General features: G+C 33.4%; 1 protein-coding gene across 1 annotated transcript; it reads left to right on the top strand.

The window, feature by feature from the left end:
* Nucleotides 1–40,604: 40,604 nt before the first annotated feature.
* On the top strand, nt 40,605–116,341 carry LOC148279254 (putative chitinase 10; the record flags this gene model as incomplete). Its single annotated transcript, XM_088230234.1, has 21 exons — nt 40,605–40,792; nt 69,121–69,224; nt 80,733–80,983; nt 81,963–82,146; nt 86,877–87,064; nt 87,343–87,608; nt 89,864–90,067; nt 92,643–92,763; nt 92,970–93,144; nt 94,065–94,250; nt 96,730–96,849; nt 97,884–98,007; nt 99,546–99,738; nt 100,632–100,756; nt 101,074–101,256; nt 102,223–102,485; nt 105,447–105,674; nt 105,833–106,031; nt 107,267–107,373; nt 115,154–115,379; nt 116,174–116,341. Coding segments are annotated over exons 2-21 (3,529 nt in total), but the record flags the coding sequence as incomplete, so codon positions are not given.
* Nucleotides 116,342–116,377: the final 36 nt, after the last annotated feature.

The following is a 116,377-nucleotide window of genomic DNA, read 5'->3' as shown; positions in this document are numbered from 1 at the left end:
ATGATATAATACGAAATGTGCATTTTTTTATTTTGTTGCAAAAATTCAACAACATATAGACCAGGGTGAATATACTGCTGGTATATTTATAGATCTCAAATAAGCTTTCGATACAGTCAACCATAAAATACTATTAGAAAAAATTAGAGCATTAAGGCATCGTTGGGACTTCTCTTGAGCTGTTTCAAAATTACTTAAGTGATCGAAGTTGCCTAGTTCAGATTGGAGAACAATCAAGTGACTTGTGATCGCAGATGTGAGGCAGATCACATGTGGTGTACCACAGGGTTCCGTTCTCGGGCCACTGCTATTCTTAATCTATATCAATGATATTACACACTGGGGTATTAAAGGTACACTTTAACTGTATGCAGACGACGCAATTATTTACAATCACAATCGTAACGTAAAAGATCTTGAAAACGAAATGCAACTATGTAGATGTTCACCATCTTGCAAGTTGGCTTCGTATCAACAAGTTCAGTTTCAACATTAAAAAATGTAACTACACTACATTTGGTAAAAAACGAGATATTTATCTCAATATCGCTCTTGGAAATGATAACCTTGAAAAGACTGACGTGACAAAATATTTGGGAATCTATATAGATTCACAGCTCTCATGGATTCACCACTTTGATCATGTTAAATCTAATATCTCTTAAATCACTGGCATAATGCATAGGTTTAGGGGAGTTCTTTCGATCTCACTACGCCGTGCAGTGAACTTTTCAATGATACACTCTCATTTGGTATACTTGTCGTGCATCTGGGGATTTTTGCCACAAAAAATGTGTATCAGAAATAGAAGTAATACAAAAGAGAGCTATAAGCAAAATATACGGCATACCAATGGAAACGCATGTCAAAGATATTTACAAACTTACTGACACTCTCCCATTTTTGATCATACCGTATTATGAGATTGCAAAAACGGTGCTTCAAGGTGTAAATAAAGATTCTCTCACTTATATTGGCTATACCTTCAATCGTGACGTCCACCAGTATAATACGCGACAGAGTCAAAATATTCACGTACCTGGATCACGCGCGACAAGGTATGGTCTAAGGTCTCTGCTGTACCTTGCTTGTAGTGAGTACAACAGGCTACCGGAGTCCTATAAAACGCCCAAAAATGACTGTATTCATTAAAAAAATTACTACTTGAGGAGGTACGTGGAAGGTGAAATTTAGTTTTAAGTTCTTCTTTTTCCTTGGATATTTCTTTCTTACTGTATGTAAATGTTTAATTTTTTTATTTTTTATGATTTGTTTTAATTTCTTTGTATAATATACTTAAATTGCTATCTTATTTCAGTTTTATGTACATATTATTACTTGTTACTATTTTATTATTATAACCATTCCTTTATGTAAATATTATTCTGTCCTCAAATGAATTTGTTGCAACTCCTGGGAGTACAAAAAAAAATTGTATGATTTAATTTAAAAATAAAATACAAAAAAAATCTCATTGGCTACACTATAATTGGCCTATTTTTAAATTTTATTTAAGGAGGTTAACATGATAAGAAGGTGATTCTAAACGAACATATGAAACTAATTATTCATCGATGGCGCTTTTATATTTTTTTATTGAAAATTTAAATTTTTACGTTTATTTTAAATGGAAATTGTATAAAACTTGGTTCGCAAAACTTTAGACTATATTGATTGTAACAAATAATGTAGGTTCTTTTCACAAAATGGTGTACAAAACAAAAAATAACTTATCTTATTTTTTTGTAATTCGGTATGAATCTCAGCTGCATTTCTGTCACCCCACTCCACAAAGTATTTTTTTTTCGGAGCATACTCCTTCCAGAGGTCACGACCGCTCCGACGTTCCTTTATAAGTCTATTTTTGGCAATAATATCGCAATAAAGCTCCCATCTCGATATTGTGATCACAAAGGAACAATATGAAAGAATATGTAAATGGCCGCCCCACCCAAATGTTTGTCCCGAAACACGATGAGTGTTACGGTTTTTGAATTAGATTTGACTCATGTATCGAAGGATTGCGCGCATCAGCGAGGAGTTTAATGACAGCTACATTATTATCTGATTACCATAATATTATCAACGTGGCTGGCAGCCTATGCCGCCTACAGCCATTATTCAATTTAGTTTTTATTTTTTTCTTCATCTTTCAAGAGATCCTATGATCTATGCTACAGAAGACTGGTTGTTCTCCTCAGATGATGAAGTTCAACTGTTCCTCCATCTCTCGGGTGGTCTTCCGGGTGGACGCTGTCCAGATGGGATTTCATTGGCTGCAGCGTACACAAGTGTGTCACTGCTCATCCTGCTCACATAGTATCTCCAGTATCTTAGTCTGGATCTGCTCCGTCGCACGATATGCTCTATTTCACACGTGTCTCTAATTATAGTATTACGGATTCGGTTTTAGAGCGTTTTTTCAGAAATGGCCGTTAAGAACTTCATTTCAGCAGTGGTCCAGAGAAGCCCTTCGGTACGAATAGTGTCAGACCTCGCTTCCACAGCATATGTCATGATGGGTCACACTCATGTCTTGTATATTCTTTAATTATGAGTACGTATATTGTACGAGTACATTGATTGTATTGAATTTTTATTTAAAATTTGTGGCAACAGAGAGCGAAAACATTTTTGAGAAGGGAATATGAAAGTTTAGTTAAATGCCTAGATTGGTTTGCTTTGGCGGCAAAAAAAATATTGATGCCCGGTCAATGAATTTAAAATAAATCTTTAGGTAACTTTGACTCTTCACCCTGAAAAAAAGTATATGACGCTAACCTGGCAAGTCATTTTTTTTTTTTTCAATTCATGCACTTTTTAAAATGGTAAAACATTTACTATATTTTACTTATGAAAAAAAATGCTTTTTTAATGCAAAATAAGCTGATTGCATATTTTTTTTATTTAATAGGAATTCTGATGAAAACAATTACTTTGGTTTATTAAACCACACGTTAACTACTGTAGTAGCATTTTATTTTTATCAAACAAAGAAAACATAGATAAACTAACTGTATTACAAAATAAAGCCTTTAGAATCATTTTGAAAAAAAACAGATATACGAGGGTAAAGTCGATGGTAAATGAAATGAAATTATTAACATATAAACAAAGAATATTTTACAATACAATGATATTTGTTCATAAAATTATAAACTCTAATAAAAAAACAGAATTTTGGAAAAAAATTGATCGGAACCAGCATGAACACAATCACAATACTAGAGAAAAGAACAAAATTAGACTTCCATTTAGGAAAAAGGCAAAGTCACAAAATTCAATTTTATTTAAAGCAATTAAAAAGTATTACGAAATGGAAAAAAATATTTATGAAGAAAAAAACATATCAAAATTTAAAATAATGGTCAAGACATATGTGATAAACAATTTATAAATTAAATATATTTGTAATGTTATTATTAGAACACACATAACAATATGTATGATATGTGTGCCCTATTTTAAGATTTAAATAAAAAAAAAAAAAAAGTGACAAGTGTTTATTTTAAACTTATTAATGATATGTAACCAGTATTTACTAGTCGTAAGTTATCTCCTGTCTCTATCCTGCTCAGTTAATCGGGCATATAGTGAAACGATAAACAAAGGTGACGCGTATGCGGAAGGGAGTGACATACTGAATAGAACTTAGAGTAGGCCGATATAAACAGTCCGTGCTTTTTAGTGTCTTACTTGTTTTGCTTGTCAAAATCGACGTGATATGAAATATCACGTGACAATATTTGCTCCCTCCGCTGGTCATTCCCTTTCTTTGGGGGACGACGTATGTTTTAAAGGTGTTCTAAGTAAGTGATGCGTTCGATTATTTGTGGTTTGATGGATGGAAGTGCAATGACTAATCACCGTGCAGACCAGGCGGACTATCGCCGCTCGTGATTGGGCGGTTAAGGTCTCAAGCAATGTTGTTACTGTCAATAATTGAACAGACAACGAAAGTGTCAAAGTATTCCAGAATACTGGTATATTCACAATGGAATATTTAACACTCTTACTAAACACACTTTCACAGTAAGCAAATTTTGCGAATTTAACCGCAGGTTTTTTTATTTAAAAAAAAACAAAATTTTAACTGTCACACCCCCCATCCGTAGGACATTGTATTGGCACACACAGTTCAGCGTATCTCGATCTTATGTTACATGAAGGTAAGGTGGTCAGACTGACCAGTCTTACGCTTTCTAAGGAAAATGAAACATAGCAGTGTAAAACCTCCCCTTTTAAAAAATGCTTAAGTTTTAATTGTTAACAAAATACAAAATAAAAACTGAAAATTGTAAACAGCGATTTAATAAGATAAGTTCCCACGTCTCTCATGCCTAGAGAAGTGAGTAAACTGCTCACGTTCAGAGAGAGGGTTCATTTCACCTTTATTTTTCAATTATTTTTTAAAAATTTTTACATGTGTTTTTTTCGTAAGTATAGTAAATACGCATATTTCGACGGTTCAATCTGCCAGCAAGATAACTCCATTTTTTTGTCAAATCGACTTTATCGCTTCAACAGATTTGATAACTTTTAATACATTATTCGATAAAATTACAAACCTAATAAAGTCACCCATACGGATAAAAAGCATTATGTGATAAACATAATATTTTGAGAATGATATGTTAAAATAGAATCTTGTAAGGAAAAACTCCCTCAGAGACGGGAAAAACTACAATATTCAAAGTAATATCGTTCAACTTATAGATAGCCCTTGTTGGTCCTATACTCGTACATATAGTTTTATTTACTGAAGTTGTCTAGTTTGCGGATTTAACCGTCGATATCAATTACGTCTTGTATTATCTGAAAGGAAAATAAACCAAAATTTGAATAAATACAATTATTTTTTATTTCTTTAAAACACATTTAAAAAAAAAATGTCATGTAGATTTTTCTGAAAATCCAGGCTGGGACCTTGAGCGCGTGGGTTAACGTGTCAACCACTACAGGACTTGTCAACTCTCGGTTTCCTTTCCAGGATTTTTACATAAAAAAAGCTATCGATTAGAAAAGACTCATCCGAGACTCTAGTTCGACTTCAGACATAGAACTGCATTCTTAATCTTCCCGGATACGGTTGTTCCGGATGGTTCATCATCTCTGCTGTAATATGTTAACTTGATAACTTCCTAGGAGGATAAACTCGACATATCGTTGATAAGTAAATCTATTTTTGGCCGATTGATGGCAAACCGTTAATAATTACTTTGATTTTAACAACGTTTCACCAATATCATCAACAAAGTTCAATTTTTTTTATTGAATGGAACCAAAGATTTTTTATTAAATTCTGCAATTGTATAATGTGTCCCCTAAATATTTTACTTACGCTGTATTTTACAGCACTTGCACTGCAGTGACTTTACAGGGGTAGAATATTTAATAAGTTCTTTATTTTCTGATATTCGATAAAAATATGCAATCATAGTTTAATAATATTACGTATACTTGATTTGTAAGCAACTATTATACCCGATGACAAATTATTATTGAATATTAACATATAACAACAGAGATGAAGAACATTTAAGAGAAGGTAATATGGAAGTCTAGGCATCTACAGGGCTTATGACCTGTCATTGGCTGGTTTAAGTGACCACTTTACACACTGTGTAACATTCACCATTCTGCCCATATTTGAACAGCCCATATTTGAACATCTATATAACATGTTTTCTAACATCTGTTGATGTTTGTGAAGTTATCGGGACAAAATAGTTTATCGGGATTTTACATCTTTATACTTTGTTTTCTTTATAATGTATTAATATTGTAATAATGTGTATATTTTATTGAATAAAGACTCTATCTATGATTGTTAAATCAAAGCAATCCGTAACAGTAGATCTTCCTAGGTCGCAGTGACGTCAGGAATCAATTTATCTTGTATATGTCTTCCATCTACAAGAACGAAACGAAGTAACGATAAAGCTTTTGTTGTTTCTATATAGGAAATTGAGCTTTGCCCAAAAAATCGACGAATATTTTACCATCCCTTTGTATCGAGAGCCTCGTCTTGTTACGTGGACTGCAGTGTCGAGTCTTCAGTAACCGGTCCGCGCTATCAGGGAATGGGAGACACGAATGAGCCCAAAAAGGACATCGACCCTCCTTATTCCGCTCCTTGTGCTATAAACATAAACAATCCTTGTTACATTTATTCCTTTTTCGACTCGCCATTGATTGCACGGAGAAAGATACGCGGACCAGGATCGCACTGGGGGATTGACAAATACAAGATCAATCACACCTCACAGAAGAGGGGTAGAAGGGAGAATATTATTATAAAATCGTTGCGTTGGTGGGATTCAAAAAAATATATATCGTCATTTTGCGAATGTCTCCACCCCTTCCCATTACCCGCTTTTATTATTTATATTTAACCGGCTATCGAGGGAATGTCGTCGACCCATCTTTTTTGTGGCCTTCCAACACCTCTTTTGTTTGCCCACAGTCTCCACTTTATCTCCACTCCAGTGTCCACCAGTCATAATTTTGCCTCGCCAAGTGTCGTTTCCACTGCAATTTTTAATTTTGCTGTACGATCCACGATTTCCACAACTTCGGGTCACCGCCTTATTTCGTAATTTTTAATTGTCTCTTAGACATACACCGAACATCTGTTTTTCCATGGGTCGTTTCGTGCATTTTAGTTTCTGGCTACTTTTTTGTGTCACAGACATGGTTTCTTGTAATCGAGCTTTACGTAATCTAAATAGTTAATAATAATATCGGTGTGGAGATTAGTCAGACTAGTGGTGTACTTGAAAATAGTTCAGCAAAAATAGGTACACCCTCCGTAATTTTATCGTATCTTGTGGATTAGCACGATGCATGTGAAATGGGCATTTCAGCTAGTGTATTTAGATATTCCGGAGCGTCGTTGTGTAATGGCCCATTTCATACAATCATAAACACTCACGTACATAGGTTGGGTTGATGTTTATTGTATTAATTATTTTTTTTACATATTTTATTTATCTAATGGCAGGCAAATGCATTAACCAGTACACCATGAGGCCGACTAATCTCTTATAGATTTCCTTTTTATAGGATTTTTATCTAAGAGAAGCCGCTGAATGTTTTTTTAAATAATAGTAATATGACGTTCTATCCTTTCTGCCTACTCAATATAAACTATAGAATTTTTTTTTCAAACCAAGAAAATTTAAACAAACTAAACCATATAACAAAATAAAGCCTATAGGATTATTAAAAAAAAAAATTGATACCCAGGACTAAATTTAATGTTAAATTTATTAAAAGTACTAATATGTAAGCAAATAATATTTCACTATTATAATTTTTTTTTAAAAACACTGAATTTTGGTTTAAAAAATGCTCAAATGCTCACACGAACTTAACCACAACGAAAGAGAAAAGATAAAAACAGACATTTTCTTATTAAAAAAAAGGTGAAGTCACAATTTTTTTATTTATATAAGGCACTAAAAAGTATGTAATATGAAAAACAAAAAAAAAACTGAAGGTTAAGACATAGGTATGTGTTTAACAACTTGTAAATGAAATATATTGAAAATTTGATCATTGTTAATACATAATTAAATTCTGCGGTATCTAGCAAGTATTAAGTATTTCTCCATAAACCAATATAAGTAAAGTAGTTAAAAATAAATAAGGGTAACTCTTGCAAATAAAAAAAAGGAAAGTAGAATTTAATCCAATAAAATAATTTTATTTTTGAAACCTTACCAAATTTTAATATGGGATTCTACCAATTAACTGCATACACAATCAATATCTTCTTCTTCTCCTAGTGCCTTGCCGGGTCCCCCCGACGTTGGTGATCACTACAGCGAAAGCATATGTATCTGTCCTGAGCTAATTTTACATTTCGCACCCAGGACGACTGCTTATTGATGTACTCGCCGTAGTGATTCCCGAGAAAAGATGACGAGAGTGGTTTCTTGTTGCCTTCTCTGGTGGATTTTCTGTCGGGGTTACCTTCCCTTAGCTGGTTGGTTTTGGTTTTCAGGCGCCAATAACTCGCCGTTCATCCTCTCGTTATTTGCTGTGATCACGCCGTTATGAGTGCGATGCCATCGCCCGGCGTTCGCGACGTGGACGCCAAAGAGTTGGACTAGTCAGTAGTGTTGCCGGTGGAATGCAACTGGGCGTTCGCAGCATTTTATAGAATCACATCCTCCAGCAAGATGTGACTCACTGCGACCCTACTGACAGTTCAAACCCCCAATAAATATACACTTACAATATTATTATGTTTTTTTTTATTTGAGTTGCATTTACCTTGCCTGTTATGTCCTTGGTTTATTTTTATTAAAGTGGATTTTTTCTCCTTTTACTAAGCTTCTATTTTTTCCTTCAGTTTTAGGATCAGGGGTGATATTCTATAGGGGGGGTCAATTGGGGACTTCTCAGCATTTGCTCTTGTGGTAAGGAAACCTTGTTAAATCCTTTTAGAAGAAGCCGCCCTATTGACAGTCATCGACGGGCCTTCCGTTCCACTTGAAGAGTATTCGGAATTTTGCGTCCTACTTTGGTATGTTTTATTAACGTCCCGCACTAATTTGACCGTGTAAGATAATATCTCTAGTATGAGTTCTTAATGAAGTATCACCGATATAATGTCGCGTAGATTCTCGCCCAAACTTCTGAATATGTGCCCTACTTCAAGATTCAAAATAAAATTAAAATATTTTAAAAACAAATATCAATCCGCCCTTATTTTATCGTGCCGTATAGTTTTGGAAGATGCGTGTAAAATGGGCCGATGACTTGTTCAACGCTGTTCAAGAGAGGCAATTCAATTGCAATACATTTACGTAAGGTTTATCTTTGTGGAAGAAACTAACCCCAAAGCTTTGTTGTGTGTATTTGGGTATGCGTGTTGGTATTTAGATTATTTCCAACAGGACAATATTCTAAGTAGGATCATTTCCATGTACAAAATGTGTCGACACCAAACCGCGAACGGTTAGTTGAGGAAAATACGGTTTGGTTTTGCGGTTGACGATCGGGTACGAATATCAACTTGTTTTGGTAATGTCGGTGTGTCATGTCCGATAGCAGTACCAGGAAAATATTGCCCGGTTCTTAAAATTCTAATCCGTAAAGTATTTTTAACACGAACATTCTAACTCAAATCAACATTAATGTTCCAGTAGCTCTCCAGTAGTTTTTTGTTTTTCTCGTAAATAAATACAGTTCACTGGCGAAAAATTGGCGTTTACCATAAAAAAGAATACAATATATTGCATTTGCAAAATAGTAAGGAGTATCAAATACAAAAAAGGGAAAATTAAATTACAATTACTACGGTGGCTGCATTTATTGACATTTGGCTTGCCAACGGCCGGCTAAATGCAATAAATAGCATGGTAAATAAAAAATAAATAAATAAAAATAGCCGTTTTGGAATGTTTTCCATATTTACACCGGTGAAATTCAAATATGTGATTGCGCAGCAGGATTATACGTCGCGAAACGTAAATATTTTGACATTTAATATTAGGTGTTTACGGATGTTCCATTGTGATCGCGAATACGATAAACAACTATGGAGAGAAATTGTTATCACGTCGCTTATTAGCACGTTGATAGTTATTTGTGATTGAGCTACAGGGTCTGTACTCTATAGGAAGTTAACAGACTTATCTACATTTGTCAATAAAGTGAAAATGCATTTTATGATGAAAAATATAATATTTATCTGGGAAACTAAATAATCAACACTGGCTCCATTTTGCCCATACCAAGGATGCCCAGGCTTTATAACGCCAATGATAAAAGATAAAAATCGAATGAATTTACTAATCAATTTAATGAAATACATGAATTCCTTACTATCAAAGTTACTAACTTTTGTTGTTCTCTGTTAGTTCTTCCGATTGGTTCGTTTACGGTTAGCCAACCGGATATCCTTCGCAGCTCTCATATCATTGGTTGGTTCATACGAACCAGTGACGTCGATCAAAGTAGTGCGTTTTTATAACATATTTTTTCGAACATTTTCAATCTTAGATTTTTAAAAAGCTTTCGATACGGTTCATGTTGAGACCATGATAAAAAAATTAAACGACATAGGAGTAAAATTTCAAGAAAGTAAACTATTAAAATCATATTTAGCAAATCGGAAGCAGTATACATATGTAAATGAAAAAAAAAGCCTTTTGCAAACGGTAAATTTTGGAGTACCCCAAGGATCCATTTTGGGTCCAATATTATATATTTTATACATTAGTGATTTGTCACTGTACAATTTCAAGGGAAAAATTATTATGGATGCCGACGACATTGGACTATTCTATAAAAATCAAACAGACGTATTAACAAACAGTGACATAAACAAAGACCTAACTATGTTGACTAAATGGAAAAACACAAACTTACTTACACTCAATGAAAAAAAATGCAATATTATCCATTTTGAAACTAGAAAAAATTTTCATAAAGTAGATGCTTAAGCTAGGGTTTCCTAGGACAGCGGTGCCCGTATCTTAACGGCCGTAGTGAACGGTGATGCGGTGGACAGCCGCGTAGTGGTGACTAGAGAGTGGTTTTATTTTTTAACGGTGTTATCAACCCCATTTTTATAGGAAACCACTCTCTAGTCACCGTAACGACGGCTGTCAACCGCATCAATGTTTACTACGGCCGTTAAAATACGGGCACCGCTGTCCTAGGAAACCCGAGCTTTACATAAATAATGAACGACTTATTGAAATTGAACATGTTAAATACTTGGACTAACAATAGACAGACAATTAACATGGACAATTCATATCAACAATTTAATTAGCAAAGTGGCGACATTATCGAGTCTTTTTTTAAAAATCAAAAACTTTGTTCCAAAAACGGAAAAAAATCTAATGTTTGAAGCCTATGTAAAAACTAAAATATGTTATCCGCAACTATTATGGGGAGCAGGATATCAAAATGACATAAACAGACTACAAAGACAACAAAATAAAATATTAAAGTTAGTATATGACCTTCCCTATTAAACTGCAACTAGAGAACTTTTTAAACAAACTAAGCAATTAAATATAACTGAACTCTTTTAACTAGAATCATTAAAATTTTTCCATAAATTAGCCACTAATGTAATTGTAGACGAAGAACTAAAACTAGTAAAAAAATGTAGTCAACATAGACATAATACGAGAATATCAGACAAATACCATATACAACTTTCTAAAACAAGACAAGGGCAATCAAGAGTAATGAACCAGGGACTGAAATTATACAATAAACTACCAGACAAAACTAAACAAAAGACTCAGACAAACTTTACAAAAGGTGTAAAAAATATTATTTTGAACAACAGAGTATAAATGAAAAAAATGGATATATTATTTTATGTAAAATGAATGTTATAATCCGTAAGGGTTTATAAACAAATTTTCAAATAAAAAAAAAAAAATAAAAAAAAAAAAGATACTTTGCCGTACAGTTTAATGCTTTAATTTTTACCGCGCGCAAGAAAAATCTTTTTGCGTCCAATTTCCCGTAGGGCTGAAGTTCCTCATTGAGTGCATTCAATTATTCAAATTTAAATCAATCATCTTTAATGCCAACGCATGTAAAAAAAATAGTTTAGTTTATGTGTTCCTACAGCAAAAAACTTCTAACGAAAAAACTTAACATAATATAATCATCTTACTTTTTGAGACCAAACATTTCCACAATATGTATAGGTTTCGACATAGGTCAATTTACTATAATAGGTTTCCTTGTTTTTCTAGGAACATGATATGATCTTATTTTAAAATTAATATTTGAAGAACGAACTTTGTGATTTTCTATATTCAATAATATAACTACGTATTTACTTTGTGTAAAATCACTCAAATAAATTTGCAGACCGGTTTCAAAACACGGCAGTTTCTTTGTCAAGGCTTAAAATAAACGAAAATTAAATTTTTTAATATTTTCAAATCGCGATGAACTAATATTTCAAATGCGCATGCGCAAGTTTATTATCGCGGTCCACTTCCATTGTGATCGCTCAAGTTGCTAAAGGACTTTTAACCGCCGTCGATAAACATCTGTGATAAGCTTCAAGACTAACTCGTGGCCTGGATTTTGTCAGAATTTTGAAATAATGTTCATTGTTGATGTATTTTTATTTTTTGTTTTTTTTATTTATTTATCGAAATCTACAGTCAATATACAATAACACGGTTATAATATAATAGATACTTAAACTAGACTATAAATGAATTCAAACTTATAATTATCAATATACGTAATGTGTCATATAAAGTTATATTAATATAAGAATAAAATTTGGAAAACCACAAATAAAATGCTTGTACATATTTACTTCTGTCAATTTGAAATAAAATAAAAAAATAATATTGTATTTACTCATCACTACTCACCCACGACGACAATGCCCGCATGCTGTCGCTGATTTCCCTTTTGAATTGATTATTATTCAAGTTGAATATATCACGCGCATTTGCTCCAATAATATTATTATACAAGTGGCAAATTCTATGAATGCAGAATTGTATTGCTGCATTAGTGTTTACATCGGTGCAGTAAAATAATTTGGTATGACGGGTACGTTTAAAAGGTACATGGAAATTAATTAAACTTAGTAAATTGCGGCAGTCAGCAATGCCATTCAAGAGTTTAAATAGAAACATTAAGTCAGCAATTTGTCGTCTATTATCCAAAGAGTTTATTTTAAAATGTACTCTCGCTTCATTATAATTATTGAATTGGTAATTATTTATGTATGATAGACATTTTAATAATTTATTTTGGACTTTTTCTATTTTATATTTGAGACTTTCATAGTATGGGGACCAGATTAAAGTTGCATGTTCAAGCCGACTTCTAACAAATGCGTAATACATTTTTTTAGGTATTCATTTATTAATTGAACAGTGAATATAAAATGAAGAACTTTAGAGTAATTTTTTAACCCTGATTTGTAATGCTTAATTAGCGTGATTTTTAAATGCATGTGACAGAAATTTATGTTGCATAATAAAACGTGGAACCTTTCTTTTAACAAAACACGGAAAATAATAAAATCGATCGCATTCGGGCCTGCGAGAGACATCGATACTCAACGTATAGAGAGCCAAAACAAAGGACGACTTCGTACGAGTACATAATGTTATATTTTACCAACCACGGGAAAAAGAGTTCGCCTTTAAATTTTGACTTACGAACTCACCAAAAAATAACCATGAACATTAAATGACAAAGAAGTTCTTTTGGACCATTTTATCATAATAATTACGTAACCGCTTCATGTAAAACAAAATAACAAAATTATCTTTATATATATAACTAGCGGACCCAACAGACGTTGTCCTGCCCGAACATTGGCTTGCCTGCCATTAGCTGGTTACATTAGCTGGTTGGAGTACAATAAAATTTTAGAGAACTTAAAAACAGTTTTAAAAAAATATACATTATTAACATTTATTAACACAAATGTTTTTTGATTACAATTAATGATATGATTATTTTAAGATTCTGTTGACCGATGTTAATATTTAATTGCGTTTAAATATGCCGTGTTATCACCTGGTTTAATTTGTTCGTCTTTTTGACGTGTGCAAAGTCAAATTCCACAGTGCAACAATGTTTATAAAATTAATAAAACAGAATATTCCATTTTTGAGATTTGGAATAAAAAAACAGTGGTTATATTTCACTCAAGTAAAAACGCGTGTGAAACAACGAATTGATAGTAGGACGATAGTTAAACCGAATTCATTAATAAATTGAACAATAGTAAAACTCAACTTTCGTTTTAGAAATACTTGTTTGTGATTAAATTCCAAAACTAAAAATTGACAATATTTAAAAAATGTTGAATTTAAGTAGGTACTTGTTGATAGTTGAATTCCAAAACATAAAATAAATATTTTTTCAAATATGGCATTATTTTTGCAAACGTCAAACTCCGGTCGTCTCACCAACAAAGGGGTGTACTTATGTAGGAAAACGATTTTTTAAAATTTATTAAATTTAATATTATTTAAGTGTTACCAAAAATCCAATAAAAATAAATAAATGAACGTTTGTGAAGTAAAAAAGCTGAAAGCTTTATCATGTGTCATTTTCCCTCTCTGTTGCAATAAATTTAGATCTAAATAAATCCAGCGTGTCTGCAAACATTTGGACATACTCAAAACCTTGTTGAATCAACTGGTATAAGAAGAAGTATAGAAATTAGAATATTGTTTTCAGGCGTTGAATAGTAGGTAAATTGGTTCAGCCGGATGAATCTCACCCACGTGATAAAGGTTTTAGCTCTTTTACTTCACAAAAGTCAACAGATGAAAGAGTTGAGGAAACGTGAATGTTTGAACATGAGCAGAATGGTGAATGTTACACAGTGTGTAAAGGGGCCACTTTCAACAAGTCATAAGCCCTATAAATACCTAGACTTTCATATTCTCCTCTCAAAAATGTATTGCCGTTCTGTTGCAACATATTTAGATCTAAATAATTCCCTAGGGAGGAAATTCAACCTGTTTGGAAACATTTGGACGTACTTAAAACATTGCTGGATAATTTCTTCTATCTTTCTTGAGATATCAGTCTAAAAAGTACTCAACATACAGAGTTAAGGGGAATGCAAATATCACCGTGTTTGTAGGTTTGTACATGCACGTAAATTAGTTTAATAATATTTAGCGATATGTTGCAGAATGTGTAGGGAGGGGTTATTGGGGGAATATTATTTTTTAGGCTATTTTTATATGAAGCACCTGAATGATGTTTACTTTTAATTCCGTTTTTATCATTTGACTTTATTGCTAACCCCCCCCCCCCCCCCACACATTATTAAAACAAGTTGATATGTAAAAATGAAAATTAAATATTTAGGAAATTGTAACTGACTATTCACATCGATTCTCCGAATCCGTGTAGATAATTTAAAAAATAATTAATGTGTAAAATAGAACAAGAGCCCGCCCCGTGGTGAAGCGGTTAGCGCGTTCACTTAAGTTCGATCCATGTAGCTCAATCACAAATAACTATCGACGTGCTTAAAGACATGCTAAGCATTTGAGCGATCACAATTAACAATAATGAATCTGCTTGAGCCATCGCAGTCATAAGTCAACGCGTGTGTAATTTCTAAGTCAACGCTCGTGTCGGTTTGTTTCTTGTTTTCCTCGTAAATAAATACAGTTCACAGGCAAAAAATCGGCGTTTACCATAAAGAAGAATACTATATATTGCGTTTGCAAAATAGTAAGGAGTATCTAATACAAAAAAGTGAAAATTAAATTTCAATTACTATGGTGACTGCTTTTCTTGACATTTGGCTTGCCAAAGGCCGGCTAAATGCAATAAATAGCATGATAAATACAAAATAAATAAATAAAAATAGCAGTTTTGAAATGTTTTCCATATTTACACCGGTGAAATTCAAATATGTGATTGCGCAGCAGGATTATACGTCGCGAAACGTAAATATTTTGACATTTAATATTAGGTGTTCACTGATGTTGCATTGTGATCGCGAATACGATAAACATCCATGGTGAAAATTTGTTTTCACGTCGCTTATTAGCACGTCGATAGTTATTTGTGATTGAGCTACTGGGAAGATCGATATAATATATTTATTAAAAGCGTGGTTCTTCACTGCAATGTTTCATGTTCCTGGACTGGCACCAGGATCCGTAATGCAATGGGCCGTTAACAAAGGTATCTTTAAAAGCAAAATCGGCACAATCACATAAATCAAAATTTTTGTCTGAAAAAAACAACACATATTTAAAAAAAAACATTTGTTTAATTATAGGTAACCGACAAAAATACGTTATTTTTTCAAACAAATGATGTAATATACACTTTCCCTACAAGACAAGATAGCCTTATAGAACTTTATAGAAAAGTGAAGATAACTCTGTTATCTTCCCATCGTAATCAGGGCCCAAAAGCGTAAGGCTGATCACCTCACCCTTGTTTATTTTTTTATTTCGGCGGCTTACGCCTTTGACAAAATATAAAATAGTTATGAAAAACAATTATAATAAAACAAAACAACTGAACACAGTATAAAAAATATAGATGCACGAAATAAAATCAGCAGAAAATTAGGAAATAGTAAAGAAAAATGAAAAAAGAAATTATAACATGGCAAATCAACAATAAATAAAGGGTTTAAATAAAAAAGTATTGAAGTTACAGAGGCAATGTATCGTAGCATAAACAGTAAAACAAGTATAACACTTAGTACATTTTGATAATTTAGAAAAGAAGTAATTAAAAAGTAATGATTTTAATTGGTATAAAGATAAATTAAATAAGTCCATGTTTCCATGTAACAGATGACCTTGATGCGGTGCGTTTGGTAAATCAATGCAGTACTCTATGCACCATTGGATGTGGACAGGATGACAGAAGGACGACAAATGAAAATATTCAAAGTTTCAAAAGGTCTAGCTAGAAGTCAGACCTTTCTAGGATTTATTGCGGTTTATTTATTCAGAAAATAATTTGCCGGTCATCGACTGGAATATTCCCTCCCGAGTATAACGGTTCTGATAATATATGATTATTTGCCAAAAACGTGTTTTTAATCTTTATTTCCAAACAAGATTGCGAGTTTGTTTGGAATTTCGGAAAAAATAAATCACATTTTTTCCCCACTAATGCAATAAATATAGCCAGATACGAGAAGATGGCGCCCATCAATTACTTTTTTTACACTTTCAAAATTTAAATATGCCTTAAAATGCTTAGTTCGAAAGACAGCATCCATCCAGCGATGGCTAGCATTAATAGGATACGTGTTTTCAATTAATTATGTTTAAAAATGAATTATTGTGATGAAATTGGCATAACAATATTAACAGTTTAGTCCTAATTTACCATTTATTTTACTTTTGTACATTGGCGATCTTGTTTCTAAATAGCAGTTTCTTTCAAACAACCAATTAAATAACAGGTGTCAAAAGTATAATTTTAGTTTCAAAAAGTACGCGAATTTGTTTTTTGATATAAACATATAATAAGCAATATGTGTATAAATATAATGAACTAAAATCGATACGCGTCTTTAATTGAAATAGGAGAATAAAGGGAGAGAAAAGGAGAAAATCGATATGGTAAATAGTATTTAACCACTTGCCGACCTTTTATGTCTACCGGTTTCAACGCGTACCTGTCTCTTCGTCAGGACACTCACTACACCAACACGCAAATACTAAAATACAGTTGCAGTTTTACCATCACCGGAGTATACATAGTATTTACGAAAAAAATACATCAATTACATGCCGAGTTAAAAGGAATGCAAATACCACCGTGTTCGTACATGCACTAAAATTAGGTTAAAAATATTTAGCGATATGTTGCAGAATGTGTAGGGAGGGGTTTTTGGGAGGGGAATATTATTTTTTAGGCTTTTTAAAATGTGAAGCACCTGAATGATGTTTAATTTAAGTCCGTTTTTATCATTTGACATTTATTTCATGAGGGTATATTTAAACTTCTTTTAATGCCACCTATTAATAAATTTTATATCACCATTATTGCCCTTAACTTTATTTCGACCTAGTTTAGGTCAAACGTTTTAAACCACAATTCTGAAAAAAATTGGTTTCGCTGTTTAAATGTGTTGTAAACCAATTGCCTAGATTTTATATGCATTCTAGCAAAAAGATGTAAACTGCAAACAGAACTGTATGTGTAAATAGGCACATTTAAAACAATGAAATCTCTTTTTACAGAATTGCGGGTTAATTGTCGTAGACCTGAACGCGGTCGATACAGGAAATTCGTCTTTCACCGTCAATCTGATTTTCCAAATTTTACGGCGATAGGGTATGTTAGTTAGTTAGTAAATCGGGAGAAACAAGTCCAATCTGGCGAATCAGAGCCATCGCCACCCTTCCAGCGGCCAGGGTATTGCAGTGTAGAAACACCATTACAGCCACGTCGAACCTAGGACCCCGAACTGAGTAGGCGACGCGCGACGGGGCGAACTTCTCCGATCTAATTCCTTATTCAGAATCTCTACATCGAGTCAACAATACAACACCTGCAAACAATATAATAAAACCACTAGATCCTCAACACAAACACAACTTAAACAAATATAAACTAATCCCACTTTTGGTCAAAGGGATGTTGAGTATTATGCAATTAAAATCTATAACCTACTTTCACTGTTCATCGAAACAGTTAGTAACGAGAAAATGTTCAAAAAGGCCATAAAAAATTGATAGCGAAGCTGGGTAGAAGTAAAATGGATTGTCTCATTCGACCAAACCAAAAATGAATCAACTGCTCCACAAATGTATAGTTTATGTTTTGTTTTTGTTCTTTAATTGTGCTTTTTTAAATATAAACAGTATAGGTAAACATAAATGGAATATAAACATAAATACGTGGTGTTTAAAACTGTCTAAACATTTTGTTAATTATCTCTGTATATTAAGTCTTCTTTGTTTATTCTTACATGGAAAAAAAAAATATTGTTCGGTGTCCTTGACACGGGTAACCCCAGTGAGATTACATTATTTTTATTATTAATCTTTGTTTATTATGTGGAAAAAAAATTAGATACTATTATTTACATTACTCTAAATTCGTATGACGTCTACGTTCTATCTACAGGACGCGGAAAAGCCAATATCCGATGGTCAATAAACAAGCGCTAATTATTTGGTCGTCCGAGTGACCTTCAAGCTCATTGTTGTCCAACTATTATCAGTTTTACCCATGCCTCATTCTAGTCATGCTAGTGCGAGTAGCTGAAGAGACCAGGTGCACGTAAATCAGCCATTAAGGAAAGTTTGATTTAGATATTCCTAAAATAGGATGAAGCCGCTGAAAATATATTTATTTATTATTTAATTATTTAACACTTTACATACATCTACAATATTTTTTTATTTATTGATATATACACCCAATTGGCATTTTTAAGGGTATATTTAAAAAAGAAAGACAAAGAAAGTAGAAAGACACAATGGCATATAGAAGACTTGGTGGGAGTGGAAGCGGGTGTTAATGATTGAATTTGATTCAGTGTTCATTTGAAAGAAGACAACTTGTTATCAAAGAAATCAAGACTGGTATGTTTGTTGGCAGACCCAAGAATTCTGGGCATAGGGGAATGAAAACCATAGATAGTTTTATGTCTATCGGTATAAAAGAGTAAGTTTTTTCTGTGGTTTCTAGTTATTCAATTTTATTTTGTTTTGTCAGCAGTTCAGGCGCATCAAAGAGTGAGTTGAGAATTTGAAATAGGACTAGAAGGTCGGATTTATTTCGACGGTCTTGAAGAGAAGATATATTTAAGCTAGTTTCTAAGTCATTATACGAATATTGGTCTCCGGATAAGCCTAACCTCCAGCCTATCTTTGTTATAACTCGATGTTGAACTGATTCAATATTTTTGATGTGAACATCATAATATGGAGACCAGATAACAGAGGAATACTCTAGGTGCGGGTGAACTAGGGACCAGATGAGAGTTTTAAGGGTACTGATATTTTTAAAATCAGCTGTGCTTCTGTTAATAAATCCAAAGAGTTTAAAGGATTTATTAATAACATGTTCAGTATGAATCGTAAATGAAAGTTTAGCGTAAAGTATAATACCTAAATCTTGTATACTAGACACAGATGATAATATTTCATCGTTCGGTGAGTAGTCGTCGTATATGATTGGGTTTTCAAGACGAATACGTATAAAGGCGGGCATATTGCCTAAAGGTAATTTATTCCTACTTACCTAATATTGAAGCATTGTAGCTTTAGTTTAGCGCTACGGAAAATTGTATACAAACAATATTTTCCTAAGCGCTGTAAAAATTACAGCATTTTCGGAGAGTTTCTCGAAAATGTATGAAAACTAAAAAAAATAATGCAAATGAACTACAAAATTTGAGTTTGTCCAAATGCCTGCAGACAAAATACTGGATTTCACCCCCTCGGGAGTCATTAAGATTAACAAATTACAACAGGGATGGAGAATACCCCAAATATTGTAATAAAAACCAACTGGTCCAAGAAGAAGCTTAAAAATTGTAAAATTGTTTTCAGGCATTACCTAGTATGTAAAATGATTCAGTCAGATGAATCTCTTCACAATTATAAAGGTTTCAGATCTTTAACTTCACTAAAATCAACATACGGAAAAATGTAAGAAATATGGATTGTCAAACATGGGCAAAATGGTGAATGTTACACAGTGTGTAAAGTGGCTACTTAAACCAGCCAATGACGGGTCATAAGCCCTGTAAATGCCTAGACTTCCATATTCCCTTCTTTAAGGTATTCTCCATCCCTGTTGTAATTTGTTAATCCAAATGAACTACTTTTGAACGTCGCAAGTTCATGTAAATAATGAACAATCAATTATAGCGTAATTTTTATGATAGATTTACAGTTATCGGGTGGCCGTTTTATTTAACGTTTAGCGTATTTTGACAGGTATAGGGTTCTACTTTTAAATGTCAGTACAACTCACCGACGATAACTCGTGTCGTCACGGGTAGAGTAACAAAATAAAAAATATTTAAAAAATTTAAAAACCAAGGAACTTCCTTATTTCCATTTTGTAAAAGTGAGTTATTTACAACTCGTTTGAAATGGGCCCGCAATAACGCACTTATTTAAAAAAAAAAATTTGTCTGAATGACCACCACAGATTTAAGATATCATCATCATTCCCTTTCCGCACCTAATGGTGCATAGGGCACTGTATTAATACATCAATCGCAGCGTTTCTTGATCATTTTTCTTACATGGAGGTAAGACGATCAGTCTTACGCTTCAGGTACCAGTCCAGGTACTATGAAATATTCTAGAGTAAAAACACCCTTTAAAATAAATATTTCACATCGGCCATGTCGGGAATCGAACCCGAGACCTATTGCATGGCAGGCAAACGAGCTGACCATTACCCCACGAGGCTGACTTAAGATATACTGGAGGTTAACTCATAGTACCTACGATCAGTTTACACACTGTGTATCATTCAATATTCTGCCTATAGGTAGGTAGTAAACTTCCACATTCGCATATATATTACATTTTGTAATTTTTGTAAAATACATTATTATCATTATTTATTTATTCATTCTCATTCAGTCTATTAATTAACAAAAAAAAAATCTGTTAAAAGCACTTGCTTTTAACAGATTTTTTTTTACTTAAATACTGCGCACGTAACAAACTATTTATATTAATAAATTTTAAAATAACATTAATTATAGTCGTATGAAAAATACATTTTCGAAAACGTAATAATATGTTGTTAATAAGTGAACAAAACTAGAAGAATACAAAAATAAACATGACAAAAAAGCATTTTTCTGCGTCGGCACATCCATTGCTTCGTACAAGGTAAAAGTACGCATATAAAACAATGTTAATTTTTCCTACACAAATCACTATTAAATGCTCCAAAACTAATCTAGGAAGATCAATTATTGTGTAACCACGCTTTACATCTGAAGTTCGTAAATTTTAAAATTATTTTAAATAAAAAAATGCAAACAAACAAACCATCACGCCGTTTCCCCGTAAGGGTAGGCAGAGAGGATAGAACGCCACAACACTCTATCTTTGCATACAGATCTCGCTTCCTCTACATTCATACATCTTCTCATGCACGCGCGCCGATTATTCCGACTTTTGACATGTCCATCTCTAAGTATTTGTTGGATTTGGTCATGCCATGTCTTTCTAGGTCTTCCTCTATTTCTGCATCCATCAACATTCGCATTGTAAATATTCTCAGCCGTTCTCTCGCTGTCCATTCGTTCTACATGTCCAAACCAGCGCAGAGCTCCTTTCTTGATCTTGTCGATAATGCTTGTCTCAGCCTTACATAATGTACGGATCTCAACATTTGTGCATCTATCGTACATAGTTTTACCACACAAAACATTTATAAGGATATTCAAAAAAGTGAATCATAACAAATGTTCTTTGAAGTACGGCCCTGATAGCCGTGTATACACGAGCATATAGCTAAAATCGTTTAGTTGAAAATATTTCATATCTTAAAACCACCATAAAAATAAAATCAAACAGGTTGAAAATGCATCGAAGACATGTTTGTAAAGATAAAGATTAGTCAAAAGTAAAAAAGGCTTTACAAATCAGTAGACCCGTGTAAGACCGTAGGAGATTTACCGTTGTGTGTCGATGTCGACAAATGAAAAGTTCTTCTATTAAAAATATTCAACAATGTTTTCAGTATGTCCAAATGTTTGCAGACTGGCTGGATTTCCTCCCTAGGGAGTAATTAGATATAAATTGGTTGCAACAGAGAGAGAAAACATTTTTGAGAAGGGATTTTTTTTAAATATTTTTTTTATTTTATTCAGAAAACATACAGTCATACATAATAAGTATTAAAAACAACAGTTTTTTAACATAAAAAGACCAATTAATTTTTTTATTAATTATGCAAAAGATATAAACATTAAATGTGACAAAAAAATAAATAAGAATTTTAAGTGAGAAAAGAATAATTGTTGACATTTGCGTTTTCCATGGAGGTAATAAATTAAAATAAATAAAAATACCGAAGGAATATGAAAGCCTGGGTACACACTGTGTAACATTTATGAGTCTGCCTATTTTTAAACATCAATATTTCCTCAACTCTTCCATTTGTCGACTTTTGCAAAATAAAAAGGCGGAAACCTTTATCATGTAAGTGAGATTCATCCGGCTGAACCAATTCACCTACTAGGCAACGCCTGGAAATAATTTTCCAATTTTTAAACTTCTTTTTTACCAGTTAGTTAATTCAACGATGTTTTGAGTATGTCCAAACATTTACAGACAGGTTGAACTTCTTCCCTAGAGAGTTATTTAGATCTAAATTTGTTGAAAAAAAAAGAGACGGCAGATAAAACGGGGCGCTTTTTAGGGTTTTTGAATAGTCTTAGATCCCATAAGAAACAGTTTATAAAAAATGAAAACAACAGAGACACGCCAATAACAAACATCTAAAGCGTATAAAAATAATATTGCTCACTTTATTATTCATAAAATAATATTTGTAACGTAAAAGCAAGCAAAACTTGTAGAGCAGATAATTTTGTTTGGAATGACATATACGTTAACCATTTTATTTGACTTTTTGTTCTCATTTTATAATTTGAAGAAAAAAACGGACTCCAATTATGTTAACATCCAATAGAAAAGTATCATGTAAAATAAATAAACAAATATCCTTTGCCAGGAATAGCGCCCGGCAACTCAAGTGTAGAAGGCAAACACTCTAACCAGTATACAACTAAGCGGAATAATCTGAACTCTTTTTTTACGTTATTATCCTGAAAGTCAAAAGCGCAAGCGTCCAGCTTTCAGGTTCTATTTCTCATACAGAAAACTTATTCTGCACGGACGCAGGATATACTCGTATCAACAAATGTCGTGAAACTTTTACCGACTCATTGTAACCAAAGTCCTGGTTATCAAACGGCTTTATCTACGTTTTGTTTTACAAACCTTTGGAGATTTATGACGTCCTTTATTTAAACAAAGTTAATGCGATGTTAACATGTTACAACAAACAAGGAAATATATCTCATTATCCCTTCATTCGGCTGGATATCATTTTTGACAAATGGCCGGTTTGATATTATTGGTGTTGTAAATGTACAATTTAGATCTTAGCTTTGTAATTAATATTGCAACACAACATCTTGTTTTGAATAAACAAAACTAATGTTAGTAAATATAATTATCCAACCAATCACCGAAAGAAAAATCTTTAGCAGGACTCTACAACTTTGGAGTGAGCGTTTTTTAAACGAAACCACAAGACAGATAACTAATATATTTTTCCTTCTACTTTTGATAGCTTTGTTTTATTTATTTATTTATATATGAATCCAATGGGTTTTTTAAGGACATACTTATACGTAGAAAATTAATATAAAAGAAGAGAGACACAATGATATAAAGTAGACTTGGTGGGAGTGGAAGAGAGAGAGAGAGGTGTTTATAATTGAATTTGATTCAGTGATCGTTTAAAAGAAGACAACTTGTTATCAAAGAAATCAAGACTGGTATGTTTGTTGGCAGACCTACGAATTCTGGGCATAGGGGAATGAAAACCATAGTTAGTTCTATGGTTATCGGTATGAAAGAGTAAGTTTTGTCTGAGGTTTCTAGTTGGGATATTTCATTTTATTGATCTCAGTAGTTCGGCGCATCAAAGAGTGAGTTGAGAATTTTAAATAGGACTAAAAGGTGGGATTTATTTCGACGGTCTTGAAGAGAAGATATATTTAAGCTAGTTTTAAACTCATTATACGTATATTGGTCTCTAGATAAGCCCAACCTCCAGCCTATTTTTCTGAAACCTGTTCAACTGATTAAATATTTTTGATGTGAACATCATAATATGGAGACCAGATAACAGAGGAATACTCTAGGTGCAAGTGAACTATGTAACAGAAGAGAGTTTTAAGGGTATTTGTATTTTAAAGTCAATTGTGCTTCTGTTAAAAATTCCAAGAAGTTTTAAGGATTTATTGATAACATGTTCAATATGAATTTTAAAAGAAAGTTAATGGCCCACAATTTAAATTTCCTCCCTTTCCTAACATTTATTAGATGTAAATAGCCAAGAAACAAAGTTTACTTGTGAAATTTAAACCTTGTACATTAAAAACAAGGTGAATAATTCTGCAACTGTCATTAAAAAAGAAAAAACACTCACTGACCTTTTATATCTACCGCTTTCGTACATATGTTCGATGTGATATTTATTAAGCACTGTTAAAATAAAATAGGTTGGGATTCATTAGTTAATTATACCTTGATAAAGAAGCTTATGTAGCTTTGAAACCGGTCGGTAGAAATAAAAATTTGGTTGGGGACAAAGTTGTTTTTTATTAATTTTATCATAATTAATAACTACAAAGTTAGTGCTTCAAATATACATTTCAAATTATTGTATTTAATATGTATTTTTTTTCTTCTAAGTCGACATTGTTATTTTTAATTTTCGTATCTAAAAACGGGCTTAATGATTCTTTTTCCCCTTTTATTTCGTTTATTCGACATTTGTGTTGGTTAAGTATTTAAATAGACAAAATCATGAAAAATAACTGCGTTTGGCGGGAATTTAAGCGTGCATATTATTTGAATGAAATTGTTAATGTGAAAATTTTTAAATAAAAAAAAAAAGCTCAATCGCAGTCCCCTGTGCTCCATCGGGTACGGACGAGGGAATGATTGTGTCGATATACCTTTGTTAAATTATCTAATCCATAAAAACTGGCTTAAGTGTGCTTTCTGAAGGTGTTGAAGTGTGTTATTAAGTGTGCTCACTAGTGCGTGCTATAGCAGATTATTCTTGTGATATCAAACCATTTAAACAAAAACAATAAACATCTTTCGAGCTATAGTCAAGTGTAATAATTATAGACAGTAATAATATTTTTTATTCCAGTTCGATTAGGCGGGTAGTCCAATACCCAATCAGCCATATAATCGGTACAAAAGGTAAAGGAAATATGAAAATGCGTTTACATTAAGATACAGTACGAAAAATAAACAGATATAAAAATTATAAAACCAAAAAATATATATCCAAGATAAAAATAAAAAGGATTTAAAGATACACACTAAAACTAAAAAAAACCAAGCAAACAATTTGAGTAGAATAAGTGATCTGAATAATAAATAATGTAAACAATGTTTTGAGTATGTCCAAATGCTTGCAGACTGGTGGGGTTTCCTTCCTAGGGAGTTATTCATATTTAAATTTGTTGCAACAGAGAGGGAAAATATTTTTGAGAAGGGAATATGGAAGTCTAGGCATTTACAGGGCTTATGACCTGTCGTTGGCCACTTCACACACTGTGTAACATTCACCATTCTGCCTATGTTTAAACATCCACATTCCCTTAACTCTTCCATCTCTTGACTTTTGTGAAGTAAGGAGCTGAAACTTAAATCATGTGTGTTGAGATTCATCCGGCTGAACCAATTCACCCACTAGGCAACGCCTGAATTTTTTTTTCAATGTTTATTCTTCTTCTTTTACCAGGTAGGTGTGTGAAGTGGCCACTTAAACCAGCCAACGACAGGCCATAGGCCCTGTAAATGCTTAGACTACCATGCTCCCTTCCTATTCTTCATATTTATATGAAGAAATATATATTTTTCGTCGTTTTCACACGAGTTTTTTGTAAGTATAGACCGGTGTGTGCCACCGCGTTGATATTATTTATACTGTAAAGGTATCTATCTACTCACATATAAATACAATCAGTTACTACAACAGAAAAGGTTAACTACTCGTAAAAAGTAGTTTTAATTCATATTATTCCAGAAGAGAAGAGTAATCCATTTGAGAATGCATCAGAACCTGTCTCCAAGTATATACGTAATATACAATATATACGGGGTACAGTACACAATGGTACCAGTACCAGGGACGCATCCTCAGCATATTCTGATAGAACAACACGCATGGGACATACCTTATAAATGCCAATTGACTTTTCAGAAGGCGGCCAGCAGGCTGATTGATTGATTTATTTTGGTAGTTTGACAAAATTACATACATAATACTGATGTTCATGTTGATGCTGATCTGTATCCGGGCGATGAAGAATACCATCACGCTTGGTTTGTGAAATAGAACCAGAACCCTGGAAGAGTGTTTTCGGCTCTGAATTAATTGATATTCTCAGGTGAAATTTCTGAAAAGGGCAGTTGAATTGAGATTTGTCTGCCTCATAGTGTATTGGTTGTTGCGTTCGCCTATGAGGTTTCGTTTGAGACGTTTGAGGTTTCGGGCTCAAAACGAAAATTGATACCCGTAATTTGTAGAAATAAAAATGATCAATTTTCCTTCCCTACGCATCGTCCGCTTACCAGATTTTCAAGCCCCCTGTAGAAAACCCCCTGTAGCAGACGGATATGTTGAATATTTTTTTTATTTATTTAACCTTTTGCACATGATGTTAATTGTTCACTGGCAAGCTTATAGTCAAATGGTAATTTCTTCCAACCAACAAATAAAATAAAAGTTTTATTTTTATAATTTAAGTTGCAAAACGTATTCAATAGAAAATAAAAATGAAAAGATATACTAACATATTATTTATTGTTTCAGCATTTACTTGGTGGAAAAACATTTGGGATTCATTTAAAATAAAATGAAATGAAAATAAAAAATAAATTAAAATGAAAATAATTTTATTTGCATATCAGTTACCTTAAATCAATGGGAAAAGGGAATAAAGAGGACAGATTAAGGAAGAGAAAAGAGATGTTTCTTTTAACGTGATTTAAATAGAGATAGTGTAGTCACATCTTCGATGGTAAATGGGAAATGATTTCTCAGTCGAGCCGCATGAACACTATACGAGTTAGAGAAGAAAGAGAAATTGTGAATGGGTATTAAGAGGGTTCTTTGAGAATTCAAACGAAGAGGTAAACCATGAACTGATAAGCGTTCAATTTTTTTACGGGGGTATAAAGGAGCGATAGTTTTATTTTAGATCGTTAAATTTACCACGACCTTATAAGCACTGGGTTGTCCAGTCCAATGATCAAGAATATTAAAAATAATAGCTAAATATGACACGAAACTACGACAAAAATAACGTGTCTTTTAATTATACGTCAGTGTGTTTACCGCGTATTTATACCGAGTTTAATAGATTAGTCGCCAGATTTATCTGCACAATGCGGTGTGTAGATGTGTAGATGTGTGGGGCTAGAGGTGTGTGTAACGACCGCCCCGAGCACTCGACCAAAATGTCAACGGGCCGCCTTGAACTTGTTCCTTCCGCACAACCTGCCCCGTTCCCTCATCCTCTGCGACGTTTCTTCAATTAAAAATATAAATAAAGCCTAGAACACTGCCTTTGAACCGAGAATTGCATACTTGCAATGAAATTTTTAGAAACAACTGAAAATGGCTGCCTTAACCTGATTAAAAATCATGTACTTTTCAACATGAGGGGAAAATTCATAATATGTCATATCGCCTGCGCTTGGTCCAGTTCGTAAAAACTATTACAATTTATTTATTACAAAAGATCATCAATTAATATTTTATTGTATTTTATTTATATCGAACACAAATAGATGTACAGGTTGAATTAATATAAATAAAAACTATAACAAATGTAAACATAGTAGAGACTGCCATCCAGTAATATGTATTCACTAAATTATACTGCAATAAAGCGACGACGGTTTAAACTTTAAAATGAATAAATATACTGTGTATTAAAATAAAATAAATATGGACAAAACAAGGAGAGAGTGGGAAGGAAAAGAAGGAAATTGATAAGGAGTGGTGGAGGATGATTGAAGGAAATTAGGAGTGGAAAATTGTATTTGATTTAATGATTGAGAGCAAGAAAAGAGACAAAACGTCTTTTCTCTGTTATTCAGAATCAGTTCTCTTCTGTACCTATTATATGGAGTGTTTAATATTTCTAGACTATAAAAATTCTTGTTAAATGCTTAGTGTTGCTTAGAATGTTTCCGATGGTTTGTTTTAATATTACGAATATAGAAAATATCAGACAGTCTAGTTGGTCTGGACGGGACACGGTTAGCAAGGAGATGCCAAAATAATCTTACTATTTAAGTATTTTAAACTATTATTAAAAGCATAATTTAACGTAGAATTTAAGAAAAAATACAACAAAATTTGTGCGATTTAAAATGTTTTTACTTCCTCCTTAAAACCGAGGTTTTAGTTTTTTTATTAAATAACTTCTCTGTTTAATTTATTATCTTTAAATTGTTAGAACAAAATACGAAAAACAATGTGCGAGTGCATTAGTTAACTCTAAATTTACGGGGGTGTAACCACCATAATAATATTTTATTACAATATTTTGAGTTTGTCCAAATGTTCTCCATACCTGTTGTTGTTTGTTAATTATATTTCAGTTACATAAATTGTTAGAGCTACATTAATAAATGTTTTTTATGTATCATTCATTCACTTTTACTGGTATGATTTTGAAATAATGGTAAAATCGTATGATTTTTTAACTTTTTATCAGACTACAGCCTTAATGCCTACTAAGTTTGCATTGACAAACCGATTACACTCATTCAAAATAATAATGAATACGTTCTACCAAAAGATAATCTGTTTATCTAAATAATGTTGTTTTATTGTTAAATACTACCGTATACAATAAATAAATTATTTTAAGATTTGCAGCATTCCTGAGAAAACAACTTTTTAACAATTCAACTTTATTTATAATTAAACTATATTTATCTCCAAACCAGTTATCACTTTTGTAAAATACAATGATGTTGATCTGTGAGAGCAAGGAACCTTTCGGTTCGGACAAACTAGAAGGATTAAAATGGATTCCTAATGAATTTAATTTAAAAAAACTACACTTATCGCCAGCGCCACATTAGTCTATCAAATTTATAGACACATAGACGTCAGAACCACGACATGTTAGTATTTGTCAAGTGAGTTTTATTTCACAAGGAAAACAATTGCTAAGGTCTCCTAAAACCTGTCTAATATAATTAATGGATCATAGCAAACACAAAAAAAAATTTACGAAAATAATATGGCAGTCATCTTCTTCTTCTTGGGGTGCCTTGTCAGGTCCCCCAAACGTTGGCAGTCACTACATCGAAAGTATATCGGTCCTGCGCTACTCTTATTATATTCCGCAGCCAGGACAACTGCGTTTTGGATGTACTCGCCATAGTGGTTCTTGGGAAAAGATAACCAGAGTAGTTTCCCGTTGCCCTCTCTGGTAGATTTTTTTTTCGGGGTTACCTTCCCTTAGCTGGTTGGTTTTGGTTTTGAGGTGCTAGAAACACACCTTTAATCGTCTAGTTATCTGCAGTGATCACACCGTTATAAGTGTGATCCCATTGCCCAAGGTTCGCGACGTGGACCCTAACGAGTTGGACTAGTCAGTAGTGTTGCCGGTGGGATGAAGCTGGGCGTTCGCAGCATTTTATAGAATCACACCCTCCAGCAAGATGTGACTTACTGCGACCCTACTGACCAATGGTGTAGTCGGGCCGGAGCGCACCGGAGCGGCGCTCCGGCACTTTTTATTTGAGCGGAGCGGCGCTCCGGCTCTGGCCAGGAACAAATATTACGTTATTACGTAAATAACAACAAACGTATATTGCCGTTAACTGGAAAAAGTCTGAACATGTGTGTCCCCCTCCCCTCTCCCACTTCCCTCCCAGTTCACCATAGTGGTGGCCGTGCGCTCCGGTACTTTTTTATTTAGGACTACACCACTGCTACTGACAGTTCATACTCCGCAGGCAGCCATAATTCGTATATTTTAACGGTCACTGTTATCAACATGTAGGGTATTTTTTGGGTGATCCCGTGTAGATTGTAGTCGATGTTTGTGCTACCTTTACAGGACGTTGTGTGGAAAATTATGTGTTTATGTACCAATAGTTTGAACCGTGTTCCAGTCGGCTCTGGGTACATTTCGTGTCATTTTGCTTTCTGTCGGATTTTTTGCCGGGAACCATTTTGAGTTTGATATAAGCACGTAATTTTTGTTTATATTATTTTGGTGTCCGTGTAAGTTTTGAATGAGCAGCGGTAGACCTGGCTGGGATGCGTGGACACAAGAGAGCCTCAATCCAAGTTGACTCTTCTTCACACCTGCAGGCTCCCGCCGTTCTGGAAGGCCGTTGTTGATGATATTTCGGCGGAACTAAGGGGCGCGGGATTGATTTTGGAGGAAGAGAAAGTGCCAGCTGGAGATAGGATCTAGGGTCTCCTGTTGGCATCTGTGATGTCCGCACGCTCCACCCAGGAGCAGATAAAGAAAAATTAACCATAATCATTCTTCGTCGTGGAATATTTACAATTCTAAATATCAAATGACGAAACTTACTTACTTACTTAACATATCCGGCTGGATCATATCCTGCCACTCCAATATGCGGCGACGGATATAGCCTTGTTATTTGCTATAATTAGGTCCCCAGGAGTGTAGCCTTCTCCCACGAGCAGGCAAGTCAGTAGGTGGCTATTGTCCTGGGTTGGGCCGCAGTCGCACAAAATATCATCACCCCATCTTTAGAGATTTTTTTCACATCGTGTAACACCCCCCTTTGTCTGCTGAGGGCGATCCATGGGGAGTAGGGTAGGTGTTCACCTCCTTAAATACCCTCATATGAATCTATCCACGGTCTCGCTCCATGATCCGGTTGCCACAGTTCTCTTCGTTGTAAAAATTGAATAGGGGAGGTGGCTTTGATAAACTGTATCTAGATCTCAGACGCGAGGGCAGTTTCTGACCACTTTAACAAGTCAACTGTAGATCAGGCCCCGTATAAACTTATAATTCTTTATTATCATGTAAAAAGAGTTATGGAAAGTATCTTTTTTAAAAAATATTATGATAAATCCAGTATTTGACAGAAAGATTTCATTTTTTAGTTGAGAATGTTGAATTTATTGTTTTTATCTAATATTTGTAAAATATAAACACATGCATATTCATAAGTAATTTGACGACTTTTTAGCGATATTTGATGTTCAGGAGTTCGTCTCAAGGGCATTGAATGCATCGAACTTGATTGAAGATATTCTTACTGAAAACACTTTATCTGCTATTATTATTGATGTTTTTTGTTGATATTTCTTGATAAAACTCCATAGTGAATGATTTGGATAAAATTATGAATAAAATTATCAATAAAACTTCTTGATTTAGTTTTAATTTTTTATTATTTTGACTAACGGGCACTTTCGCCTAAGTAGGCATTTTGACCGGTCTTGAAGATGCCTACTTAGCCGAAAGCGCTCGTTGGTCAAAATAATAAAAAAGTAAAACTAAACCAAGAAGTTTTATTGATAACTTTTATACATAATTTTATCAAAATCACTATCTGTCATTATATAAAATATATAAAATACGATTTGTTCCGATATAAAAACAGTTTTTGCAGACAAGATTAACAAATTCTTTGCTCTGGTACGGTCCTCGGTTATTTATTTATTCAAACACTTTAAAGATTTATAAAGTTTACATACATATGCCTTAAGGCAATTTCAGTATACCTACCCAAACCACGAACTTTGAGAAAATCAATAGTATATGAACATTGTAGGAAAATATTATTATATTTTCATTATAAAACAAAACATTGATATACATGTTAATTATTTTTAAATAAAAATTAACTAAATATTTACACTGCACTATGAAGAGAGGAGGGGGTAAAGAAGGAAGAAAAGAGGGAAGGGGAAAAGAGTAGATATACTAAAGAAAGAGAGAAAGGTCACAGAGCAATTAAAAAATACTGTCGTTTATAAAAACTATGATGAAATTTTGTTTGAAACACTATATTTCTGACGTCTGGTTTTCGGTAGGCATTAATGTTTTTCAGAAACTCATGAAATTATCATATTTTTTATTTATTTTAAATTTTATTTGAATTTAAAATAAACAAAAAATACAAGACAACGAAAAATCATAAATAACAATATAAAATTAATGTTAGTAAATATTTGTATTTAACCACTTACCAACTTTTTATGTCTACCGGTTTCGAGACGCATCCGTCTCTTTGTCAGGACACTCACTACACCAACATGCGAATACTAAAATACAAAAATACACATTCACCGTTACCAGCACCGTAGTATACCATTTGTAATTTGTAAGTGATGATGATCGAGATATACTGCATTTAATTAAGTTAAATTTTATTTTATGCAGTGCCCTATGCACCATCGGGTGCTGATTAGATTTTCGATGAAAATTATTTTCTTAAAGTTTAAAGAGTGAAATCCCCCGACAAAAAACATTGTTTGCAGTTTGGCGGAAATCAAATTAGGTTCATGAAATCGTAAACAATGTGTTTTAAAAGTTATAACTCAAATATTTCTTAAAATAAACGGATTAAAAATGAAACTATTTGATTATTTGGATGCTTTCATTCAGATCAGATATGCTTAAATAATTAAATTTAAATAATAACATAAAACTTGTCTTGTGAACTCGTCCAACTTTATATTACGTAATACTAAAATATTGGAAGAAAGGCAAACATTGTGGTAAAATGCTATTTCTGTTTATGATTTGAACATGGCTCAAATCACTATAATGAATACATTTTTGCGATACTACATTATTATCCAAAATATTTCTTGAATAATAAATTTTATAAACTTAAAGCGTATTAATAATACATATCTACGGAATTTCGTTTAAGATAAATATGTATATTTGCGAGGTTTATTGAGATGAATCAATTGAATCGAAACCCGTTTGGCTTCTTGGTAATTTTTGTATAAACAATTCCAATCTTAGAGTAATAACCTCATAGAGTCGCCCATGTGGAGAAAAAACATTCTATGAATTTTGGCCATAAAGTTAGCAACAGATTACAGCAATAAGACGGTCCGTAGGTAAGTGCCCAAGTGGGTTCAAAATTGCGAGCGTAAACCGAAATCCAAAAATTTGGAACGCTTTTGTTGTATGCAATCGAGCTTAAAAGCTTCTCTAGAGAATTATTACTCCAAGGTTCCAGCACATTCACCTAATCTAGTAATTACATCAATATTTTGAGTTTGTCCAAATTGTTGTAGACGAGGACTGGATTCGACTCCCCGGGGAGCTGTTTATTACAACAAATTACAACTCACTTCAACTTCACAAATATCAACAGATGGAAGAATTGAAGGAATATAGATGTTCAAATATAGGCAGAATGGTGGATGTTACACAGTGTGTAAAGCGGCCACTTAAATCAGCCATTGACAGATCATAAGCCCTGTAGATGCCTAGACTTCTATATTACCTTCTCTTAAATGTTCTTCATCTCTGTTGTAATATGTTAATAATCATTACATAACTGAAAAAAAAAAGATTTCTTTTTCTCTATACTTCTTCATGGACCAGGTAATTTATCAACAATATTTTGAGTTTGTCCAAATTTTTGTAGACAAGGACTGGATTCAACTCCCTGGGGAGCTGTTTATATTAATATATTACAACAGATGAAGAACATATAAGAAAAGGTAATATAGAAGCCGGTAGTCCTTGTCTACAAAAATTTGTACAAACTCAAAATATTGTTATGAAATTTCGTGTATATTTGATTGAACACCCGGGCCGAAAGACTAAAGTAGCCGAGAAGTACTAATGTAAGAACTTGCGTTTGTTCTGTGTGTTGAATTTGATGACGTTGCTTAGGCCGCGTCGTGCGTTGGCATCATGACTCTTTGTGCATTAATGATATAAATGAAAAGAAATTCCCAAAAAAAATTGACGCGTGGGAAATGATCGTTTTATGATTTAGTAATTCAGTCTTATTTGTCGTCAGTCTGCACCCGGGCAGACGAAGAATACAGTTCTGTGTAAAATAGAACAAGAATCCTGGTCAAGTGTTTTCGAGTCAATGACCTTTCTCATCTAAAAATCCTGTCAAATCAATTGGAGAAAAGTCTCTAGGTCCCGGTTTCGATTCCTGGTAAGGTCAAGAAGATAATGGTGCACAGGGCACCGCATTGGTACACCAATGGCAGCGGATATTGACCATTTTTGTTACATGAAGGTAAGACGACCAGTCTTACGCTTCAGGGACTATGGAATATTCTGGTGGTATATATTTCATATCAACCATGTCAGGAATCGAACCCGAGACCTCTTGCACGGTAGGAAAACGCGCTGACTATTACACAACGAGGCCTAGAAAAAAAAAAAAAAATTGTATGCATATTTACAGATTCTAAGGGTTTGGTGATTTTAGGATATAAAAAATGGTTTCTTGCGCGCGGTAAAAATTAGAGCATTAAATTGTAAGGCGAAGTTAATTTAAAATGTCAAATAAATTATAAAAACGAACTACGTTGAACGACATCACTCGTTCTTCCGAATCAACCAATGATAGTGTTGTGATAGATTTTCAGTTTACTCGGAAGGCCAACTCACCAATCAGTAGAACTCACCGAAGAGAATTTGTGACGTCATGAGCGGAGTAATTTCAAAATTACAAAACTCAAATCACATCGATGATAAAACGACAATTTAAAAAATAAAATATTTTGGCTTAGTTCAATAGTCTATTTACAAAAAATCGGAAAAATTCACCGAATTTCCCCTTTGAAAAGAGTTATTTTTAATCTTGTATTTTTGATACATGACAGTTCCAATGTCATTATTTGTTTATTTTACAACATTCTCCTAAAGTATGGGCCTTATTTTTGGAAGAATCAATGAGCTCAATAAACAGCGAACGCCAGCATTGGACTATCAAACTTACAGTAATTTAGTAGACGCTGATCGGAGTTATACTCCTAAAAATACTTTGCAAAAAAACAAGAAAAAATTGAGAAAAGGCAGTAGGAAAAGGGATCCGTAAAAGCTTTAAATCAATTGAACCTCAATTTGATATGATATTGACCCCATAAAATTCAAATCAGTTGGCCAAATTACACGTCTGTAAAAATAAGTTTTTAGCACTAAAAATGCAAATCTTGTCCGCGGTTAAGATTAATAAAATTCCACATCGTCAAAGGGTATCTCAGAATAAAATAGATTAATAAATTATTCACCGAAACTGCATTTTGATTAGTCAATTTGTGGACCAATAAAACGAAATAAAATTGAAGTAAGATCGATTGATCAGTTTTAAATGTCACCTACATCTTTCGTGTCCCTAAAATCGTTAATTAAATTGATTCAGTTGATAAATTCAAACTCGAGTGAGATGTTGGCCTGCATTGGAAGAAGGGTTTTTTGCGAGAGGCAACCTGTACCCACTGCCCGCCTTCTATGTTCTCGGGGTGTTATTCTGATTTTTCTAACGGGGGCAGAGAAGATTTCTACCATACGTAAAATAGGAATTTTTATTTTTTGCATGCGACTACACTCTACTTCATATATGGCCATATTGATAATCAAAAGTAAAATAAATACGAGCACGTGAAACCAAACAATTTTATTTTCATTTAGAACATTATTACAATCTTAAGCATTACCCAAAACACTTAATTAGGTTAAATATGTTTTTTTCCATTTTTTAAAACATTTTTATTATTTCGAACTATGTAAGATAGGTAGGTATGTCAATTATAAATTTTTTATTTTACGTAATTTGACAGTTAACCCTTATCTTGGTAGAACAAAAAAATATATTTTTGCACATTTCATGGTTGAACAGGCTTTAGAAAATCAAACAAGTTTATTTTGTTTTAATTATAGTTAATTATGTATTGTGATAATGCATATAGGAATTAAAATATTGTGTTTAGTGTTGTTTTACTCTTTGATTGGTTCGTGAGAAAAAATAAGAACACATGTATCTTATCTTACCTTACCAAAAAAGGGTTAAACATGAGTGGGGCAATATATGAAACAAAGTATAGTCGCATGCAAAAAATTAAATCCCTCTTTGTTTAAAGTACAAATCTTCTCTACCTCGGCGAGAATATTCAGACTGGATACTGGCAAATAGCCGTTTTTTTTCTTTGTAATCAATTCAACAACCCTTGTGTAAGTAAATATAACGTCCAAAACAAAGCCATTTGTAATAGTTTAAAGATAATGTATTATTATTTTACAAATTAATTTGTTAATTTGAAAACAGTAGTGTACAAGTGTGTAAATATTTTCGATCTAGGGGTACACCAAATTCATCATCATCATTCCTTTTCCGCACCTAATGGTGCATAGGGCACTGCAGTTTACACTAATCGCAGCGTATCATGATCATTTTTTGTTACACGAAGGTAAGGTGATCAGTCTTACGATTCAGGTACCAGTGTAGGGGTTATGAAATATTCTAGTGTCAAAACAGCCTTTTGAATAATATTTCATAACAACCATGTCGGGAATCGAACCCGAGACCTCATGCATGGTAGGCAAATGCGCTGACACCAAACCACCAGACCAGACACTAAATTCAGCTTATCTCTATCATTTGTTACTTGGCAGAAAGGTTATTTTGAAATGGAAAAAAAACATTTATAAACAAGAAAAAAAATTTACATAATTTAAACTAAGAGTTAAGATATTTTTTTTTTATTAAAAAAATTCAAAAAAAGTACATGTTTTTGTAAAATTCTAAACGTATCTACTTTTATACATCTAGTAAATGTTATCACTGTAACTCTCAAAAAAAAAACTAGCTCTTGTGCTTGGAGAGGGACTTACACTGTTTTAATTGTTTCTTTATAGGAGTTTATATAGTTTTAAATACGAGTACGTGAGAAATGAATAAAAAACATGGGATATATAACGAAAAAACATAAAACAATAATACATTTATACTAATTAAAATTTAATGTTGTTTTTACACGTGTTCAAAAAAATTCTTGTGATTAACTTTTAATTTATTTATTGATATATTCTTTTTTATAGTTTTTAGTTCATTAGGAAGATTTTATAACTTTTTACACCTTGAAGACAAAGCTATTTTGACCATGACTTGTATGGAATTTTGGAATTTTAATATTATGTTGGTATCTGAGTGACTTATTCATCTTAAATTCTTTTATTTTTTCTTCTTAATAAATTTGTATATTAGAATTTATTTTATAAAGAGTGTCTATTGTATGAACCTTAAATATTTTATTTAGACTTTCCGTATTGAATGTTGAGAGTTTTTTTTAAATTACTTTGATAATTCATCTTTGTACTATTTTAAGTGGGTTTAATATATTGGCATATGCACCACCCCATCCTACAATACCATATTGTAATAAAGATAGTACAATTGAGTAATAAGCTATTTTTAAATGATTGATTTTAAAAATATTCCTTTATCTAATTAATATCTATGTACATTTTCTAATTCGTTTAACTAGTTCACTAATATGGTCTTCCCATTTTAAGTTTTGGTATATGTATACACCAAGATATTAAATTTATTTGTTGTGTCAAGTACTGAACATGTAATATCGCAGTTAGTTTTGTTACAATTGCTTTGGTGAATAATTATTTTACTACTGAATCTAAATTATTAAACAATCTTTACATAATATTATATGATTAGAGCACACAAAAGCAAAAAAACATGGATTTAGGGCGTAAAAAATACCTCAAGGTCACTTTACAAAAGTGAAGCTATACTTATTATATTGAATTTCAGTTTAACGAAAAATTAAGTTTAAAAAAATAATAAAACAATTTATTTCGTCATAGGATTTATTCAAATGATTTAGATAACAACTTGGTTGTTTTTTTCCGAGTCATCGATTTACTTCTTTCCATACCATAGGGCCTGCGACCGCAAATGCGCCTTTACCGAATTTCATGCGCTGGTTACCTAAAGGTATAATTACTTTTCCCATCGCTGTAGATGTAGTTGATCTAAGCGTATTATGTTTGCAACGTCATTATGGTATATGCATTACTTTAAAGATTTTCGTAGAGTTTTGCACCCGAGATTGAAGAATAAATCAGCTCAACCATTTTTTGTGAGATTCAATTTACAGACTTTGTCACGATTATTGCTATCATACTTATTGTGGATGGTCAGTAGCAATATTGTATATATAATATGGGCTCGTATTGATTTGTACAACTAGTTTAAACTACCTCTATTCTCTCCCATAATAAGCATATGTAACACAATATAACCTGTTATTTTTGAATAGTTCATTATTGGGCTTTTCAACTGATCTCTAAAATTTATTACGATGTGCGAGAGAGGGTATAGTCAAATCATTGTCATTTTCAGTATTTAATCGTTATATGTTTATTTAGGTACGACAAAACTTTTGTCCATTGAGAATACACGGAAAGTGAGTTATTCTTTTTGGTTAAAATAATTTAATTTTTCATTTGTTCATTTTCTATCTTGTAAACAATTTTGATATTTGTGTTTTTGTTATTATTGTTATGAAAATTATTGCTGTTGTTTTTTTTTTACAAGTGTAATGATACGGCTTTTTACAGGAACCTTTTTTACAAGTGTAATGATACGGCTTTTTACAGGAACCTTTTTTTGCCACTGGATTTTGTCATACATATGAAGGCCTCGTGGTGTAATGGTCAGCGCGTTTGTCTACCATGCAAGAGGTCTCGGGTTCGCTTCCCGCCATGGTTGATATGAAATATTTAAGGGTGTTTTTTCACTAAAATATTTCATAGTCCCTGGACAGGTACCTGAAGCGTGAGACTGATCACCTTACCTCCGTGTAACAAAAATGATTAAGATACGCTAAGATTGATGTACCAATGAAGTGCCCTATGCACCATTAGGTGCGGAAAGGGAATGATGAAATAGAATACTATAATTGGCCTATAATTTTGTTTTATTTGTTAACATTGCATTTTTTTCGTTAAATTAATATTGGCTGTTGTTTTCTTTTAGTAAATAAGTAAATAAAATGTGTTTTTTGGTTGCTATAAGAATTAAGAGATAAAATATGTACATATTTATATAATTTTAGTTACAAGCACCTACTGACGAATTGTATTAATATAATTCATTAGGACTTAATGTATTGTATTTGTTTGTTAACGAATTACTATTGGAAAAAATATATACATGTACTTATTTAACAAATTACAACATGGATGGAGAAAACCTTAAAGAAGAGAATATAGAGTCTGGGCATTTACAGGGCTTATGACCTGTCATTGGCTGGTTCAAGTGTAACACAATTGTAACATTCACCATTTTTTTCAATTCTTCCATTTGTTGATTTTAATGAACTTAAAGAGCTGAAAACCCCGTTCCATATTCCCTTATTTAAGATATTTTCCATCCCTGTAGTGATTTTTTAATCTTAATGACTCCAGAGGGGGTGAAATCCAGTATTTTGTCTCTTTGTGCACAGGGAACTTCATCGGTACTCCAAATGTGGTGTTCAAGATCATCTTACATGAAGGTAAGGTGAGATTCCAGCCCAGGGACAAGAAATATTACAATCGAAAACCACCTTTAAAACCAATTTTATGCCGACCCTCCGAGGAATTCATCCAGGGACCTCAAGCAGCCATGCTACCGAAGCAAATGCGCCAACCGTTACACCATAAGGTGGATTTATTTTCATTTGAATCTTTTTCAGGGTTTTAACCTGAGAGTTAGAAGCACTTGTCCAGGGTTAATTTGATAATTGTACTCTTCAGCTGCCCGGACACAAGTAAACCAGGTTACACAATTTACAGAAAAATATTAACAAAATCCATCATCATCCTCATTCCCTTTCTGCACCTAATAGTGGATAGGATACTGCACTGGTACACCAATCGTAGTGTAACTAGATCATTTTTGTTACATAAAGGTAAGACAATCAGTCTTACGTTTCAGGTGTCATTCCAAGAACTACGAAATAGTCTAATTTAAGAACACATTTTAAAATTAATATTTCGTGACAGTCATGTTGAGAATCGAACCCGAGACCTCTTGTATGGTAGGCAAACGCGCTGACCACTACATTACGAAGCCGATAGTCAAAATCCATGCACATTAAATTATTTATTTTGGATATACCTACTCAAAATATTCTTCATGAAAATAAAATTTAATTGTAAGTAACAAAACGATAAAATTTGCAGTTTTATACATAAAAAAACACTTATTTTATTGATATTTTAAAATCATCCCTTAGCGACGAAAGAGTGGGGGCGCAGCCTCGGGTCCCCGGGAGGTATATAAGGCCCTCCCCGGCTGGCGAGCACCAGACCCCGCCGTGCCGGGCTCGACTCATCACCTCCTCCTGTTCGGTGCTGCTACCGGCCACTGTGGACGATCGGTAACGACGGAAACACACTTAGTCACATTAGTGTCGTGTTTTTCTTGTGACAGTTTAGTTCCGGAGACGCGGAAGGAATTCAGACACATTTGATTGTCCCAGTTTCCTGATAAGGGTGAGTCATTGATATATTGGTATACAAAATGTTGTTAGCTGTAAATATTCCCTAAAAAAAATGTTTCGTCGTGATCGTAAACAACGACGAATCTGCGAAAAACGCGATTTGACTTATTTTATTTTTTGTAAGGCTTTGAAAAAATAAATTTGTATCAAAGGATATACTTTTGTACTTATCGAGTTGTGACATAATGGAAAACACTTTTAAAAACAGTTGATCTCATGTAAAGTTGAAGAAAATCAGATGCGTCGTTTTTCTGCGCTCATGACGATTTTTTTGCGTTGTATTTTAGTTGACGCATTTTTATACGGAAGCCTCAACGCGTGGGCAACCACAAAACCCTTATTTTTTAGAACTGATTTATTGATAGTGATTAAAAAAAATATATAATTCTATTAAATCATGCATTCAATTATGAACCTAATAATTTTAAATACAGCAGGCACTCAAAACATATATAGTAAAATGAAAATATATTTTTGGAGCAATTTATTTTTTTGAAATTTACGTATTGCCTGCTTACGTACGTATTACATTTGGTACATTGATTTCAATGCATTATACATTATAATAAATGTTATTTAATATTTGTATATAGTCTCTTCGCCAGTACACCGATTAAACCAACATGCAAATCAAAATTAAATCGCTATACTTAAGATAATATTTAGTTTTATATCAATGATCTTTTCACCGTATACTATTTACCAGTCTTAAGATGCCCATTAAAGGGTGAAAGTGCTAATTCGTCAAATAAATAAGAAATATTTAAATATAACTAATTATTTGATTACAATGGAATTCATATTTAAATTTGTTGCAACAGAAAGGGAAAACATATTTTTGAGAAGGGAATATGGAAGTCTAGGCATTTACAGGGTTTATGACCTGTCATTGGCAGGTTAAAGTGACCACTTTACATACTGTGTAACATTCACCATTTTGCCTATGTTTGAACATCCATATTTCTTTAATTCTTCCATTTGTTGATTTTAGTGAAGTTAAAGAGCTTAAACCTTTAATGTTGTGAAGAGATTCCCCTGACTGAATTATTTATTCTTCTTGGACCAATTGGTTCTCAATCCAGTCTTTTGTCCACAAATATTTGGACAAACTCAAATATTGAAATTATAAGTGTTTAAAAACTAAGTGTTTTTATTTTAATGTTTATTGCTTACACTACAAAGTTGGTGTTTCAAACTTGAAAAAAGATACATTTGACCTCGGGAACGTCAGCGAAGGACAAATAAATCCTGTGCCCGTAGCGGAGAAAAGCAGTAGCTGAGTGAAATAATTCTTATGCTTTTCTCTCACATCAATACAAGTTTCAGATCTTTAGTTTCCTAATTGCATGTTCCTAACGAAAACCAAACAATCCCAAGTTAAAAGGCTCTCTTATATAGATATCTAGACGTAACATACGTATGTACTCCTATCTCGAAAAGTTTGCATCTCTTTTGAGGTGTATCTAAATATTTCATTGAATTAATTACCGACTCATCAATTAAATATTCACGTACGGTTTTCCAGCGTGCCGGTATTTTGCATATTTTTAATTGAACGAACCTCAGACGTAAACTCATTGATATTTCGTATACCTATGTATTGTTGATTTCATATTTTGATCAAGGCGGCTCCATTACTAGCGTTTTAGCCATTATCCCAAAATATTTGCCGCGGACTAGTTTTAAGATCAACTTTCGTACCTAACTAACTGTTAACCGTAGTATGTGTCAATATTTTTATACTCATTATGAAACAAATCCACTATTTTATCTGCTTATTTTAATTTGTAGTATTTTACGTTTAAAATAAACAAAAATATAGCAAACATATTACAATAGAGATGAAGAACATTTTAGAGAAGGTGTTTTAGAAGTCTGGCCATTTATTTATATATACGCCCAATGGACATTTTAAGGACATATTTATATACATATAAAATTATTACAAAGGAAAATAGAGAGACACAATGGTACATAGTAGACTTGGTGGGAGTGGAATCGGGGGATAGGTTTTTATAATTGAATTTGTTTCAGTGATCGTTTGAAAGAAGACAACTTTTTATGAAAGAAATCAAGACTGGTATGTTTGTTGGCAGACCTAAGAATTCTGGGCATAGGGAATGAAAACCATAGTTAGTTCTATGGTTATCGGTATGAAAGAGTAAGTTTTGTCTGAGGTTTCTAGTTGGGATATTTAATTTTAGTGAGCTCAGTAGTTCAGGCGCATCGAAGAGTGAGTTAAGAATTTTAAATAGGACTGGAAGGTCGGATTTATTTCGACGATCTTGAAGAGAAGATATATTTAAGCTAATTTTAAACTCATTATCCGTATATTGGTGGCATAAGTGGCATAAGCCCAAACTCCAGCTTATCTTTCTTAAAAATCGATGTTGAACTGATTTAATGTTTTTTTTTTAAAGTCTGTTTATTGATTCTCACAAAAAAATGTGTGAGCTAATTTATTTTTCAATCCTGGGAGCAAGACTCTACGAAAATCTTAAAAGTGTAAATGATCTGTCGTTGGCTGGTTTAAGTGGCCACTTTACACACTGAGGCACATTCACAATTCTGCCCAAATATAGGCAGAATAGAGAATTTGCAGTGTGTAAAGTGGCCGCTTAAACCAGTCATTGACAGGTCATAAGCCCTGTCTCTCTGTCACTGGCTGGACAGGTCACAAGCCCTGTAGAGCTTGTCCTCAAAAGTGTTTTAATTTTCCCTCTGTGTTGCAACAAATTTAAACCTTTTTTAACATAACTTTTATTGATGCATTTAGGCATTAAAGGGTTAGAGCAATCCGCGATGGGACGTATCGATAGATACCTGTTAGTCATTCGATAAAAAAATAATTGAAGCTTAATCGGTAGAATCCGAGCACATCTTCTAATAGGTACGTATTTGGGAGAGCCAAACTGATTCACCTGACGAGGGAGGGGTATTGAACTTACTATTGCGTAAGACTTGCATAGTTTAGTAAGCGATACACGGCCAATTTACAAACAAAATATATTCCATCGACATCCGACAGGTGGGTTTATTATTTTATATAAATATATATGTTTTAGATTAGATATCTTTATAAATATAACTCTTCTGTACGTGTGATGTCACTGAACTCCTCCTAAACGGCTTTACCGATTTACGTGCGGTTTTTAGCGAAATATAGATCATTACGCTGCGCATGTTCGTAAATATTAAAATTTCCAATAGAATCTGTAAAAACAAAGTTAGAAGCATAAATCTTTTTTCATCGACCTACCAGGGTTGCATTCGATGAGAATGCATATTAAAAAAATGGAAGGATGTTGTTTTTTGTGCTTAAATAAAGTTTGTTGTTAAAAGTTTACAAACAGAATCTGATTTTTCCTTTACATTCTTTATATTTATTTCTTTTTACTGGATTTTCGGTAAAACTAAAATAATATTCGCTCACATTCCGTACATTTTTAAAAATAGCATTCACGAATTAAGTGCACCAACCCTTTTTGTGAGATGAGCTGAGTTTGACATCTGTAAAATGAATTCTATATTTGAATATAAATTATTATATATTTTGGAATTCAACCATAAACAAGTACTTAGGTACCCACTGAAATGCAATATTTGAATATTAATAATTTTCAGTTTTGAAATTCAATCATAAACAAGGACATATGTACCTACTTATCAATGAATAGTCTTTTTCCAAACAATTAGCAGGCAAGCCAACGTTCGGGCAGGACAACGTCTGTCGGGTCCGCTAGTATATTTATATAATCCTAGAATCAAAGTTTTTTAATATTCATTTCTAATTGTAACTAGTATTTCATGGATACATTTGGAAGGAAGGAGGTGCTGTATCGGTACACGAACTAACACCAGTACCTGGGCAGTACGCAGTACACGTGTGCAATGGCCACGTGGGAGAGTTCGCTATTTTGTCGTCACTACCGCTCGAGAGGCACTTATTATACTAGTGCCAGAGTGAAGCTATTATGACATAAAGCCCTTAGAAAATCCATTTACAGTGTAACGACCTCCACTTCTATGACATAACTGTTCTAATACAAATAATGAGATTTTCTGTATAATTATACAATTGATTGATAATTATCCATCATTTTAATGAATAAACAAAATGACGTTTTTTTTTAGTTCAAGTACACAAATTTACGTACTTTGGCGGACTTATTGCTAAAATCAATATTTTCCAGCCAACCAAAAAACGGAATGGTCAAAAAAATAATTTGTCGAAATTTGTACTTAAAGAAAAAAAAACGTTTTCACCGGAAATCGAAATGCGAGCCTTTTGGCATCAGTAAAGAATATTAGCCATTAAACCATGGAGGCCGCTATTTAAATCAAAACTTCAATGTGTGAAAATGTTTTGTTCATTATTAGTATTTTAATATTTTATTTAAAAAGTTATAAAAAATATATACAAATGCGAATAATGAAAAGTAAATATAACAGCATACCAAGGGTTGAAAAAAAAAATGGAAATAAAATATAAAGTACAAAAATCTTTTTTTTAATAATTACCATCTACATGTACTCGTATATAGGTAAATGTAGCAAATAAAAGCATTCATTTGTAAATCGGAACAAAAATAACCTCTCTACTAGCTAATTATGCAACACATAATAAAACATTTTATTTAACACCGGACAATATTTTATCCAGAGAAAACGGATACAATGCAAGAAGTGTAAAGTATACGATAATTTAAAAATAACATAATAGCAGAAAAAAATGTATAATAAACGATATAAACGAATAAAATGAAAAGTTTTAATGCGATGAAACATTTTAATGCGAAATTAAAATTAACATGACTAATACCTATTAATTTAAATAACATTTCGGTACACTGGATCGATCTTCATCAGCGAAATAATCAAATCTTCAAAAACAATAGATTGTCAGTTGAATCCTCTTGCCCGAGGCAGAACCAGATAGCGATCAATGTCGCACATATAAGTTGCCTGACATTCAAAGCACTTTTTTCATTTTAGACTCGCTAAATAAAATATTATATCGATGAAGACCTGTTTGCAACTTGTGATTTGCATCAAATATCGTCCCAACTGGTATTTTTAAGGAGATACGTATCAAGAAGGATTGTTAATGTATTCCAGAGATCGGCAAGCTTTATTTAGAAAGGGTCAAATCGTAAAAGCTTGAAAACAGACTTGATTATATAGGTATGTATTTATATGGGTCATTGAGGGAGCAAAGCATAAGTAAAGCAAAAAAAACAGGAAAATCCTAGTTCGTATCGGGGGATGTTGAAAAACAATTAGTTTGTATGTGAAGTTAATATATGTCCGATATTATATTCCATAGGGAATAATTTCTTCGTCTTTGATGAAATATCCTTTCATAGATAGTTAAAAACCTAGTACGCTAAGGTTTCATTTTTTTAAAATAATTTTTGCGTTTTTACGATTTACCCGAATATTTAAATTTTGTAGTAATTTCCGTTTAGTCGTAAAAAACCGTGTTAGAAAATGTGAAACAAATTCCGCGAGTCCGCGACACTACCCGCGGTACTGTAACTCGTATCTTCCTTACCTAAATTATTATTGGAAAAAATCAGTTTTATCTTTTTGAACCGGGTGGTAATAATATGCATTTAGAAAAACAATTTCATAAATAACAACAAGAAAATAGTTAAATAATAATCAGGTATAATTAACACGTTATATTTTTATGTTATCAATCAATAAAATGTCAATACTTTACTGGCCCGTGTTTATTAAAAATAAATGAGTACTTTAAAATGAGTACTGTGCGTTATGTGGGTATGTGGCGAACTATCGGGTTGGATTTGGATTATCGCGTGGGCCACGGAGCGTAATTTGACAACCTCTGATGTATTCCATTGTTCGGTCGTAGTTCTACTATCCAAACAAGTGATACTATGTTTAATTAATATCGTATCACATGATTATTATTTCTAAATGATGCAACCGGGAAAATATAATGCTCGTTCTCAGGTAGAGCATTTCGTTAGTGCCTATTAAGATAAGGTAATAGCACCATCAGATTGATCATAAGTATGTAATACATTTAAATAAATATATTATACTTGACCGACGCGACGTAATTGATTTTTTTTCTTTAAATTACAAAACAAACAATTTAACCATTAATAAAACAAAGCCTTAAGAATTATTTTGAAAAAAAACCGATGTATAAGTGTAAATTCGATGTTAAATAAATTAAAAGTACTAACATAATAAATTATGTTAGTACCTTTAATTTATTATTACCAAAAAAAGGTATAAGAAGCAAATTTAGAAATCTTCATTGAAGGAATTACTGAGATATTTGTAAAAAACTTTGAAAAAAGAATTGTAAGATTTCAAATTGTGCTTCACTTACTCAATGGAGAATGCCAAGTTTGTGGTGTCAAGTAGTATAATTGAAATCAGTTTTTGCAAGATTTAGAGACAGATTTGAATTACCCTATTATTTATATAAGTAGCTTTTTATGTAAAGTTTATTATGGCATCAATAACTATTTTTTAATGACAAGTTTTTTGTGGAGATTTGTACGTTTGCTTCTAATACCCTTATTTCTGCGCGATTTTATCAATGAAAACAGACTTTTTGAAAAAATGGATCTAAGCCAACATGAACATGATCACAATACCGGAGAAATGTAAGGATCAGACTCCGATTATAAAAAGGCGAAATCACAAAATTATGATAAAAGGAAACAACATTTATGAAGAAAAAAATAAGAAATTCAACTAGAAGGTTAAGAAATGCGTGTTAAACAACTTATACATAAATTATATGTACATTGTGATTATCAGAGCACATATGTTTATGTGATTCAAGAATCAAAATAAAAAACATTCAAAAAAATTAATTGAGAATTACTTCGCAAAGACGGCGATTTTAATTATGATTTTCGCCTTTTTAATCTCTTTCTTCGTATTATACGTAGCTCATTTTACATCCTTTTTTAATCGAGATCCGCGTACTTGATACCCTGCGGGTTGTGCCCAAGAGAGCGGTCGCTTTCAAAATAATAACCCGTAAACCTGTTGAACGTTTATAATTAATTTTTCTTTATAGATTATTTACTTATCCCAAATTATTCACGCGATACGCAGATAATAAGCATTGATAACAGAAATAAACAAAGAACATACAAAGAAGTACCTAATCAAATGAATAGTAAGCAGGTTACAATTCGGAATCTCATTTTTCATTTATGGGATGGTATGTAAAATGTATAAATTTATTTTAGACTAGCGACAACGGTCATCTGTTACATGCTGGAGAATTCGGCCTCTCGGGCCCCATGTAACAGGCCCTCGGGCCTCCGCTTTATCTTACCCAAAAAAGCGAGACATTTTTTCGGAATGAAAAGGTTCCCTATTCAAATAATGACGTCGATCGTTCGCTCCGTTGCGCCAAGAAACACAAACAAACAGACAAACACGCTTTCACATTTATAATAATTATTAGTACCGATGTGTTAATTAATTGAAATTAAAAATGGCTGTGACGTGAATGTCAATTTTTTTATTATAAACATAGCGTTATTTTCTATAAAACCACCTCGTGGACGTTCTAAACGCAAGAAATGATGTTAAGTCTAATTGTAAGATAGGGTACTTTAACTATTGTATTGTAAATCTCATCATTAAGGACTGTTAGTTGTTGACTCTAGGAGAGACTATCGTAGAATGCTCTTCTAGGATGTAAGGGTATGTACATACGAGTACATATATATTTTAAATATATTGTTGTCAATTTTATAAATAAATGTTAATGAATAAAAGCGGAATAGTGCAAAGATTTCAACAAACTAATCCATCGATCTCTTTTAAAAAAAATAATTATTCGCTGGGAAAATGAAAAGAATCAAAGCCTAAAATACAATTAAAACAATAATCAATAGGATAAAAAATAGTTATCATTTACGAGTATTATAAAGCCTTTAATGTCAATGAGGAACTTTAGCCCTACGGGAAATTGGATACAAAAAATGTTTTCTTGAGCGCGGTAAAAATATAGAGCATTAAAAAAATATACGAAAAAATAACAAAAAAAGGAAATACTTTGAACGATATCATTAGTTCATATGAATCAACCAATGATAAGAGAGTCGTGAAAGATATCCGATTTACTTACCGTGAACGGACAAATTGGCAGAACTGACCGAGAATAAGCGGAAAAGAACCTCTGACATCCCATGTGGAGCAATTTCAGAAATACAAAACTCTAAAAAATTAGCGCTGATAATACGAAATATATTTTGTTTAAATGTAATTGTTGGTGTAGTTTAAAAGTCTAAACAAATACGAAAAAACCTCTGAACTTCCTCATTAAAAAAATAAATAAACAAGTATTTTATTTAGAAACGATAAAATCTTTCCTTTTTACTCAAATCAATAATCTCCGGTCTACAAAAGCGGAGGTTAAACTCGTTCATGTTATACACATTAAAATACTTGTAATTTTATAACCAGCAACACCTGTCAATAGTCTGCATACCCACGTGGGGAAAACGGGTAATAATATTAACAGTAGGTTAATTTTAATCTTCAAATGATTGCATTTAAATCCCACACTGTGACTACCAGATTACGGTAGACCAATAGCCCAAGTTTACCGTATCTGTTACAGTGTGTCTTATTGCCTACTTCTGAATGGTCTCGGAGGCACTAAATGTAATATAGTAACACTTTAACACGATAATGAAGCCTTATCCACATTTTATCTCTGGTTCTTGGAGACCGCCCCTAATCTAAACTTTTTTTTGTTTTAAAGGAATGATCAGCTCAGCGTATTTTAGAGGATTGTTAGCAGATGGGAAAGAGGAGGATATGGAAAGAGTTTTGAAAAATATTAAACACCCAGAACAGTTGAGCAAAGAAAATGTTGTGGATTTTTTTTATTGCAACTGCCGGAAATCGAATCCACGATGCCACTTTTACAGGTGCCCGTGTAACCAACTACCCCACGTTTACCTATGTTTTAACGTTTCTTCTGCTGAAAGTGAAAATTGAGTAACTATTTCCGCCTCGTATCTTGGCGGCTGGTGCATTAGTCTACCACGTTTGAGGTTCTGGGTTCGATTTCTAGCAGGATGGACCGAAAGTAGTGTTAAAAATGTGTATATACACTGCAATATTTTAGTGTCCCCGGGCTAGCACTTGAAGCGTAAGACTGATCACCTTACTTACACGTAACAAAATATCAAAATACACTAAATTTGGTCTACTAGTGCAGTGTTTTTTGATTTTAAAGACGTTCAGTTGCGGATAGAGAAATGATGATACTCATCTGACCGAATTGTTTCTCCAGAAATTAAAATTAGAATAGAGTGGATTGATATTTATTGTATTATATTTTATTTTCATTTTTATTTATTTAAGAATAGTCAAAAGCACCAACCAGCACGTTATGAATCCGACTGATCTCCATTTGATGTAATTTTGCAGAAATTTTACAAAATAGTTTACTCGTACTCTCAAATGTCATATCGTGTGGATTAACTAACTCTGTGAAATAGCACAACGCCAACGGTTGGCGAATGCCGAATGTTGCTAGTAAGAATTATTAAATCATTATTTATGGTTAGTCAATCTCCTTGTAGATCCTGGCTTCCGTGACTAGAGAGAAGTCTGCATTTAGTATCCACTTCTGGCACGCGCTCCTTCAATGCCATTGTCATGTAAATAGTCAACCGTGGCTTATGGCATTGTTATAATGTTATGTAGATTAAGTGGCAGCCACCTTGTTCCTGAAGTGCGCAGAATGTGCACCTGATAGTTATTGCTCGGGTGTATTTTGGGATTCTTCGGCAAGTAAACATTGCCTTGAAATCACAAGTTCGTATTACGTAATAAAAATATACTCGTCGATAATGAGGCCAAAATAATAACAATGTACGTATATTAAATTAATAAGATATTTAACACATATTTCTTAACCTTCTGTTTGAACTTTGTTTTTTTCTTTCTTCATAAATGATTTTTCCCGTTTTCTATTTTTTTTTTCTCTTATTTCAAACAAAATTGAAAACAAGCTACTGTCGTGATTTCTTACATTTGTAAGATGTACAATGAAAAAAATACCATCATCATCTTCCTTCTGCACACAAAAGTACACAGCACGCGCGGTCCGTTCATAGATTTGATGGGATTAATGCTTCCTTTATAATGTAACTTCTAAACAATCAGTAGCTACCTATTTTCTATATAAAATAAAATCATCTGAAAGTTAACTAATATTTTAAGTAACTACAAGAAACATTTTTAAATTGGTTTGTTGTTAATCATGGTGATCTGAGATATATTCGATATTGCAAAAAACCCACCAACAACCCTTTTCCTGGGCAGTTATTCATTTATTTATTTTTTATATATACGGCCTAAGCCAATTACAACAGTTACATGAAGAAACATAAATGCAAGAAACTGAACAAAAAGAACATAAAACTATTTGGCAAAGACAAACAAGGGCAAAACAATAATTGTATACAATATATTCAAAAAAACGAAAGACCTAAAACTTTGAGCTAAACCATGCCAATCCAACTTCATCCCACACCGTTTAGTCGCGAAGAGATCTACGAAAAGCCGGAAGATCTATCCCAAAAAATTCCAAGTCGTGTGATGAATTGACTGATCTACACATTCTGGACATTGGGGCATAAAAACCAAAGTTGCTCAAAGAAGATTTGATAAATAGATTTTGACTTCTGGTGACACGGTTGGGAACATGAAAAGAAATTAATTGCAACAGAGATGGGACATCACTTAAAGCATTAAGTATTTTGAAAATGCATATAAGGTCCATCTCAGTTCTACGTCTCTCCAATGAAGACAAATTAAGAGATTGCTCTATTTTAAAAATAGGAATAATTACCCCTTTGTAATCCGAGCAACCATGCCACTTTTCTTAGAAAACGGTGTTGGACAGACTCGATATGGTCAATATGAGTCCTGTAGAATGGAGACCAAATAGGAGAAGCGTATTCTAGATGGGGTCGAACTAGTGAGCAATAAAAAGTTTTGATGGTATTAATATTTTTAGTTATGCTCAAAACGAAGTAAAATTCACTGCACCTCGTCTAACTTTAAAATAAGGAACTGCTGAACTTTTTTTCACTGATATGAAAGATATCAATATCCAAAGAGATACGGTTGAGTGAAGACTTTGCTCTTCCTACTGGCATTACCATCGGCAGGTTGGTTCTGCAAGCAGGAAGATAAAGCAGCTTAAGCTGTCTGTGTCTAAGGCAGTCATTAGGAACATAAAGAAAAATACTCTCCATTACACCTATGTTGATCGTAATACCACGGATCAATCGGAAAAAATACATAAGAAAGTATGCATTTCTTCTTTTCTCCAAACTATTGTAGCCAAGCATTCCCAGTATGAAGTCAGACGGGTACAACCACGGATAATAATGTACATAAGCGTGTAAAATAAAGATATTGAAATTGACAAAAATTGAAATTCATAAACACGATTACCACATAAGACTTCCAGCAAACCCATGCCGATCCATCTTCATCTCACACTGATATTATAATCCCTTCGCAGGACCGTCATCAAGGACACGAATGTTACTATTGAAAGTTTAGTTTGCACCGTTTAGCATGACGCGCCATGTGCTTCTAGAATAACAATGACGTGCAGAATGCAACGTGACGTGCTCCTCCTTCCCTTCTTCCCTCCTTCCTCCCCCCGATAGGCCCGGAGGAGCACGCACCGCCGCCAGTGACTTTCATGCCGCAATAAGGACCCACTAATTGAGGTCAACTAAACAATACACCTTCATTATCCGCGACCTCCTTACCTGTTGTACCCGGGGACGATTATTCTGATGAATTTCAATATTTTGTCATTGATTTATTCCACCTGATGATTACTCATTGATATGGTCAGCAAATTTGTAGGAATTAGTAATGATTTATTAATCGATTGGAAAAATCGGATGAATCAAAATCAGGAACCTTAGACTAATTTTTTTTCTTTTTAAGAATCGCTAATAAGAAAAGAAAAAAAAGCAATATTTCTTTTAGTCCACTCCTGTCTAGTTTTAAAGATCGTATCTATCTCACTTCACACTTCCCGTCGTTGAAAGAACAATATGAATAAAACACTTGACTCCATAATATTATATGTATCAATAATGTAATATTTCGTTTTCACTGTAAAAATAAAATAGGATAGGATTCATTGGTTCATTATACCTTGATAAAGAACCTTGTGTAGCTTTAAAACCGGTCGGTAGAAAAAAAAAGTGGTTAAAAACTAAGTTGTTTAATATTTATTTTATCACAATGCATTATATTCTGCAAGACCAACAGTATTAAACCTCCACATAAAAGCAACGTCCTGAAGCACATTAAATTCGTTTGTACCATGAAGATATGAAGAACAAAGTAAAGTGACATATAGAGAGACCACAGGGTGTGGTAGCGTCAGTCAGCCCAAACAGTCAGCTTAAAGAGTCAGCCCAACCAAGTCAGCTCAACGCAGTTACTCAGTTCCAGCAGTTGTCCGAGTGGCATCGCATCGACACATCATCGCCATTGCTTTCATGTTCCGCAAAAGTTCCGTATATTTATTTTCCATGTAATAAATACACCTTGGAACACCAAAACCATGTTTTACATCAATATCCAATTGGGGTAGGATCTCCAATCCTCAACAAGCAAATCCTAGAGAATATTGCAAAGTAAAACAACCATTGAAACCAATATTTCTCATTGACCCTGCCAGGAACTGAACTCAGGACTTCAAGCACGATTAGCGAACGCACTCACTACACTATGAGGCGGACTTATCTCCACCCGATTTCTTTGTTTTGGATTTATCACCTGAGGTTCACAAAATCAAGAAAGGAGTGGTGCGTTGGGATGGACATGTAGAGCAAATAGACAGCAAAGAATGGCTAAAATGACTTACGATGTAAACGTTGATGGATGCAGAAAACGAGAAAGACTGAAAAAGTCATGGCACGACCAAATTCAACAAATACTGAAAAATAGACATGTAAAAAATCGGAATAATCGGCGTGCGTTTTATCCTATCCGCCTACCCGGATGATGGTTTTGTAATAAATAGATCGGTTTTCTCCATTGTCTAATGATTGATAATTGAACGTAGTTATGCAAAAAGCAGGTACAATTTCGAAAACATGAGATATTGGTGTTATCGGGTGCAGTAAGGTCAATTTTATCTTCCGCTAAAAACAATCAGGCCGCTTTCATACAAAAAAGCTGTAATGATCACCTGAAAATAGTGCCGATCACAAAAACGGTATTTGTCCATTTGCAGAAAATACCCATAGCACTAGAAAAACCATCAAAACCGGTAAATACTTAATTAGATTCTTGTTCGTATTATAAAAAAAAACGAATGTATTTATTGTTTATCATTTTTCAAAGTCAAAAATATTCCAACTGTTGTATAGATTTGATTATTCACTTTTTGCACAAACGTGCTATTACCTCAGTTTCACTTTTCTATGCCTGCCTTCTTTCCGCATAACTACGTTCAATTCTGTATCGTAAATTTTTGTTTGAAATACTGGAAATGCGTATGAAATTCCTCGAAAACTATCAGAAATTCGATTATTTGCTCTGCAAACCTTCGCCGCAAATATCCTCTTCCGTTCCGAGTAACTAATGGAAACACCGTGAATCATGCATCGGCTCTTCTCCGGAATACCGGCAGCCAGAGGTGACTCCGCCGTCCATTATCCGCGCCAATTGAGACAGTACCATGAACCGAGGATGCAGACGGTGGACATTACCGCCCGTGTGACTTATTATTGACTGTAAACATATTAATATTCCGGCAAAGTGACGGAGGAAATACAGACGTGCGTACTTCACACGGTACGGTGTACGGGTGTAGGTATTTCAAGGAATTCATACGGGTTTATCGATCATCAGGTTAATATTTCAAACACAACTTGACCTACAATTATTCATATCATGTTTTTAGGGTAAATTAAGCTTGTACTAACTGCTGAGAATGTTCGTATTGATTGAGTGATATAAAACTGTATTCACAACTTATAAATTTTATGTTATAAATTATTTGGGGTTAATAATAAATATAATATTAACAGTATTATACAATCTATTGGATAAATAATAACTCATTAACTATACGAGTATATACAAATAAGACTAAATATATGATGATATGAAAGAAAACAGTTTGTAAGGGTAAATAATTCCATCTCAAACAGCATTAATATATCTTCAGGTGTACCACAGGGCGCTCACCTTGCTCCTTTGCTATTCAATCTATTCATTAATGATCAAAAAAATGTTTTTCTTACTTCATCGAATTGGCTATTCGCTGACGGCACTAAGATTCTCAAACAGATTGACTAATACAATATATTACAGTATTTCAGCACCCGAGCTCATCCAATAATCTACATCTCAACTTAAGTAAGCGCAAGGTTTTGAGATTTTTTTTGTCTGAAAAATCCAATCATATACGACTACTCACTGAACGATGAAATATTATTTCCTGTGTCTAGTATACGAGATTAAGGTATTAAACTTGACACTAAATTTTCTTTTACAATTCATATCGAACGTGTTATCAATAAATCCTTAAAACTCCTTGGATTTATTGACAGAAGCACAACTGACTTCAAAAATATCAATACCCTTAAAACGCTCTTCTGTTTCCTAGTTCGCCCGCACCCAGAGTATTCCTCTGTTATCTGGTCTCCACATATGATGTTCACATCAAAAATATTTAATCAGTTCAACATCGATTTTTAAGGAAAATAGGCTGGAGGTTGGGCTTATCCAGAGACCAATATACTTACATTCCGAAATATAAGAAAACTAATTATTTTTCTTATTGTCATGTTTTGTTAACAGATCATTTTTATTTATTTAATTTTACAATACGCTAAAGGGGCATATACAAAAATTATACAGGTAAGTACAAACATAGTAAGTAATAATTTTAAAAATATATAGTATATGGTACACCAAAATATTTGATAAATTAATTTCAGAAAGAGATAAGATAATAATAATAATACACATCAAAAACAGAGAAAAAATTGCATGAAAAAGAAAGTTTTATTACGACTTTAATAATTAGTTTTAAACAAAGCATTTAGAACGTTTTAAAATGAAATGTTTTAATGTGGATATGATGTCTCACAGACCTGTGAAAATCTCTTGTGACGAGTTCTACACTAAATAACTATCTTCCCTCAAGTCTGGGTCTTCAAAAAACTACACTCGACAGTAAATTTTCATCGTTCTAATAAATGAACTTAGGTAGCATAAGATCTTAATGTAAATGATTAGTGTTTAATTGATTCGGGGTCTCTGACCTTTAATAAATAATTTTAAACGACTTAGATACCGCGGATCATTAGCGCGAGATAGTAAATAGTTAACTGCCACGAACATTGTTATAATGACGCCCAACCCGCGTACGTGATAACGTGGCAACGCGACACGGCCATCACCTCAGTTAGCCAATCTTGGAGCGCATAGTGACACTTGCCTACTTCCTTACTTCCTTCAATAGGGAGGAAGGAAGCGTTCACTATCGAACCTCGTCCTTTTATCTGGAAAGTGAAAACAGTACGAAAGCGCGATGGTCCTTATGTGTCACAATAATGCATTTATTTTAATTTATAATAGGCATACATGATCTACCTCACGTTTTGTAGGTACTATAATTTTAGTTTGATTATAAGGATTTTTCGCGTAACAATTGAAATTGTTATTGTTTATCATTGCTGCACATGGCTAAATGGTAAACGTTATCCTAACAACAAAGTTCGTAGGTCAAGTGTGCCTAGAGTTTAATATCTTTGTGCCTGAGCATTGTAGAAAATGCAAGCCCGGCCAAAGAAGGCGCTGTCGAAGTTCTATAAAACAAAAACTGAATTCTTTTTTCCACGCCGACAGTCTCCGAACGAATACGCGTTGTTAAAACTGTAAAGCTCTTGATATTCTATATATTAAATTATTCTTACTATTGTAAACTTGATAAAAAAAATATTTCTAAAAATAAAAACAACGTACTATCATCGCTACTTTTTTTATAAGCTCTGTAATTTTTTTAAAGACACCGCGCGTGACGTCACTAATTCTCTTCGGTGAGTTGTCCTGGTTGGTTAGTTGAGTTCCCAGAAACTACAATCAGTGGTTGATTTAGAAGAATTTCTTACGTCATTGATTAAATTAGCTCATTAAAAAAATAAATTATACATTTTAGAGAAACTTCGCAGAACAATTAAATGCTCCATTTTTTACCACGGGCAAAAAAAAAGTATTATAAAGGTTCAGTACAATAAAAATTAAAAATAACATATTGAATTGTCCCTGAAGCGTAAGACTAATTTTTGAAGCTTTGTTTTTGTTATAAAAAAACAGTGGTTTAATGTAGACATATTTTTATTATAAGTTTTGTTGAAAATCTAATCACTCGTTTAATGCGGAATGAACCAATAAACAAATACAGGTATCCATAGGAATCTCGTACTTGTCATAATAACATGTTGCGGCGTGGACAAGTATATCGCTATATTGGCAAATATTCAATAGCCACTACAAAAAACGACTCTTGTCATTCCGTTTACGGGCGGGACGTGATTGTTTTCCAAAATGCCGGTTTTTACCTCTTTTCTGTGGGAATTACTGTCTGAGCTAACATTGAGATCAATATTTGTTCGGATTCCTCCGTCGGCGTCGGAGGCAGAAGTAGGAAGGCGGACATCTGATTGACATACTCGTATCGGTGATTCCGCGCCATGAAAACATCATTTATTCGTTTTTACCAAACCAAAACCAAACCAGTATTTATAAGTTTTAATCAATTTAGAAAGAGGAAGTTCAGTGGATTTATTTTATTTTTTAATTTGATAACAGACTATTAAACAAAGCCAATTGAAAAAAAATTCCTTATGTATCGTATTATCAGCGGTATGATTTTTTAAAGTATAATAATAAAAATACGTAAATATTTTTATTCCACTTTTATTTATAAATATTTACCAATGACCTATAGTGATTACATAAAATTGTGATTTAGAACCTCTGATTGCACTTGCATATAACATAGAAATTTGTTAAGTCTCCCACCAGTCTGACGATGTCAGTCACGACGAAACTCGGTCACTGGTAAAAAATTATAAATAAAAGTGGAATAAAACTACAGACGTATTTTTATTCATATAATTAAAATGCGGTTTCAGCAAGAAATGTCAAAAACTCAATTTTGTTAAGTTTTGTATTTCTGAAATCACTCCGCGTGTGACGTCTCAAGTTCTCTTCCGCTTCTTCTCGGTCAGTTCTGCCGATCGTTTCGTTGACCATAAGTAAACTGGAAATCTTCCACAACTCTCTTACCATTGGTTGATTCATATGTACTGGTGAAGTCGTTCAAAGTAGTTATTTTTTGTTAAAATATTATTGATTTTTTTTTCGTTTGGTTTTAAGAAACTTTGCCGTATAATTTAATGCCCTAATTTTTAATAAATAAAACATTTTTTATACTTAATTTCCCGAAGGACCGAAGCTCCTTTTTTTGCTCCCCCATTTGCTCATCAGTTTTATAAAATATTCTTACCATCGCCCATTGAGGTAAAATATATAAAGATAACACTTCATACAAATCCGAGCTAAAAAGTCGTCCTCAAAGGACAAGGATTGACCAGCGGGGATAGCAAATATCGCCACGTCGACTTTGACAAGCAAAACAAGTAGTACAGTAAAAAGCACGGACTGTTTACATAGGTCTGCTGTAAGTTCTATTCAGTATGTCGCTCCCTTCCGCATACGCGGCACCATTGTTTATCGTTTTGCTTTACGCCCGACTAACTGAGCAGGGCAGAGACACGAGATAATTCGCAAATGAGGAAGTTCAGTGGTTTTTTTTATTTGTTAATAGACTGTTAAACTAAGTCAAAACTTTTAAAAAAAAAATTATATATCGTATTATCGGCGCTAGGATTTTTCAAAGTTTTGTATTTCTGAAATAACTCCGCGTATAACGTCAGAGGTTCATTTCCGCTCATTCTCATTCAGTTCTTCCCATTGGTCCAGAAGCGACAAGCAGACCGGAAATCTTCCATAGCTCTCAGATCATAGGTTGATTCACATGAACCAGTGACGTCATTTAAAGTAGTGCGTTTTTATCAAAATATTTTTTATTATTTTTTCTGTACATTTTCAAGAAACTTTGGCGTACAATTGAATGCTCTAATTTTTACCCTGCGTAAGAAAACATTTTTTGTATCCAATTTCCCGTAGGGCTGAAGTTCCTCATTATAACATATTCATAAGATGTTTTTTTTACATTAAAATAGCTATTTTAAACAAATATTGATTAAGAGTAGAACATTACTTGCCGGTTAAACCATCGCTTTTCCAAATCTATTTGTTTAGTATCATAGCGTACATATAAGCATTTTAGTAATTTCGAGGAGAAAAGTAGCTGGCAAACGCTCGCAACAGACTAAAGTCTGTTCCATCAAACATAGACCAATTGGCCGCAGGTTGAAGGAACATATTTCAAACGCTTATGTTTACTCTACCTCTCCATGTTATCATCATCTTTATCGAGAAAAATGAGATCATAATATAATAATATTAAACAGAGTAGCGACAGAGTAGCGACTCTCTTTGTCCAGGCGGATGAAAGAAAACCAGAACCCGGGACGAGTATTTTCGACTCGATGGTTACTCTCAGGTTAAAATCCTCGAAAAAGGAATCGAGGGAAAAAAATTCGCCTTGTAATGTAGTGTTTAGCACCTTCGCCTACCATGCTTGAGATCACGGGTTCGATTCCCGAGAAAGTTAACTCGAAATGACTGTTTGTATAGTGGCTTCACACAGCAATATTTCCCAGTCCCTGGACTGGCACTTGGCGCATAAGATCGGTCTATATGCTTCCTTCCTCAGACGATGGAGATGCGCTGCATTTATTTTCCCGATGCAGTGTCTTATGCACCATTAAATACAGATAGATAAATGATAACGAGGTATGCAGATTCGGTATTTTTCAACCGGTCGGACACCAACAAACTATGAGAATTTTTGTACATAAGAGGATAAAACACGGGAATTCACTTTTTGCCGTTTTGAAGTTAAAAATACAGAAATTATCGCAATAAGCTGTTGTATACGTAAATAAAACACCAAAGTCCATTTTCGTTGTAAAAATGTTTTTTTAAGTTGAAATAAAAGTCTCAAGTCCACTTTGTTTTAATGTAAAAAAAACATCAGTAGTTCCAGATACACTATTGTAATGTTTTTTTATTTTTTTAAATCATTATTTTTACATTGAACGTTTTTTTGTAGGTTGAAATTATCTCATTTGGTTCAAAAGATATGATATTTTGGAAATCAAATCTTGTTTCCCGAATATTTCGTTCAATGTAACTCCTGTGGAAGGTACAAATTTTACTATTAATATTTCTCTGGGAGCTAAGGATGTTACCTCTACCTCGCCCGAGGACAATCAGCTGTTACCTGTCACTATCAACACAAGTGACAGCTGTCAGTCTGACAGTTGACAGTTGCGGGGTAGCGCACAGTGAGCTCCCTGGCGCATGCGTGCGGACGTTTTGCATGAAAGTTTAGAATATCTACATACTCACACGCCGCACTCAATTATATCGACAATATAGTATTCATTCGGCAGAACACAGGTACGCATACTGTTATTGTGCACTGACGTTCATAATATGTCAATATTATATGGGCCGTGTCAGGTTTACATTGAATTTTAATTGTTTTTACGGTCTTTATTAATTTGAAAACCACTCAGTGTAGGTGTAAGGTTTACTTACTGTAATTTAGCAGGCGTGAAGTGATGTTTGGTTTACTTTCGGACAGCTGAAACGGATCATTTAGTTGAGTAAGTTTCTCGCGATATTAGTGAAGAATTCTTTTTTTTAATTAAAAATTTTTCATTGATAAACCCTTACGGGTTACATACATTTAAAAAATATATTTTTACTTTTAAAATTCACATTCTTCTGTTAAAAATAATATTTTTAGCATCTTTTGCAAAGATTGTCTGAGTCTTTTGTTTAGTTTTGTCTGGTAGTTTATTGTATAATTTCAGTCCATGGTTTATTAACCTCGATTGTCCTTTTCTCATTTGAGAAGGTTGTGTGTGATATTTTTCTGATATTCTCGTATTGTGTTCATGTTTACTACAGATTTTTCAAGTTTTGATTCTTCGTCTACAATTACATCAGTGGCTAATTTATGAATAAATTTTAAGGATTCTAGTTTAAAGAGTTCAGTTACATTCAATTGTTTAGCTTGTTTAAAAAGTTCTTTAGTTGCTATTAGATAGAATAGGTCATATACTAACTTTATTATTTTATTTTGCTGTCTTTGTAGTCTGTTTACGTAATTTATATTTCCTGTTCCCCATAGTAGTTGCATATAACATATTTTAGTTTTTACATAGGCTTCGTACATTAGATTTTGTCCATTTTTGGAACACAGTTTTTAATTTTTAAAAAAAGACTCAATAATGTCACCACTTTGCTAATTAAATTGTTGATATGAATTGTCCATGTCAATTGTCTGTCTATTGTTAGTCCTAAGTATTTACATGTTGAATTTCAGTTAGTCGTTCATTATTTATGACATTTTTTTCTAGATTCAAAAAAATAAAAATATATTATAATAAATACATCAAGTAAATTTATAATTTGGTGTAACGATAGTGTTGTTGGGTTTGCACAGATATATATATTTGTAATTTATTTAAAATCAACATCTAAATTTGTTGCAACAAAGAGTTAAAGCCTGTCTGAAACCTTTGCATTCAGGTGACATTCATCCGCCTGAACCAACTCACCTACTAGGCAACGCCTGAAAACAAATGATTCTTATACTTTTTATTTTACCAGCTAGTTTAAGTGACCACTTTAACCAGCCAATGACAGGTAATAAGCTCTGTAAATGGGTAAACTATTATATTCCTTTCTAAAAAATGTTTTCCCTCTCTATTGCAACAGATTTAGATCTAAATTACTCCCTAGGGATGAAATCCAGTCTGTCTACAAAGATTTGTGCCTTCTTAAAACATTGTTGATATAATTAACACGTTCAAAACACAAGTAAAATGAAAACAAAGGAGATTTTTAAACCACTTATCATTTATTCAATTACTGACCGGTTTGTATAAAATAAAAAGGCGTATGAATTTTTAAGTATTAAAAAATTTGATTTTTTTTAAAGTAAAGGAACTGAAATGCTAAAGGTTTCAGCTCCTTTACTTCACAAACGTTAACAGATGGAAGAGTTGAGGAAATGTGGATGTTTAAATATGGGCAGAATGGTGAATGTTACGCAGTGTGTAAAGTGGTCACTTAAACCAGCCAATGACAGGTCATAAGCCCTGTAAATGCCTAGACTTCCATATTCTCTCCTCAATAATGTTTTCCCTCTCCGTTACAAAAAAATAGATATGTTCATTGTGATCGCTCAAACGCTTAGCATGTTTTTAAGCACGTCGACAGTTTTATGTGATTGAGCTACTGACTAGTAGGTAGATATGGATTGGGTTAAGAATTGGGCCGAACGTCTACACTTAAGGCGGACTTATCTCCGCTCGATTGCCTAATTTTGGATTTCATCTTGAAAGAAGACATCGGGTCAACCTGAAGGTAACCAAAGTAAGTGAAAATATAAACAGTTTTGTGAAAAATAGGTGGTCGCGTCGTCAGCATCATGGACTCACAGATCGGAAGTCCTAGGTTCGAACACCGCTTCGCACTCGATTCTCATATTTCAATTGACCAAAGAATTTGTGTAGAATGCAAATTCTTTATTTTTAAACAAAAAGATACAAGTTAAATTTTATTGGCTTTACTCACCAAATTGATGACAAGTGACGTTACTAAAAAATATTTTATTTATTTTTTTGTGTGGTTTTCTTTAATGATTTACCGTACAAGATTTTACCGCAAATATTGTGGTGGTGATTATCTACGAGTATATTTACGGATATGATTATTTATCAACAGTAAAACAAAGGCATTTGTTGACACGTCGTAAATTAGGATAAATTAATCATACAAACGAAATTCTGAGTAATACATTGTTTGTTAAACTTATATGGAAATAATAATTTTTAATATTAATGCCAACATCATTTCTTTGTTGCATTATTTACGTTTTTGCTGAAGTTGGGTTCAAAAACACACAATCATTAAACCCCTAAAACTGGATAACACAAATGAGGACGTTTAGTGGTTTTTTTTTCATTGTTTTGTTTTGTTAGTACGAAGATTGCTACTTAAGTTTTGAATATGTAAAATCTGATACTGCAAACAATGAAACCAATTGCAAAAGACAAATCATTCTCCACCACGATAATAGAAGCTGTCAGACATCAGCTCAAACGAGTAAATTTTTGAGCATTCAAAACATTGAATTGATGAGTCATCCGCAGTGGAGACCTGATTTGGCAGCCAAAGATTTTTCTTATTCCCGCATATCAAAAATAAATTGCGAGGTAAATGTTTTTTGATACAATAGCGTTTAGATAAAATTTTCTTTGATAAGATGTTTTGTAAGTATTCAAATTTTTTTTTTTAAATTTCACATAATACACAATTTTATCATAGACACAATTATATGTTTTTTTATGTCCCGACTTGATAGAAAATTCCGTGTTAAGTCGGGACTCTTCGATATATAAATCAAAAATATTTATTAACTTATTATATGGAATTAAAGGTAATTTGCTAAATTGGTTTAAAACATATTTGTTCGATAGAAATCTGTCAGTGAAAATAAATGATATATTATCATATAAATTTAAATCAGTTAGTGGAGTACCTCAAGGCTCGCATCTTGGTCCAGTGTTGTTTTTAATATTTATAAATGATGTAATTGATATATTTGATAATTTACATAATAATAAATTCTCATATTTGCAGATGATATGAAAATATTCAAAGAGATAAAAAACATTAACGATTGTAACATTTTGTTCCATAATTTGTCCAAATTAAACATCTGGTGCCAACAAAATAAATTGCAACTCAATATAAGCAAATGTCAAGCTATGAGATTCTATAAAATAAATAATCCTTTTCTATTTAATTATATGTTAAATCAAATTAAAATTACTAATGTTTTTACCGTGAGCGATCTAGGTGTTTTGTTCGATTCGAAATTATTATTTAAAAAACACATTATTAAAATATCTAACAAAGCTGTAAAATCATTAGGATTTGTACCGTAACCGGAAAAGATTTTAATAATATAAACACATTAAAATATCTTTACACATCTCTAGTTAGAAGCCAACTAGATTATAATTCTCCTATATGGTCACCTTATCAAATCACTTTCTCTAATTCTATTGAGAGAATTCAGAATAAGTTTTTTTGATGTATTAATTTTAATATGGTTTTTTCTAGTAATCAATTAAATAATAACAAAGTTTTAGACTCTCTTAAATGAACTAAATTGCAAGAACGAAGAACATCGACCGACCTTACGATTTTATATAAAATAATAAAACCAATGTTTGATACCCCTGATCTACTAAAATTGATTTCATTATATGTACCACCTAGGTTAAGCAGAACATCTACAATACTTTATTGCCTAAATTCTCGAACGGTAGCTCAATATAACTCACATATTTTTAGATTACAGAATACCGGGAATGAATATGCATCATATTTTGATATATTTAGTTTATCTCTGCTTAACTTAAAAAATAAAGTGACCAACATATTTTTTATCAAAAAGAGCAAATCAACTTCAGGAGATTGGGATGGAATAGTTATAATTTGATTGATTCATGTATTTTGTTATTGTACAATTTCTTTAAAATATATATGTTATTGAATAATTAACAATTTTAAGTATATTCCTATTTAACACACACAAAATTAACGCCATTGTTTTAAAGGCATTTTTATAATATAATGCCGTTCACATGAACGGCAATTTTATAGGTAAGCTTCTAATATAATCAACCTGTTGACATAACATTAGACATTTGTCCCGACTTACGAATTTCCTGTGTTAAGGCAGGATCTTTTTTATTACATGTTTTTTTTTTATCGGATGGTATTAAATAAATTATACAATTAAAATCAATACAATAAACAATTAAAATCTGTAGTTATGAATTGAAACTTTCGATTTACTTTGTTTTTTTTTATCTTGTTTTAATTACATTTATGAGCACACACTATTTTTACACGTGATTACTTTTTCCTTATGTTTAAAATATATTCAAGTAAATTGCTATTCTTAAATTTGAAATGTATTATTTTACTCTATTTTTTTACTTTAAAAAAAAAATTCTTTGAACTATTTTTTATGTTTGTTATTTTATACAAATACAGTATTATGTCCGTACTCTTTTTATTTGATTATTAATTAAAACTAATGTCTGAGCACCCGTTGACAAACTATTATTGAATAGTTTATCGGGACAAAATATATTTTAATACTTTGTATTCCTTATAATGTACTAACATTATAATAATGTGTATATTTTATTGAATAAAGTAATTTATAATGTGTATAGTACGAGTATATTAATATTTCATACTCGATTTTTTTATATTTTTATTTTTAAGCACTCTTTATACCACATATGTATATGTCAATGGCAGAAATGCCGTATATAAATAAATAAATAATGTACAGCACTTGTAACTACGCTTAACGTGTAAAAGTGTTGCCTTTTCATTTAATGAAAAAAAAAAAAACAATATACAAAATAATCAAAACAATATGCAAAATAATCAAAACAATATACAAAAGAATAATAGAAAAATGTAAAAAATAAAAATTTAAAAAAATTAATCAATTTATAAATCAAAAATTAAAAAATTTATGGTGAAAATTATTTTTTTTAAATTTATGAAAAATTAAAAATAATTATGAAATTATTTTTTTTTTTTTTTTTTTAATTAAATTGGTATTAAGCTTGGCGTGCTAGTTTTATTGATTATATGATAATTAAAGCGTATATTTACATAAACCTTCTGGTGTACTCGGATAAAAATAACACTCTATCACCTGTCCATGAAAATACGTTTATCAGGGCTGGTATTCCGAACGCGTTTACAGCGCGCTATAATACGTATTTAGTACGTAAAAACGCGCTATACCGCGCTATAATTTCGTTTGGAATACCAGCCCTGGTCACTTTTCTAATCACAATTCTAGCACCGTACGCCTTTACTAATACAAATGGTGATGAATGTTTGATTTCAACAATAAATTTTATAACTTTTTAACCCACATTTGTGGCTGATTCATACGTGTAATAAATTTACAGCGAAGGTTAGGTGAACTATTTCTAATTAAATCAAATTGTTTTCATGGGAGGGTTAGTCAAAATAGTTTAAACAACAATGTTTTGAGTGTGTCCAAATGTTGGTAGACAGGCTGGATTTCCTCCCCTGGGAGTTATTTAGATATAAATTTGTAACAGAGAGAGAACACATTTTCTAAAAGGGAATATGGAAGTCTAGGCATTTATCTGGCGTTGGCTGGTTTAAGTAGCCAATCGACACCCTGTGTAACATTAGCCTATCTGCCTATGTTTAAACATATACGAGTATGTTTTAAGAAATGTTCCCAGCTTCACAAAAGTAAATTTTCCATGAAGCTCAAAAAGATTATTAAATATAAAAAATATCGATTAAAATGAAATAAATCAATACAAACGACATTCAAACTCCACTGGATCAATATTCATTCTCATAATGGTGCATAGGGCACTGCACCGGTACACGAATCGCAACGTATCTTTATCCGTTTTTGTTACAAAGGTTAAGATGACTATGCAATATTATAGTATTAAAACATCTTTTTAAATCAATCATTTATATCAACCATGTCGGGAATCGAAACCGAGATCCCTTGCATGGTAAACAAACGCGCTGACCATTACAAAATTAAATTACATTTATAATATTGGTATGGATATAAAATATGAAAAAAATATTATCTCTGTTTTAAATGTTTCAAGTTTTACAAAAGTAAAGTTATCTATGAAGCTCATAAAGCTGCTTTAAGATAAAAAAATATCGGTTTAAATGAAATAAATCAATTCACACGACATTCAAACTTTACTTTATCAATATTCATTTGGAGTTATTTCTAAGGTCCGTGGTCCCATTGTGTTCTAAGATTGCCGGTCTCATGCAGAAAAAAGATAACCATTAGCGTCTTGTAATTGTTTTAAGGAAACAAAATGATACGTTCTTAAAATGCAAACAGTCTTGAGGTTTTGTTGGCTAAATTGCTCAAAGAATCTTTGTTTATTTTGTATTCGATTGTCCTCATTCCAAAAGAGTAAGGAAATTCCATTCCAATGATTTATTTAGCATTTTAGCCATCTGCACGGTGTTATTCTTCGCTTGTCCAATACACGGTTGCCCGCAGAAGGGCTTTGTCTCCTGCACATATGTGTATATTTCACACAGGTAATAAGTCGGTCGACTGTCACAGGTAACGGTACTCTCCCTTGCAAGAGGAATAAGAAACAAGAATAAATTGAAGTAAAGTATTTGGGACGAGAATTTTAGACGCCATTTATCAACGTCAATTTTTGACAAGCCCTCAACCAACTGAAGACATAAGTACATACAATTATTCTTATGTATACCTAGTTTAGGGTCAGCCCACAGTTACTACTTCATTATTTGTTATATATACTTATCGACTTTACCGTTTTTTAACAAACAAAGAATTCCACACTCAATTGAATAAACTATCTCAAGTAGAAGACCCGACATTATTCAACCGATGAATTAGTGAAATATATTTGTGAGTTTAAAGGTGATGCGAGTTCACCTTTTTTCGGTATAGATCAAGCGTATCAATCAACCTCAAAATCTTTTTTTAAAGAGCAACACTGATTTGAGTACTAATTTTTTTTTTTTTTTAAACGTGAATCGGACAATCAGTCCTATGGGAAATTGAATATAAAAAATGTATTCTTACACGTGCTAAAATTAGAGCATAAAATTGTACGGCGAAGTTTCTTGAAAATGTAAAAAAAAAGTTTTAAATTAAAATGAACTACGCGTGACGTGACTGGTTCCTCCGAATCAACCAATGGTAAGAGAGTTGTAACAGACTTCCAGTTTATTGTAGGTTGACTGGCCAATCAACAGAACTCGAGAAACGGAAGAGAACTTACAAAAAAAAAACTGTAATAAATCATAGCGCTCATACATATTAAACTCGCCTTTAAACTGATTAAAACATTAAAAAAAACACTGAACATCTTCATTAGTCATAGTCGGGCGACCAATTATTGTCCTAAATAAGATTTATGTCTAAAACGCTATTAAGTAAGTAATATTTTCTAAAAAGGCGAAATGTGTTAATTGGGGTGTAAAACATAAAATTACAAAAAAGGGTGATAGACAAATTCGGATTAAGGATCCAAAATTACGCACGAATCAGCATAAATAGTTAATGTAACAAAATCATGGTCGATTAGTGTAACTCGTATATTACTACTACTTCTACTACTACCATCACGCCATAGGCAGAGAGAATGGACCGCCACACACGTCTATCCTGGCATACCTTTCTAGCTTCTTCCAAATTCATACATCTTGTCATACATGCCTTTCGGTTCTGCCTGCTTTTAACATGACCAGACTTAAGATTCTGGTTTATCTGATCATGCCACGTCTTCTTTGGTTTCATTTTTGCAATATATACTTGTTTTACTATTCTTTCGTCGTCCATTCGTTCTACATGACCAAACCATCTCAGAGATCCTTTCTTAATCTTATCATTTATACCTGACTCAGATTTACACTCTCGCCTGATTTTATCATTCGCAACCCTATCATACATTGATTTCCCAGACATTCGTCTACGTCTAAGAGATCACATTTCAACCGCGTTCACTCGGCTTTCATCCTTCCTCTGCCAGTAATATGTTTCACTTCCATACATAAGTGTTGGGACTAAAACTCCGCTGTGCACTGCCAGTTTGGCTTCAAATGACATATTTTGATTAGCAATTACTGTGCTTAGTGCCCCGTTCATTTTGTTGCCCGCATTCACCCTCTTTTCAACATCTTTTTTTATCTTCCATCTCCTGAAAACATGCTTCCCAGATACACAAATTCTTCTACTTGTTCGAGACATTCGTTGCTCACATTGCAGTCAGTAACCTCATACGTAAATTATGTTACCATAAACGTTTTACGTCGTTAAATGTTTTTGAAATATATATTATTGCAATGATTGTATTCTGTTTTTAAAGGGAAAATAAAAAAAAAGTTTTCCTTTTTCACCATTCAAATAATTGACTGTCTTTTCAGAAAAGCGAACTTCTCGAATCCTAGAAGGTCCGGGGAGATACTTCTCAGGACTACTCCTGATGAACTGACCCTACAGACGTGACGTCATGGGTCGTGCCTACAAAGTGAGTTCCATTTCAACTACTGTTATATGGATATGCAGAATCCGTAGGTAAACTAGGATTAGTACTCTTTAATTTGAATAATTGTTTCATTTACAAATTGTATAAACCACGTGAACTTTGATAATACGCCGACCAGTTTCGAGGTTACTTCATCATCATCAGGAATTGAACTAACTTAGAATTTATTTATTTATTCATACAAATACATGTATTCTACAATAAAATAATACTAACGTATCCCAAACTTTACGAGGCCATGTGCCCTGTGTTGAGTTGGGATATAACATAATGGAAAGTGGAAGCATGTTAATGAATAAATATTTCAAAAATCAAAATTATAAATGATTACATAAACATATATTTAAATAAACACTTTTAATGAATTCATTTTCAATTACTTTGGTTTATACAAATTTAAAAATAAATAAGTATAAAATATTACAGCACAAAGCGAAAAGGGTTTTTGATTTAAAAAAAAATAAAAATATATATCTATTTATTAGTAGGTCATTTGAAGAACGTTTCTTAAATGATCCGAGCATTTAACTTTGTATAAGTTTTCCGACAAGAGATTGTTTGGTGGTAAATATTTAACTGAGGTGCAAATCAGAAAGACAGGAAAATTTTAATTCAACTTTATACGTACTTTAGTCAGATAAAAGTAAAGAATTCATACAATTTTGCTATTTTAAAATACCGTTGTTTTAAAATCGCGTTATTAAATCAATAAGGGAAATAAATATTAGATAAAAACATTTATTTTTATAAGAAGTTTCGGAAAAAATATACTTGTATAACTTAAATATAATAACCTTTCGACCGGCAGATTACGCCTCCTGAAATTAGGAGTAAACTCGGGTACATTGATACTTGATACTCATAAAAACATACTATGGAAGCAAACTTTGTTCTAACGATTTAAAGAAAATGAATATTCATTATAATTACGGATGATTTAAAGGTAGCGAATAGTTATTCTAATTGGGGATAATTTGAAGATAGTTGAACTGGAAATTTATTAAAGAAAAATTAGAAATTTTTAATTTAAAAAAGAAATAAAAATATTGTAATTGTTTTTATTTTTACCAGACTACAGCCTTAACTAAAATCTTGTTTTTTATGACTTTGCTGACCGATAGTTCTTTTTGTTCACATATAATAACCGAGCATAAATAATAAAAAAAATGTATATTTTAGAGTATCTATATTTCTTAGTGAGATCAATCTGAATAGGTTTCTTTTTTGGGTGATATCTTCATCGTCATCTTCAGAGTAAACTGAGTGACTCAATGACTCACTCAGTTTACCCTGAAGGTGGCTCCTGCAATGGTAGCCGAAACGTCGGAACAAATCCAACACACACGGTATCACCCAAAAAGAAACATATTCATAACAGTGACCGTGAAACCTTCGCACCTATTTAGATTAATTTGAGTTTATTATTTCACCTCAATACTAGGCAGCGCCTGATAATGTTTTTAATTTTTTATACTTCTTTTTTAAATTTCATTTATTGTACACTTAATTATTGCCAAATGGCAATTTCTACAGACCAACCAATATAATAAAAGTTTTATTTATATTCTTCAAGTTACAATTCAACATTCAATAGAAATTAAAATAGCCAAAGATGTGCAAAAATAGAAATAACTGTATTTGTATTTAAATTACCTTAAATCAATGCTATTACTCAATGGGAAAAAGAAATAAAGAGGAAAGAGGAAGGAAGGGGAGATTAAGGAAGAAAAAGGAGATGTTTCTTCAGACGTGATTTAAACTGAGATACTGCAGTAACTTCTTTGATAGTGGATGGGAGATGATTCCACAGTCGAGCCGCATGGACACTTATGAGTTAGAAAAGAAAGAGGGTTGGGTATTAAGAGGGTGCTTCGAGAATAAGAACATAAAGGTAAACAATGAACTGATAAGGGTTGAAATTTTACACGGAGGTATATAGAAGCGCTAGGACTACAAGTACAGTAAATATAAAAAAGGGAGTGATAATCTCTCCCCTGTATAATTTTGAGCCTGTTCAGTTGCCCACGGTAATAAGAAATGTGGTCATATTTCCTAAAACCAAAAATATACTTCTCGAACCAGTTATTAAAAAAAAAACAAAATATTGAGTTTATGTTAACCCGCATCAATTAAGGTTTCAGTTCTTCGACTAAGTCAAAAGATTAAAGGATTGAAAAAGTATGGCTGTTCAAACATAGGCAGAACGGTAAATGTTACGCAATACGTAAAGTAACTGCGTAAATCAGCCAATGACAGGTTCCAAGGCCTGTAAATGCTTAAACTATATTGTATATTTGTTGTATATTTAGTTATAGAGGTGCTAAACTTGCTTTGTTTCTTTGTTGTTCTCAATATGTGTTATTTTCTAAATGCTAATATTATTTATGTCCCGAATTGAGTTGCTGTAACTCCTGGGAATGTAATTCAACGTATTTATACTTGTAAAATACTTTGTGTTATATGATTTACAAATATTTTTTTTTTTTTAACTGGCCATATTACCTTCTCTCAAATGTTTTCCATCTCTGTTGTACTACGTTAACTAAGATACATTATAATTAATTAAGTAACGAATACATTATTTAGACAATTGAACGGTGTAGTTTTCCATGTCGATCGTAAAATATATATTTTTACAATAAATTGTAAAGTCTGATTGATCGACTGACGCTAAGATCCCAACTGTTTTGACAAATTGTGATTAATTCAAACAAACGCGTTTGTACCGTTAAATAACAAATTAAATTATTAATGAGCTTGATCTTATCAGGACCGGGCCGTCAATATCAGGACTTACAACTGAAAAATATTATTTATAGTAAAAATAACGTTTTTTATTTTTATTTCACTTTTATTAATTATTTCTACCAGTGATCGGGTTTCGAGTGATCGACATAATTTATACCCATAACTAGCTGACCCGACAGACGCTGTCCTGCCCGAACGTTGGCTTTCCTTGAAAATACTATTTATTGATAAGTAGGTACCTAGGTACTTGCTTGTGATTAAATTCCAAAACTAAAAATAGTTCATATTTAAATATTAAATTTAAGTTTAAACTCCCAACTTTAAGGACACATTTATACATAGAAAATTATTATTTAAAAAAGTAGAAAGACTCAATGGTATATAGTAGACTTGGTAGGAGTGGAAGCGGGAGAGAGGTGTTTATAATTGAATTTGACTCAGTGATCGTTTGAAAGAATACAACTTGTTATCAAAGAAAATCGGACACTCGCCATTCATCCTCTCCCTATCTGCTATGGCACTGATGTTAATGCCAGTGGCCACATTGCCCAGGGCTCGCGGGGCCAAAGAGACCATTATGGACGCTAGGGAGTAGGACTATTGGTAGTGTTACTGATGGAATGCAACTGCGGCATTACACGGCATTTTATATGTACATATTTTTCAGCAAAATATGCACCACGGCGGCCCTACCAAAATTTGAGCCCTCCACTCCCTCGGTACACCCGAAAATACATTAATGCTGTTTGAGATGTAATTATTTACCCTTATAAACTGTTTTCTTTTACTGATTAAAGAAAAATAACAATGGATTACGAATTCCAAACGAAAACAGTTTGGTCAACAGTATTTGGTGATCGACCTTGTCAAAAGCTTTAGAAAAATCGATATAAATCACATCAAATTGTTTTTTTTTCTCCAGGCCCCTAGAAAAAGTGACGGTAAAAGTCAAGAGATTGGTCGTGGTTGATTTATCAGATATATATATATACACACATACACATACACATACACATACACACCCTTACATACTTATATATATATATATAAATTTTATCCTTACTGTCTTTGTATTAAATAGTGTTTAAATAGTCGTGGATAATATTAATATTACTTACCTTGCGATGTAGTTTAGTAAGCTTTTAGTTTCATTTCTTCCTAACTTAGTAAGCCATTGGGTTATTTTATTTTTTGTAGAGTAGTTACATCGAGAGACTCATAGAAGACAACCTTAAAACATAAAATTTAGAAAAACACGTTATTGTTAATTTGAAAAAACAATGATTGTTTAAATTTTGACCAATAAATAAAAAAGGAAAACTAGGTAGCATATTTTTACCATTTTACTCGCATATTTTTAGTATTTTTCATGTATTTTCCAGCCTTTTAATGTTCACGCAATTCTATCTCTGATCATAACGTGTACAGTACGAGTTAGTATTATAAAATATGCGAATATTTGCATACAAAAAATAGAATATTTTGAGTTTATACAAATTTTCGCTAACAAAGACTTGATTCCACCCCCTGGGGAGTTGTAAGGATTAACAAATTACTACAGAGACGGAGAACATAATAACAATAATGAGAAATAGGAAGTTCGACACTGGCAACGCGCTGAACGGTTCGGTGAACACAAGGCGAGTTGGCAACACGCGCGCCCTGTAAACTATGGCATAAATTCGGCGTTACTTGGTCCTGTTGTATTTCCATCAGCCTCCTCGAGTTCATTGTCTCCTGCGAATTGTGAATTGTGAATCCATTAACGGTAATGCGACATTTCAGCAACACGACATCGCACGAACACAGCCGCCTCCGGCCGACATGCGACTTGCTGGAGCGAGGATCGCCTTCCTACCATTATTTGTTGTGTGTGATTTATTCAAATTCACGATATGAAACTGTTACTGATGATAATGAGTAATCAGCTTTGGCGCTCTCCAAAAACCTGTTTATTCATCATCATTTTCCTATGCGTACCTTAGGGTGCATAGGGCACTGCATTGGTACAACAAACAGAGGGTGTCTCGGGTGTTATGTAAAACTATTAAGGCTATTAAATAAAATAAAAAAGTTTTGAATGCACATTCAAAAAAAGTATATTACAATATTATTTATCGTTTTTGTTTTCGTATCTTGTTCCGGTAATTTATTGCTTTGCTTATGCATACCAAGCTTTTTTTCCTGTAATAAAATAGTTTATTAAATAATTCAGAGGTTATCCAATCAAAATGCAATTCTTGTCCTTCATTTTACGTTGGAAGAACATCAAGAAATTTTCATATTCGTGTTAAAGAACTTATGAGGTGTCTTCACAATAATAATTTCTCTGAATTCGCAAATTACCTAATCAATTTAAATCGTGACTTCAACAAAAAACAAGGATTTGAAATCTTACATACAAATAATAAAGGGTTAAAAGTAAATAATATATAAATATTTCACATTAGGAAAGCTTTTTAAAAAATGTTCTTTTATAATCAAATAACCTTTCAATATAGTCCTTTATACGATGTTCCACTGTAATGGTCACCCTAAACCTATTAAACTCACCCCCTTCCTCCATCCTCACTACCTTTTAAAACTATTTCTCAAACAACATAATATTTTCATAAATTAATCAGTGCATGTGCTTATTAAAACGCATGTCGTGTTGGTTCTATATTTTTGTGCAACTGGTGAAGGTTTATAGTGGGTTTAGCATTTTGATTTAATTGGTGTCCTGATGAAGAGACGGATGCATCTCGAAACCGGTAGACATAGACAAATCGGTCAGTGGTTATATACAAATATTTAATAACGTTTAGTAAAATGTTTGACCACAAAGTAATGCTTTTAATATTAATAATATTAGTTATTTCACTTACTGAATTAGCTTGATAAAATATAATTATTGCTGTTTATTTATTTAAGCACTTTATAAACATATACATATTTATAAGGGCGGACTTATTGCCTTGATACAATTTTTCCCCACCTCCCAAAACCGTTTAATTCGAGGAAATCAGCGGTATTTGAACGTATGACCCTGAGGACACTCGTCACCAAAAGAATTAAATTATATTTCAATGTCAATGTCGGTCCTTGACATCTACGCTCACCACTTCTTACAAAACACAACGTTATTATTTATTCACGGCGTTAGTCTAATATACTCTACGATTATTGAGTGCGCGTATTTCTTTTCTCAATTTTATTTCAATCAAGGAACCAATAGGTAATGCAGCGTATAAATCAATTTAAATTTGTTGTAAAATACGAAAACGTAATATAAATATATCATGTCCCCTCCAGGCCAACTAGACTCTCTGATATTTTCTAGATTCGTAAAATCAAAGCTATTTTTCTTTTTTTTAATAAAAAAGAAATATTCGTCTAAAAAAATAATACCAGTCCAGTATATATTGCATATCAACCATGTCGGGAATTGAAACCGAGACATCTAGCATGGTAGGCTAACGCGCTGACCATTACACCACAAGGCCGGGTGAATATAAAATAAAGTAAATTCATTTTGTTGTATAACTAATTATTGAGCCTTTTTCATCATGATCATTACTTTTCCGCACCGAATGGTGCATAGGGTACTTCACTGTTCATTTGTATTTCATGAAGGTATCATTCAATAATTTGCTTTGTACAGAATGTGTAACGTGGTCACTTAAACCAGCCAATGATAGGTCCCTGTAAATGCCTAGACTTCTATGTTTCCTTCTCTAAAATGTTCTCTATCCCTGTTGAAATTTGTTAACTCATATTAGAGTTTTGAAAAAACAGAAAAATACGTCATTGTTTTTAAGCTATAAATAAATAATATAATTCAAATAGAAAAAGTTCGAAAATTCTACTAAAGTTATTAAAGGGTTAGGCTGTCATATAATTAAATATTAATAATGAAAACTAATTTTATTTGGAATTATAATATATATCACTCTAAGGCAGAGGCGAATCGTCTATATAAGCGATTATGCGCAGCTTACAATTATATTTGACTATCCATAATAATGTTTGACGGTATCTTTGATGCCTGAAAAACAAACAAATAATTTTTATTTCTTGTAAATTATTGCTACCGCTTGTATTTTTCTCTAAATATTAATAAAAATATTAATAAAACGCGCCCAGCGTCAGCGGCGAGCCAAGAAATTAGCAAATTATTCAAGCTTATTTCGTCATAAAAATGACACTATATTTTGAACATCTTAAATCCAGTCACGGTTTTTTTCTTCTAGAGTAAGCTTTTACTTACTTTTTATTTAAAGATTCGTGATTTGCGATTCATCAGAAAAAACAGTGTCTCGTCTTAAGGGCTACTTTTATTTGAGATGATACAGTCGACAAATGACCACTATTACTTTCATGCAGTCATATCACAGACCAAATCGACCAGTCGACATTTCGATCGTAAAGGGAATAATAATTATATCTTCTGAATTCATTGTGGTATTTTTTACAAACTTTTATACAAGTTATGTACTAAAATAATGGAGAACATAGCCATATAATAATTTTGATATATCGCGAAGTCATTAATAATCATCGTTTGATTTGATTTCATAGATGAGAGATTTTGTTGTATGGCACAGAAAATAAATCAATTTATTTTCATCATTCCCTTTCCACACCCAATGGTGCATAAGTCACTGCATTGGTACACCAATCGCAGCGTATCTTGATCCATTTTGTTACATGAAAATAAGATGATCAGTCTAACGCCTCAGATACCAGGACTATTTCAATTTCAATTTCAATTCAATTCATTTATTCTTAATATAAAAAATAAATTAAATACCTAAATATTATAAAAAAGAAAGAGACTCATGTCAAAGTAGTAGGAGAATCCTGCTCCGGAAATCCCCTTTGGATACATGAAACAGATAGAGCAATGTTGTTCAGCATAGCAGTAGCCCTTCCAACAGGCATAAACATAGGCGGGTTGGTCCTGAATATCGGAATATGAATATGAATATACAAGAAATATTCTGATATTAAAACACACCTTGAAATAAATATTTCATGTCACACATGTCGGGAATCGAACCCCAGACCCCTTGAACGGTAGGCAAACGCGCTGATCATTACACCACGAGGCCATCAATTTATATATTATTTATATTATGTACTATGTAGGCACAAGTTCATGAAAATTTTTAATAGCTTACCTGAACATAAAATCTCCGTTCGCCACTGCTCTAGGAACAGGTTACGTACAAAAATTGCTCATTGTCCTTTATGGAAAAAAATGATGACGGGTTAGGTTAATACGTAATATTTTATCTTTACACGGCGGAACCTTATTATTAAAATTAATAAAACTAGTTCGGCAGACGTCTCTAGCCTTTTAGCTGTAATAATATTAAATTGTGTTGTTCGGTGTTCTTTCTGAATACATTACGCCGGACGCTGGACACCAAACACGCGGTTGGCATTTATTGCTACTTAGAACCAGTTTGGATTTCGCGAGCCCGGAACAATTTATTTGTACGATATCTTTATCTTTATCGGCCGTATCGGAAATTTAATTTATCTGTGCGAAGCAACCTAACGGGAAAAAATCTTTTTAAGCCGCACTTTTCAGGGATTCCGACTGTCGAATCTTTTTCACTGAGTTCATACGTTTCATTCCGTGCCCGGGCTGATGAAAACTATACGCGATTGTCGAGTTTCTGGTACAAGTTTGTAACTACATTTTACTAGCTGTGAGGAATTGCACTGTTCAAGTTCTAAGCACACCCCAAATGAACAATTCAAATAAAATTGCAAGTCGAATACCATAAAATATTGATTCAACAATGTTTTGTGTATGTTTGTAAATTAAATTGATTGTAAATTAATCTTAGTTTCTTTCATTACTTCTTATATCTTCTTATTTTCTCTTTTCTTTTCTTTGAAAAACAATTGATCTTATATTTAACTCAATCTTTATTATTAGACAAATTGGTTTAATTACGCTACACACTTATTTGACATAATTTATGAAATATAGTGGAGTTCTGAAATTGAAGATATACTCGTATATGAAGAATGTTACCAATGCTTGCTTACAAAACGTATGCTGCCTTGTTGAACTTCCAAATATATATATTTTTTAAATGTCTTTTTTGTTTTTATTTTTTTTTTTTAAAAACATTTTTGTGAAGGAATTATGGAAGTCTAGACGAGGAGGAAATGCAGCCCGTCTACAAACATTTGGACATGGTCAAAACTTCAGAGTAATAATGCGCCAAGCTATAGAGGAGCCCAAACGTAGGAAAACCATTCTATTACTATTGGGTATTAAGTAACCTACAGTTTGCAGCAAAACAATGGGCCATACTCAGGTCGAGAATTGCCAAATGGATATTTATTTGCATTGTAAATATTTTTTAATATGTATGAGTATCCAACAATGTTTAAATATATCCACTTAAACCAGCTAATGACAGGCCATAAGCCCTGTAAATGCCTAGACTTCAATATTCCCCTTCTCAAAAATGTTTTTCCTCTCTGTTGGAATACATTTATATATGTACCAGTGTATTTATTATTGCAGGGTTATTCCAATTTATTTTTCTACTATTGCCTATATTTATTTTATAAACTTGCCTATATTTATTTTATAAACTTGCCTATATTTATTTTATAAACTTGCCTATATTTTATAAAACTGAAAATACATGTGTGTTTATTTTTCTATTTATTTATTCATTTTATTCACAATATATTAATTTTAAATTTATTGAGACATAAACCCCAGCTCCATGGAACCAAAGTCCTGAGTTGAGTTTGTTTGTTTGTCCGTCACATCTCCGAAATGGCGTGTCGTAGCGGCCTGAAATTTGGACACGTCATTCGATTTCAAGGTTAACATTTCTATTTTCGAGTAAAATTTGACCTCTACTTGTTAAAAACTCAAACTTTATATGGATGTCTAGTGCGGCCCCGACATGCCCGTAATCAAATGTCATTATCAACAGTAAACATACTTTAATTCACAAATTTATCTCCCGAATTGAGAAAAAATAGTATCTGAAGTAAATTTGTTGATAAAAGGAAAGTTTTTAAGCAATATAATACACGTGTCGGGACAATTAATGCCAAATATCAATGTAAATCATGGGAAAATAGCACAAATATAACAAATAACAAATCCAAGAACAGCTTACAAAAGCATCCGATCGAATCGTTATGTTTATGTTGTCAAATAAAACAAAATGGCCACTAATTGGTTGTTAACCAACATCGCTTGCGGTCTATGAAACATGGTGATAAGGCTTCTCTATAGGTTCACATATTATTACTCCGAGGTCAAAACATTATTGATTAAACTAACTGAAAAATGGTTTTCAGGCGTTGCCTAGCAGGTGAAACAGTTCAGCCGAATGAATCTCGCCAGCATGATAAAGGTTTCAGCTCTTTCTTCACAAAAGTCAACAGAAGGAAGAGTTGAGGAAATGTATATGTTTAAACATAGGGAGAATTGTGAATGTTACGCAGGTGTGAAGTAAAAGAACCAGCAAATAAGAGATCATAAGCCCTGTAAATACCTACTTCCATATTCCCTTCTCAAAAATGCTTTCATAGATGATCAAGATTTCAGGTTTTCAGAAACCACTCACCAATCAGCAGAACTCACTGACAAGGACCTGTGAACACTAGAGCAGCTCAGAATTTTCTATTAGGAAGACTGTTTGGTAATTTTTCAAAATGTACGATCTTGACTTATTTAACGACTCAGCTCTCCGCTATAAACGGAAGCGGAGTCTCATTGACAATAATAATATTTATCCTCTAAAAAATTAAACAAAGATAAAAAACAAAGACCAAAAATACTAAATCTACCATAGATAAAAAACAAACACCACATTTTACATACATCACTCCATAAGCCACACTTCTCATTCGCAACAATGGAGATACCAATACGAATAGAGTCACGTGTTGTACATATTCTCGTCACGTTTTGTTGTCCTGTTCAGAAATTGTATTAAATATGATATTATTTTGTGTACGTAATTGGTGCTGCGTTGGGTTAACGCTTCATGTAATAATATCATTGTATTATACCAATATAACATTGTGTGCCCAACAATAAACATAAATTAATGAATTCATTAAAAAATCATGGCGCTAACAATACGATACATTTTTTTTTGGTTTAGTTTAATAGGCTCTTAACAAAGAAAAAAACCACTGAATTTTGTCATTGTACCTAGCTTGCGTAGCTTTGAAACCGGTCAGATATTAAGTAAATATTAAGTGGTTAAAAACAAAACGCTTTTATACATTTTTTATTATACAATGAATAAACACAAAGTCAGTGCTTTAAACATCAATTATATACTATAGGTCATCATCTTTGTTCCCCTTTTGGCACCCAGTAGTGCATAGGGCAATGCTTTGGTAAACCAAATGCAGCGTATTTTGAAAATCTGTTACGTGAATGTAGGGGGATCAGTCTTACGCATTCGGGGCCAATCCAGAAACAATGAAGTATTGTAGTTTGAACAACCCATTAAAAAACTTTAAAATCAATGTTTGACGTCCACCTGTCTGGAATTGAACCCAGGACCTCAAAAATAGTGAGCGAATGCGCCAACCACTTTACTTCTTCTTCGCTCGATTTTCTTGTTCAGAATATGTACCTGAAAGCAGCTTCTCCGTAAAAAAATTCAAAAAAGGAAATCAAAAAGGAAGAATTCTTCTGTTTAATTTGGTACCTAAAGTTTATGCGACTCGAGTCAGATGTTTGTCTTCTTTCAGGGTATGAAAGCATTAGCGCTAGGCCTCCTCGTCCTGGCCCTGGCGGAGGGCAAGAGCCTCCGGGCCGCGCGCTCCGCTCCACCCCCGCCGGGCCCCTTCAGCCGCGCCGCGGTGGAGAGCTCCCCGCAGGTGTCGGCCGCCGCCCCCGGCGCCCTCTCCGACCACAGCGCGGCCCTGCGTGTGGCGGTTCCCGAGGAGTTCGGCTCCAGGCGCCTGCCGCTCCGGTCAGCCGTTGAGAGCATCCCACCCAAGTGAGTAAAGTCTTTTAGAAAAAATACTGCTACTACTTCCATCAGGCTATTTTTCCGCAAGGGTAGGCAGAGGGGTTGGACCACCACTCACGTCTATCCTGATACATTCTTAGCTTCATCCACATTAATACATCTACATGCTCTTCGGTTGGGTCTGTTTTTGAAATGACCAGAGGCGAGATTTTGGTTTATCTGATCATGCCACATCTGTCTTGATCGTTCTCATCCTACATAAACATTCATTCTCGCCATATATATCCGTATAACCATTCTTTCGTCATCAACTTGCTATACATGATCAAACCATCTCAGTGACCTTTCTTAATCCTATCAATAATACAAAATTGATTTTTTACCCTTGAAAATATACGCACCTTATCTGAATTATGATAACATATAGATAGACGAAATAAAATAATTATAGTTTGAGCAAGAACAATAGAGGGAAGAGTGTTGTTCATAGTTAGTGCTACAGACTGGCAGATGGAATAAATACTACTTATTTCCTGTCACGCAAAAGGGGATATTAAAATTAATTTCGGAGAGTATGTTAAAAGAGTTTACTTCATTATTGAATTATTTATAATAATAAATAATTATGCAAGAAGTACATATAATTAAAGGTCTATTTATTCAGGATTATTTCCTGACAACCTTTATCAGGTTTGCACTTTAGCCTGATTTCATCATTCATAACTGTGTTATACAATGATCTCCTACACATCGGGTGTAAATATAAACCCAGAGTTTACTTGAATACCCGAAACATGGTGTATTTTAGCTGATAAACATTTAACTTGCATGTGGCGTTGGCGTTGGTATACATAAAAAGTGTTTTCTTTAAAATGTATATTTTATGTGAATCTTGTTTCATTTTGTGACAGAGCAGTTTTTGAACTTCGGACGTGTGTATCCTCATTTTTTATGTGTATGATAAATCCCCTTCAAATGCTTATCTTTGTACTGTGAATACTTGTAGGTACCTACGGCAGGAGAGCGCGGAGGGGGCAGCCCGCCTGCCCTTGAGGGACGCCGTGGAGCGCCGCCCTCCGGCCTACGACTCGGCCCTGTTCGCGTTGACGGACGAGCTGGAGTCTCTGGGCATCGATCCGTGGGCGCAGAACACCAACAGGCATCAGGCGCCCCCCGACAAGATACAGCAGGTAATAACAAATTTCGACAGTAAACTCAAACTGTACGAAAATCACACCAGTTTGACATAAAACACATGAAGACGACTAAAATTGTGCACAAACTTACATTAGGAAACATACAAGACGATGTTATAGCATTAACCAAAAGAGCTAACATACACAAATATAATACTAGACAACAACACCATATTTATACAATTCATTAGTTCGAATTGATTTGGATGTGTAGTCTGGTCAACACATTACATAATCATCATCATCAGTGGCGCTCCAGCCCGTTGTGGGCCTTGGCCTGCTTTAGAATCTGTCTCCATTCCTCCCTGCATCCTGCGACTCTTCTTCAGTTCGTCCGGTCTAATGTCACTTTCCACACTATCCAGCCATCTTAATTTTGGTCTGCCTTTGCTTCGTTTGCCTTCCGGAGTGGTATAAAAAATCATTTTTGGTGTACGATTATCATTAATTCTGTGCTCATGGCTCAATCATTGTAATCTCCTTATTTTATGAATTGCGCAGTGTTGGGTTCGCCATACAGTGCCTCTAATTCACGATTAAACCATCTTCTCCATACTCCGTTTTTAATAACATAACTCACATTAATTGAATTGAAACTGTACAAAAAAAAATCTTCGTAACCAAACATTTAGATGTAATCTAGGTAGAACCCTTTAGTCTTATGATCAGCGCCTAGAACATTTTTTAATAGTGAGTTATTTACAACTCGTTGAAAATGGCCACTGAAATTGAAATATTTGGGTATATAATAGGAACGCTAATATTTCTTTGTTTAAAATCAAATTTTCGAAAAATTCTAAACTTTAAAAAATCATCGGGATGAGTTTACGTCACATAAAAAAATAATTTTTTTGGCATTGGGCATCCAAAAACAATACGGTTTGCATCTTCCTCCTCAAGCTGACATTTGCAAATATCAGAATCCTGAACATAATTAGTAATAATAATAAGTAATAATTATTTATAATAGGTCTTTTTTCAAATTCGGCTTCAAAACGCAAAAGATTTAACTAGGCAGGACATTGTTTATATGCGATGTTATTTCTAAAGGAGACATAATTCTCGTTCTTCTGTCAACACACTATACTCGTACATAACACTCTCACCCTCCACAGTCTACAGCCCACTATGTGAGTTATTGGTCCAGAATGATCTCTCCACAAACCTTGATCTTTGCATAAACAACATTAAACACAAGATTAAGGCGGCCGTTTGTTACTGATCGCAACAAGCTTTTCCGATACACGTAATGTGTAATACTCTGTTAGCATTACGTGGGCGTACCAAACTGTGGTATTTAGCTCTTATTGATAATAAATAGATTTCCTCGGAGTCAATGGCCACATGTATTTATCGCGATTTGGATTGGTTTTATAATTCGCACATTTTAAATTAATGCCGTTGAACTGCGGACGCCATACTAATAAATCATGTTAATCTTTTAAATTTGGTGTGAAATACGACATAAATAATATTTTTTTAGATTATTATAAACGTACATCATACTACCATATGTTTATGTACGATTAAAGAATTTGCTATTTTAAACTTGTTTAAAAAACAAGTTAGGACACAACATAATTTATTTGATCATAAAATCATATTGATAATTTTGTCGAATTCAACAAGAGATGCTACAGACTTCTGATGGCTACATTTTTTATACGTTTATATTATATTATAAACCTATTTGTTGTATTGGTGACCTTGGTGTATATTTAGATTTTAAAAATGACATATGAAGAACATATAGAGAAGACAGTACGCAAATCTTACAAAATATTGGGCTTTATGATAAGAGTTCGTAAGCCTTTTAACAATCCACAGACACTAAAAACATTATATTTTGCATATGTACGTAGTATCCTTGAATATTGCTCCACCCTCTGGTCTCCCCAATATTCCAAATGTACACTCCATACAATATGTACAGAAGAGAATTAACAGGCTTGATTCATGCTCTTCATTCATAATTCATTTAATCATTAAATCAAATGCAATTTTCCACTCTCACTTTCCTTCAATCATCCTTTACCACTCCTTATCAATTTCCTTCTTTTCCTTTCCACTATCTCCTTGTTAGTCCATATTTGTCTTATTTTAATATATAGTATATTTATTGTTTATATAGTTTAAACTTCAAGCCGTCGTCGCTTTATTACAGTATTATTTAGTGAATACATATAATTGGATGGCAGGCCCTACCATGTATACATTTTTTATAGTTTTTTAAAAAAAATATTCATTTAACCTGTACATCTGTTTGTATTCGAAATAAATAAAATAAAATGTATTTTAAGAATCGAAAGAATTTAAAAAAAAAATAATCACCAAAACTATTGTCAATATTTGCATTTCCATAACTATGAAGAAGCTACAGTCCATCACAAAATCGACACCTTACAATCTAGAAGAGTCATCAATGATACCGTCTTCCTTTACAAAATATGCAATAACAACTTAGATTGCCCTCAACTGCTTGAGAAAATTAAAATTCGTATCCCTCATCGTACAACTCGGCTGCAACAATTGTTTCATGTTGGTATTTCAAGCACGAATAATAATAAACATGCGTCATTTCCCAGAATGATAAATAATTATACATCTTTTTTACTGAAATCGATATATTATATTTCCTCACTTAACAAATTGAAAGAAAATGCTAGAACCCTAATTGAAAATAATCATTATAATTTCATCTAACTGTACCTACCTAATATTATTTTTTTTTGTAAACTTTGATATTGTAATTATTTTCTCTTGTTTGAAAAAAGAAAGGAGGGAAGGCTAATCTGGGGTCACTCCGTACGGATCAGCCGGCGAAAAGATTTTTAAGTCCGAGTAATGGCTGATGTTTTCTTTTAATAAAAAAATATGTGCATAATACTCTTAGATCAAACTGTTTTCACACGAAACTAAATATTGATCCCGTTAAAATTTGAGATAAGGCTGTTATTATATATTTACAGTACGCTTCTACGTTTATATTTTTAGAATAAAATATAAACGTAGAAGCAGAAAGAGTTTGAGAAATATATTTATTTTGACGTAAAACAGATGCTGTAGAAATATCATTTTATATTGTTATGGTGATAATAGGTCATTTTAATCAAATGTGGTAACATATAAATTAACTTAAATGTTTAATTGTCTTTATTCAAATTGAAACACTTTGTAATTTTTACCACATAAGAGTTTAATATATTATAACACAACTAGTTTCAGGTATTCTGAATTACCCATCATCAGGTGTAAATATAAACTAAAATATATACACCAATTAGGATTTAGGTACTGATAGGGTCGGGTGGAAGGGGCAAGGCAACGTTTGGTGGAGGGGGTGGGGTTGTCCTAATTATGGGGAATACTGATAGCAGGGGTAAAGAGTTTTGGAATAAAGTATTATTAATTCAAGTTTTCTCAGAATTTAAATTTTTGCATATAATATTTTCTAAGTTAATCATTGTTATATTTTTATTTTCGACAGAATGTAAAAGTCTAATTTTGTGGGAATGAAACGAATGGTTTGTATCCATAATATGATTAGCAAATTCAGAAAAACTAGTGCTAGAAAGTGGTAAAAATTACAAAGAGTTTCATTTTAAATAAATTCAATTTGTTTTTACACAAAGTAAATGCTGAAACAATATCAATTGTCTTATTTATTTTTCCTTTTTATGCATTTTGATGTTTTGTTTTATTACTTTTACTATAAAAAAATTATTAACCATATCAATAATCACTTAGTGTACCATATTTAAATAAACAAACAAACAAACCATCACCAAAAAAGTATATAACGCAACATCACTCTGTCTTTGCATACAGACCTCGCTTCCTCTACATTCATACATCTTCTCATGCACGCACACCGAATATTCCTACTCTTGACACGTCCATCTTCAAGTCTTTCTCGGTCTTCCTTGTTCTCTGCGTCCATCAGCATTCGCATCGTAGATCCTTTTAGCCGTTCTACCCCTGACAATTCGCTCTGCATGTCCAAACCAACGCAACACCCCTTTCTTGATTCTGTCGATAATGCATGTCTCAGCCTTACATAGTTCACTTACCTTAAATTATTATTATATTCTGTTAATTTTAATGATTTTATTATTTGGCATATTAGTTTATGTTTGCAACTATATATAATGATTTATATTTTATTATGATTTAAACTTCATCTTGCGGTGCCTTGTCAGGTCTCCCCAGCGTTGGCGATCATACAGCGAAAGCATCACGGTCCTACGCTACTCTTATATTCCGCAGCCAGGACGACTGCTTATTGGATGCACTCGCCATAGTGATTCCTGGGAAAATATGACCAAAGTGGTTTCCCGTTCCCTTCTCTGGAGGATTTTTCTGTCGGGGTTACCTTCCCTTAGCTGGTTGGTTCTGGTTTGGAGGCGCCAAAAACTCGCCCTTCATCTTCTCGTTATCTGCAGTGATCACTTGATCACACCGTTACCGACGTGGACGCTAACGAGTCGGACTAGTCAGTAGTGTTGCCGTTGGAATGCAACTGGGCGTTTGCAGCATTTTATAAAATCACACCCTCCAGCGAGATGTGACTCACTGCGACCCCACTGACAGTTCGAACCCCTGTTTTAAACTATTTAATTTGATGTATTTTATTTGGATTAATATTTTAATATTAACTAATAATTATTTAAAAGATTAGTGAATGTTATAACAAATGAAATTTGAAATGAACAAAAAAATTGCAGGACTTCGGTAGCAGCCATTACCTTATACAGTTACCTGAGGGGATACGGAAGCACTTCTCGCAGCTGACGTCACCGGCGCCCCCCGGGTCGCAGCGCCTGCAGTACTACGGGGCAGCGCGCCCCCTAAACAAGCAGCCCCCGGCGGCGGCGGACCCCCACTATGCCGCCTATCACATGCAGACTGACCAGTAAAATTTTATCAATACTATTGTCATTAGGATTAAAGAGTTAGCCATTGTCTATTTAGTTTGTGTTATTAGTTTATCAAGTTTGTGACATTTGCGGTTTTTGAAACAAGGTCTTCGAATGTTTTGTCATTTCTTCATCATACACGCGTTCCACATAACCGAACCATTCGAGTAATCCTTCCCTTAATCTACTCATAAAATATGTAAATGCTATATTCATCCTTATTTACGATTGTGATCTTTCGATTGTGATGACTAGATTTGATTTTTACTTTCAGACGACCGATCGACAGGTTCCGCATCGACAACAGCTACCAGCAGCTGGTGCAGGGCCCCGCGGGGCGGGCGGCCGCCAGAGGCAGCGCCGAGGGGCCCATAGTCGCGTGCTATGTGGCGGGCTGGGCCGCCCACCGGCGCGCCCCTCTGGCCCTGTCCCCTGCCTGGCTGCCCCCGGCCTGCACGCACGCGCTGTACGCCTTCGCCTCCCTGGACCCGCACCAGCTCGAGCTGGTCCCTGCCGACCGCGAGTACGACATCGTGCAAGGTAAGACGAGACGAGATAAAAAAATACTATTATTTAGAGATGGAATAGTTGATATTTGAAGATATGGTGAAAAATATTTGCGGCTACATATTTGTGAATAAACATAGTTTCGACGGCTGCAATACGAGGAGAGACACGAAAAAGTCACTATCAGTAGCCAGTCAAAACATAATTGGAAACTCTCAAGTCCTACTTCACCCGCCTTATTCGTTGACACCGATCAATGACTAATGGCCTGGCTGAGTAGCACTTCCATTCTTACGAAGGTGCGAAGAACTGGCGCAATTGGGGGATAACCTCAAAAGATAAGTTGATGTCTCTATAATTTTATGCGCAGTTTCATTTTTAATTTTATTTATTCATATATATATGTACATGACAAAATGGAATATCTTAATTCAAACATATATGAATAATGAAAATAAAAACGTAAAATTAGGTGTTTATAAAAACAACACATGAGTATACATAATGTTCAGAGAATATTATGTTAAAAAAGTAAGAAATTTTTGTAACGAAAAATTCCTTCACAGACGTGAAAAATGTCAACGTCCAAAGTAATAATGTTCAACATAAAGATAGCTCTTCCAACAGGCATAACCATTGGCAAGTTGGTCCTGTATCTTGGAATGTGAAACAGTCTATGCTGGTGCTGTCTTAGGTAATTATCCGGAACATAAAAGCTAATGTAATAATTTCATATATTAAAATAAAATCACATTGTTTTTATGCACCTACCACTTTTATTTTTATTATTTGACAACCAACTGGTTTCGACAATACTATGCCTTTTTCAGGGTTAATTACAAAATAACATGACATATATAAAATTTTCACAGTGATGGTAGAGTGGGCGTGGCTACGGAAGTAGAGAGGAGAGGGGGTTTGTGTGTGGATTTAGAGAGAGGGAACATATTTAAACTTTTCATGTCACTACAATTCGAATGATTCATAAAAATAAAATAAAACTGTTTTTTACATTTATTTTTAACCCGCTATGCCTCTGTTGTAGAAGCTTTTCTGCAGCAGGAAAGAAAGGATGTGGAAGGATGTTATGAATAATACACCACAACACCAAGAGCAATTTAAAAAAAAATCTTTGTTGGATTTTTTCTTGAAACTGGTGGGAATCGATCCCGCGACGCCAGCTTCACAGTTGGCCGTTGAACCAACTGCGCCACGGCGCCTATCATTACGAAAATATAGAAATCAAAGTGTGGCAAAGTTGTGTTTCGAAAAAACATTCAGAGAGTTATAATGAGTTATTACGAAAGGTTTTTTTAAGACAGTCAAAAAAAATCTTTTCATATTTCTTTATTATTATTATTGTTTTATTTTTTATTTTCACAAATGAAATGATTATACGGAGTGGCGTTTCACGGGAACTCTTTTTTTCTTAATTTTTTGCATTGTATTTATTTATATATAGAAAATTATAATTGGCCTATAATTTTAGTTAATATGTAAATATTGTTTTTTGAACAATGGCAGTTGTTTTCTTATAAATAAAATAAAAATAAATAAACAAACAAATAATGTACTGTCTCCACGAATACATAGTTTACGATCAACTGATAGAATGAGGAAGTTCAGTGCTACAGGAAATTGGGTGAAAAAATATTTTCTCACATGGGGTAAAAATAAGAGCAAATAACTCTACTCTGAAGTTTCATTACAATTTACAATGTATGAAAAAATGAACATTAATTATTTTTAAAAAATGAGCTCACTATTTTAAATGATGTCACAAGATCTTCTAAATCAACCAGTGATGTGATAGATTTGCGGTTTCCGGGAAGCCAACTTACCAATCGGGACAACTCACCGATGAGAACTAGTGACGTCAAGCGCGGATAATTAAAAATACAAAACCTTTTTTTTTATTAAAAATTTTCATTGATAAACTCTTACGGGTTACATACATTTAACAAAATATTTTTACTTTTAAAATTCACATTCTACTGTTAATAATAATATTTTTAACATCTTTTGTAATGGTTGTCTGAGTCTTTTGTTTAGTTTTGTCTGGTAATTTATTGTATAATTTCAGTCCATGGTTTATTAGTCTCGATTGTCCTTTTCTCGTTAAAAAAATCGTAGCAATGAAAACGATACCTAAAAATAAAAATATGTTTTTTGGCTTAAATTGATAGCCTGTTAACAATTTTAAAAAAAACGCTTGAGCTTCCTCATTGAGAGTGGTTGTACGTACAATAGATGCTAGGGCTTCTTTCTCTATTCTTGTCGTGTTTCAGGTGGCTACCGCAGCGTCACGGGGCTGAAGCGCGAGCAGCCGGAGCTGCGCGTGCTGCTGGCGGTCGGCGGGCGCGGCCAGGACGCGCGGCGCCTGTCGCGGCTGGCCGCGCTGCCGCGCACCCGCGCGCACTTCGCCCGCGGCGCGGCCGCCTACTGCCGCGAGCACGGCTTCGACGGCCTCGACCTGCACTGGCAGTACCCGGGTCAGTCCGAACCGCGCGGTTTTATTAATAGGCCATCTAATATTTCTAAGGGCCATCTAATAATTGACCTAGCTCAGTAGTTCCCAACTTGGGGGTGATTACCCCTTAAGGGATAAAATGGGATTTTCTGACTAGTAAGACAAATATTGGATCATCGTTCAGTCACAAAACATTTTTTTAACAAAATCACCTATATCAAATCTAACTTACTGTGTTAATAATAATCACTAACACCTAACATGTTTTTTCCAGGTTCTTTTATTATGTTTATTTTAAACGAGCTGATCCCGGCAATGCTTTGCTATTGCTAGATTTGAGTAAGTACTTGTGTATATATAAAATGAACACAATTGAAAGTTTGATATCAATTATTGCATTTTGTCTAAGGACACGCCGATAGTAAATATCTATAGTGTGTAAAAAAAATAACTGCTCTAGTGTCATAATCTAGAGAGAAAATACGGGAATACGTTTGTATGAAGAAAAGTAGGACCCCATTTCGTCTTAAGATTAAACATTATTTAGTATCCTTACAAAACTTTACTTTATAATGCTTATATGTAACCATGGTACAGGTTCGGTGATTTTGATTAAAACCATCTACATATTGATAAACAAAGACGCACCCGGAATACTCTAAAATTATGACGCTTAACTCATGCCCAAACGCTCAGTCCTGCCTTTCGTGTATTCAGTCGTTCTTTAACCACCAGCCGGGCTTCGACGCGAGCTTGACATTCAATTCGAAACCGAAATGCTTGGTTGTGTCGTGAAAGCGTGCAAAAACCGTTCGGACAAGCAAAAAACCGCACGTAAATGTGTTTTTGAGATTCAAAAAAAATTAATGCAATAGCTAATTTGTTTTTCAACAAAACTTTTTGGGGGTATTTATTTGCTAATATCTAACCCTACTTTATGGATAATATCCACAAAACGGTGGGAAATTGCTGACCAAGCTAATTAATAGTCAGTATTAAAACGTAAAGATATATTTTTTTATTAACTAGACAATTTCACGGTCCCTGGACTGAAAGCGGAAGACATCATTTGTGTCACAAATAAATAAATAACAAATGACCAAGATATATATAAATATATATTTAAATCAAATATGACACAATTTGTGTACCGGTGCAGAGCTTTGAGCGCCAATTAACATGAAAAAAGGTCTAATTAAGAAAAATAGACAGTTTTAGTGTTTAGAAATCCCTACATCGCCATTTATATGCTATAAACTTTTTAATAATTAAAAAAGGAATGGCCCACGCTCAGACGCTGAAGTCTTTGTGGGCATTTTTTCCAATTTATGTTTTAGCTTAATTTTAGATGTATTTTTCTAGTGTTTTTTTTTGTCATTATATTTCTATATAAATAATATATGTATGGAAAAATAAACAAATAAAAAATAATAACAATTTTAAGAAAATTAAAAAAATAACATAAAAAAAACATCTGCATCCGATCTGGTATGACTAGAGTTTTTCGTTCGTTAGTTTTTAATATTTATTTATGAAAATATTTTCTAGTACCTCATTTGAATTACTTATTAAAACGATGGCTTGACAGTTATTCGATATTAATCAATATTTTCCAAAGCAAAGTAATATTTTTAATATTCCAGACAGTTTTCAAACCGCAACATGCCTAGCAACGTGCTACGAAAATTGCTTAAAATATTTTTAAGGCGCCGCGTATTTTTGCATGCATATTTTTTTTTGTAATTAGATTTGGACTGAACGATGTGTACTGCATGAACCTAACGATGTGACCGCGCCCTGTGGCCCTTTTGTGGTTTTCTGTTTCTTTGATCTTGTCGTATCTATGGCGAGGATGCGGTTGATGAACTCCATAGCGTTTCTCTGGATTTGCCAAACGATTCCGCTATAAGGAGTTCTGTGTGTAATAATCTTGCACAGTATTATGAACTGTGACAGAAAACGCTAGGTTGGTTTCTTGGCGCGAGCACTGCCATCGATCTATGGCTTTTTAGCCACAGATCTTACTTTTGACACGTTCAATAAATAATAAGTAGATTAAAATAAATTTGAGTTCATCAGAAGTATCCATGTCTCCTGCCCTCAATAAGATGTCAATATGGGTGCGGAATAAACTAAACCTTTATTAAGGTGATTCATAAATAAAAGAAATGGAAAGACTTGAAATATTTCAAATAAATTACTAAAAATATGTTCTTGATAAATTTTGATATAAAATAGTAATGTTATTAATTTTATTTGATTTATTTACTTATTAATTATACGGCATAAGTTTCTTTTAACAACATAATAATGAGTTCAGTTATACAAAATAAAAACAATATAAAATTATATTAATAGTTTATATTAGTTATTAAGATGTCATGGACTAACTTAATAAATCAAAAAGAAATAAAAACGTTTCGTTCCACGTTTTATGCATAACTGTCTACTTCATATAATCCGTATGACCTTTTTAAAACCCGATGTTGCCATTATTAAATTCACTGCACTAGGCATATTGTGTGAGTATTCTCATTTCTATCCAACATTTTCCATCATCATCTAACACAACAAAAACATTTTTTTCGTTTGTATAGGAGCTGAAGACTTGGGAGGGAATGTTGACGATAAGCAAAACTTGGTTCTGTTACTTCAAGAAATCAGAAAAGTGTTCGATGCTGAGAGTCTTCTCATCAGCTTGGCTGTCCCCGCTTCGAGGTAAGTTTACAACGATTAAAAAATGGCTCCCATATAAGTTTTTTTTAATGTACTTAATCATATTAATATTCAGTATAAATGAGAAGAGAATATTCAAAATTGTAACATATTTACCATTTAATTACCCCTTCTCCGATCTTAGAACTGCCATTTAAGCGTTTGTCCATTTTGTGAGCGATATAAAAGCAGATAACGTTTGGTTTCAGATTCCGCGTGGAGGATGGCTACGACGTGCCCGCCATAGGGGATTTGGCGCACTGGGTGACGCTTCAGGCCTACGACCTCCACGCTGACAGGGACTCCTGCTCCGTGGCCGACCACCACTCTCCGCTTCTCCCGCGCCCATCTGACGCAGCGACTACGGACTCCTTTTACAACGTTGTGAGTTCTTAAAGAACCTTAAAGTCAACCGACTACAGAATGCCGATAGATTCTTAAGAGTTGGATAAATAATGCAATTCTGTCCGTGAAATATAGAACCAGAATCTAAAATTAAATACTTAAGTTCCCGGGTGCGATTCCTGGCGAGGTGGACATAAATATTGATTTAAATACTTATGGGCAGTCTTCAATTGGTTTACCTCTTTTGGATCTCCATATCAGAAAACAAACCAAATACTGGTCAGAAATCAGAATGGAATTCTGAACCAGAAACTTTGTAGGTAATTTAACAAAATATTTTCGGTTTGGAAATAAATTGTGGCCATGCGCAATAAGCATATACTGGGAATGCGCGTATGCAGATTTTGATTCGATTTAAATATAATGTATTTAAAATTATTATGAAAATACAACTTTGTTATTAGTGTTACACAATTTATTCTTTTACAAGAACACAACTATAGTTTCGGGAGAGCACTCCTCCCATCGACAGGTGATATAAAACTAATATAGTAAACACAGAATATTGTTCACAATATCATAGAGTCTAAACAAAAAATAAACAAATTAATCAGTGAAACTTAGAACAGGAGGGTTTTTTCCACCCTTATCTAAGGTGTTAGCATATGAGTGGATAGTTATCTAAACTACAGATATGAAAACATGATCAATGAGGGACAGGACAGGACATTAAGTCGAATTTATTTCTTAAAATTTAGCACATAAGTGGAAGTTGTAATATTTAAGTCCAAGATTTAATGTGTGGGAAGACATCGCTCGTGTGAATGCCGATTCAATTAAAAATATTATAATGTATTTTACTTGTTTACCTGATTTGTGACGAATATCTCACTCGTTGACTTAATTAGTAGCGAATGATTAACTCGTTCACCCGATTCGTGACTAATATGATTTGACAGGATTACGCGGTGAAATTCTGGCTCAAGCGCGGCATGCCGCGGTCCCGCCTGGTCCTGGGCGTGCCGCTGTTCGGGCGCTCCTTTCAGCTGGAGGACGCTTCCTCCTCCCTCCCCGGCAGCAGGGCCAAGGGGCCCGGAGACGCCGGGGCCTACACCTCCACCAAAGGAATGCTGGCCTATTTCGAGGTATTTTCCAACCCACCTTCAAGGGAAATCAGCAATTTTGAGATCTTCGTATAAAATGGTCTTTTATTTTGTTACTTTTATGTGATTTTTAAGATGTCTGAAACCTTTTAATATTAGGATATTTAATATACAGGGTGACTAGAACTGAACCCGCTATAGCAAATTCGCATATGTAGGAGGTAATTTGCTAATTATTGGACCTCACTTTCTTTATCTAAAGTTTTATAATTTGAGAGATATGTCAATTTTTATACTTTATTGAGATTTTTCTAAAATATGACCTTCAAGCATTCAGAACTTTTTTTTTTTTCATTATTTTAGTATTCTTTATTATTTGTTGGTAGTCATAAACATTTGTAAATAAAATACGTCAGAATTTCCCTCAAACTAGGGTTAAATAATATTATATTACGCTTAAAAAACAAAAAATGTGACAAACTAGAGAACTAATATAAAGTATAATAAATTATTGGAACACCGTAGCTATTTTTTTATTTCAGGTTGAATTTGATGGTATAGTTTTATTTTTTTTAAAGCGTAATATTTTATTATTTAACTCTAGTTTGAGGGATGTTCCGACGTATTTTAATCACAAATGTTTATGACTACCAACAAATGATAAAAAAAACTAAAATAATGAAAAAACCAAAACTTCTGAATGCTTCAAGGTCAAATTTTGGAAAAATAAAAATTGACTTATCTCCCAAACTATACAACTTTAGCTACGGAAAACAATTTCCAATAATTAGCAAATGACCTCCTCTATGTGTGAATTTCCTATGGCGGATTCAGTTCCAGTCACCCTGTATATAAATATACACCGAAACCTCTTTTAACACGAGGGGATGGGTTCAACGCATACTTATATAACTTTAAAATAAAATGAAATTATTTACTATTTGTAGCTACCTTCATTATATTAAAAAATATAACATAAGAACGAAATGCTTAAAAAAATCGTTACAAGATAATTTGCTATCCCCCTTCCATTGCGCATACCTCTCTACGCACTAGTAACTAAAACAGCGATGTATGGAAAACCAAAAACAAAAAGTATAATATTTATACTATAATTATATTTAAAATGGATGTTGTTTTTTTTTTTTTTTAAACGTACACTAATAAAACCTTCTTCTTCATTCTTCTTCTTCAGCCTTATTCTCTCCACTGCTGGATAAAGGCCTCTTCCAAACGTCTCCATTCCTTCCCAAGTATCTATTTTGGGTTATTATTCCTTCACAAGGATCTATTTTGGGTCCACTATTACAACAACAACAAACCATCTCGCCGTTTCCCCGTAAGGGTAGGCAGAGAGAATAGAACGCCACATCACTCTATACTTGTGTTTAGATCTCGCTTCCTCTACATTCATACATCTTCTCATGCACGCGCGCCGATTATTCCGACTTTTGACAAGTCCGTCTTTAAGTATTTGTTGGATTTGGTCATGCCATGTCTTTCTCGGTCATCCTCTATTCCTGTATACATCAACATTCGCATTGTAAATATTATTAGCCGTTCTTTCGCTGTCCATTTACTCTACATGTCAAAACCAGCGCAGAGCTCCTTTCTTGATTTTGTCGATAATGCTTATCTCAGCCTTTTATAATGTACGGATATCGACATTTGTGCATCTATCGTACATAGTTTTACCACACATTCGCCTGAGAGATAGCATTTCGACAGCTTTCAGCCAACTTTCATCCCCGTTTTTACTTCGCCAAGTCCATACTTCGCTCTCATGCATCAGGGTCGGAACTCCATTGTGAACTGCTAATTTGCCTCTTGCGACAAACATTTATTTGCCATGGTTGATTTAAGGGCACCGTTCACTGTGTTCCCGGCACTCGCCCTCCTTTCAATATCTTTCTCAGTCATTCCATCCCTAGTGAACATACTTCCCAGATACACAAATTCCTCTACTTGTTTTAGCATAACTCCATTCACAGTGATTTCACATTTAGTCATCCTTTCATTTCTTTTAAAAACCATCACATACGATTTATCGTCATTCATCAGCGAATCGCTGTCCTCGCATACATCGTAGACCTTTGTAACCAAGAACTGCAATTCCACTTTATTGTTAGCAAGAAGCACAGCATCATCAGCGTACGTATTAATGACTTATCACTGTACAATTTCAATGGAAAAATTATTATGTAGGCTAACGACACTGGACTTCTCTATACAAATCAAATTGACGTATTAACAAACAACTACATAAACGAAGACCTAACTATTTTGATTAAATGAACAAACACAAATTCATTTACACATAATGAAAAAAAAGGTAGTATTATCAATTTTGAATCTAGAAAAAAAATGGCATAAAATTGATGCTTACATAAATGATGAACGTTGAATATTATATTATTATGTAGGTACCAGCAATATTTTATTTTATTTCCTTATGCTTCGAGTATTTATTTTATTAATATTTATTAGGTATAATAGTGTTTTGTGATATATTTTTCTGCAGATTTGTGAAGCCATTGCGTCAGGAGAATGGCGTCAAGAGCGGGACGCTGTCGGTAGTCCGTATATAGTGAAGGGAGACCAGTGGGTTGGATATGATGACGCGCAATCTATCAAAAATAAGGTACGTCATTCTAATACATTCATTAGGTCGAAATGGAATGCAAGTTGAATGAAAAAATTACGATGAAAAAAAAATCAGTCATGATTAAAAAAAAACAGTAAATTCGACAGAAAAAAGTATAAATTTCAAGGTAACGAAAAAATACCGTCTTACAGTTGACGAATATTGATTTTGTTTTGTATTATTTTCATACATAACACAGCGAACATGACAACGGGTCGGAGGCCCAATCACAGTGGTATGTAAAAATTACTCAGGCTTGAGAAAAACAACTTTTTTTAATTTGAAATTTATTTATAAACCCTTACGGATATCATTTATTTAACAAAATAATATTTCAAACATCTTTGGGAAAGGTTGTCTAAGTCTTTTGTTTAGTTTTGTCTGTTAGTTTGTTGAATAATTTTAGTCCTTGCTTTATTAGTCTCGACTTTTCTTGTCTCGTTTTATAATATAACTGGCTGACCCGACAGACGTTGTCCTGCCCGAATGTTGGCTTGCATTGGAAAAATACTTTTTATTGATAAGTACGTACCTAGGCACTTGTTTGTGATCGAATTCCAAAACTAAAAATGGTTAATATTCAAATATTAAATTTAAGTAGGTACTTGTTTATGGTTGAATTCCAAAACATAAAATAAATATTTTTTCAAATATGGCATTCTTTTGCAAACGTCAAACTCCAGTTTTCTCATCAACAGAGGGGTGTACTTATGTATGAATACGATTTTTTAAAATGTATTGAATTTAATATTATTTTAGTATAACCAAAATCCAGTAAAAATAAATAAATGGATGGAACTTATAAGGATTTTAAGGAAAGAATATTGCGTTAATCTTTTGTGTCGGATATCTTTAGCAAATCAAAAAAACTTGCAGCATTCATCAAAACATAAAATTTCGCAAATTGTGAGTTGGGTGGTTTCTGAATAACACGGTCCAATTAAATATTCATACAAGTTCTTACGTATTGAGATAATTATTTAAAGATTTCAGAAGTTGTTTATTAAATTTTTTCATGTGTTTCTTTACAGATGTTGTACGTTAAATCTATGAATTTGAGAGGTGGAGCCATATGGTCTGCAGATTTGGATGACTTCAGAGGGTTGTGTGGCCAGCCGTGGCCTCTACTGACAGCCCTCTCCAATACAATTAAAGGTAGGGTTTCATTCGTAAAAAAAATATAGTCAAAGAACATCGAGTGACAACTTTTGCGCCACTTGTATAATCAATTATTATTTATTTTTTTAAAAAGAAATATTTGTGTTCTTATGATTTACCCAAATATTTAATTTTGAGTGCCATTTCCAACGAGTTGTAAATAACTCACTATTAGAAAATGGAATCGAGTTGGGATAGAGTGGGATTCGAACCACAGACCTTTGGTCCGTGAGTCCGAGACACTAGCCACAGGACCACAGCCCGATTTCAAACCTTAATTTTAACGGAGTTATATTTACAAATCTGTATTTCGCTTTTTTTTCTCTTTCATATAAAATAACTCTTGCAAAATAAAATAAATCGGCAATAGCATATTACCTTATTTTGATTTATTATTAATAATTTATTTGGGGGAGATTGTTTTCATTATTTATTTAATTTTACAATACGCCCATTTACAAAAAATATACAGCTAAGTACAAAGATAGTAAGTAATAATTTTAAAGATAAACAACGCTTTTTTGTATACATGTAGAAACAATAAAAAGCATACTGCTATGCAAAATAAAAAGTGAAACTTTTATTGAAAATGTATTAAAAAAATAATAAAAATGTTTTTTTTAGAAAACTTTGGAATGTCATAGGTTTACGGGAATACGTGTTAATAATAACCGATCAAATAAAGCGTTGTGATTTTATAGATTTCCGGTTTCCGGGTAGCCATGTTTTTCGACGTTTGGATTGTTTTGACGGGTACGGGGGTATTCACAGACTTGAACTCGTGACGTCAGGCGAGGTACAATAGGGAAATATCACATACTACGAATCCGGATAAAAATATACAAAATGGATTTAGAAAAATTAATTGTATTTTTAAAATAAATATGGATATCGTGGAGAAAGGTGATCATACATAAATGTAAAAAAGAAATCAAATAAAAATATAAATTTCTGTATAAAGTTACGTTAACCTTGACGAAGAAGCTTAAAAAAATTATAATAAAAAGTTAGTGGTTAAAAACAAAATTGTTTTAGTTATTTTATTTTATTGAAATAAAAATACTTTGCCAGAAAAACGCGGCGTGTTTGGCTTTGGTTGTTGTAACGTCAAGATTCGTGATAATGCTCAAAACAAATTTCAATGGCCAGGAATAAATAAACATGAATCCTGAAGTAATGGAGGCGTGGCCAATGTAATTGCCGTTTTTGCGGAAATTCAAAATTACAAATTAAAAAATATTGTTTATGCTTTAAATAATTAACAACATTTTTTTTACTGGACACTATTTTATAGACCTTTATTGCTTTAAAAATGTAAAATATTGTATTCTCCTATTTCAAAATTACAAAACTTAAAAAATAATAGCGATGGTAATACGATTCATCAAAATAAAAATGCCTTAGTTTGATATTACCAAATGTTTATTTTCAAACACTGAATTTCTTCATTCGCACTCATTTTATTTGTACTAGAAGTAATGCACATTTTGCCGAGCGCCTAATGCATTTTAATTTTATTTTTTTCTAAACTACAGAGCTGCCTGTTGTGTCCAGCGAGGGCATGCGGGCGGTGGGAGCTTGCAGCATGGGCGAGCAGGAAGAAGAAGGAACGTATCTTCTGTCGGATCCCACAAGCTGCGGCTCGTACTTCCTATGTCGCCAAGGACAGAAGTTCCACATCTCCTGTCCACAGGGGACCCTATTCGACTCCGGAGCAGCAGTCTGCCGGTAAGAATCATTGGGCATCAAAATATATTATATGAGATAAATTATACAAGACATTTAAAGGGACTTTGAATACCAATTGAATTATCTATGTAGATTGCAGAATCAGTGTCAAAGTATTTAGATAAGAAAAGCTCTTTATTTGCTTCCGTAAACGTGAAAGAAAAAAATATATATCTTTGCCTATCTATAAAAATAAATGTTAAATGTTGTTTGATTTCCGAATTCATCATCGAGGAATAAATTAACTACGACTAATGTTAGTAAATAACCACTTACCGACTTTTTTATGTATACCGGTTTCGAGACGTACCCGTCTCTTCGTAAGGGCACTCACCACACCGACATGCAAATACTTAAATACACTTTCACCTTTACCATCACCATAGTATTTACGAAAAAATACGTAAATTACATGCAGAGTTAAAACTGATCCAAAACACCACCATGTCCGAACATGCATTAAAATTAGGTTAATAATAGGGTTAGGAAGAGGAGGGGCGAGGGGATGAACGTTACGCGATTGATTATTTTTTAATTTAAAAAGTGGGCTATGTTTATTGGTTTAAACTCGGGTTTTTAAAATTGTAGTATTTGTATGTTGGTGTAGTGAGTGTCCTGATGAAGAGACAGGTACGTCTTGAAAGCGGTAGACATTAAAAGTCGGTATGTGGTTATATGTTTATATTTACTTAAATCATTAAAAATATATGACCACAAAGTTTATGGTTTGAACATAAATAATAAATTAATTTTGATATCTAATATGACAAAAATCCATATATTAATATGGGGTAGAGGCGCAGAGAGGTAATGATCCAGTTAAACAGACTCAAATGACATTAATAGTGTATTTTAGCATAAAGATAAATCAAATGCGTTTTCTTTCCTTTCAGAGTGATGAACCCGGCGAATTGTCTTCCTGGGAAAACAAGGAATGGTTTCCTTCCAGCAAATAACCACATTGCTCAACTCATTGATAAGGATCTTACAAGAGAATTTTATCAAATCAGACAAGGCGGTAAGGCATTTTACAAATAATTATTTTTCAATAGTTAAATATCTCCTCGCTCTTTTTTAGTGATCGAAATATTCTACTTTTTGTGTATTATTGTAATACATTGGGCCTTACTTATAAACTTAATATAAAGTTGCGCCTAGCCACAGAAGTAAAATAAAAGATAGAAACACCATCCTTATTCTACCACCGTAATAAGAATTGTATTTCCATACGTATTTTACAACTATGCCTTGGCTTAACTTTGTACCAAGTTTACGTGTGAACCCCTTGTCTAATATACTCGGTTAGATGAATAATGTACAAACCCGTTATTTCAGGGAAGGACAAGCTGTCCGTGTGCTACATGACCAACTGGGCCTTCTACCGCAAGGGAGAGGGGAAGTTCGTCCCCGAGCACGTGGACACGCGCCTGTGCTCGCACGTGGTGTACGCCTACGCCTCGCTGGACCCCGACAACCTGGTCCCCAAGGAGTTCGACCCCTGGGCGGACATCGACAATAGTGAGCGATACTCCTACCCTCGTACAGCCATCTTTCTCGGCTCGGCTTCGCTTCTACTTGCGTCGCGGGTTTGATTCCCGTCAGTTGCAAGATAAAAATCAAAGAAATATTTTTTTCTTAAAAAACACTTAAAAATAATCAATTCAAAATAGGCGCCATAAAATAAATAGTGTAAACCCGGTTTAAATCATAAAAATATACATATTGTGGGTAGTATCACTGACTCATGAAACAGAAATTCGAGCCCCGTTCTACCAAATCTCGATTTCCATTTTCTTCTTTGAATTATGAATTTTATACTTGAAAACGACCCCTAACATTGAAAATTTTGAGAAAATAAAAAGAACGCAAATATACATAATTTTAATATCAATAATTAGGTTGGCAGTAGGGCGACACTTTCCTCTCGTGCAAAGGAGTTTTAGATTCAATTTACTCGGATTTTATTTCTAGAAAGTCGGGACAGGAATATGAAATTTAGAGTCCAGTACTTATATAGTATAGTCTAGTAGTAAGTATTTTTTACCTTGTAAAAAGTCATGCTGTTTTGGAAATGTTGTATGTACCTAGGGCTTAATTAAAAATCCAAGTTTTCTAATTTGGTAAGTGCAGGAAACGGTCACCAAATTCCTCCACGGACTGGCCGCGGACTTCTTTGAAGCTGTATTCCAAAAGTGGATTAGTCGTCAACAAAAATGCGTTGAAAAGTCTAGTGATTATGTTGAAAAATAATTAAGAAATTAAGCTTTCCAATGATGTATTTTTCAGTTCAAATAAAAAATGTCTTAAACCTGAAAAAAAATTAAGAACCTTATTTTTTGCACAACCCTCGTATAATTGTTATCAACAACTCTTTACTCGTGCGTTAAAAAAAATAAAAAAATAGTCAAACATAATATCTTTCTCTGTAATCGAGGGCGATCGTAGTTCAGCTTCGGCAATAATATAATGTATTTTTCCTCGCAGACTTGTACGCCCGCGTGACGTCCCTGCGCGACACCAAGGTGCTGCTGGGGCTGGGAGGATGGACCGACTCGGCCGGGGACAAGTACAGCCGCCTGGCCGCCAACTCCGTAAGGCGCGCCGCCTTCGTGAGCGCCACCGTGGCCTTCCTGCGCCGCCACGCCTTCCAGGGGCTGCACCTCGACTGGAACTACCCCAAGTGCTGGCAGAGCAGCTGCGCCAAGGGCCCGGCCGAGGACAAGCCCAACTTTGCCAAGCTGGTTCAGGTGAGGAGACCACGCCCTTTGTGGATACGTCTAGCATTAGAAGCTCCTGTTGATATAACCTAATCTGACCTAACTTTATCAGGCTGGACCGGGTAAAGAGACACCCAAGTGTATATGCCACTTTTTTGCTGTAGGGGAGAGCAGGTAGGATTCGTACACTTTTTACTCTAAGCCTTATAGAAGAAAAACGAATTGCTGTTTCAGAATAATTTCAATGATCCTTTAATACCTATATACCAAGCTTAAATGATAGTGCAGTTTAGTGGTAATACAAAACAACATGGATAAACGATGGTGGTTTTTGGAAAAATGAAAAACGGACGAATACACACCACACGCGGGGTAGCTTCGTACACGAAATATGAACACAGTGATAAAAATGCCGTTTGTACAAAATATAAACTTTTATTGACATAAAAATTAACACAGAATTTACATTTAATGCAATAATAATTAACAGTGTTATTACGACTTACAAAAGTTTAACACAATTTTTTTTTAATGGAATTAATCAACATTATAATGAACCATAAGAGTAGCGGGCAGTTATCTTTTTTAATTAATCTATTATTGCATATAGTACACAGATAGATCCTCCCTGAAGGTAAAAATGCTAGTTGTTTTTGCTGTGTAAGAAAATTTGGATTGTGGCAGCACACAGACCACACATCGAGCCATAATCGGCAGAACAACGTAAGCGACAAATAGTGAACTGTGCAGGAGAAGGTTTTTTTATTTTTGTTCCATATGTATTTTTAATAATAATAATAAAAATAATTATACATCTTTTTTATCCGAAATATACAATGTCATACATACAAAATAATAACAAAGGTATACACCGTTAAATGGTGGACTTATTGCCACTTGCAATTTCTTACAGTCTAACCAAAACTAAATAAAAAAATAGAATTAAAAAAATAATTTGAAGAATAAAAAATCAATTTAAAATTAAAATAAAAAGAATTAAATGAAAAAGTTTAGAAAAACACAAACAGTAAAAACATTACTCAAGATTATGGTGTATATTACTTACATTAATTATACCTATTACTTTTTACATTATTCTATTACATCTTCCAAATATTCATTTATATTATAGAAACATTTATTGATAAGAAACACTTTTAACACACCTGCAAATTTTTTAACACAATGTATTTCCTTAATTTCATTAGGGAGCTTATTATATATTTTTACTGCCATGCATACGGGCCCTCTTTGTATAAATGATTGTTTCGTTAATGGAATTTTTAGTTTACTCTTATTTTTGGTGTTGTGAAAGTGTATTTTTTCCTGTGTACTAAAATATTCAGGTCTTGATTTAACAATAAGACAAAGTTCCATTATATAAATACCCGTCACCGTTAATAAATTTAATCTAATAAAAATCGGTCTACATGTAGCCAGGTAATCAGCATTTATGTTCCTAACACATATTTGTTGAATTTTAAAAACATCCCGTACATTAGTAGAGTTTCCCCAAAAATAATACCGTATTTTAAAATCGAATAAACATTTGCATAATAAGTGGACATAACACATTCATTGTTTGCTATTTTATTAAGTTTGTCTAATACAAATACATAACTGGTTATTTTCGCGACAACAGTGTTCACGTGTTCCTTCCAGTTTAAGTGATTATCTAATTTAATACCCTACAGAGAACAGTGAGAAGTGGTTTTTATTATTTTAGAATTAATTGTAATATTAAAATTTAATGGGGATGCTCGGTTTGGCTCAAAGTGTATATTTTTTGTTTTCTCTGTTTTCAAAGATAGGTTTATAGATGCAAACCAATTTGCTACTGATATAAAATTTTCACTTATATCTATAGAAATATTATTTGAATCGACTGTGCAGTCGAAAAATAATTCTGTATCATCCGCAAAAATAGGAGAGTGTGTTTTGACAAATTTGGGTAGCTCATTTATATCAATTATAAACAGTATTAACAATTCAGTAAATGGGATTTATAATGATTAAACTTCTTAGGTTTTCACGGCCGTTAAGATGTACAATAAGTTTTTCTGGGTTATTATGCCGTGGTTATTACGGCATTGTGCGGGATTTATAATGGTTAGTTACTACCAACACTGAAATGACCAAACCAGATTGTTTTGCTTAGCTTTAAAATAATATGTCAACGTTTTTTTTAAAGAGTGAATGATGCGGAGTAATACATAGAAAACTATAATTAGCCTATAACTTTGGTTTATTTGTAAATATTGTTTTTTGTTTTGTTATAATGGCTGTTGTTTTCTTTTAATAAATAAAAATAAATATCCTTAAATGTGGCTGAAGAATTGTATGGACTATGGTGTTTTTAACACTTGTGCAGGGGGCAATAGGGAACACTTTTCCTTAAAAAAACGCAATTCGCCAAAAATGTCGCTTTCGTTGTTCTGCCGATTATGGCTCGATATATTTATCGCTACAGGCCACAGGCCACAGTGCCCCGCAGACAGAAAATCCATACACAAAATTTTACCGTTTAATTCAAATTTGCAAAATTACTTACAATACTCCTTGACCGATTAATTAATTTTCTGATCCTCGCAATATGGCCACTGAACGCTCTCTCCAATAGAACTTTTTATTTTATGATATCCATATTACATGCTGCCGCAAAGATCGTGCGGTTGTTCCGAGAATTCAGAATTCAAAGGTGGCTTGTTTAAATAAATTATTTGACAATTTTGTTGACGATGATGTAATCACAAAAACATAAAAGCTTAGGACTGCGTTCTTACATTTCGCAGATTATTAATTACCTACTATTACGGGTGTTCTGAAATACAATATTCACCTGCAGACATATAGTGAGGCTATAACAAGTTTAATTAAATAGATAATTTAGGTTTTAAATATCCGCGTTTTACATTATTTCACGGTACGTACATATCTTGTATGCTAAACAAATCAAATTGACATTTATAAATGTTTAACTTGCGCCGTCAGGAGCTGTCCGAAGAGTTCCAGCGCCAGAGCCCTCCGATGGAGCTGGGTGTGGCCATCTCTGGCTACAAGGAGGTGATAGACGTGGCCTACGACCTTCCCCGCCTGTCCCGCGCCGCCACATTCTTGGCCACCATGACCTACGACTACCACGGCGGCTGGGAGTCTTCCACGCAGCACGGCAGCCCCCTCCTGGCGCGCCCCCAAGACCGCTACCCGCAGTACACCGTGGTGAGTAGGGTCGTTTATAATACTAATAATGATGGGTCCGAGGGCAGCTTGACTCGATCGTCCGGACGAAGTGATGCATGTGCCCCGATTATTATTTTTATACGCCTGCGTCTATGGTTGAAATATGTCATCGCATGATTGTCCTCTGTCGTCTCCAGGATTTCGCCATCAAGCACCTGATCGCCGAAGGAGCGGAGCCCGGTAAGCTGCTTCTGGGGCTGCCCTTCTACGGACAGAGTTACCAGCTGGCGGGCAGGGGCCGCGCGGGGCCGGGAGCAGAGGCCGCGGGACCCGGTCTGCCCGGGGAGCTCACCAAACAACCCGGGATGCTAGCGTACTACGAGATTTGCAACAATGGTAATATCCGAATTGATGACTTCACTATTTCATTTTTTTTTTTTTTTTCATATTTTTTTCAGGTAGGAATTAATTATTCATCCAATTATCGATATTATGTTTGAAATTATTCTAAAAATTTCATAAACGTTCCAGATTTTCTTTTATAAAAAAATGATTATCCTTAATCTTTTTTACATTAGAAAAAAATCTAAACAAACTAAACTATGTCTTAATTTGTATGTGCATAAAAAATATTATTGGTTTGTTTTTAAACTAAATCGGTAAGAAATCCGGTTTAATAAGACTTTATGCATTAAGCTCCCTGGCATAATTTATTATTGGTTTGTTTTTAAACTAAATCGGTAAGAAATCCGGTTTAATAAGACTTTATGCATTAAGCCTTCTGGCATAATTTATTATTGGTTTGTTTTTAAACTAAATCGGTAAGAAATCCGGTTTAATAAGACTTTATGCATCGCTCCCTGGCATAAATTTTGACAATTCGTAGATAGTAAAATCTATTAGTCCATTTTAATATGATTTGCGTGAAAACATTTTAACGATGCATTTGAATACATTTCAAATTGAATATTAAGAATATTTTAATGGTAAATATTATCATAACAAAAAGTTGACCTCGCACAAACTGTTTTTTGATTGAATAGTCGGGGAATGTCACGGGTCATCGGCGGCATAGAGGTAATATAATATATCACTGATCGGCGCCGGCGGTAACTTGTCGTGAAACCTAACGTCGCGCGTCGGCGTCGTGTGTGAATATTAAGGCTGTAGTCGGTAATTGGGTAATTTGAGGAAGAGGAAAAATGGAAATAATTAATTAAGTATGTTCGTACTCACGACCGCGGCCATCAGCCGTTGATCAGTATAATGTAATTCCTATAGTCCGAGCACGTGCGGGGAGATGGTAAGTGATCGTACTTTATTTAAAAAATAAACAATCGTGTTGATTATTTTGTTCGAAACCTGTTACGCGGTATGGTGGTTTCATTTATCACGTTTATTTTCGAGAAAACTAGTATTCGTCAACGGAGGATTTATCTCCATTAGTCTTCAAATGTAGTAACAGTCATACCATCGCCTCAGCGACTTTACTGGCGACCGGCTGAAGCGCAGAGTTGTCAGTGTTTGGTAAATGAGCAGACCCCGCGCGTCAGGGCGGCTCGGCTGGTGTTGGGGCTGCGCCCTGCTAGGGCTCTGGGCGAGCGGAACTAACGGGCTGCTCGATGTTACAGTGAGGACCCAGGGCTGGCAGACGGGACGCCAGGAGGGGGCGGGACCCTACGCCTACAGCAAGGACCAGTGGGTCGGATATGAGGACCAGGCTTCGATCACCGAAAAGGTTCGTCGCAACAATTTATTTAATTTTGTTCTCAATATTCATGTTAGTTTTTCATATTTCTGAATAATTGCTCCTTCTTGCCGTCATGCGTCACTCGCGCCAAGTGGTGCTTAAGACACTTCATTCGTACAACTGCAGCGTATCTTGATCATTTGTTTTATGAAGCTAAGATTATTATTATTATTAGTCTTAATATGTCGGTGTTTTTATATTAATTATATCAAGTACATGTTTTTATATTAATTATATCAAGTTATTTCAAAAAATCATCATTTATTTATTTATCAAAAGAAAACAACAGCCATTATAACAAAAAAATACAATATTTACAAATAAAACAAAACTATAGGCCAAATATAGTTTTCTATACATTACTAAACACAATGTCAAAAAAAGAAGAAAAAAAGCGTACCTTTAAAAAAGCCACTACGCATCATTCCACAAAAAAAAAATTACAATAATAATGAAAAAAATACCACAAAATAAAAAAATGAAAGTCAAATCATTTCCCTTTTCGCACGTTGGTACTCCAATTGCTGCGTATCTTGGTCATTTTTGCTAAAGTTATATATACACGCTCCAGGTGCCCAGGAACTATGAAACATTGCAATGTAAAGCCACCCTTTAAATCAATATTTAAATTCTTTATCCGCCCGGGCACAAAAAGTACAATAAAATAAACATGAATAATTATTATCTAAGATTACTCAATAAAAAAAGTATAAATACAAGTTGAAAATTAAGAGCGCTGGATTTACGCAGTAATTGCAACGGGCCTCGATTAATTGTTTTTACGCTTCATGCGCTGGTCAGGCGACATTATACAGTGAAAATGAAATTTTCTAATCGACCTCGGCTTGTGAAAAATATTATTTTTGAGATTTCTTTAAATATTAGCATCAATTGCGTAATTGCGTGAAAATGTAATTTATTCTGAATTACAATGTAGACATTTTCTGTACGAAAATACGACTAATTTTATGTTGATAATTTATTTTTATGCAAATTTTAAATGAGTTTTCTAAATAATGTATCCAATAAAATGTTAAATGTCTTTAACAAAAATAAACAATATTAATTAGTAATAAATGTTCAATGATTTGGAAAATCTGAGTTCGTATTTAAAACAATAAGTATCATACATTTTTAAATAACTTATTCTGTGGAATTGGGCAATATTTTTTATATTTTCGTAATTTAAAAAATATGTACACAATAAATATATAGTTCTAGACACGTTATTTTAATTTTAACAGTAAACAGAGAGTAATTTATTTTAAATCAATATCGCGGTATTTATTTTTCAGCTAAAAATATAATATTATATTTAGACGTTTGTTGTTTTATATGTTATGTAACATTGTTTATACATATTTTAAGGCCGTATGTATTATTTATTGAAATGGCATACCTAATCATGTATTAACTAACAGTGTTTTGAGTTTGTCCAAATTTTTGTAGACAAGAACTAGATTCAACCTCCGTGTGTGTTTTCAATATTCATGTATTACAGCGAGAATAATATTTTGATTGAAGAAGGGAATATAGAAGTCTGGGCATTTACACGGCTTATGACCTGTCATTGGCTGATTTAAGTGGCCACTTTACACACTGTGTAACATTCTCTATTCTGCCTATGTTTGAACATCTATAGTTCTTAAATTATTCCATTTGTTAATTTTCGTGAAGTAATAGAGCTGAAACCTTTATCGATGTGGGTGAGATCCTGACTGAATTTTTTTTTACTGTTTCTGTTTATTTTTTTGATAAAACAGTTTCAGCGGCTTTCAAAAAATTGTTTGTTTTTAAATAACTGTTACTTTTTTTACCACCTCTAAAACAAAATCCCTACTTCTTTATTTTTTTAAAAAAGAAACCATTTTTGACAAGGCAGTATGCAAGCCTAGGCATTTATAGGGTTGTCATTGGGATGTCAAGTGGCCACTTTACGCATTTTGTAATATACACCAATCTGCCTATATTATATCATCCACATTTCCTCAACTCTTTAATCTGTCGACTATTGGATCATTTTAGATGACATATATTTATATATATTATATATATATATATATTGATAATTTATAAAGCGTGATTGTATAAAATCAGCAATTTTCGTTTTAGCATATTTGAAAAAAAATTAGCAAGGATTTTCGAAAACTTGGCAGAATCCTTTCATGTCTTTTAAATGAGTTGTAAAAACATTTTTTTTTTTAATTTGAAATTTATTTATTAACCATTACGGATTATTACATTCATTTTACAAAAATAATAAATATTTTTTTATTTATACTCTGTTGTTGATAATTATATTTTAATACCTTTTGTAAAGGTTGTCTGAGTCTTTTGTTTTGTCTGGTAGTTTATTGAATAATTTCGGTCCCTGATTTATTCGTCTCGATTGTCCTTGTCTTGTTTTGGAATGTTGTATGTGGTATTGTTCTGATATTATTGTATTATGTCCATTGTCCACAATACAATCAGTGGCTAACTTATGAATAAGTTTTAAAGATTCTAGTTGAAAAGGTTCATTATAAGATATATAAGATTTTTTTCCGTTTTCGGAACAAATTTTTTGATTTTTAATAAAAGACTCGATAATGTTGACTCGATGTGAGCTGTCCATGTCAATTGTCTGTCTATTGTTAACCCTAAATATTTAACATGTTCAATTTCAATAAGTCTTTCTTCGTTTATGTAAGCGTCTATTTTATGTCATTTTTTTATAAATTCAAAATTTAAAATGGTGTATTTTTTTAATTAAGTGTAAGTTAGGTCATCGTTTATGTCTTTGTTAGTAAATGCGTCACTTTGATTTTTGTAAAATAGTCCAATGTCGCCGTCGCATATGGTGATGAACATTTAAGGTGAATCTTTGTAATTGTAGAAATCATTAATTTTCGGTTAAAAATATTAAAAAATAAATGAACGAAAATTACAGAAATCTTAGCTGATTCTTTTTTTGTCTTTTTAGTAAGTAAATTCCCCATTTAATATTTTATTTCAGTAAAATTGATTAATCATTTATTTCGTGGTATATGATGATGAACACTTAGAATGACAACTTTTTAAAACTGTAGTATTTTATTATTTATCATCACATTAGTCCTTTGTATTCACAACGGCAATAAATATGAATTCCACCAGTGGCTAGTGGTCAATCCGCACCGACTATTGAGACCTTGACATTTTCAATATTCACAAATTCTTGAAAAAAAAATTACGTGTTTTTCAAATACGACTTATGAGAAATATTTTGGCATATTATTTTTATTACGTGATAAAACCTAAGAACTGTGTTTTAACAAGTAAAGTGAATCATGTTTATATTTGACACTGCGTGAGAAATCAATTAAATATTGAAACAAAAAAATCACGAAAAATAAGTTCAATCGTGAGTAAAAATTTATTTATTAAAATGGTTTTTCTAGTTTAATAATTTTTAAATATGAATGTTACGACAGACGCAAATTTTCTTTATTTTTTTATTTAGAACACAAACAGATGTACAGGTTGAATGACATACATGATTTTTTTTAAAAGTAGGGCATAGAAGGGCATGCCATCCAATAACATATATGTAGGATTTAGTAGTTGGGTGTTTGGTTGGAGTTCCTACCCCAGTTAGAGATTGACAGAGAAGACACGAGGTTGCTGTTTGATGTTTATTTATTACACGGTGAATAAATAATGAATTATGTCGGGCGAGTGTTACGTCGACAAGGAGTTGAAGAAACTGCACTTGAACTACATGCTTTAACTGTGTGATGTCGTCGAGCTGGTATGACGTGAACTGAACTGACTGACTGACTGACTGCGTCCTGTGGTCTCTTTATGGACGATGTTCCTTTGTAGTTCATTTCTTCATGGTAGGGACGGTGTGAATGTACTGCAGGGCAATGCCCTCCGATTTCATGTGAAATACTCAGAGTTGCATTTTACGAATGTATAGGATTCGATTGAAAATGATGACATTGCATCGTCGGTCATTAGTCTCTTTTAGGTGAACTAATTTAACAAGTGTGTGTCATCGACTATGGACTATGGACCCTACATATATTATGTTCTAATGTTAGTAAATATTAGTATACTTAGCGACATACTGACTTATTTAGTTTACCGGTTGTGAGACGTACCCGCCTCTTCATCAGGACACTCACTAAACCAGCATGCAAATACTAAAATACATCTCCACCTTCACCATCACCGTAGTATATTTTTGGTATTTCCAAAAATACATAAATCACATGCAGATTTATAGAGATGCGAACACCACCATGTCTAAACATGCACTAAGCTTAATAAAAAAAAAAATTATAAGAAATTTTAAGTATTTGCATGTTGGTGTAGTGAGTTTCCGTCTCGAAACCGGTAGACTTAAAAGTGGGTAAGTGGTTATACACTAGTATTAACTAACATTACATAAAATGTTTGACCACAAAGTAAATGCTTAAAACATAAATAATATATTATGTTCACTTAATTGTAATAAAATAAAGCGACAATTGTAACATTTTTTTTAAAATCTATGTAGTTAAAACAATGTTATAATTTAAATAAAAATAAAAGAATAGGGACAAAGCACGGAGATAGTGGGATGAAAAAATAAGGAAAGTGATGATGGGTGGCAGAGGATGAATGAAGGAAAGTAGGAGTGGAAAATTGCATTTGATTGATGACGAGAAATAAAGAGCAAAAAAATACAAAACGTCTATTCTCTGTTATTCTGAATCAAGCTCGTTGGTTCTGTTCTATCCCCATTATATAAAATAGTGTGAGTATTTTTTGCTTGCTTATTTTTGAGCCGTAGATAATAATTATGGATAAAGAACCCTATTTTCATTCCTTGACCCTCTTCCTCTCTCCTAAGCTCATTACCTGATCACTCTTTCCACGTCATATAGATGACGTGTATTACATAAGCATTTTTACCAATAAATGTGGATGTGCGAGCTCAATGTGCCCACTTAAAGTTGCAATTGTAAATTGATTATGTATATTTATTTATTTATATATTTGGATATATAATACACAAAAATATTGAAACAATAAAAAAATACACGATTTATTTGTCATCAATTACATGTTAACACTTATTAAATGTATATTTAAATAAAATGAGCAAAGAAATGATGAAATTGTTGAGCATAAATTATTGTAAAAATTGTGCGAATTAATAATAAAATAAACACGAGTAAAATACGTACCGTAAAATCATACAACTTGACACAGTTTTAAACTTCAACTGGCTATATCTTTTTATATATTTAATAGTACGCTTTAAAATTTTACCACAAATTGGGAGTCTATGTTTCAGGTGTGGACATATCAATATGCTTCAATTTCTTTTTTTGTTGTTGTCCCAATTTTCCTGCAAAAGTTGCAAACATGATACACAATAAGATAGTCGTAGTTTCCCATGTAGCATTTTACTGCTTTAACTACGAGACAATAAAAATTAAATAATAGATCGATATAAAAACGCATTTTGAATACACTTCTTAAACCTAAACAATCCAGTGTCAAAAATGTCAATCTCTACGTTTTCAATGGTGTTGTATAATCTGCATTTTCTTGACACTGGATTGAAGGACACATTATTCTTGAATGAATCTATGTGGAATGTTTTTGGGTTCCTCAGGGTTTGACCACTAGGAACACAAATTTTGATCGTACTTAAACAGCTTGAACTTTCCAATTTACCATTTACAATCTTAATATAACAAGTCATCTACCTTTCTTCTAGTTTCTAAAGTTTTTAAGTTCAAAAGTTGAAGTCTCATTTCGTAACTATTTAGTGTGCTCAATTGACATTTCTCAATTGATTCAACAACACATATATATTTATTGTAATGTGGATTCCAAATGGTTTTTCATTTTACTTCTTACTAGAGAGTTATATAATTTTATAGAAGATTGATGGTTTTTTTAATGGTTTCGTTGTCCTATGGATGAATCCTAAGATTTTTGATAATTTATTTTTTTGTCTGTTATGTCGTTATCTAACAAATTATAAACGAGTATATTTATATTTTTAATTATGGACAAATTTCAACTAATTTTTGTTGAGACCAGTCTGTTTTTTGGTTGGCTGAAAGATTACACTTGTAATCACTTACTTGGGCGAGCTTATTTCTTTCAGCAATAAGCTCGCCAAAGTGAACTTATTCTTGTACTTGATGTTTTAATAAGCGAATGAACAAATAAATAAGGTTATACGTATTTTTTACTTCAGCCGGTAATACAAATGCTTACTTACTTACGAAAAACATAAACTGCCCGTGTCCGAGCGAAACGAAAAATATAGTTCTGCGTGAAACTGAACCAGAACTCTTGACGAAGTATATAAGTCTGCCCCGTGGACTCGTGGTGTACTAGTGAGTGTGTTTGTTCGCCATGCTTGATGTGTTTTTTTATAGGGCCAGTTGCGCCATAAAACAAAGTTGAAAAGTTTTCATAAGAACAAAATCTAGCTAAATAATAGGCAGCTAATGTTTTATACCCAGTTCGAAGATCTATCTTTTATGATTCGAGATTTTTATACTCTCATATTTCAAGTAATTCTAAAATATAAAACAATATAATATTGATTTAAGTTTCTTTTATTTTATTTTTGTACATAGTGTTATTTGTACATTGGCGGGCTTATTGCCAAATGGCAATTTCTTCCGACCAACCAATAAAATAATGGTTTTATTTTTTTAATTTAAGTTACAGAACATATTCAACAGAAAATAACGATTAAAAAGCTAAAGATATATAAAAATAGAAATTACCTTCAATCAAAACTATTACTCAATGGGAAAAAGAAAAAATAGGAAAGAGGAAAGGAGGAGAGATTAAGGAAGAGAAAGGAGATGAGAGTTTACTATTTCGTTTGAAAATCTCACAATCATCTGACTGCATTGGTACGTGAATAAAAATATAGGCAGGTTATAAGGCCATGTTGTAATTTGTAATAAGTAATACCCAAATTGAAAATTTAAATTTTTGAATAATTTTAAAATATTTATTTCAGAAACTTGATAGTTTTGCAAAACATTTATTTATTGAGTTTTTCTATTGATCAAACAACCCGAACTTAAAGTTTTGAAAAAATATTGCTTACACTTGATATTCTTTAATAATTAAATTTTCCAAAACTCAATAAATATTAACTAAAAAAAGTACTGTTTTTTATAAAATTGCGTATAATTTTCCGTACATAATTTTATTATTATGAGCCCATTGCTGGTGAAGTAAACTCATTGCTTATATTACATTTCTGTAGTCAGTATAATATAAAACATTTTTATCCTGGCAGAATGGTGAATGTTACACAGTGCGTAAAGTGGCCACTAAACCAGCCAATGACAGGACATAGGCTATGTAAATGCCTAGACTCCCATATTCCCTTCTCAAAAATGTTTCCCCTCGCTGTTGCATATTTAAATATGAACTACTCCCTAGGGAGAAAATCCAGCCAGTCTGCAAGCATTTGGACATACTCAAAACATTGTTGAGAATATTATTGACTAATTTGTTGCATTTTTTTTTGTTGTGTCCATTTATTTGTTAACAATTATTTAACACAACATCCATGTCAATTCAAATGAACAAAACAGATGAGAAACAGGCAAAAAGTCCCACTCACAGCTCGCAGAGTTGATACTCTGAATACAAACATTTGATCATTTTGTCAGTTGGTTCACTTCACCCGAAATTGCTTCATACGCAAAACAAAAACAAAAAAAGGACGGCATTTCGGGCGGCACTAATACAAGGGTGACGGCTTGCGCAGGTGGAGTACGCGCTGAGCCGAGGGCTGGGCGGAGTGGCGGCCTGGTCCGTGGACCTGGACGACTTCAGCAACGCGTGCTGCGCGGAGCCCTACCCGCTGCTGCGCGCCGCCGCCCGCGCGCTGCGGCGCCCCGCCCCGGCGCCGCCCGCGCCCGGCGCCCCCTGCGCGCGCCCGCCCGCGCCCAGCACGCCGCCGCCCCCCGTCGTCACCACGATCTTCGACTCGGGTAACGGACCTTTTGTGTTTGCTTTTTTACTGCACCACGACATCGACAGGCCGAGGAAGCTATTTTTTTAAGAACGCTAGCTTACAGTAGCTCAATCACAAATAACTATCGACGTGCTTGAATGAACAATAACGAACATTGTACTATATAATCTTTGATGAACATGCTTAAGTTATCGCAGTCATAAGTCAACGCGTGTGTAATCTCTAAGTCAACGCTCGTGTCAGTTTGTTTTTTGTTTTCCTCGTAAATAAATACAGTTCACTGGCGAAAAATCAGCGTTTACTATAAAAAAAACTACACAATATATTGCATTTGCATAATAGTAAGGAGTATTTAATACAAAAAAGTTAATATTAAATTACAATTACTATCGCGACGGCATTTCTTGACATTTGACTTGCCAACCGCAGGCTAAATGCAATAAATAGCGTGATAAATAATAAATAAATAAATAAATAAAAATAGGATTTTTGGAATATTTTCCATATTTAAACCGGTGAAATTCAAATATGTGATTGCGCAGCAGGATTATTCGTCGCGAAACGTAAATATTTTGACATTTAAATATTAGTTGTTCACGGATGTTTCATTGTGATCGCGAATACGATAAACAATCATGATGAGAAATTGTTATCCCGTCGCTTATTAGCATGTCGATAGTTATTTGTGATTGAGCTACAGGTCCGGGAAGAGTCATAACCTAGACAGCTATATAGATAGTTTGAATTTGGCTATTTAAAAAAAATATGTCTATCTCTAAACGAAACTGTAACCAATAATGTGTTTTGTAGGAGCCGCTCCAACGTCCTCTCCCCCCTCCTCCACCCCCTGGTGGAGCCCCCCGTCCACCACCACCGCTAGGACCACCACGACTACCAGAACTACCACCGCGTGGACTACCACCGCGTGGACTACCACCTCCACCACGGCGAGACCGCCGCCTCCCTCGACTACCGAGAGTAAGTGACCATTATTCATCAATCATGAGACGTATA

The sequence above is a fragment of the Micrasema longulum genome, unplaced genomic scaffold (assembly GCF_059751315.1).
Source record: "Micrasema longulum isolate JH-2025_06_02 unplaced genomic scaffold, ASM5975131v1 h1tg000740l, whole genome shotgun sequence".
NCBI lineage: Eukaryota > Metazoa > Arthropoda > Insecta > Trichoptera > Brachycentridae > Micrasema > Micrasema longulum.
This window is presented reverse-complemented; position numbering and strand designations above follow the sequence as displayed.